Source organism: Myotis daubentonii, chromosome 18, assembly GCF_963259705.1.
Source record: "Myotis daubentonii chromosome 18, mMyoDau2.1, whole genome shotgun sequence".
NCBI lineage: Eukaryota > Metazoa > Chordata > Mammalia > Chiroptera > Vespertilionidae > Myotis > Myotis daubentonii.
In genome coordinates this window covers 28,142,741-28,273,218 of record NC_081857.1, presented here as the reverse complement: position 1 = coordinate 28,273,218, position 130,478 = coordinate 28,142,741, and the positions used below count along the sequence as shown (strand labels likewise).

The 130,478-nt window shown below is 52.3% G+C and overlaps 7 protein-coding genes and 1 pseudogene across 14 annotated transcripts in view; 5 read left to right on the top strand and 3 right to left on the bottom strand.

Moving 5' to 3' along the window:
* Nucleotides 1-11,515: 11,515 nt before the first annotated feature.
* Nucleotides 11,516-51,672, bottom strand: IQGAP3 (IQ motif containing GTPase activating protein 3). Of its 2 annotated transcripts, none has more exons than XM_059675444.1 (38): nucleotides 51,578-51,672; nucleotides 48,072-48,159; nucleotides 43,761-43,917; nucleotides 43,060-43,137; nucleotides 42,382-42,458; nucleotides 41,630-41,697; nucleotides 41,426-41,539; nucleotides 41,042-41,220; nucleotides 40,487-40,574; nucleotides 39,826-39,989; nucleotides 38,988-39,075; nucleotides 37,922-38,085; nucleotides 36,105-36,262; nucleotides 34,459-34,580; nucleotides 34,195-34,358; nucleotides 33,111-33,201; nucleotides 32,145-32,312; nucleotides 31,913-32,052; nucleotides 31,649-31,819; nucleotides 28,443-28,526; nucleotides 28,233-28,304; nucleotides 28,062-28,131; nucleotides 25,032-25,240; nucleotides 24,081-24,233; nucleotides 23,625-23,788; nucleotides 23,048-23,272; nucleotides 22,029-22,169; nucleotides 19,728-19,812; nucleotides 19,125-19,357; nucleotides 18,653-18,785; nucleotides 18,428-18,530; nucleotides 17,555-17,681; nucleotides 16,248-16,335; nucleotides 15,278-15,490; nucleotides 14,630-14,796; nucleotides 14,265-14,366; nucleotides 13,720-13,828; nucleotides 11,516-12,662 (listed from the first exon to the last, which is right to left on the bottom strand). In XM_059675444.1, the coding sequence occupies exons 1-38, from the start codon at nucleotides 51,612-51,614 to the stop codon at nucleotides 12,549-12,551; spliced, it is 4,908 nt and encodes a 1,635-aa protein (XP_059531427.1). In that variant the 5' UTR covers nucleotides 51,615-51,672; the 3' UTR covers nucleotides 11,516-12,548. The 2 variants fall into 2 exon arrangements, with proteins under 2 accessions (XP_059531427.1, XP_059531429.1); XM_059675446.1 differs by having other exon boundaries at nucleotides 40,487-40,565.
* LOC132221055 (hsc70-interacting protein-like) lies at nucleotides 44,588-46,509 on the top strand (annotated as a pseudogene).
* Nucleotides 51,673-57,110: 5,438 nt separating the features above from the next.
* TTC24 (tetratricopeptide repeat domain 24) lies at nucleotides 57,111-63,239 on the top strand. The gene is made up of 7 exons (XM_059673738.1): nucleotides 57,111-57,816; nucleotides 57,980-58,183; nucleotides 58,623-58,751; nucleotides 58,919-59,031; nucleotides 59,364-59,462; nucleotides 60,895-60,989; nucleotides 62,786-63,239. The coding sequence occupies exons 1-7, from the start codon at nucleotides 57,111-57,113 to the stop codon at nucleotides 62,943-62,945; spliced, it is 1,506 nt and encodes a 501-aa protein (XP_059529721.1). The 3' UTR covers nucleotides 62,946-63,239.
* Nucleotides 63,240-66,885: 3,646 nt separating this feature from the next.
* NAXE (NAD(P)HX epimerase) lies at nucleotides 66,886-69,899 on the top strand. Its single transcript, XM_059674398.1, has 6 exons — nucleotides 66,886-67,122; nucleotides 67,207-67,315; nucleotides 67,438-67,548; nucleotides 67,627-67,740; nucleotides 69,123-69,270; nucleotides 69,588-69,899. Exons 1-6 carry the CDS (start codon nucleotides 66,941-66,943, stop codon nucleotides 69,788-69,790), a joined length of 867 nt encoding a protein of 288 aa, XP_059530381.1. The 5' UTR covers nucleotides 66,886-66,940; the 3' UTR covers nucleotides 69,791-69,899.
* A 321-nt stretch (nucleotides 69,900-70,220) lies between these two features.
* Nucleotides 70,221-84,191, bottom strand: LOC132220799 (G patch domain-containing protein 4). 4 transcript variants are annotated; one of them, XM_059674392.1, is made up of 8 exons: nucleotides 84,043-84,191; nucleotides 74,415-74,554; nucleotides 73,905-73,978; nucleotides 73,716-73,808; nucleotides 73,529-73,615; nucleotides 72,006-72,097; nucleotides 71,733-71,783; nucleotides 70,221-71,499 (listed from the first exon to the last, which is right to left on the bottom strand). In XM_059674392.1, exons 2-8 carry the CDS (start codon nucleotides 74,491-74,493, stop codon nucleotides 70,674-70,676), a joined length of 1,302 nt encoding a protein of 433 aa, XP_059530375.1. In that variant the 5' UTR covers nucleotides 74,494-74,554; nucleotides 84,043-84,191; the 3' UTR covers nucleotides 70,221-70,673. The 4 variants fall into 4 exon arrangements, with proteins under 4 accessions (XP_059530375.1, XP_059530374.1, XP_059530377.1 ...); XM_059674391.1 differs by lacking the exon at nucleotides 84,043-84,191 and adding an exon at nucleotides 77,838-78,016; XM_059674394.1 differs by lacking the exon at nucleotides 84,043-84,191 and adding an exon at nucleotides 77,570-77,726.
* Nucleotides 83,366-88,558, top strand: HAPLN2 (hyaluronan and proteoglycan link protein 2). Of its 3 annotated transcripts, none has more exons than XM_059674396.1 (7): nucleotides 83,366-83,588; nucleotides 84,232-84,290; nucleotides 86,019-86,130; nucleotides 86,345-86,698; nucleotides 86,875-86,991; nucleotides 87,108-87,290; nucleotides 87,631-88,558. In XM_059674396.1, exons 3-7 carry the CDS (start codon nucleotides 86,043-86,045, stop codon nucleotides 87,909-87,911), a joined length of 1,023 nt encoding a protein of 340 aa, XP_059530379.1. In that variant the 5' UTR covers nucleotides 83,366-83,588; nucleotides 84,232-84,290; nucleotides 86,019-86,042; the 3' UTR covers nucleotides 87,912-88,558. The 3 variants fall into 3 exon arrangements, with proteins under 3 accessions (XP_059530379.1, XP_059530378.1, XP_059530380.1); XM_059674395.1 differs by having other exon boundaries at nucleotides 84,229-84,290; XM_059674397.1 differs by lacking the exon at nucleotides 83,366-83,588 and having other exon boundaries at nucleotides 84,204-84,290.
* A 9,558-nt stretch (nucleotides 88,559-98,116) lies between these two features.
* BCAN (brevican) lies at nucleotides 98,117-115,105 on the top strand. 2 transcript variants are annotated; one of them, XM_059673442.1, is made up of 15 exons: nucleotides 98,117-98,330; nucleotides 98,897-98,992; nucleotides 102,310-102,420; nucleotides 103,062-103,436; nucleotides 103,746-103,920; nucleotides 104,178-104,305; nucleotides 104,790-105,083; nucleotides 106,958-107,191; nucleotides 107,707-108,345; nucleotides 111,743-111,850; nucleotides 112,391-112,549; nucleotides 113,058-113,140; nucleotides 113,528-113,672; nucleotides 113,935-114,125; nucleotides 114,656-115,105. In XM_059673442.1, exons 3-15 carry the CDS (start codon nucleotides 102,330-102,332, stop codon nucleotides 114,749-114,751), a joined length of 2,718 nt encoding a protein of 905 aa, XP_059529425.1. In that variant the 5' UTR covers nucleotides 98,117-98,330; nucleotides 98,897-98,992; nucleotides 102,310-102,329; the 3' UTR covers nucleotides 114,752-115,105. The 2 variants fall into 2 exon arrangements, with proteins under 2 accessions (XP_059529425.1, XP_059529426.1); XM_059673443.1 differs by having other exon boundaries at nucleotides 98,892-98,992.
* A 7,592-nt stretch (nucleotides 115,106-122,697) lies between these two features.
* Nucleotides 122,698-130,478, bottom strand: part of NES (nestin) — an 8,898-nt gene continuing 1,117 nt past the window's right edge. The window contains exons 2-4 of the mRNA XM_059675244.1: nucleotides 129,367-129,491; nucleotides 127,342-127,415; nucleotides 122,698-127,098 (exon numbers count right to left, since the gene is read on the bottom strand). Of these exons, the coding sequence (XP_059531227.1) occupies nucleotides 123,227-127,098; nucleotides 127,342-127,415; nucleotides 129,367-129,491 (4,071 nt within the window). The 3' untranslated portion in view covers nucleotides 122,698-123,226. The remainder of the gene's footprint in view (nucleotides 127,099-127,341; nucleotides 127,416-129,366; nucleotides 129,492-130,478) is intronic.

Sequence of the window (130,478 nt, the reverse complement as noted above, 5' to 3'; positions counted from 1 at the left end):
TTGATTTAAAGTGTCCCACTTTGTCCCAAAATGCAGTTTCTCAGTTCCCCATTATATCTGGGAGATGGGGTCCCAGCACCAGAAGATGTTAGTCTTCCCGGCCAGGAAAGGGTAGGCAAGGGAAGCCCATCTGCCCTGTCCCCAAGGACTCTGAGAACAGAGCCTTGTGCCAGGCCTGGGGCTGTGGCTGTAGCAGGATGGGAAAGTGCACCCCCCCCCCCTTCAAGTGGGGAACCTCCCCTCACTTGTGGCCTCTATTTTTAGTGCTTCCCCAAGCTCTAGCTGGAGAAACCGTTTAGTCATCAGGGTGTTTATTTTCCGGCTGTTTCCGATGTCGGGAAAGCAGAATGTTGAGACTGGAGAGATCCAGGACTGCTGAAAAAGACTTCTTAGGAACAGGCCTGGGAACTCAGTCTTCAGACCATTGGGTCCCAAATCATAGTGGGGAAGAAGAAAAAAAAAAGTGGGCAGGGGGCAAAGTCCCCAGGGGACCTAGAGAGCTGGGTTCTCTGCCAGCCTCCAGTTTTGAGATCCTGCAAGCCAGATACCTCTCTAGCCCCAGCGCTACTAGTAGGTTCCATCAAAAACATTAGCAACTCTTCAACAAATTCTTGCCCAGGGCTGATTCCCAGCAACCCCCTCCCCAAACTCTATAGATCTACTTGTTGAGCCTCCCACAACCACAGTTCCAGCCAATCTAAGCCACAGGCAGGCTTGTCAGGGCTGTGATTGGCCAATTGGTCCTCCTGCCTTGGAATGTTGAGTCCTTAACAAAGGAATGAGGAAGGAAGGTGAGTCACCTGGGAGGGTATTAAAGGGCCAGGAGCTGGAGGGAGAAACTAAGGGTGGTGTCTACTCAGGAAAGGAGATGGAGTGTTGGAGTGTCCTGGGCCCTGAGATGCTGAAATGATAATTCACTAAAGAGCAGAGTAGGAGAGGATGAGGGATAGAAATTATATATATATATATATATATATATATATATATATATATATATATATATATATATGGTATATATATATAATGTGTGTGTGTGTGTGAGAGAGAGAGAACTTCATGGGAAAGGAAAAGTAACAAACATGAGGTCTTGACTTCTGGGGAGGACTAAGAAAGGATCTAGGGAAATCAGATTATAATAAAGACTTCCTGAAAGTGACTCACTGCACCAGCCGTGGGCAAACTACGGCCCGCGGGCCACCGGCCCATTTGAAATGAATAAAACAAAACAAAACAAAAAAAGACCGTACCCTTTTATGTAATGATGTTTACTTTGAATTTATATTAGTTCACACAAACACTCCATCCATGCTTTTGTTCTGGCCCTCCGGTCCAGTTTAAGAACCCATTGTGGCCCTCGAGTCAAAAAGTTTGCCCACCCCTGTATCTAGCCCCTAGACTACCCATCCCACAATCCTCTAGGCCAGTTGGTTCTCAACCTTCCTAATGCCGCGACCCTTTAATATAGTTCCTCATGTTGTGGTGAACCCCAATTTCATTGTTACAAATTGAACATAATTAAAGCATAGTGATTAATCACAAAAACAATATGTAATTATATATGTGTTTTCCGATGGTCTTAGGCGACCTCTGTGAAAGGATTGTTTGACCCCCAAAGGGGTCGCGACCCACAGGTTGAGAACCGCTGCTCTAGGCGAAAAATGTCTGAGCACGCTCAGAAGCTTGGGTCTCATTTTTCCTTCTTCTCTGGCTACCAACCCATCTTTCCTAGAGAAAAGTCATCTAACAGCCCAAAGTTGCTATAAACACCCCCAAACCGCCCAGGAGTCAGAAAGACATCCATCAAAGTCGTAGAAAGTGTGTGTAAACTCCTCTGTACAATATCATCTTCATAAGTCTAAATGGCATCTTTTATTTATGCCTCCCCAAGCATCCCTAATTCAACCTAATCTGGAAAGATTTTCTCACCCCAAGAGCTGCTTCTCTTCCTGCCCATTGTTCCTTATCTCTGGGGAGCCATTGTTGCTGTACCAGCCTCGGTCTGGCTGCTTGGTGACCCCTCTTGCCTTCCCCACAAGCACGTGAACAATCTCCACCCACTACCTCCGTCCATATAAACTCTAGCAAAAGCTCCACTATCTCCCCGCATCTCACACCTTGCTTGTAGGGAAAGGGCTATCCGCATGCGCACTGGAGGTCCTTCCGAGTACACATTCTTCATGTGGACGTGCGGGTCCACCTGTGCCTCCACTTGGGCATAGTGCTCCCTACTCTGTGTATCTACTCCATCAGTACACACCATGTTGTACTATTTTTGATTTTTAACTTATTCTTCTTCACGAGATCTTGAGCATCTTGAGGGCAGCCGTTTAACTCAAATTTGGGTCTTCGGGCTTTGCAGGGCCTGGCATGGAACGCGCTCAGCAAATATCTGTTATATGGATCTGTGTGTGTAACTGCACCTAGGTTAAAGTTATAAAAACTGCACTGAACACCTGTATTTGTCCATTGATAACTGTGCTAGCCCAGGAATGGGGCTCTGATCTTGGGTTTGGGACAAGTCCCACAGGCCAGAGGTGGGCGGGGGGAGGGGGAGGGGGGGAGGGGACGCGGGAAGGAGTAAGGCAGAAAGCTGTGCCCCAAAGCGCCAGAGGGTAGGCCAGCCAGGGCAAAGGGCAGAGGCGCAACCCTGGAACTGAAAGGAGCAGGGAAGGGGTTCCACAGCCACGTCCTAGGTCAGTGCCCGTCCCCCCGTCCCCGCCCCCCCGCCCCAGTTGCCTGGGCAGGATGTGGTGGCAGCTGCAGGAGGGTGGGCAGGATGTGGGGGTGGGGGCAGCTGAAACGCAGCCTGACAGCAGTCGTCTCCCCAACTCCTCCCTCCTTCTCTCTCCCCTCCCCATCCGCCCCCTCCAGGTCACGTGCTTCCAGCCGGGGCACCGAAGGACTATTTCCCCTTTACGCGGAAGGACATAATTGACAGCGCAAACTGCAGTCACGGGAGACTTCAGCTGCCTCACGCCTTTTCCTTGCTCCCTAGTCCGGGACGTAAAGTTTGCCAGATACACATTTCTTCCAAGTCCTCATCACTAATCCAGGAATGGCCCCTTTAAATGCAAATGACCGCCTTCTGGCTCTCGCCCCCCAACCCCCATTCCAACTTCGCTCCTCGTGCCCAGACCGCGCCAGCTGCCATTGACGTCACGCGTGCGTCAGCGTCGCCAACCCAACCAGACGGCACGTGGGGGGAAGAAGGTGGCCTTAAAGGGCCAGAAGCTTTGGGTCTGCCCGGTTACTGCTGTGAGATTTGAAAAAGAGGAATGACATGGGAGGTGGGAAAATCTATTGGAACGGGAAGAAACGCAGGATAGACAGTAGGAAAGACTTCCATCTGTGTTCCCCAGAAGGTTGCGCCTAGGCGAGAGACCCAGAAGGAGCAGGACAGCTCTGAGGGTGAAAAGGACTCAACATTGAAGACTAGCCTTGTGACAATTTCAGCCTCTTCCCCACACGCCTAAGGACGTGGTTCACTTGGTATTCCCAGCACTGAGAACAAAACGCCTAGTGGATACGAACGGAGTCCAGTACAAAGCCACCTCCTTTAGGGAGCTCTCCCTGATTGCCCCACTCACTGCGCATGCATCTCACATACCCACAGCTAACGACAATCTTACTCTCTTTTGAACACTCACACACAGCATTTAATGAACCTGCATCTTCCTTCCAGGCATTAGTGACCGCAGGGCAGCGGTGAAAAGGACAGAACTTGGAATCATGTACACCTGTGTTCCAATTCCATTTCTATAGCTAGGTGACTTCGGACAAGTCTCTTCATCTTCGTTCTAATCACTGTCAAATGGGGCCAATGCTATTTAGACCAGAGGCTTGCTACGAGGATTAGATGGGACAATTTCTCTGCAGCTCTTGTGTGATAGCTGTTGTATAGCAGGCACTCAGTGCTGGTGGGGAGTAGGTTTTAAGATGGCCATCTCCCGCACTGAACTGTGAGCTTTTTGAGTCAAGGACCTTGCCATACTAATCTGTTCTCAGCATCAATATAGTGGGAGGCTTACACTTGGTGCTTTTAAAATGTTTGCTGAATAAATAAACAGGAATGAATGAGTGAATGAATGATATCAGTGTTCCCTGAAATCTGACCCCTGAAGTTGTTACCCAAAAGGAGAAAACATTAGAAATGTCCCCTCTGTGCCCAGGTTTTAAGCTCTGTAGTAGAGCCTCAGGTAGAATTGGGGGGAGGCCCTAATCTCTGTGGTTGAATAAAAAGTATTATGCAAACAAGCTGCAAAGGATTGGCCTGCAATGGAGACTTGAGGGGGCCTCCCCACCTCTCCCCACCCCCAGCTCAGCTGCTGAAACCCTGTCCCAGGAAACCCAGGCTGAGCTCCTGCCAGGGACATAAGACACTAAAGGCAGCAGGGAGAGGGAGCTTCTTGCCCTTTTGAGTTCCTCAGTCAGACAGGAATCCGTCTCTGGCCTTTTCTTTTCTGGAGCCTAGTCTGTCCCCCCATCAATTCCTTTCTCCGACTCTGCCTCCCCTCACCCACCCCAACCTTCATTCATTTCCTCCACAGCTTCCCAATAGTTACAGTGGGGGCAGGAGGCACAACACCTCTTAAACCTGATTCCAGCTTCTTGGTCAGAGGATCAGTAGCCACCTCGTCCTGGTTCAGCCTGTCTTGCAGCTGCTGGTTGATCTCATTGTCAGTATCTGTCCCCATCTCTGAAGTAGAAGGGCTGACAGACAACAGAAGGGCCTTCCTGCCAGGGGAGGAGCTATGAGCAAGAGGTAGTAAGAGCCCTCTCCTTCCTTGAAGACCAGAAAGAAGCGGTGAGACCCTCCTGGGAGGGCCAGGGTAGGGGTGGGGTTGTGGGAGAGATGCAGGTGGGTTTCCCCCACAAAAATCTCCCATCGGCCTTGTTGCTGGCTCCACCCTCTGCAGGGGTGGGGTGCCGCCCAGGAGCACTCTGTGTTCCAGAAAACCCCAAAATAACAGCTTTTGCCGACCGGTTGCTATTTCTGTCCATCTTGTTTAATTATTCAAACCCAAGTTGGGGAGTGAACTATAAAAAGCTCTCCTACTTGGGGACCCAGGAGAGCCGGGAGTCTCGCCAGGTTGCAATAGCAGCAGACAACAGGGTTTGGGTGAGGTCATTTGGTCCGGCCTCCTGCCTCCTCCGTTCCATCTGCTGTTTGCCTGCTTCCTCTGCTAGAAGGCAGATCTAGACCACCCGTCCCCAGGCTTCCCGCCTGCCCTCATTTCAGCATCTCTCCTAACCCACCCTACCCGGGAGCTGAGCTCCACCCCAGCTCCCTTTACTCTGTATCTCCTCTCAGCTGTCTCTTTGCCGACTGCTTTCTCGTCCTGGTTTTTTTTTTTTTTTTAATATATTTTTTATTGATTTCAGAGAGGAAGGGATAAAAAAAAGAGAGAGATAAAAACACCAATGATGAGAGAGAATCACTGTTCTGTTGCTTCACCGTGCCCCAACTGGGGATTGAGCCCGCAACCCAGGCATGTGCCCTGACGGGATTTGAACCATGACTTCCTGGTTCATAGGTCAACACTCAATCACTGAGCCACGCTGGCTGGGCTGTCCTGGTTCTTAACCCAGAGACAATCGTCAGACCCAAGCATCAAGGGCTAAGGAAGTGGGGTGGCAGGGGGTCTAGGTAAAGAGGCCAAGTCAGGGGACACAGACAGGGAGACTGCAGGGCACTCTGTCCTGGGGCTGGGAGCACTGTTCTGGGGACAGCAGGTTCCTGACTTCAGCTGTGAGCCTCTTCGGCGGCTTCTCCTGAAGACTCTGATCTTGTAGCCGAGGACGGAGAGGCGGCGGCAGGAAGGGCCTGCTGTCTTTTCTGGGCCTGGTCCTCTTCTCATTTGCCAGGAGCCTAAGGTCAGTTTCCATTGAAGCTAAAGTCCAGGGCAGGCTAAGCGAGGCGAGCAGGGTTCCCCTAGGGGCCGCTTCATGACCCCCTCCCACCACAGGCTTTCCCCAGAAAGATGGTAACAAGGGGTGTATCATGGTTGCTATGGCAACATAGGATCATGGCCCTTGGAGGAGGTGTGTAAGGGGGTTGTGTTAGTAAAGGAGACTGGAAGTTATAGTCTGAGCAGGAGGGGCCAAAGAGAGGCTAGAGTGACAGAATGGGCAAACGGACAGGGGCAAGAGGACATGGGCAAGAGGAGAGGAGAGACCACAGGGCGGATCCAGCGCCCCAGGGCAGAGAGGGCAGACGCCTGGGACTGAGAGGCACAATGTGGGAGGGGGAGCCAGTAATCTGGCAGAAGCTGGGGAGAGGGCAGCATGGCAGGACTTTCCAAGAGTCAGTGTGGGTCTTGAGTGTTATAAAGGAACCTGGGGTTTCACATCTGGGCCTCTTTGGGGGCTTGTTCCCACACATTCCTTGGCAGCGGCAGCAGCTCCTGTAGCTCTAGCCTGGCTCTCCCTGCTTTGGCTGCTACTAGAGCTTCAAGAGAAGTTGCTGAGGTCTGCGAAGAGGCACACCATTGCTAAGCAACCAAAGTCTGCGTACCTGGAGGGCATTGGAGGGGGCCCTGGCATCGCTGATACTCAGAGGCAGAAAGGTATAAAGGAGCAGGCAGGGTGGACAAAGCTCAAGGCTCCCTCTCCCATCTTCCTCAAGACAGTAGCAGAGGAGGGCTGTCTCCATCTCTCAGTAGGCATGTTCATGAGTAAGTGTGTGGTCCTTTCCCAGAATGCTGTGTGTGCACACGCCTGTGACACTCACCAGACTATCTCTGAGGACTGGCAGGGACAGAGGTTAGGGAACCAAAGACCAGGTTAAGCCTCTTTCAGAGTGATGGGAGGGTCCAGGACCTGCCCCATCTGCTAAAAGGCAGGAGCCTCTGTGGAAAGGCAAAGGCCTGAGGGTGGCATCTTGGGGGGAGGGAGGGGGGGAGGTAGAAAGAGAGGAAAAGCTGGTTGTAACCTGCACCAGCCTCCTCCTCAGACCACGTCTCCACAGAGGAGAGGCGGCCTGGCAGGGGGGTCCCACACCCGTCCTGGATGTCTGTGTTCTCACAGCGGAAGTACTCCACTGAATTCCATTGTTTTTATTTATTGGTGTTAGAGAGAGGAAGGGAGAGATATTTGTTGTTCCATTTAGCTATGGATTCATTTGTTGCTTCTGACCTTTTTTAAAAAAAGTTTGAGCCCTGACTGGTTTGGCTCAGTGGATAGAGAGTCGGCCTGCAGACTGAAAGGTCCCAGGTTCGATTCCGGTCAAGGGCATGTACCTTGGTTGCGGGCACATCCCCAGTAGGGGGTGTGCAGGAGGCAGCTGATCGATGTTTCTAACTCTCTATCCCTTTCCCTTCCTCTCTGTAAAAAATCAATAAAATATATTTAAAAAAAAAAGTTTGAAAGCATGGATCTCAACACTGAAAGATTTTCATTAATAGGGAGGAATGTTCATGGTGTATTATCTACTCACAAGCACATCTATGATAAAACAATAACAAGCTAAGTACACCACCCAGATGTGTTTCTGAAAAGAGTGACATCTCCTCAGGAAGAGCCTCAGGCGGGTCCTTCAGGAGGGTTCTGGAAGAAGGCACTGTTCTCACAGGCGATGGCAGCGCCATGCCTGCTATTGGCTCTGAAGACTTCCCGGTGGGAAGAGATGTGGAAGTGGCGCATGCAAAAAGCTCAGTCCTTTCTAGCTTTGTGACCGTAGGCATGTCATCGATCCTCTCTGAGCCTGTTTCCTCAGTGACCATGCGAGGGTGATACTGATAAAGTGCTGCAAAGCCCTAGCCTGGGTGGCTCAGTTGGCTGGAGCATATACCGAAGGGCTGTGGGTTCGGTTCCCGGTCAGGGCATGTACCCACGTTGCAGGTTTGATACTCAGTCTGGGTGTGTGTGGGAGGCAGCCAATCGATGTTTCCCTCTCATGTTGATGTTTCTCTCCCTCTCCCTCTCCCTTCCTCTCTCTCTGAAATCAGTGAATCATGTTCTAGGGCAGTGATGGCGAACCTTTTGAGCTCGGCGTGTCAGCATTTTGAAAAACCCTAACTTAACTCTGGTGCCGTGTCACATATAGAAATTTTTTGATATTTGCAACCATAGTAAAACAAAGATTTATATTTTTGATATTTATTTTATATATTTAAATGCCATTTAACAAAGAAAAATCAACCAAAAAAATGAGTTCACATGTCACCTCTGACACGTGTGTCATAGGTTCGCCATCACTGTTCTAGGGTGAGGATAAAAAAAAAAAGCGCTGCAAAGATTACAGTAGATAATGTAAATAATGCATGTATGGTGCCTTGCAACAAAGCCCCTCTGCATCCATCCCCTGCAGAACAAGAGGACGGCAAGTAACCAAGAGCAAATTCAAGGGGTTGCAAACCTGTTGGTACAGTACCAGGAAGCAGAGGTTTATGGAACATCTTAGAGTTTTCTCTTTCTCGTGGCCAGGGCCAGGGGGAGGTCGGTCATATTTGGAACAAGAAAGAGTATCAAAAAAGAGTCCTCCGCTGAAGCAAGTAGAGTACTGGTGACAGAAGACAGAAGGAACACAATTCCCAACTTGCATTTTCTTGCTCTTTCTCTCCTAAGGCGCTATTTAAAGTGGAAAGAAGAGCGTTGAAGTTCTGGAAAGGTGAGAATCGAACCTCCAGCCCATTTGCTCAGTGACTTCCTAGCTCCACCCTGTGAAGTTCAGCAGCAGCATGGAGAATGTGCACAGATGGCGGTGGGCCTTGCCCCCGGTCTGTGAAGAATTTTGGAGAATAGAAGAGGTGTTAAAAGACTGGAGGTAAAAATAGAAGGCTCCAATCTTTAAGAGAGGGAAAGACAGATTTTCAAAACTCTAGGCTTGAGCCTCCACCACATTTTGGAAAGTCAGAGAAGAAAGCAGGGATCATCTGCAGTAGCTGGCGGTCGCAAGCCACGGACTACTCAGTGTGGGCATCACCCGGGAGACTGTAGCACTACCGGGAATCTCAGCCGACTCCAGGCCTGCTAATCACAACTTGCATTTTAACACGATTCATAGGCGATTTGAATGCACGCATTCAAGACTGAGAAGCACATCTCATCACAAGAAAAAAATAGTAACAATGTGTGGTGATGGCTGTTCACTAGACTTATTGTGGTGCAATATATGCAAATATCAAATGTTACAATATACAGTCCTGCGCCACATAAGGATTTTCTATCCATGATGGGCTGCATAGATGATGGTAGTTCCATAAGATTGTAACAGAGCCAAGAAATGTATATCAGCACAAAGGTTGCAAAAATCAGCAAGTCTGTGAGATTGAGATGGCAAACAACTTTAACCTGGTGTGGCTGAGGAGCTCCTAGAGGAGGTTCCTGAGGAACGGACTAAAGAGGAGTTGTTGGTGCGAGAAGAGGAACACATAGCTGAAGACGGGGCAAGGGAAAAGGAAACTGCAGGAGAAAAAGATGAACTCCCAAGAAAATTCACAGTGAAAGGTTTTAGCAGAAGCCTTTGTTCCTTAAAAAGTTTGAGCCTAGCCGGTTTGGCTCAGTGGATAGAGCATCGGCCTGTGGACTGAAAGGTCCTAGGTTCAATCCCAGTCAAAGGCACGTACCTTGGTTGCTGGCTCAATCCCCGGCCCTCGGTTGGGGTGCATGCAGGGGGCTACTTAGGCAGGTGCCCTGCCAGGGAATCCAACTGTGACCTCCTGGCTCATAGGTCACTGCTCAGCCACTGAGCCACACCAGCCAAGCTGAAGCACAAATTCTTAACTTTGACAAAGTCCAATTTATTTAAAGAAATTATTTTTTTGGTCACTTGCGTTTTAGTGTCCTAGGAGATCATTGCCTAATCCAAAGTCATGAAAATTTGTATCTATGTTTTCTTCTGAGTCTTAAAGTTTTAGCTCTTACATTAAGGTATGTGATCCATTTTTTAAAATAAATATTTTTATTGATTTCAGAGAGGAAGGAAGAGGGAGGGAGGGAGGGAGGGAGGGAGGGAGGGAGGGAGGGAGAGAGGGAGAGAGGGAGAGAGGGAGAGAGGGAGAGAGAGAGAAAGAGAGAGAAACATCAATGATGAGAATCATTGATCGACTGCCTCCTGCACAACCTCCACTGGGGATAAGCCCGCAACCCAGGCACGTGCCCTTCACTGGAATCAAACCTGGAACCCTTCAGTCCACAGGCCGATGCTCTATCCACCGAGCCACACCAGCTAGGGCAGGTATGATCCATTTTAATTAACTTAACTTGATCTGTGATGGATGTTTGTATATGGTGAGGTAGGGGTCCAACTTCATTCTTGCATATGTGGATACCCAGTTGTCCCAGCACCATCTGGCAGGAAGACTAGTCTTTCCCGTTGAATTGTCCTGGCGCCCTGCACTTACAGTTTTTATCTCGCCAAACTGTCCTCCAAAGAGGTGGCTCTAGTATATACTCCCACCCACAGGAGCCAAGTGCCTGTATCTCAGATTGAGCACTGAAGGTCAGGAAAGGACACTGATAAACTGACGCTCCCCAGGGACAACCACTCACAGTGGAGGAGTAGGGGGAGGCTTGAAAGAGTGGGCTGAAGAAAGGGGAAATGTTTCTTCCAGAGGAAAACGCCGGGAAATAAAAATTCTGAGTGGCTGGGCCTGAATTTAAAACCCTGTCCTGCCCCTTACCAGCTGTGTAACCTTGGACAGACACCAACCCTACGTACCTCAGTTGCATTACATTGAACAAAGATAGTGACCACATACCTTTGTGGAGGTGCCACATATGCAAATATCCCACTCTATGACAGGCCCTAAATAATGGAAGCTATTGTGACATCCCTATGTGTGCTGTGTGGGGCCCAGATCATGTGATTGTGGAGGAGCAGCACAGTGGGATAGTGCTGGAGTCATTTGGTGTGAGAGTTCTAATGACTGATCATGTGTAGAAACTTGGATCCACTGGGATGTGTCACTGTCACCCAGAGCAAGGCGGTACTTGAAGTATTTGCTGTGACATGCTAAGAGGGGAAAGGATGTGACAGACTGAATGTGACAGCAAGACAAATCCCGAGTGACATGATGGGATGGAGTGCAGGGAGGCAGGCTGCAGCAGGCAAACTTGTGGGGGCCCGACAGGGGCTGCCCTGCCCCTCTTTCAAGGGGGGGCTTTCCTCATGGGGGGGGGGGGGCGGCGGATTGTGTGCAATATCGAAGGAGCTGCCGCTCAGGTACCTTTCGTGTTGTCACCCAAGGCTCTGGAAAAGACCCTGCTGGAAATGTGTGCAAAACAGGTGGAATCCGGACTGGTTTCTCCTCTTCCTGGCTTTAGTCTTCAGAGTGGCTGATAAAAACAGAATCGCAGAATCGAAGCCTAAGAATTTCTTCCTCCTCCTCTCTGTCCCCTGGGGAGGTAAGAGTGGCAGAAACGCCACATCTCATTAAGCTTTTACAAGCTCAGATGGGCAGAGTGGTCCCACGTGGGAGGCAGGCAGGGAGGCTTGGGGAGGCTGTAGGAAAGATCTGTCCAAGACCATGGAGGCCTGCTCTGCAGCAAAGGAAATAAGGGGTAACAACTGACGTGAGGTAATAGCTGCTTTTATTAAAATGGTATCAGAAGGGCAACAGGGACAGGAAGTTGGTAGACGTGGGGACAAGAGGGAGCGTGGCAGAGACAAGGCTGTAGATCTACCAAAATTGCCTTAGAAGAATCAACTCTAAGGGGAAGGCTGCTCTTTGTACCATATGAAGCTGAAATAATGAGGTCTGGAACATGAGTGGGAATCTTATTGCCCTTGACCTCAGGGAGACTTTAAATCCAAGGTATAAAAGATTGGCATAAATATTAGTTTGAATAAGGGAAATGAGCAATATTTTTCTGAGCTCAAAAAGATGAAAGAATTAAAACCACGATCCAAAGTGTAAGCCTGGGAGAGGGGATAAATACCCTAGTGATCCACACATAAAACAGACCATAAACAAAGGAATGGGATTTGAGGTTAATGGAGGGTCATCTTGCCGATGCCACCATGGAGGGTAACAGAGCCACAGCTCCACATGGGCATTACCGAGTGCTGTCCACTCCCCCCTGGGTGGGAGGGGGAGGCTGGAGGGTGGGAGGAGTCATAGCAGCAGACTGGCCTGGGCTTCAGCAGGGCGGGAACACCCACTGCTGATGAAGCAGTAGGGATAGGGAGCCCAGCCCTGGCCTTGGGGACTGCCGAGAAGGGAGAGGGAAACAAGGATGCAAGTGCAGTGCATGTAATATTGGGGTGACCACGGGAGGGCAGCAGCAGACACCGTGCAGTTGTCTTCCCCGGCCAAAGGGCAGGGTTCTATCTATCCCATCTAGGTTCACGCCCTACCATCTAGAAAACCATGGGGTTCTGGGACTTAAGAGTCGCATAGCCAGACTGTGGGGCAAGGCTGACTTGAGCCAATTAGAGACCCTGCTTGTGGCCAGGTAGGCAAATTCCTTCCAGCTAGGGAAGAAGTGAGGCTCCTCGAACCTTGTCCAGTCCTGAGCTCTGGGTGTCTGCAGGGAAGCTGAGTAGTGATTAGTGTTAAGAAAAGCATCCAGCGGAATAAGGGCTTGGGTCGCACCCACTGCCTCCGTCACTTCCGCAAGAACTTCTTGTTGAGGAGGAAGATGAGGAGGTTGACATTGACCTTGGCCTTGCTGAAGAGTTTCATGACAGCCACACCCTCGTACTGGAGCTGCAGGAGGTCCTAGGAGAAAGGGAAGGGGCAGGGAGGAGAGTTTAAGGGCTCTTCACTGTGGCCCTGCCAGTCCATAAAACACCTTGGAGCCTTACACAGTCATCCCGTGGCACTGGCCACTTCGATGGGGCACTGCACCTCACTTCACAGATGAGGAAACCAAGGCCAGTGACATGACCAAATGTCAATTCCAGCCGAGTCGGGCTTGAAACCAGTTTTCTCATTCAAAAGGCAAAACAGCCCAGCCAGGGTGGCTCTATGGTTGGGCGTCAACCTCTGAACCAGGAGGTCGCAGTTCAATTCCTGGTCAGGGCACATGCCCAGGTTGCGGGCTTGATCCCCAGTAAGGGGTGTGCAGGAGGCAGCTGATCAGTGATTCTCTCTCATCATGGATGTTTCTATCTCTCGCTCCCTCTCCTTTCCTCTCTGAAATCAATACAAATAAAAAACTAAAATAAAAGCCAAAATAGCAGAACAAAAAGATTTTGTTTTGTTTTGTTAATCCTCACCCAAGGTTATTTTTTCCATTGACTTCTAGAGGGGAAAGAGGGGAGGGGAGGGAGATAGAGAAACATCTATGTGAGAGAGACACATCCATTGGTTGCCTCCCGCACGCACTCCAACTGACGCCGGGGATCGAGCCTGCGACCCTGCAGTTGGCAGGCTGGCACTCTAACCACTGACCAAAACTGGCCAGCCAGGGCAGCAAGAAGATTTGGATTTAAAACCACTGCTTTCCTCAATGGCCTCTGACTTAGGCCGGCTTCTTAACCTCTTATCCTCAGAGCCTGTAAAACAGGCATAATGCTTCAGAGCCGTGGAGAGGATTAAACAAGATAACGTGTAAAGTCCCCGACTTGCCATAGGGGTTCAAATATTAATCCTACTTCTGCCGTTGCCAGCCCAGTCCTTCTCCTGATGCAAAGACCCTCACCCTTTCCTTCAGGAACAGAGGACGCTGATTGGGTGGGGAACAGAGCAGATGTCATCTGGGGTCGGCCTACGTCATCAGGCTCGCACCTAAAGCCTGGCAGGAGTCTTGAGGCTCACGAGAGTGTCCCCTCACCTGATAGTGAAGCTGAAATCGCTCCATGTCCACACCCAGGAACTTGGCATTCACTTCGAACTTTCCCGCCTCATCTCCAGGACTGATGTCAAAGATCACATTTCTGAAGCTGTCAGGAACAGGATTCAAAATGGGGACTGCTGACTCTTTCCGGGGTCACAGCCCCCCTCTTCCACCCACGGCTCCTCATGCCGGGCAGTGCCGTGCCACCCGGAGCCCAGCCCTGCCCTCTGTCATCCCAGGGCCCAGCTCTGTCTTGTCCCAATTTTACTTCTGATCACCATCCCACATCTATCTGCCCGGCCCCAATCAGATGTTCTCTCCTCTGGGAATCTTTCCCAGGGTGCTCTGCCGGGGGGTGTCTAGAACGGTGCCCGACTACACCCACTGTCTTTAACTTTCTGTATGGAGATGTCCGACCTCCCCACCATTCTAACAGCTCCTTCAAGGCAGGGACCATGCTTCTCCCCTCCTACCTGGAGCCCAGCCCAGAGCTCCACCCCCAGATAATGGGACAGGACCTTCTGCCCTCCGAAGAAACATACTGAGAGGTGGGGAGATCTTCAATTTCCACCAGGACACCCTTCTCCAGGAGCTGGGCAGCAGTGTAATGAAGAGATAGCTGCTTCTTCCCTTTCCCAGAACTCCTGATTAAAAAAAGGCTCCAGAGAATTAATCCAATAAAGTCTTCAGCACTAAAGACAGTGTACTCTCTGTGGCTGGTAGGAAGGAAATTAGACCCTGAGGGGCACTTTTCACTGGTGGGAGACGGAGGAGGGCCTGCACCTGAGCCCAAGAACTTGCAAGGGAGACCGAAGACCCGGGTGAGGAAGGGGCCAGCCGGCAGAGCGTGGGGCAAAGGTTGCCACGGGCAGGGTGAGTGGTCACACAGGAAGAAGGCAGCACCTACTTGGACCCGGGGCCCAGGTGGTCCAGGCAGGCCCGGAGGTACTGGCTGTAGTAGTCGCCCTGCTCCTCATAGAAGCTGGTCTTAGCGTGCAGGCCTCGGAGTGTGGCCCGGAGCTTCACCAGCTCTGCCTTCCGCCGCTGCCGGTGCCTGCGCTGGTTACGGATGTCCTGGGGTTGGGGGACCAAGGGGGGGGGGGGTTGGCCCTTCCTGGCAGGAGAGCCTCAAGGCCTGACCCAGGCCCAAGAACAACTCACTGTACCTTCAGGAAAAGCAGGAAGAGGAAGATTTCAAGGCTACTTTTCCTGAGAGGGGGGCAATCTCAAGGACGCCACCCCAAACCTTCAAAGGCTGTCTTTGGGACCCTCCCCACTGAGGAGGAACTGTTTCAAGGCTTCTCGATCTTCAGAAAAGAGAGCTGCAAGATACCTCCTTCCCTGACTAATTTTAAGGCCTTTCTTTCAAACAGGACCCTTTGGAGGTCTAGTGGCCTTCCCCTGGCTGGTGACAATTTGGGGTGGGCACTTCCCAGGGAGAGGCCTGCCCTTGAGGTGCCAAAACTATGCACACATGTGCATGCACACACACAAGCACACACGTGTACACACACACACACATGCACACACACTGATCCCAGGCTCAGGTCATTACCTTGGCCAGTTCGTCCACCAGCCCCTGGTAGCCATCGCTGGCACTGACCAACCCCAGGCTCTCCAGCCGGCGCAGGTTCCGCAGGGCGCGTTTCTGCTTCTCTGCCAGCGGCAGGAGGGACTCAGCTTTCAGGGAGCGGTGGCGTCGAAGCGGCTCCGAGTTCTGTGCCTCACAGGCCTGGCGCCGGCACATCAGCCGCGTGTGAGCTGCTTCCTAGGGGGCACGGATGCTGCCTTGACAGGTCTGTCCGCCCCTACTAGCCTGTCCCCAGGCCAGGGCAGGCCCCAGAGCCCAGCTTCTGGGTGGCTTGTGAAGAACATCAGGCGGAACAGCATAGACACAGAAGGCCTCGTGGATTGCCAAGGGGAGCAGAGGCCCAAGGGAGACCCAATGGAAGTACAGCAGAAAGGATTCCAGACAGACACCGGCCTCTGGTATGCGCCAGGGTATCTGGGCGTTTCCCTCCTGCCCTGTGTGCTGGGACGTGCCTCTACTGCCATCCCACCTTTCCTCTGGGAAGCCCCTGGCTGAGTCTTCACTCCGCGGGCCCAGTTTGCCCCCGGCTCCCCACCCACTTACCACTTCCTCCTGCCTCCAGGCCTTCAAGCGCCCACCCTCTCTGCCCAGCACCAGCCCTTTGGTGCTCGTTCAGGTCGCCTGCCCAGACTGCCTCTTGGCACCCCCCAGCACCAGCCTGGTGTCAGGGGCTGGTGTCCCGCGGAGCTCACCCCGGTTTCGGCGGGGAGTGAGGAGGAAGGTGGAGTCCCCGGGCTCTGCAGCCAGAGGCTCCGCACAGCTAGGCTGCTCTTCTCAGCCTGTGGGTCTCTGGGGTCAAGGGCAAAGGCCTTGGCCCACCAGAGTTCTCATTATTGGTGAGCAGAGGTGTCTGCTCGTGGTAGATGGCCGGTGGGGTCCAGGGGAAGGAAGCAGCAGTGCTGGTGGCGTGAGGTGGAGACGAACGATACAGTACCTGTGAGCTGGATACTGAGAGGGACAACATCTCCTTGAAGGAGTCCCCAGGGTGGAACTGCATGATGTCGGCCAGTAACTGCTTGGTGCTGCAGGAGGAGGGGGTCGTGGGGGAGAGGTGAGGGACAGGGCAAGGGTCTGGATGTGGGGCTGGCTAGAGAGCTGACAGCAAGTGGACCCCGCCTAGCATCATGGCTGCCAGGGACACTAGGGAGGGGGGAGAGCGAGGGGGTGTGTGAGGAGAACGCAACCCCGGAGGGAGACCCTGTGATGCAGGAAGCGCTACACAGTCTGAACATTCTGTGCTCGTCCACTTCCGTGTCCTCTGCCTGCGGGGCCTCCCACAAAGTGTCTTTCTTTGAGTTTTTGGCTGATGTGCGCACTGGCTCCTCTGTGAGACCTTCCCCAACCCAGGTGTCCCCCTTAGCGCTCAATGCACCAGACACCTACCTCCCTCTTGGTGGCTCTGGCTGTGTGTTCACCCCTAGCCTGACCCCGCTGAAAGGCCTTGGATGGCAAGACGGAGCTGAGCACCCAGCTCCCCGGTTTGCATGAATGAGGGTGAATGAATGAGGAGGGGCTGCCTTGCTGGCAGGGAGACCGAGGTGGTGACTTGGCTCCTCTTCTGCCCGAAGACCAGCCCAGCCCTTTGTGAGGCCTCGCTCACTTTTTTAAAAAAGTATGTTTTTATTGATTTTAGAGAGAGAGGGCTAGAGAGAGAGAAACATCAATTGGCTGCTTCCTGCACCCTCCCTACTGGGGATCAAACCTGAAAACTGGGCATGTGCCCTGACCAGGAATCGAACCGGTGACCTCTTGGTTCGTGGGTCAATGCTTAACCACTGAGCCACACTGGCAGGGCCTCCCTCACTTCTGCAGAAATGGGGGAGCCAAGCTCCAGGCCCATCTCCTGACCATCACTCGGCAACAACGGGGTGAGAACACGAGCTCCACAACCAACTGGCCGAGGGACTCTGGGCCACTCACTCACGTTGAGTTTCTTTCCTCAACTGTAAAGCAGTCTGTTGCCCAGGTTAATGGTAACATAAAGAAGCATTTGATCAACAGCACAACAATATACAAAGGTCCGTTGTTGCCAAAGTCCTGACTCTTCCTTTGCCTTCAGCTACCACACAGGCCAGAAGCGGGGCTGCCGGAGGAAGGCAGCTGAGAGGCAGCAAGGGGGGTGCGTTAGGCTCAGGGAGAGCCTTCTGCAGGACAGGGGAGCCCAGGAAGGAGGTGTAGGCCATCTTACTGGCCTGAGTGGGAAAGCTCAGGCAAGCAGCGGCTGTGGCCACGCCCACTCACCTCAGAAGAAGGCTCCGGGCACTGGTATCATCAGCGTCTGTCTCTAGCCCTTCAAACTTGTTGGTAAGTGTCAGGGACACCTCTAGCTTGCTCAGGTCCACGCTCCCATCGGCGGCTACATTTCCCCCTGAGGTGGGGGGAGAAAAGGCAGAGACAAGCATACACCTCCACATGCAGAGATAGGGTCACGGTAGACACTGCTCCACGCACCCCGCTTCCAGGAAGCTTCCCCACACTGACCCCGGCACCACCGTGTGCCCTCGACCCTGAGCACCCATGGGAGGGCTGTTACCCACAGGGCTTACCCTTGTGTTACTGGAAACCCGCCTCCCCAACAGCGCCAGCCTGGGTGCCCTGAGGGCAGGGGGCTGTACCTCCCTGAGCCTGGGGCTCCTAGCTCTCTCCTGTCTGTCAGCACCTCCATTCTGTCTATCCCAATCCATACGCTTCCCTCCAATCCATAGCTCCAGAATTCCTGAGCAGAACACTGATTGGCTGCCTCCTGCAGGCTCCCCACCGGGGACTGAGCCCGAAACCTGGGCACGTGCCTTGACTGGGAATTGAATTGGCAACCTCTCGGTGCATGGGACAATGCCCGACCAGCTGAGCTACACCGGACAGGGCTATCTCGTGCGATTTAATTGGCCACTTATATGATGGTACTGTGTCTCTCTACTGTCTTCCCACTCTCTCCATATCAGTCTGTGTCCACGTGTCCACCTCCCAATCAGAGGGAGAGGGAGGATGAGCGGGTAACCAGCTTCCTGGCACACATCCCTGGCTGAACAAAAACTCCAGAGGGCAGGTGAGCATGCCCTGCTCACCTGCCTGTCCCTCCCTCCCTGCAGGCCCCCAGCTGGCCCCCGCACGCACCGATGAGGTCAGGGACAGTGGGCAGCTCCCCAAGGTCCTCCAGGAGCTCGTGGAGGGGGTCACGGTGATCAGGAGCGATCCAGTCCTGGTGCTCCAGCAACAGCTGCAGCATGGAGGCAGGAAGGAGATGCAGGGTCTGAGCCAGGCTTCCTCCCAGGGTCAGCCCGCCACCCACTGTGAGCTTCCAAAGCCCTGCCCACCACCCCCCAGGCTGCAGCCCCTCACCCTGTGGGTGTTGACCAGCTCCCCCACGGTGATGTACACCATGGGTTTAGACACAGCCACCATGTCCGAGTACTCGTCCATCGCAAAGCGCTCTTCTGGCTCTGGCACCTGGCAGGCGCGGCAGATGAACCTCCTACTCCACAGGGAGAGCACGTGAGATGGGGCGGGTCAGCACCTCCTCATGCCTCTGGCCCTCTCCAGTGACTGGTCCAGCCAGCTCTGACTCTCCAGTCTCAGCTCCCACCCCCTGTCCTGCCTCCCTGTCTCCCAGTTCCCCCCAAACCACTTCCTTCAATAGTCCTCCTTCCCTCCACCGGGGAGTCCTTCCAACAATCTCCCCTCCAGCCCACTAACGATTCTCTTCACCTCATGCCTCTCTTCCTCGTGGATTCCAGAGCGGGGAAGTGGGACATGAGAGATCAGAAGAGGAGAAAAGGGGGACAGAGAGGAACAGGGTGCCAGGACCCTAGACCTGAACTTGAAGTGCGTCTCCTCCAGATAGTCGTTCAAGACCTGCAGGTGCCGGCTCTCCCCAGAGAAGGTCTTCCCAGCTGCGGCGTGCTGCAGGAGCTGGGCCACGGCCCCCAGGGTGTGGCGCTGGGGGGTGGCCAGAGCCCCGCCTGCTGCCATGGCCACAATGTCAAAGGCGTCGGGGGCCACGACCGCTGGGTTCAGGAATCGGTAGTACAGCAGGTTCCCTACCACCTGAGGGCACAGGAGACCGTCTCAGCCGCGCTCTGGGCTCTGCCTTGGCAGCCCAGCCCCACCTGCCCAGCTCACTGGGCCAGAAAGACATCAAGACCTAGCGCAGGCCGGCAACTTGCTCAAGGTCACACAGCAAACTTGAGCAAGAGGTAGGACTAGAACCCAGGTCTCCCGACAAGTCTGGGGTTGTCAGTTCATGTCCCAATTGCCTTTCCATCTTCCACCTGGAGCCCTGCGGGTAAGCCAGGGCCCATTTTACTTCTTACGTTTTTACAGGACAGGGTTTTTGTCCTCTTGTCTCAGTCTAGGGGTTCACAGGCGCCACTGGGGCAAAGGGCAGCCCGGGAGGCTGGGGAGGAGAGACACTTGCCTTATAGATTTCGTTTTCCGCGGCATCAGGGAACTTCTCTGCCAGAGTCGTCTTCAGGACCTTGGCCACATACCGCATCCCATAGCTGGGGACACAACAATTGGCGTACGATGTTCCTGCCCATTTCTGCCAGCGCTCAGAGCTCAGCGGGTCAGGAGCGCCTGCCTGCCTGCCTCTCCCTCCCCAGGCTCAGCCACACTGGAGTTAAGCATCAGCACTGACCCTCCACAGCCAGCTCCCTGATGCCCTCCTCCAGACATCTCTGGATCCTGTCCCTCCCTCATGCCCTTGGGTCAATAACCCAAGACCAGGGCCTCATCCACTAGGCTCTCAGTTTCCCACCTGGCCTGGGAGTCTCTTCTTTGGCCCCTGTAGTCTCCCCTGGGGACACTACAGTATCTACCCCACCGCCCCCCACAGAGGCACCTTTAGCCTGTACCTTGGGTGCCTGATCCTCACAGCCAGAGCCCTGTCCCAGGACAGCCAGGGAGGCTCTGAGGTGGCCAACCTGGTCGGCCATCACAGAGCACCTGTGACGGGCCTGGCCTGGGCGAGACAGGCCAAGGACAACAATGAACTGGAGTAGGAGCTCCAGCCCTGACTCTACCACTAACCAGAGATTTCAGCTTAGGCTTTTTTCTTCCCCTTTGGAAGCTGTTCCCTGGTCTGGAATATGGGGATGATGATTATTTTTTTTTTTTTAATTTACTGATTTAATTTTCTTTAAAAATTTTTTTTTTATCCTCGCCCGAGAATGTTTATTGACTTGAGAGAGAGAGAAGAAAAGGGAAGAAGAAAGAAGAGAGAGAGAGAAAGAAACAGTGATTGGTTGCCTTCCATACATGCTCCAACTGGGAATCAAACTTTTTTTTTTTTTTTATTGCTTAAAGTATTACAAAGGGTATTACATATGTATCCATTTTATCCCCCCGCCCTAGACAGTCCCCTAGCCTCCCCTATCACCCAGTGTCTTATGTCCATTGGTTATGCTTATATGCATGCATACAAGTCCTTTAGTTGATCTCTTACCCCCCTACTTCCTGCCCCCCAACCCTCCCCGGCCTTCCCGCTGCAGTTTGACAATCTGTTTGAGGCAGCTCTGCCTCTGTATCTGGGAATCAAACTTAAAACCTAGTTATGTGCCCTGATCAGGAATCAAACCTGAAACCTTTTGTATGGGACAATGCTCCAACCAATGAAGCCACCCAGCCAGGACTATTTATTGATTTTAGAGAGAGAGGAAGGGAGGCAGGGAGGGAGCGTGGGAGAGAGAGAGAGAGAGAGAGAGAGAGAGAGAGAGAGAGAGAGAGAGAGTAGAGAGAGAGAGAGAGAAAGAGAGACATTGATCTGTTGTTCCACTTATGTATGCATTCATTGGTTGATTTTTGTATGTTCCCTGACTGGGAGTCAAACCCACAACCTGGGCCTATTGGGATGATGCTGTAACCAACTGAGCCACCCAGCCAGGGTGGGGAGGGTTATTCTTGCCCTCTCTATTTCATAGGGTTTTTGTGAGGATCGAGTGAAATGATGTCCGTGAAAGTAATGGTGGAGTGCTATTCAACATGGCAGCCTTTTTTTTTTTTTAATTATTATCCTTCTTATCATGGATGGACCGCTCACAAATTTCTTTAAATTTGTTTAAAAGCTATTTCTGTCTCCTAGGGTACCAGAGACAGAAGTTTACAGCTCATTGGGTGCTTTCCTTTATTAGCTCTAGCACAATCCTTTCTGAGACCTAACTGTAAACTCTTAATCCAGGTTTGGGGAGCAGTTTTAAACTCTGTGGGTTCCCCTCACCTGCATCCCCACTTTGCCTCTTACAGCTGAGCACCAGGAAGACCGGCTGGCTGAATGATGACCTAGGTGAGGCTCACCTTGTCAACCTTTCCAATCATGTGCTTTTCAAAAAACACTAACTGACAAATTTTAAGAAAGGAGAGAACTATAAAGTGCTTAATAATTTGAAGTATTTCTTATTTTTGACTTTGTGGACTGGAGAGTCTTATCCCTCACTCCCCACCCCCTGCCCCATTTGCTCTCAGATAATATGTCCTCATAATCACTTGATGTTTCCTCTCTGGCTCCAGTGAAGTCCTGACAGGCCATATGCAGACCTGCATCTGTATTCCAGCTCAGTCTCTAGCAGGGTATCCGTGCACTCTCTCCATGCATCTCCTAGGAGTCCTAGGGCACCCCCAGCCATATCCCTTCCTGTCCTGCCCCACCCCTTCAGGACTGCTCCGCTCTTCCCATCACGGCCTGGCCTGGCCTGGGCGGGGCTGGGGCTGTTGCACTTACGGAATCTGGTCCACAGATGAGATGATGGCCACAAGGAATTTGTCAGTCACGGCAAGGAGGCTGCGAAGGGAGATGTCCAGTCGTCTCTGGACCTCAGGGTGGCTCAAGGCCTGCTCTGGGGTGACGTTGTAGGGGAGGTGGCTGTGGGCAGAGAGAGACAAGGTATCAGCCAGAGTCCCCCTCCCATGGCCTCCCCTCCTAAGGTCTTCCCCCTTAAACTCTTCATCTAACAACAGGATTTCACGCACACACATGCTAAGGGCAGCCCAGCATGCTTAAGGGGATCAGGCCAAAATAAGGAAAAGGACGCAGAAAGGACTGGATCCATGTGAGTGGAAAGTAAAGGAAGAGCTGGAATAGCCACGGGGAGGTGGAAAAGCGCAGAAGAGAACGGAGAACCTGGAGTCTGGAAAGTCTCCCAAGGGGAACTGAGGACACCAGGGCTGCGGGCACTTAGGCTCTGGCAGTAGGAGCAAGAGGGAAAGCTGGGCCAGGGCCTTGCAGTCCCGCCACCCACACGCCTCTGTGCCACCGCGAGAAGCCACCAGCACTGCCTGCCCTCCCCAGTGGCTCCACTTCCCTAGTGCCTACGCATCTGAGTAGTGCCTCCAATCTGTAAGGCCAACCTATTTCTCCCGCTATCTCATTTGCCTATTCATCATAAATCTGAATATTCATCTGTACCCCTATCAATAAGGAGTCCATCTCCCAACTCCTAACAAATCTGACATACCATTTACAAGCACTGACACAGCAATTAAACAAATTTGCATGCTCATCTGTGCTGCTCTTTCTATGTTAAGCGCACCAGGTCCAGTGTCATTTTTACATCAGTCCCATGTTAATTACCAGAGGAGGTCTGAAAGGCTACCTTATTTCAACCTATAGGGCTGGTGTCATATTTGCATAATCAGCATGCTCATTTACATGCCACCTTCATAGTACACCCAAGCTTCCCCAGTGAGGCCCAAGACAGAGCTGATCAGAGCTCCCCCTCTGTCCTCGGCCCATCTGCTCACCTGCGCTGCCCTGTCCGGGCCTCGGTCTGGTTGACCCAGCTCTTGTAGATGTGAACAGGGTCTGTGTGGACGCTTAGCATCTTGTCCTCCAGCACGTCCTGGATCACCTGGCTCAGGATCTCCCTCAGGGCACTCTGTCCACGCCCATTACGGTAGAATCTCACCACCAGCCTCACCACAGTTGGGTTGCCTGTCACCATGTCCTGGGGTTGTTCTACCTTTGACCTATGGTAGAAAGTTCAAGAGGTCATGGAAGCTGGTCTCCTGCCTCTGTGTAGGGCAAACAGTTGCCTTTCCTTTTTGAGATTCTGGCCCTTTGAAGCTTGCTCTGGTGTCCCTCCTCCTAAAAATGACCTGTTAGCTCTAGCTCATCTTTTGTGCGAAGACGTCAGCCCATGTCCTCCCACTGTGCTGCCCTAGGAGATGTCTGGCAGGCACTCCACAGGAGGCAGAGAAAAGAGGTCTTCTGATTCCATTTCTAGCCTCAACCCTCAATGAATTGCTACCTTGTGAAGGAACCAACAATGGCATCTCTTAACCTGTGCTCTTTCCATTCCTTTGCATCTGAAAAACCTACTTGATTTCCTCCTGGAGCGCTGTCTTAAACAGCTGGAGCAGGAGATAGGCCTCGCGGCGGTTGGAGGCATAGTTGTACAGGCTGAAAATCACTGACTCCATGAACTTGGTGGTTTTATTCTGTGGCATCTGAAAGATCAGCTTGGCCAGGTAGATGGGCTGAGTCTGCAAGCAATGGGGAGACGGGAATGACGGCTCATGCGCCTTGAGGACTAGTGATCAGAGAAAGGACGGCTTTCCCGATGAGAACTTGGAATGGAGAAAGCTCCGTCACATTTTCTCAGGGGCACGGGAAGCATTTCAGACACATGGGGGGGAACAGTCTCTCTCTCGGGGGGCAAGGCGTTAGGACCACGGGAAAGGACATCTCCCATGGAGGCAAAAGCTCCTGAAGGCCTCAAGGTCCCAGGCCCTCAGGAGATGGTGCAGACATCTCCTTCCAAAGTCCTCTGCTCACCTGGAGCAGGTAGAAGAGGTGCTGGTAAGCTTCTAGTTTCTGCCGTTTCTCTTTACTCAGCGACTTCAATCCCTTCTGCTTGTCCAGAACCATCATATCCGACAGCTGCTCCTTATTCTTCTTGGTCAGCTTCTTGCAGTGGAAGACCACCTCCTGCAGGGGCGGGGGGGCGGGGGGGAGGCGGGGAGAGCGGATGATACAACCAGCCCAGGCCAGCCCCCAGCACAGAGCATATGGTCTAGCATCAGCGCCTGGAAGAGCCAGGGCTTTCTGCTGTTCAAGGCATTCAAGGCTGAGCCAAGGGAGATAAACAGTTCTAGGGTGAGGAAGGGCCCCTCCTTCTGCCCCAAAACTCCACCTGGCACCCCTGCTCTCACAGGGTGAGTCCCCAGAGAGGACTGGGTTGCCAGGCTGAGGCACCATGTCTGCTGGTTGTGCTGTTAGTTCTTCTTCTTCTTTTTTGAATTTATTTGAACCAAAACTGACAATAATTACCAGGAAGCAAGATCTAAAATGCTCCCCTGTTAGTTCTTACTGGACTGTTGTACAAATTTAAGTGGAGCTATCACTTCTACCCCATCCCTGCATAACTGTATGGTAATTTACAGCTTAAGGAGCTATCTATGTCTACATTTGGCCTGGTGAAGTGGGCCCTCTCATTATTTCCACTTTACTAATGAGGAAACAGGCTCAGAGGTTAAATCACCAGCCCACAGTGCCATCACGAAGAATCAGCAGAGCCAGGCATTCCAATTGAATGTCCAGTGCTCTTTCTACTATATCACATGTGTCCAACAAATTACTAGGGCAGAGGACCCCCAGACCAAGGACCCGAGCAAGGTGATGAGATCCCGACATTTAAAAATAGTGGATGAGCAACCACAGAATGTCACTATCACTGCCCCAGAAGCAGCCAGATTTGGGGGAGAGGGTGCGCCGGCAGCCCCCCACCTGCAGGGTGATCCGGTTCTTCACCAGCAGGCCAATCTTGATGTCCATGAGGTTGAGGTCCTGCTCTAGCTGCTGGTTGGACCGGATCGTCCTGACCACCTCTTCCTGGAGCTTCAGCAGCTCTGCCTCAGCCGAGAAGTCCTGCTGGCTTTGATTCAAGAGGTGGATGAATCTGCGCACCACGCTGAGAGGGGGGTGGGGCGTGTGGACTGGCAGGAAGGAAAGAGGCATCAGGGTCAGAATGCGCTCACCAGAGGCTTCCCCGCCCACTCCCTACCCTAGTCATGCTACCCTCAGTCCCCCTTCTGGTTATGGCCAGCAGGCCCCCAGACCCCATCTGGTTCTGCTTGTAGCTGGAGGACAATGGGCAGCCTCCCAGTCAGTCCTGTCCCGGACCTCCTCGTTAACCAGTACGATGAGGACGAGCTGTCCTTCCCATGCCGGTGGGCCCACCCCAACCTGGGCCTGTCCTAGTGACCTCCACACCGAAGTCAGAGCCCCAGCTCCCTCGGATGATACCCCTGGGCCCACCTATTCCGCCTTACTACCCACTTCTGCTGAGCTAACTTGCTCTCATCCTTCATCCCAAGTTCATTTTCACCCATCGGCCTCCTCTCAGCCTTACCTGCCCCTCACACAACCCTCCTGTCAGGAGAGTCTGCACAGGAAGGGGCAGGAGGAGAAGGGCTGTCCAGTGGGTTTTATATTCTAGGGAGGTCGGAGCTAGATGGTGCTGCTCCCGGAATCTCTTTTGGAACGGGTGTTTGAGCAGAGAGAAGCCTCTGAGCTAAGCTACAGGCTCTAACAACAAAACTAGTACAGACAGCGCTCACTATGGGCCAGACACTGCTTTATATACTCAAAACGACCCTGTGAGGTCAGTATGCTAAAAGCAATCGATGAGCTCACTGTGGCCCAGAGAGGGTAAACAACTTGCCCTAGTTTACACAGCCAGGAATAAATAAAAAAGAGTCAGACTTGGAAGATGAATAAAACTAGGCCCTGTGCAGTAAGGGACCTAGACAAAGACCACAATTCACAACAGCGTGGTTAGTCTTCAGAGGTGTGAACATGGGGACCTTCGGAAAAGCAAAAACCGGCCGCTCCGACCCACGTGAGGAGTGAAGAAAGGCTTCCCAGAGGAGGGAAGGCTCGCAACCTGAAGACTGTGAAAAGGAGGGGAGGGCAAGGGAACACGGCTGTTTTAGGAAGTGCCAGAAGTCCCTCCCGTCTGGGGCACAGCAGAGGGTGCAGGTGGTGAGGGACACAGCGAGGCGTCAGTGAGGCGAGAGGTACAGGCAGAGGCTGGAGCAGAGAGAGCCTGGGAAGCTGCAGTTAGGACACTAGACTTTATGCCCAGGTCCATGGGATCCCAGGCAGGATTTAAGTGGGAGAATGGCCAGATCACATGGACAGGTTTCATGGATTAATCTGGCTACTGCCTGGCAGGTGGGTCTTGGAGTGAAGGATGGGAACATCAAAGACAACCGATGGCATCTTAGATTCAATGACATACAGTTCATTAACTCATTTAATCCTCAAAACAAGACTATTTTTAAAAAATATATATTTTATTGATTTTTTTACAGAGAGGAAGGGAGAGAGATAGAGAGCTAGAAACATCGATGAGAGAGAAACATCGATCAGCTGCCTCCTGCACATCTCCCACTGGGGATGTGCCCGCAACCCAGGTACATGCCCTTGACCGGAATCGAACCTGGGACCCTTCAGTCCACAGGCCGACTCTCCATCCACTGAGCCAAACTGGTTTCGGCCAAAACAAGACTATTATTCCCATCTTATAAATGAAAAAACTGAAGCAACAAAGAAGTCAAGCCACTTGCCTAGGACCATGTAGCTAGTAAGTGGCAGTGCCGAGTGAAGCTTGTGATAATGAAACTGGGAGACAGAACTGGGAAAAGAAAGTTCTTCCAGGAAAACTATAAACTAAAGAGAAGCAAATGGAGATAAAGGATGGCCAGGGCAGTGTTACTAGCGCACGGCAAGAGAAAAATGGAAAGGGCCAGGCTGGGGAGAAGGAGGAGGAAAAGCAGCTGTACCGGGAAGCAGATGGCCTACGTGTCCCTGCCAGAGGGGACAGGCGGTGCCCCCGCAGGCAGGACAGGGTGGGATAAGGGAGCAGGAGGTGAAAGAGATGACTCTTCAACAGCCTATTCAACTTGGAGCCCAGGCATGTAACCTCAGGCCCACAAAGGAAAGGGGCCGGTGGGGAACCTGGAGCTGGTTCACAACAAGGAGGAGGATCTCCAAGGCTGGGCTCCGGGACTTTGGACAGGAGCCGAGAGCAGCCTAGAAGGATTCTTTAAGGCTTTAGATGCACACCCACCACTGGGAACTGGGGCCGCGCCTTCATGCTCCCAGCCCTGCAGAAAGGACTCCATGAGCTGCACTGTTTCCCACGGAGGTGGGCAGGTAGAAGGGTCATAGGCAGGGAGAGGGCAAAGTGGGAGAAGGCAGGACTCTAGGGAGAGGAGAAAGGCCCTTTGCTTTTTGTGTGGCTTTGGTGGCAGCGACAGGAAGATCACCAGAGCCTGGTGTATAATGAACCTGAGCAGGGGAGCTGTCCCGTGAACAGGCTTTCTGTTACTGGGGTGGGCAGGGTGGCTTTTGTCACCATAGCCATTCGACATTCCTGCACAGACAACCCGTACCTCCCCTTACCTGCTGTGTAGCCCCAGGAGGAATATCTAGACCTGCCTGACTCTGGGGGGATCCCTATCTCTCCCATCGAACTGGGGGATCCCCAAAGGTAGGGGCATCTCCTCACTGTTCTGCCCACTCCAGGTCCTAAGGCTTGCTCAAGGTCTGGGACAGCAGCAGTCAATGAGAGGGAAGGGCTCAAGAGGCCCAGATGACTTCGCCAAGGCCCCACTTTGCGAGTGTGGGGTGGGGTGACAGTCCCCCTTGCTGGTGAAAACCATCAGACTCGCACAGCAGGGACACCCAGACACAGAGGAGGGAAACCAGGGAAACCATTCTCACAATGCAGAGAATGGCCAGGCAGCTTACCTAACATCCTGTAGTCATCCCGGGCCTTCCTAGCTCGGAAAAATGCCTGGATCTTCACAACAGCATTAACCTGCCGTGAACACAGACAGAAAAGGGATCACGGACTGCCCTTGCCCTGGTTTCATGGGCAAAGGCTGGGTACAGGGACAGGGCGAGGAGGACGACACTCACATTCTTCTGGAAGTAGCCCAGGCGCCTCCGGTACTGCCTCCGAGCTGACCACATCCGGGCCCAAGCCTGAATCTGGGGAAAGAGACACACTGCCCTCAGACCCAGGGCAGTTCAGCCATCTCCAAAGATCACGTCGGTGAGGGGACCGAAAAAGGGTTCTCGGGGGATCTTTCCAGAGAGACAGGAACCTGCCCGAATCACGCCAGCTACCTTGATGACGGCATCGGCGTTTGCTCTGAAATACTGCAGCCGTTCCAAGTACATCTTCTTCTGTCTGTAACCCCGCCAGTGAGCCTGCACGTTAAGGCAGAAAAAGAATTAACCCGGGCTGGCCCTGTGGGCCTGAGAGGCTTATAGAAAAGCTTGTCCTGGGCTCTCCAGGGAAAGGGGGGAGCAGGCAAGTGGAGGGAGAGGGAGGAAACTGGCCCTGTTCCCCAAGAACTTTGAATTTCACGGGGGAGGCCAAATACTTGCACAAAGCCAACCGTGCCCTCTGCCACATTCCCTGGTACCAGCTCGCATTATACAATCAAGCACACATACCCATGCTCACCAACACCTCCCCACAGCAACTTAACTAAGATACAAGCTTAAAAGAAATTAATAAAGCATACACCTACTCACCAACTTAAGCAAACCATGCACCACATCCTCCCCAAATACACTCATGCACGCACTGAGTCCACCCACAGACATCACACTCCCCGTCATCCCTCACATGCACAGCCTGGGAGGCGCACGGTGGCAAGGGTGTAAAGTGTGCAAAGGCACAGAGCTGCGCGCCCTCCATCTCTACCAATGGGTACAGGTCACGAAAACTCTCAACTCACATTTCTCGTTACAACTATACCGTACAGCTCTAAGTAAGTCTTCCCTTGAGGTCCCCAGTAATTCACTGTCAGTCTAATGGCCTCTCCCCGACTGGTCTGCTACAAAGGGTTCAAGTGACCTCCCTCCTCCATAAATCACACCCCCTTTGATCTCTAAGACACAAATCTCATGGCTCCCTTCTGTTTGGGTCTCCTTTCTAGGGGCCTCTTCCCTTTCACCCCAAGCTTGTGTGAGATTAATTTTCCTAAAGAACCACTTGGACTATGTCTCTCTCAGCCCCGAAGCCCCCAGAAGTTCTCACCATCTGACCCCACACTCCCATCTGAATTTTCCATTGGTCCCTACCTTCTTAAGGATTCTAGCCACACCTGATATTTCACTTTCTTCTAATCATGCTTGATGATTTTCTGCCCGAATCTTTGCTTATGCCCACCCTCGCCCCCTCCCCCCTAGCCTTATCTCTACCCTCTGAAATTCTTCCTCTTTTAGGGCTCATGTCAAATTTCTCTCAGGTGCTCCAGCCCTGGAGTACACTCTACCACTGATAATGTCATAGTCTGGTGGGTTATGAGCATCCCCTTTCAGCCAATGTCCTCCCAGCCCTTCTTAAAGCCAGTTCTCCTGGCCAGGCCTTCCCTAGCCTAAGGACTGCACTGCCCCTCTGTTGGGACAGGATGTGAGAGCCAGCTTGGCTGGAGTGACACCAGCTGCTGTCCCCCCTGGAGCCGAGAGGCCAGGAGGCACCATTTTCATGTCTTTCCTCATCACTCCTTCCTCTCCACCTCCAGGTACTGCCTGGCACACCCTCTGGACAGCTGCTGAGTGAAAGGCACAGGTGGCTCCTCCTTAACGAGGGGGCCTCGCAACCTGGATTGTTGGAATTTAGGACCCGGACTGGGGTCCTGGCCAAGGCCAGAGCTTTCCGGAGAGACTACAGTCTCACACCCAAGCAGGCTCATTTCTGAATCTCCCTTCTCCATAGCTGGAAGGCAGGTGGCCTAAGGCTCTGCCACCTCTCCCTCTCTGTCTCCTAGGACTTAGGCCAGACCCCGACAGCACTAGGACTGGTAGCAGATGACTCTATCCTCCTCTCACTGTTGGGCGGCTCTTTGGCTCCTTGGAGAGCTGGTAAGAAATTCCAGTCCAGGCTCATAGGAGGAATCCCTATGATTCAGACCGCTAAGTGTTGATGACTAAGGCTCTGTATTGAGTTCTGGGACTGATGCCCTGAAATATAGCAACTCATAATGGCTACCACCGATGGAGCGCCTACTGAACTGCGTGCTACATGTAATTTTCCTACCTAACCTCAGAGGAGGTGAGTACCATCATAATGAGTGAGGACACTGAATGCTGGAGAGGGCTGAGTTAGGGTGCTCGAGGTCACAGGACGCAGAAATAGTAGGATCAGGAGGCAAACTCCAGCCTCTGTCTCCAAAGCCTGAGCTCTCAATTACCACCCACATGCCCTACATCATAATCCATAATCGAGGGCCATTTGCCAGTCTCAGCCTGTGCATCTGGGATGCTCTGAGGATGTCTTTTTGTCTCTGCCATCACAACGTCTAACATGAGCTGTATTGCAGTGATCAATCAGCTGTCTCACACCATCTCCCACCCCTGCCCAGTGCCAAGTGGCAGCCTTTGCAGATACCAGGCATTCAGAGGCGTGCATTAGATAAAGTATCTTTACACTGCCAGCATCTCCATGAGGCCCTCCAGGTCTCATCCACCTGGGGACGTCTCTCTCTGTTCAACTCCCATCATTCCTGGCTTGTAAAGTGCCCCATCCTGAGGCGGGTTGCAAGAATAAGACTGGAAAGGACTGGCTACAGGCAAAGGGCAGTTCTTTCCCTAAGAGCGATTCCACCCCTTTCTGTTTAACCACTGCCCTCTCGTCACTCCTCCTATTCTAGTAGGAAGTCCTCCTGTTGTCTGAACTCTGATGTCTTACTAAATCATATTTCACCTTCCCCGTGGGGCAGCTAACAAGCAGCTCTCATACTCTCTGGATGGGGATGGTGGTGACAGTGACTAGCACTGATGCCATGTTTATGCCTATCTGCCAGGCACTGTTTTAAAGCACTTTAGATATTAGCTCACTGAATCCTCACAACAACCCTATAAGGTGGGTGCTACAATTTCAGATTCTACTTTTCAGATGAAGAAACAGCGGAAGTAACCTGTCACAAGTGATAGAGCTGGGATGCAAACCCAGGTAGTCTAGGGCCCAGAATCCATGCTCTTAACCAGTATGTTCAGAGGCCAAAAGACCATCCCAAACCCACTCAGCAAAAAGGAAGTAGCAAGGGCCCGGCCAGTGTGGCTCAATGGTTGAGCATCACCTTGTGAACCAGGAGGTAAGAGGTTCAATTCCCGGTCAGGGCACATGCCAGTAGGGGGTGTGCAGGAGGCAGTCAATCAATGATTCTCTCTGATCATTGATGTTTTTATCTCTCCCTCCCTCTTCCTTCCTCTCTGAGATCAATAAAGAGATATTAAAAAAGAGATAAAGGAAGGAAGAGGGAACTACAAGCCTCAGATAAGTTCAGGCCCTGAAGACGGAGAAAGCCAGAGCCCGGCACCTGGATCTTGATGACGGCTGGGAGCCAGGTCCTCAGAAAGTGCGAATGCTCAGCAAACTTCTGCCGGACCAGGAAGCCACGGAGGCGGGCCTGGAGCTGAATGACAAAGCCGACGTTGGCCTTCCAGAGCTGTTGGCGGTCATGGGCAGCAGTGACCTTCGTGACGGCTGACTGTGGAGGCAGGAGAGGGAGCCGGTGGGTGGGAGCCTCTCTCGCAGCGGGTCCCTCATCCATGGCCCCCTCCCTTGCAGGGGCCCTGCCAACCTGGATCTCCTCCCGAGTCAGGTGGGAGGTGTTGAGGCAGCAGCCACGGGGTCGCTCCCAGGTCCCCTGGAAGGTCTGTAGGTGGAAGTAGTAGGCGGTGCCATCCTTCATGTCATGTTGAACCCAGAAGGCCGTGTCCCCTAAGCAGAAGCCACGTAAGCAGAGAAGGGTCGGTGGAGGCAAGAGGTGGCCAAGGCAGGCTGAGGATGGGGGGTCGGGCTAGAGCCAGTACCTGGGCGCCTCTTCTTGGCCATGGCACCTTCCAGGACTCGCTGGTAGCCGGCAGCACAGTCAGGAACCACCCCGCGGAGGGCCACATTGGGGTTCCTCAGCACCCGCTCGGTCTGGTCTGCTTTGCCCTCCTTGATGGCCTGATTGATGGCGGCCACACCAAGAGCCACTGGCAGGGGCAGCAGAAAGGAGCGGTCAATCCTTCCCCGAGGCCCCCCCACGGGCCCTGTCCCGTCCACCGGTCAGGGATTCGGAGGAGGACACAAAAACACCCCGTATGATGGAGACAGGGACTATCCCAGGATGATGCAGACAAGGAAAGCAGCAGCTTGCAGCTGTGCTTGAAGAAAAGACCGCAGTCGGGAAGGCTTCCTGGAGAGGCAGCGTGGGGTGGGCTGGCACAGAAGGTCAAGGCCAGGATATGGGCACAGAACCCCAGGGCAGTTTCTCAGGAAGAAAATAAAGTCCAAGAGGTGGAGGTGGTTGATGCAGCACCTGCCTTCCAGTCACTCACAGACAGATGGACAAGGGACTCCAGACACTGAGAACGAACATGTTTGTGTCTATTTGCACTGATCCTGCCTCCTTTCCCTCAAAACCAAGACTTCTCTACACTCAAGACTAAACGTTCTCTAGCCAGAGCCGATTGGTACAATAGCAAATAGTGCACATTTTTGGCCCCCACCTGATTTCACATGCTCACATCGTGGGGGAAAGTGCCCACATAGGAGGAGGCAGTGGGGAGACAATGCACTCTCAACCCCTGAGGCTGTCCTGCCCAGTGACTGCTGGGAAATCCATCCTATGGTCCAAGCAGCAACCCTTCTGCTCCAATTCCAGCCCACTTCCCCAAAGAGGTTGGGAGGGAGATGGAGGTGACTGGGGAGGCCCTGCTTATCTGGGCTCCTGCTGAGCCCACAGCTGCTTCCCTCCCCTCCACCCTGCTGCCCCTGCCCGGCCCATTTACTCCTCTGAGCCGTGTTTGTGTCCTGGTTGGCTCTGGCCACTTCCTGGCGGATCTCTTCCAGCCACAGCACAGCTCCAGGATCTCTTGTCCCCTGGAAAATGGAGAGACAGAAGAGCCCAGGTGGTCTCTCTGGTTCCCAGGTTTAGCCGCCCAGGGGAACACAACTGCAGGCCGACATCGGGAGCCACGGGGACAGGAGTCTCCGCTCCTCTCCTCCGGCCCTGCTTAGGGATGGCCTGTGCTCTCTGGGACTGCTGCCCTCAGGTTTCTTCCTACCTGTTTTCAGGCTTGCCCATCATCTCAGCTCGGCCACAGCATCCCCAGAACTCCCTTACACTTACCTCAGTATCCACCACCCTGTCAACAACTCACTTCCCTGCCTTTGTGCCTGAGCCATGTCCTGAGAGAGGCAACACCGGAGACTCCACCTGCCTGCCCTACTCCCCATTTCCCTACTTCATACCTTCGTAGGCCCATCTGATCCCAACCTTTACCTTCTCCTTCCCAACCTTCTCTACCACACAAAGCAGTAGAAAGGTTACATGTGCCACACACATTCTTCAATTCATTTTATTTTTACCCCCATTCCCGGAGGTATGTAGGACCAGGGCATGTAGTATTTTATAGATGAACTAGAGGCCCGATGCACAAAATTCATGCAAGGGGCTTGGCCCTCGCAGCCCCGGCTTCATTCGGAAGGTTGTTCGGCTGTTCGGTCTAATTAGCATATTAGCTCTTTATTTTATAGGAGGATAAGTGGAGCTCAGAGACATTAGAGATTTGCTAGAGGTCACATGGCCACTAATGTCAGAGAAGGACATGTCTAACCCAGTTCTCTGGCTCCCAGGCCTGTGCTCTTCCCATGCACAAGACCCCACTGCCCTGTGCTGGCAACCAGAGCTCTGCCCGTGCCCTGGCCAAGGGGCCATCTTCTCCCATGGCCAGCTCACACCCTTCCTACCCCCCTCCCCAGAAGGGACTGTCCATCAAGCTGGGGCTCTCCAATGATGCATACCGGCCACAGTCCTACCCGCAAGGGATATTCTTCCTGCTCTGATGATCAACCAGACAGCCCAAACCTCACCTGGGCCTTCTGCCTTTTGGCTGCCACGAGGAGGAGATGGTACCGAGGGGCGACAGGGAGGCTGACATTTTCCAGGCCAGCTGAGGGAAGCAGCAGGGCGGATAAGGTCTTCTCAGGGCTGTCCTGGTTCAGAGCTTCATTGATGAGACTGACCGCGAGGACCTCTGGGAAAGAGATCTAGGTGGGCAGAGGGCCCAGACTGATGGCTAAGAGACGGGGCTCTCCACGGCGGGCCACCCTCCCCCAGCCCCAGACTCCACGTACGATCGGTCTCTTCCTGGACCTGGGCGTTGACCTGGCTCACAGTGGCCTGCAAGTCGTTCCAGCTCAAGAAGGCCCCATTCACTCCACGCTCCTGTCGCAGCTTTACCAGAGCGTCAAAGTAACTGGCAGCAGGGTGAGCAACAAGGGCATCATCAGCCAGAATCAGGGGAATCCTGAGCGACGTCCCTCACCTGACCTCCAGGTTATCAGTCTCTTGGTTCTCGTCTCTCTTCACCGGCTGTTCTTTCTAAGCCTCCTCTGCTGGCCCCTCCGTGACCTCTAAACACTGGAGTATCCCCAGGCTCAGCCTCCTTCCCTCCTTTCTCCCTTGGTGATCTCGTCTCATCTCATGGCTTGAAACACCAGATTCTAATAACTCCCCAGAGCACACCTCAAGCCCATGCATAAATCCCAGCTGCCTCCTTGGCATGTCCATGTGAATGCCCGATAAGCACCTCGAATCCCACCGCTCACACCTGACCTCCTGATCCCCCTGCTCAACTTGTGTATCCCCCAGTCCTTCCCATCTCAGAAAATATTCGCTTCAACCTCACAGGCCAAAAATCTGGGAGTCATCTGAATCCACCCTCTCACATCCCATACCCACTACATAAGCAGTTCAACTTTCAGTATGTATATCAAATCTGATTCCTTTTCACCACTCCCACTGCTACTGCCCTAGGCCAAGCCTCCGTCGCCTCTGCCTGGATCACGCCAACAGATGTCTGACAGGTCTCCCGGCTTCTCCCCTTCTAACCTGTAGTCCACTCAAATCACCTCCCTCCTCGCTCAAAACCCTCCTCTGGCTTCCTTCCTCACTGAAGTAAAAGCCACAGCTAGTTGTCTGGCCTCTGCTACTTTTTATTCGTTATTTTTATTTATTATTTATTTATTTTTAATATATTTTTATTGATTTCAGAGAGGAAGGGAGAGGGAGAAAGAGACAGAAACATCAATGATGAGAGATGATCACTGATCGCCTGCCTCCTGGGGATCGAGCTCACAACCGGGCAAGTGCCCTGACTGGGAATCAAACTGTGACCTCCTGGTTCATAGGTTGATGCTCGACCACTGAGCCACTTCTACTGAGCTGGCCTCTGCGGCTCCCTCTCCCACCATTCTCCTGTGCTCACGCTCCTCTGCAGGTGGCTTCCTGGTGTGCTCTGGACACACCACGTGCCCCTCTAGGGCCTGCGCCCCGACAGTCTCACTCATGCCCTGTAGGTCCCTCTCAAAATGACCCCCTTACCAAGGAGGCCTCCCAGAACCACACTCTGGGAAACAGACAAACTGCCCCTCCCACATCCCCACCTTCACCCCTAGAGTCCTGTTTTATTTCCACCACCGCTCCTCTCTTCCAATCGTCTGACGTGTTTGTTTTTCGTCTGTTTCCCCCGACTAACATGTAAATGTGAGGAGAGCAAAACTTCGTTTCCCAGCACGTAGAACAGTATGTGGCACATGACCAGGCACTCATCTTTGCGATGCAGGAGTGGCTAAGTGGAGGGAAGGGGAATGACGGTGCCCCACCAACCCCTAGGAAGAATAGGCCTTCATGCAGAAGGCCAGTCCCCAAGTAGAACGTGGCGTCTTGGCTGCACTCCCTCCATTCCCTCCCTCTCAGCATGGGGCTGACCCTTCCTCACCGCTGAGCATTCTCGCCTTCCACCTCAGCCAGGCCCGTGGCGGGGCTCGCCAGGCTGCTCCAGAAGCCGCTGGCATCCCTGGCCTCTAGGGCCTGGTTAATCAGGACCACAGCTGACAGCATCTCCACAGCCACGAAGAGCTCCTCCTGGCCGAGCTCCTACAAGAAGGGGAGGGAGGGCTGGTGAAGGTCGGGGGCCGACCTGCCATCCTGCCCCCAAGACTCTGCTCTCTCCCAGTCTCTATCCCCATACCCCAGTCACTAACCAGCATCCTTAATATTTGAGAATGCTGACTATGTGCTCAATGTATAAGTATTTCACACATATTATCCTTTAATTTTCATAACAAGCCAGGAGGTAGGTATCATTAATATCCCATTTCCCGGATGAGCCCATAATCAAGTAATGTAAGTTAACCCAGCCGCCTGATTCCAGAGCCCACACTCAACCGGTCAGCCCCACCAGCGCCTTTCGGGTCCCTTCTACACATGAAGAACGGCACTGAGACCCGGGCACACGGACAGGAAGCCACGGTGGGCACCTCCACCCGGCACCACACCCCCCAAAGGCCCTGGCCCCACTTCCCTGCCCAGGCCTCCTCCTTTTTAAACATCTGCTTATGCTCTTCCCTCTGTCTGGAGCACCCCTCCTGTCCTCTACAAATAGAATATTGTGAATAATAATAATAATAATAATAATAATAGCTAACACTTACATGCCAGGCTCACTCCTAAGCACAGATTAACTCATGAAATATATCATTGTCCCCATTTACTATAGGAATTGAGAAACAGAGAAGGTAAATAACTTGCCCAAGGTCATGAGGCTGGAAGTAGCAGAGCTAAATGGAAGTCAGGCAGCCGGGTTTGAAAGTCCGCAACCTTAGTCACTATGCTTTCCCTTAGTCCTTATTGATGCTTGGGCTATAGTCTCCTGTGCTGAGATTGTGCCCTTCCTGAGAGTCAAGCCTGGAGTCGATGCTCTATAAAACCCTGAGGGGGCCCTGACTGGTTTGGCTCAGTGCACAGAGCGTCGGCCTGTAGACTGAAGGGTCCCGGGTTCGATTCCGGTCAAGGGCATGTACCTGGGTTGCGGGCACATCCCCAGTAGGGGGTGTGCAGGAAGCAGCTGATCAATGTTTCTCTCTCATCAATGTTTCTAACTCTCTATCCCTCTTGCTTCCTCTCTGTAAAAAAATCAATAAAATATATTTTTTAAAAATGATAATAAAATAAAAGCCTGCGGGGGGTATGAGTTTCTTCCTCTCTTCCAGGAAGCCTTCCTAGACTTACTAGCTCTGCTCGCTCCATTTCCCTGGTCTGAAGTCCTATTCCACTTACATCATCTACTCTTCCCTCCCTGTGTCTCTGCCTAGACCCTCTAACAAATTGCGAAGAGCCTGTCACCCTAAGGAAGGGCCCTATCACCCTATTGTCAGAGCAGCTACATGGACTGGGGTGAAGTGGGACAGCAGAATTGCTAAAAGCACGGGCTGCCAGTACATTCAGCTTAGCATTCATTCTGCACTGCCAATTACACCCATATTGGGCAAGTTACTTAACCTCTGCATCTCAACTGAAATCTCTCTGCACCTCCTCTAAAATGGAAATAATACTTACCTTATAAGTTTCTTTGAAGGATTAAATGAGTATGTAAAACAGTTTTTGCTCAGTGTAACTATTATACTACTCTCAGGGGGTAAGCCTGGTCACCCTCCTTCCTCCCCTAATCTCTACTAGCCCCTAAGAGTAGCCTCAGAGGGTGCTCTGGGCTGACTGATCCCCCCAGCAGCAAAACCCCACGTTTCTGGGGCTTACCCCCTGCTGCTGCCGCTGGAGTACAGCCAGTTCCTGCTGGTACATAGCCGAGGCAAAGGCATACACAGGAGGCAGCTGGGCTTCAGGGCACATCAGCTCCTTCATAGTGTCAGCTGCCACCCCCTTCTGGATGGCTTTGTTGATCCTCCGCACAGCCTGGAGCACTGCAGGGGAGGAAGAAGAGAGATGCACAGGCTGGCCATTCAGAGCCATTTCTACTCTCCTGGCCAATTAGGTTCTGCTGGGGATCTCTGAGGGGTAATGGCTTTGTAACTACTCTTAAGAACTCTTCTGCTAGGTTCAAAATGCGTTTCTAAAGGTTCAGGAGGAATGGGGGCTGGATCATTTTAAGAAGAGGCTCTGGAAGAAGCAATATGTCAGGACTAGAAGTTGAGTAGCTCAGCAGGTAACACGGAGTGGTTGTCATGACAGAGGTGAGTCCTTTAGGTGGTGAGCATAAGACTGACAGGAGGCTACGAGCCTAACGAAAATGAAGTTAGGCAAAGGGTTCCAGGGTGGATCAAATCCTGATGACAAAACAGAGGAATGAAAAACCAGCTCCAAGGTGGAGCCATCTGGGCTGTTAAGGGCAGGAGTAAGCAAAAAAAGGAGCCATGGTGCATCAAGGTAGTTTTAGCTTTGAAACACCAGGATTTATGGGCACTGGCATCAAGGAGCACACAAGCTACTGGGAAGAAATAAAAATACCCACAGTGCATTGCTGTCATTGCACCTGGGAGATCACTACATTTCAGAAGGCAAAGGAACCACAGCAAGTTGAAACTGTCAAAATAAAGGGGAAGTGCCTAGAAGGAAACTGCCTACCCTAGGAGGACAGCCGGGTGCAGTACTGTCATTATGTCTGAGGCCTTAATGAACTTATCTGTCGGGTCCCTCCTGGCAGCCAGGAATAGGGCACACAATGTGAGAGGAGACAGGAGTACGTTGCCAGGATGGAAAACCAGGCAGCAGTTTGCCCTGCACTACTGAAACTGGCAAAGGGTGAGATTCTCCTCCAACAGCCTGTGATACATGCAGGCCAGACCTCAGCCTGGAGAGGACTTACTGGCTTGTTCCTGATCACCCTTCATGTTGGCAGCAGCCACACCAGCTTGAATCTCCTCCTTTTCCAGAAGCCCCACCAGGCCCAGCTCCTGGAAAAGGAAGAGATGCAGTAGAAAGAGTCCTCCAGGAGCCATGAACACCCTTTAGGAGCTGTCAGCATGAGCTCCCAGATCTACCCAGTCACCCATCGTCAATGCCACCGCTCCCATTTACGTAGACTAGCCTAGCCCACCCATCCCATTAACCCATCTCTAACCTTTGGCAATTTATTACCCAGCAAACATCTGAAGTAACAACACTGGTAACACAAATATAAATAGTGTCAGGGAGAAAGTCAACAGCATTGACAATGAGAGTACTAAATTGAGGTCCCAATTCAGCAATCAGGGAGCCCAACGCTACCTATTGAACTGCCCTAGGCCCCCCCCATCACTTGGAGATTATCAGAGAACAGAACCTGATCAGTCTAGTCCAGCAGTTCTCAACCTGTGGGTCGCGACCCCTTTGGCGGTCAAACGACCCGTTCACAGGGGTTGCCCAAGACCACCCTGCATACCAGATATTTACATTACGATTCACAACAGTAGCAACATGACAGTTATGAAGTAGCAACGAAAATAATTTTATGGTTGGGTCACAGCATGAGGAACTGTATTTAAAGGGCCAGAAGGTTGAGAACCACTGGTCTAGTCCATTAAGCTTTGGGGTGGCTTAACCGTTTAAACATGTAGTCAGCACTTACTGGATACAAAGAATTGACAGAGGTGACACCTAAGTGTGAGGCCCTCCCCATCCTACAGTCGGACAGAGGAAATAGCAGGTGATAGACGGAGCCTGACCTGTGCTTTCTGCTCTCTGTCTGAGCTCAGCTGGTCCAGGTACCAGCCTGCAAAATCTCTCCTCACTCCTCGCAGGGCCAGCACAGGGTCTTGAAGGGCCTCAAGTAAGGCCTCAGGGCTCTGCCGTTCCAGGGCATCATCAATAACTTCGAGGGCCCCATGGACTGAAAAGACAGGACTCCATAATGGACAGTGTGGGAAAGGCCCTGCCACCACCCCCAGCCCTGCCCTAGAAGTCTGCCCCCTTCCTGCTGGCCCAGTTACCCCCACTCCTGCTCCCTGAGTTCCTGGGGCCCAACTAATCCAGCCCAAATCCTGCAGCTTGATCTGCACAGCTTTTCCCTTTTCCATGTCCCCACCCCAGACCTTGAGCCCAGCCCTCCTGCCCTGATCTTCTCCTCCCCATCCATGCTCCACATCCCCTCCCTGAAGGACCCCATGGTCCTCTCTATGAATCTCATTCCAACAGAAGCCCCCCTAACAGATACTGATGGCGGTGAAGCAGCGCACACACTGCCTGGACTTGGATCTTTCCCTGAGATAAGAGTTGGTCCCAGTGAGGCCACGGGGCCTTCGGGCCTGAGAACCATCCCCAACCTCCCGGGGCAGGAGCTCACCCCGAGAGCACTCCCCGGCGGCCCTCCCGGCCTATCTCTCTTACCATTGACATGGTTGATGTTGCCCTGGATTTCTGCCTGTGTTAGGTAACGGTCATAGATGTCCTGGCTTTCTCCATCATCCTGCAAATACTACATTGAAAGGGGAACCTGGGAAAGCCAATTCCATTTTCTCCTCCTCCTTCCTCCCTGTCTATACCTATTTCTCCTTCTGGGGGCCTTCCCAAGGCCAGAAGTCAACCTGGTAGGGAGGAATCTGGGGAAATTGTGGGGTCCAACCCTCTGGCACTGACACAGTTAAGTCAAACCAACCTTTGGAACCCCCAGCCCAATCTCATTCAGTTCTACATTCCACAGTCTCTCTCAGCCCTCACTGAAGATCCACCTCCCCCCTCACCCCCTGAACCTCTTCTCCCATCTTATCTTCTGAATTCTCATTATTCTCCCAAGTTCCTCTCCTATTTCTCTACAATAATTGGCAAGTTAGTTTCTCTAAGGAACTTTGGAACTAGAAACAGCACCCACAGGAGTCCTGGTTTCACTTGGGCTTTCTAAGCCACCCAGCCTTTTAGCCCCTGCGTTCCAAAGCTCCTCCTTACGCAGTTCCTGGCATTGGCAGCCTTCTCCATCTTGGCCTGGGCCAGCAGCTCCTGGTAGATGACTGCCAAAGGCTCTCGAAGATTCCCCAGCAGAGCACAGGGATTCTGCAAGGCAGCCAGGGTGTCCTCGACCACCCCTCGCTCCACTGCCTCATTGATAGCAAGAACAGCTGCATGGACTGGTAGGGGGCACGGAAACAAGGTCAGGAGGCCAGAACACACCCAAGCCCAGGTGCAAGCTACTCTGACATCATCCCTTTTCCATCCACAAGGGCCAGGCAAACCAGGATGAGAGGGATCCGGAATCCACCCGAGAGCTGTGAGGCTCAGAGTCCTCCCGTTCTCACTGAGCCTGCCCTTAGCAGAGCCAAGCCCAGTCCCTACCTGCAGCCTCATCCACTGAGAGCTCATTGGCCAGGATGCCCCCGATTTTGCTGAAGGCAGGCAGCTGAAGGCCGTATTTGGCAAGTTCAGAGGCCATGTTGCTGAGTTCCTCAGCTGCAATGATACCACAGTGTCCTTCATCAGGCCCGGAACCCCCAGGAGCCGGCCCGGAACCGTGGTGGTTGGGGAAGGAACTGGGCTTACCTGTGAATTTCACTTTCCCGTATAGATCATGGATCTGAGGGGCCAATCCCAGCCGGAAGAGGAAGAGACTGGGAAAGAATGAAAGCATTGGAGCCTACTCATTTTGACATGCTGCCCACTATGGGCTTGCAGGGGACCTGGAGATGAAGACCACTCAATGCTTGCCCTCAAGTCACCCCCAATCCACAGGAAGAGGTTGTTGGAAGTCAGCCCAAGGCAAGTGCTATGAAAGGTTAACAAGACGCTGTGGAGATCTGGGGGTTGGGAAGGCTTCACAGATAAGGCACACTGCAATAGCGGGTCACGGATGGAGATGGCGAGCGGGAAGAGCATAATGAAGAGACCCACTGAGTTAAGGCCCAGAGGCTTGAAAGGACATGGGAAATGAACTCAGGAAGCGATGACAGGCGGGGCAGGCACTGGCCCATCACGTTCTATGATTTAGCCAACGGGCTGCTGGTGGCTGGCTGTGTACAGAACCAAACAGCCTTCACCATTCACACCAAGTTGCTCTTGATGGGTCTTGTGTACCCCAGTCACCAGCTGAAGGCCTTTCCCTGGATGCTCTTTTCCTTCACCCACACAGGTCATGCATAAGTGTCCCACAAACATGCACATAAATCGAAACACAAACACACAAACCTAAAACCTCACTCTCCTGAGATGTGCTCCCTATGGTCTACCCTCCATCCTTCCTGCTACAGCTTTCGTTGCTGTCAGTTGTTGGTTGACAGACGTTTGAGGTCTCTCACCTGAGCGCATGGATGCAGTAGACCACTCGGGGCATGTTCTTCTTGTCATAGATGTCCGTGGTCTCTGGGAAGAAGGTCTGGAGGGGAAACTAGCAGTTACTGCCACTGGGGACCTCTGAGCACCACCAGGTGTGGAGAGAGGGGGCTGGGGAATGGGTCTTCCTCTCCGACCTGGGTGTGTGCTCCTTTATTGCCTGGGGCTTCTAGGTCAGTCTCCCCAACCATTAACAGTGAGCCCAGTGTAAAGGGCAATAGGGACACATTCTAAGCCAAGACCCAGTCACAGACACACAGCCCCAAGGAACTTAAAGTCTTAGATTACGTTAGTTTAGAAAACACATGGAGACTGGCCGACGTGGCTCAGTGGTTGAGCACCAACCTATGAACCAGGAGGTCACGGTTGGATTCCTGGTCAGAGCGCATGCCCAGGTGGCGGGCTCGATCCCCAGAAGGGGGTGCGCAGGAGGCAGCCTATCAATGATTCTGTCATCATTGATGTTTCTCTCTCTCTCTCCTTCTCCCTTCCTCTCTGAAATTAATAAAAATATATTTTAAAAAGAAAACACATGGAGATGAAGGCTAAAGTGCCCAGGGAGATAAAGTGTATATGCATGGTGAGGGTTGGGGGGGCGCTGGTGAATAGTAAGGATGAACCCCAATCTTGAGGCCCAGTGTTACCGAAGGCAGGCCGATGTGGGCTATTGCAGAGAGCCAAAAGTTGATGTTGTCTGTGTGACGGAAATGCAAGCCAGTTGCCTGAAAGGGGGAAAAAAAGAGAAGAGAATCCATTTCCACAGCTGTCAGAGTTCCCTCTGAGCAGAGCTCAGACCACAGCTTGGAGAGTCAAGTGGCTGGAGGAGCCAGAGGTCCCTGCCCCACCTTCCCACACAGAACAACAGAAATCACCAGAATGGGTGACCTGAGGGATATTTGAGAAGGATGGCACAGGGATGGGGTTAGCCACCTTGTAAGGCTGCCTAGGAAAGGGAGTGCAGAACTGGGATGGGAAGGAGGCAGGCTGGGCTAGCCAGGGCACGGGGGAGGAGCAGGGTGCCCGGGAAGTACCTCCAGGTGGCAAAGCACACAAGCCTCTGAATGTACACAAACTGCAGGTAGAAAAGTCTTCTTGGAAATGCTCATACGAGGGGGCATCTCGAAGCCCACCCATCAGGCGTCCCTTGCTAGGGATAATGTACGCTGCCTGACTGGGAGACGTCAACTGAAACCTGTTGTCCCAGTGCAATGATCAGTAGCACTCTTTTCATCCCCCAAAGTATCCAGGTTTGGACAGTAAGTTATATGGTCACTGTACGCTCACAGCTTTAAGAAGGAGCAATTTGAGAGGAACGAGGTAGAAGGTGGAGACCTCTATTCCTCACCTGGTACCGCAGCTGCTCCATATCATAGATCTTCTTCCAGGGAACCACGGAGGGTGCAAAACGGTGGCCCAGCTTGGCCAGCAGCACTCCATTCCGCAGGTTCTCCTCCAGCTCCACGGGGGGAGGAAGCTCCTCCTTCAGGCAGGCCTCCATCCAGCTGAGGGCACAGGAGCACGAGAGCACCTTCTCACCCGCTCTTCAGCCCACGCAGCTCATTCCACCCACAGGCCCTTCCCTGCCTCTCCTCTAAGCAGCCTCTGCCTCCCCTGCCTCCTGTTGCTGCTCTACTTCCAATTCCCCTTTGCCCATTGCCTGGCTGTTCCCACCTTCTCCCACGCTGCCGCACACACCTGCACTGGCCAGTCCTCAGCCCCCACCGACCCCAGAAAATCTCCCCTGACAGATCCTAAACCTGCTCACCTTCGGTGCGGCTTAAACAGGCTCTTATCTCTTACATGATGTAACCCCTCATCAATCTGGTTATGCATCTGACTGTTGAACCAAATTGAATCTGCTCTCTTGTCTCATTCTGCACGTTCTAGGACAGTGATGGCGAACCCATGACACTCATTTTTTTGGGTTGATTTTTCTTTGTTAAGTGGCATTTAAATATATAAAATAAATATCAAAAATATAATACTTTGTTTTACTATGGTTACAAATATCAAAAAATTTCTATATGTGACACGGCACCAGAGTTAAGTTAGGGTTTTTCAAAATGCTGACACGCCGAGCTCAAAAGGTTCACCATCACTGCTCTAGGAGAACCCAGGTACAGAAAGGTGAGGTCTGCCTGAAAGATCTACACAGCCCATAACCCAGCTTTGATGATGGTGAGGTAGTGGGGAACACCCAGGGTTGAAGGAAGGGGAGTAGCCCAGAGGGACACAAAGATCACAGCCCTTGGAGTCAGAAAACGATCAATGTTTCTCTCTCATTGGTGTTTCTGTCTCTCTTTCCCTCTCCCTTCTTCTCTCTGAAATCCAATAAAAATATATTTAAAAAAATAAAAAATAAAAATAAATCTTCTGCTCTACAATAGACAATGTCAAGAGAATGAGAAGACAAGCCATAGACTGGGAGAAAATATCTGCAAAACATGCCTCCGATAAAGGACTGTTATCCAAGACATTTAAACCCAGTAAGAAAACAAACAACCCGATTAAAAAATGTGCCACCTTAACAGACACCTCACCAAAGATATACAGATGGCAAATAAGCATACGAAAAGATGCTCCACGTCACATGTCATCAGGGAAATGCAAATTAAAACAATGATGAGGTTCTGCTTCGAGGCAGTCAACCCCTTCTATCTAGCCTGGAACTGGGCCATAGCCTCAGCCACAATAGCTGCCTCCCGAAACTTTCCAAGCATGGGCCACCTCCACCCCACTGCACCCCGTTTCAGTCCTTCATGACAATGTGTAACAGGATCTGAGCATTCTACACAACGAGGAAATATGCTTCCTAAGGGAGTGGGTGAAGAGCATGAGGGATGAAATACCACCTGCTACTCATAAAACTAACTCAGAAGAAAATATCAAGGAAGAAAAATAGTAAGAAGGTGGAGGAAAACATAAAGACAGAGGAACCATCAAGTGACGAAAGTGACCTGAAATTGACAATGAAGATGTGACTGAACCAGACACTGATGCCCCTCAAGAAATTGGAGATGAAAATGTAAAGATAACTCAGGAGATGATGGATCAGACAAAAAAAAAAGTGGCTGCCACTGATGCTCTAAATTAGCAATTCTCAACCTGTGGGTTGCGACCCCTTTGGGAGTTGAACGACCCTTTCACAGGGGTCGCCTAAGACCATCGGAAAACACATATATAATTACATATTGTTTTTGTGATTAATCACTATGCTTTAATTATGTTCAATTTGTAACAATGAAAACACATCCTGCATATCAGATATTTACATGACGATTCATAACAGTAGCAAAATTACAGTTATGAAGTAGCAACGAAAATAATTTTATGGTTGGGGGGTCACCACAACATGAGGAACTGTATTAAAGGGTCACGGCATTAGGAAGGTTGAGAACCACTGCCCTAAATGATGGTGAACTACAGAAAGCCAATGACTTGTTCACAGATGCCATCAAGCTGAATCCTCACTTGGCCATTCTAAATGCCAAGGCAGCCGGTGTCTTTATCAAGTTACAGAAGCCAAATGCTGCCATCTGAGACTGATATAGCTATTAAAATAAATCCTGATTCAGCTCTGCCTTACAAGTAGCAGGGGAAACCACACAGACTTCTGGGCCATGGGAAGCAGCAGCCCATGATCTTGCCCTTGTGTGTAAACTGGATTACAACAAAGATGCTAGTGCAATGCTGAAAGAAGTTCAACCAAGGGCACAGAAAATTGCAGAACATCAAAGAAACTGAAGGGCAAGAGATCAAAGAAAGAATGGAAAGGGTTAAGAAGGCTTGAGAAGAGCATGAGAGAGCCCAGAGGAAAGAAGGCAGATCACAATTAGGAGGTCAGTATAGCTCTTTTCCAGGTGGCTTTCCTGGGGGAATGGAATGGGAGGGGGCATGCCTGTACTGGCAGGAATGCCTGACATCAGTGAAATTCTTAGTGATCCAGAGGTTCTTACAGCCATACAGGATTCGAAGTTATACTGGACTTCCAGGATGTAGCCCAGAGCCTGACAAATATATCAGAGTATGAGAGCAACCCAAAACTTATGAATCTCATCAGTAAACTGTCAGCCAAATTTGGAGGTCAAGTGTAATTCCCATCTAAAAAATACAGCCCGCCCTAGCTGGTTTGGCTCAATGGAGAGCGTAAGCCTGTGGACTGAAGGGTCCCAGGTTTGATACCAGTCAAGGGTACATACCTGGGTTGCAGGCTCGATCCCCAATGAGGGATATGCAGGAGGAAGCCGATCAATGATTCTCTCTCATCATTGATGTTTCTCTCTCTCTCTCTCTCCCCCTTCCTCTCTGAAATCAATAAAAATATATTTTTAGAAAAGAAATGTTAAAAATAAAGCCCTTGCTGAAGGAAAAGCAACTTAGATTACCCAATGGATGTCGCAATAATACAAACATGTGTACCTCTGATCTTCTCATGAAGAAAACTGTGTGCTTTGAAGAGAATCCCTATCCCTCTGCCCCAAATGCAGCTTTAACATTTAAGTGGTTAGCCAACAGGATATTCATTCAGGTAATGTTTTCCTACTAGGAATTACAAACTTCAAATGCTTTTAAACCTTAAAAATATTTAAAAACAAATTAAAAGGGTATGCTAATCTCTACATTTTTCTTTTTTAAAAGAAATTATGAGATATCAACATACAACTATTAAATGGCCAAAATCTGGAACACTGACAACACCAAATGCAGGCAAGAATGTGGAGCAATAGGAACGCTCATTCACTGCTGGTGGGAATGCAAAATGGTACGGCCACTTTGGAAGACAGTTTAGTGGTTTCTTAAACTAAGCATACTCTTTCCATATGATTCAGCAATCATGCTCCCTGATATATACCAAAGTAGTGGACACTTATGTCCACATAAAAACCTGCACACAGATGTTTATAACAGTTTTAATCATAACTGTCCAAACTTGTAAGCAACCAAGATGTCCTTCAGTAGGGGAATGGATTAATAAACTGGTACATCCAGACAATGGAATATTATTCATCGATAATAAGAAATGAGCTATCAAGTCATGAAAAGACATGGAGGAACCTTAAATGCATATTACTAAATAAAAGAAGCCAATCTGAAAAGGCTTCATACTCTATGATTACAAGAATATGACATTCTGGAAACGGCAAAACTATGGAGATGATAAAATGATCCGTGGTTACTAGGGGTTAAAGAGGAGGGAGAGGGAAATAGGTGGAACACAGAGAACTTTTAAGGCAGTGAGAGAATTCTGTATGATACCATAATGGTGGATACATGCCGTTATACATTTGTCCAAACCCATAGAATACACAACACCAACAGTAAGTCCTAACGGGTCTTATGGGTGATAATGATGTGTCAGTATAGGTGCGTCAATTGTAACAAATGTACCACTCCTGTGGGGGATGTTGATAAGGGGGTAAGCTGGGCATGAGTGGGGGCAGGAGGTAAATGGGAAATCTCTGTATCTTCCTCTCAGTTTTACTGTGAACCTAAAACTACTCTAAAGAAAATAAAGTCTTTTTTTAAAAATGTTGCTGGTTCAACTCTCCCTTTCCCACAGAATGGACTCTTGTCTTTTGCATTTGCTTTGGGGGCAGGTGCCTGGGGTGGGCAGGGTAGGAAAGGGAGACCAGAAAGAGACAGTCCCTCTGCTCACCGCTTGGCTTCCTCCAGCCGGCACAGGTACTGATAGGCAACGTTCTGCCGCCTCTGCTCATCCATCTCCTCGGCTGTGAGGCGTTCATCTGAGGAGTGAAGGGAAGGCCAATGAAGGGAGCGCTGCACAGAGGGCCATGGCAGTGAAGCTGCTTCTTCCTTAAGCAACTCTGCTCGGAGACCAGAATCATCTCCCAAATATGTTTCCCATTTCCCAGGACAACCCGACTCCAATCTTCTGCTCCCATCCAGTAAAGCTATTCTAGTCAGCACCCTGGAGAAGGGTGGCCTTTGAACCCTGTATCAGGGGGATCTGTCCTGTATCGGAGGAATTCCTTCCCATTCCTCGTCAATCTTCCTAACCTCCTCCTTCCCAAGTCTACATGGACCTTCTCTCAGTTAATTCTCAGTTCTCCAATAACTGACTTGTGTCATCTTCCTTAAGTACTCTTCCTGAGGCTAGGTTAACAGAACCAACTAGGGCTCATCATTCAACGGCCATTCATTCATTCAATGCCTCCTATATGGCAGTCACTAGGCTAGTGGACCACTACTCTCAAGAATACAGATATAATTATTAGAACAGAACAACACGTAAGTAAAAAAACTCCAACCTAATGTGTTAAGTGTGATTATAGCACATGCATAGTTTATACAAGCAGCAGAGGAAGCAAAAGATTCTACCTATGAGTAGAATCTTTTTTTCTTTTTTAGTATATTTCTTTATTGATTTCAGAGAGGAAGGAAGAGGTAGAGAGAGTGAGAAACATCAATGATGAGAGGGAATCATTGATCGGCTGCCTCCTGCACGCCCCCCACTGGGGATCGAGCCCACAACCCGGGCATGTGCCCTTGGCCAGAATCAAACCTGGGACCCTTCAGTCCACAGGCTGACACTCTATCCACTGAGCCACACTGGCTAGGACCTATGAGTAGAATCTTAAAGAATGAACAGGTGAAAAGGGGGAAAAGGCATTTCAATAGAGAGAGCCACATGAAAAAGGCCATTCACTTGGGATTAAGTGGAAGGACAAAGAATTTTAAAAGATCACAAAGGTATCTTTATTCTCCTTTTTGGTACAGGTCACCTGAGGAGGAAATAATCTCCAGGCTAAATAAAATGCAGACAATACTATGACCCCCAAACTCAAGAACAGGGGCTCCCTTAAATGAGTTAGCATTCATAGTTTGCCTTAGCCACAGCCTCCCTTTATCCTTCTCCTTCCTTTTCTCCCCCTCCCTCTGGTCTCCTTAGAGAAGACGATACAAATTAGATATAATGTCTTTTCAGTATATCCTATATCATAAAAGCCTAATATGCTAAGTGTCTGGTCATCTGGTCAGCCATTCAACCAATCAAAGTGTAATATGCTAATAATATGCTAAGGCCGCTCAACCGCTCGCTATGATGTGTACTGACCACTGGGGGGCAGATAGTCAACCAGTCGCTATGATGTGCACTGACCATCAGGGGGCAGACGCTCTGACCGGTAGGTTAGCTTACTGCTGGGGTCCGGTCTATTGGGACTGAGTAAGATGGGACAGACATGCCCTGGAGCCCTCCTGTGGTTCCTCCCCAGCTGGCCAACCTCCCATGTCCCTCCCTGGCCCAGACTGTGCACCAGTGGGGTCCCTCAGAGCCTGGCCTGTGCCCTCTTGTAATCTGGGCTGAGGGACACCCCCCAAGTGCACAAATTTCGTGCACTGAGCCTCTAGTATATATATATATATTACTGATTTCAGAGACGAAGGGAGAGGGAAACAGAAACATCAACAATGAGAATCATCGATTGGCTGCCTCCTGCACGCCTTCCACTGGAACCAAGACAGAAACCACCGGGCACTTGCCCTGACCAGGAATCAAACTGTCAAACAGTGACTTCCTGCTTCACAGGTCAAAGCTCAACCACTGAGCCACACCTGCTGGGCTCAATCTGTCTTTGATTCAGCACCTAATGTCATTCCCACTCTTTATCATATTTCTTCTTTATATTGTGTATCCTGCAATGATTTGGGAGAGGGGCAGGGCTTATTTGAATTGGCAGTTAAGCAAGTTAAAACACACACACACACACACACACACACACACACGTTCAAATTTGAAAGCACTGGCCAACCGCAGAAAACCCATCAGTTCCTCCAATGGGGTGTATAAGGAATGTGTTCGTTGCTAAGCATGGAAAATAAACCAGTAAGTGAATGATATCATCTCAGAGTTATGAATCGAGGACTATGAGACATGGGCAGGGCTTTGTACATGCACACACAGAGTCTAAAAAAAAATATATCAGTCTTCCTGCCCTACTGAAGTCTGGAGCTAGCTTTCCTTCAACAGATTGGTGGACATGGGCTTTGTTTTTTGAATCCCAATGGAGAGGAAAAAGGAAATGTTGCCTTTTATTCAGAAGGTCTGCTGGAAGCCTTTCTGCTACCCCATCCTTCTCATCCCAGTCTCTCTTTCTAAAACAGTGTTTTTGAAAGTGTGGTTCATGGACTAACTGTCCAGACCTACTGGAGCTAAAGCTCTGGGATAGGACTCATGAATTTGCATTTTAAACAAGCTCCCCAGATAATTCTGACACCCTAAAGTTTAGTAGGCATCTGGAAAAGGCATCGAAAAATCAAGGAGCCCCTATGGGGGGAAAAAAACACAACAATGTTCCTCCCACTTTCTAAGTCCTTCTGGCTGGGCTAATAATCAAATTAACATGAGACAGATTAACAGGAGAAATTTATTATGGATGTACATGCCATAAAAATATGAGACCCAAGGAGGCATGGGGCAGTTGAGGCTTATATGCCATTCTCAACAAAGGAGACGGAGGCAGGGGTCTGGGATTGCAAACGGAAACTAGATAAGTCACCTGTAGATGAAAGAGAGCAAACATGTGGTAAACAAATTCTTGCTGGGCCACCCAGAAACAAGGGTGCACAGAGGGGAGTTCAACAAATAGGCTTCCCTGGATTTCTCCCTGTCTATCACGTTTAGTTTATAGTATATTAAGCAAGTTTTTCTGAATTCTTTAAGTGGGTAAGGAGAGAGGGTCACAGGTTCTTTCTGAGTCTTGTGTTTCATAATAACTAGCTTAAAATCAATATCCCAAAACTAGCCTCCCTCACACCCTCCTACCATCGCCACACCCCCCTCCCCCAGCTTCCAGTCCCCTAGCAGCGCTTAACGAGCAGTGCAGCAATCAGTAACTGCTGAACTGTAAGGAGCCATCCAGACCACCTACCTACATTCTCTCAAAATGTAGGAGCCCTAGAATTAGGGAATAAGGGAGAAAACCCTTTGTAAGCACAGAAGTCGGGGAAGTTTTGCTGCTCAGAGCTTCATTCCTGCCCGCAGGAGTCTGGACTCCGTGCTCCCTCCCCACTGAACACAGTCCCCCAGGCCTTGGACTGATAGACCCCGCGCCCAGCCCCGCCCCAACCTCTCCCAGGGCCACCGAGTCCCCGACAGGGCACACCACCGCGGGGCCCTCCTCGGCCACTTCTGACACTCACAGACCGCCCGGCCAGGGCCCGCTCCTCTCCCTTCCATGTTTTTCCTTCTCCAGGTTTGAATCTCCCGCCGTCCGCCACTGTACCTCACCGTCACCACAGTCAGCGAGTACTTCCGGTATGCGCGCAGGGAACACTGGGATTTGTAGTTCTAGGTTGCAGAGGCGCGCCACCAGGTGGGGAGGACAAGAGTACCCTTGGGCTTCCCCCCCAGCAGTACCTAGGTTGCTATTCCTCCAAGGCTCCTTAGTTGCTAAACCGTCTTAATTTCAAGTAGCTCCTGCCCTTGTCCTCGCCTTTATCCTTTTATCCCAGTATTTCCATTAACCTCGCTCCGCTTTCTATAGTATTCTTTGGTCCCACTAACTTGATGACCTGCACAGATAAATAAGCACAGTAAATGCCCTAAAGAAGCTTGCTGTTCTGGAATGAGTGATAAACATATAGTCAAATAAATTAGAGGCCAGTGATACACAAAGGATAAGAGTTAATTGTTGTAATGAAGAGCAGTGAAGGATAGGACGACTTCCTTGAGGTGACAGCTGATTTGGGTTGAAAAGTTAACAAGGATTCAACAGACTAAGGAATTTCAGTCAATGGAAATAGCATGTGCAAAAGCAAGGAGGTGAGTTCAGGAAATTAAAATAGGTTCAGTTTTATAGGAGAACAAAGCTCAGCCAGGGAGATGCAGTAAGTAAGCCAGGAAAGGCACAGAACCAGATCTTGTAGGCCCTGGGGCACCATGGTCTGGGGAGCAGTCATGTGCCAAAAAACACTTTAAACATAGCTCAGAGCCAGATTTACATTTTATAAAGATTTTGCAGCAGAGGCTTGAAGGGGAGTGAGGCTAGGGAGAGAGACCAATTGGGAGTTTATTGCAACAGCACAAGTGAGAGAAAAATACGGTGTGGGGAGCCACCTATTGTCTTCACTAGCAGACAGGTGTGGACAAGGAACCCGGAAGGCTGGTGACCCTTGAAGCCCTGGCAAAGGTCAGGGCTGTGCACCCACTGTTAGTCCAGACAATGGTAGCTGAAGCAAATTCCCCATTTACTATTATGTAAATCCTTGCTAAAGGGCAAGTCTGCCTATTACTGGAAATTGCCTACCTAAGGGCTATGGGTGTATCCCAAACCAATAAAAGGCTGGTGAGGCCTGAGCACCAGTGGAAGTCCTTCCCCTTGAGTTGGACTTGCCCGCCTTGCCCCCCAATATTTCCAAATTATTATTTCTTGTCTTGTCTCTTTCATTTGTGTGTGGCTCCTCTTCCAGATCCTGAACCCTGAACCACGTGGGACCTGGGGGGGAAACAAATACATATAAATTTACACAATAAGGGTTTGAACAAATAAAAACAATTATAACTACAACTATACCGAAAAAATGTAGGGTTTTTTTGTATATTGCCATCTAGTATTTCTCCTTTTGCCCTTCTCCCCATGCCACGTTCAAGCAGCTAGACAGCCTAGGTTCCTAGTCTCAGGGGAGAAATGTGAAGGGGGAAAAACAGAAACTATCCAAACCTTCAGAGAAACAGAGGAGACTCAGGGCTGAGACAGAACCGTTTGGGAGATGTGGGGTTTGAAGAGAGTGCGTATTCTCTGAGACCAGAAGGGATTCCCCCTTGCCCTCCACCACCAGCACCAGGGGGGAAGTAGGAAGAATCTAGATGTTGGTGGCTCCTGGTGATAGAGATCCCACTCCCTGCTTCCTGGGAAGGACTGGAGGAGCACCGGACCCTGAGAAAGAACAGTTGCATAACCAGCCGGGCAGCTATGCCTTCAGACTGTTGTGCAGAAATCACCCAACCCAGCCAGAAAGGAAGTACCTAGAAGACTTGCTCCCTCTTCTGGTCGTGATGAGGTCCCTGAGTCTGAAGGGACAGGTAGATGAGAAGAAAGGAGATGTCAGTGGAGAGCAAATAGGTGGCCAAAGACCAGATGGGCCTCCCCTCTTAAGTCTTAGCACCCATACTTCCCCTAACTTGGACTCTACCTTGGGAGAGAGGAGGAGGCAAACCAAACTGACTCACATTGTTTCCACCACCCCAGTGGAAGCTTGAAACAGGAACTAAATAGAGATGTAGTCTCAAATACCAGAGTTATAGACCATCACATTAATGTGTATTGAGTGCTTATTATAGGTTGGTACTATATTTAGCACCATCTTATAAGTAACCATCTTATAAGATCTTCACAGAATAGATGAGGAAACCCAGGCTTAGAACTGAGCCAAGATTCAAACTCAGTCCAACACTAAGCTTGAGTTCTTGTTCTTTTTCAAATTCATTTATTTTTATTGATTGATTTTTTAATGAGAAAGAGAAACAGTGATTTGTTGTTCCACTTATTTATGCATTCATTGGTTGATTCTTGTATGTGCCCTGACTGGGGATCAAACTCACAACCTTGGCATATTGGGATGATGCTCTAATCAACGAGCCACCCAGCCACAGCCTCCACGCTTGAGTTCTTAATCACTATATACTATACCACTTTCAAGGCTATGGCTATGAGACTGTAGAGGAGAGGGTACACTGGAGAGAGGTTTCAGAAGTAGAACCAATAGGATTGAGAGCTAGAGGAGAGGGGGGAGTCATGGGTTTCTACCAGGTTTCCAGCTTAGGGACCAGGAGCATAGAATGGGTAGATTTGAGGAACTAGGAATTTTGCTTGGACACACTAAATTGAGAGGTATACAATTAACAATGATTAGCTTATCAGTGATGTTAAAATCAGAGGGGTGAATAAAATGTTTGTGGAAGAGTATATAAAGGGAGAAAAGAGCAAAGGGCAGAGTGTTGGGGAACACTGGCATTTAAGAGGCGGACAGAGAGCCCAGAAAAGGAGACAGAGAAGTTGGCAGAGCAGGAGAAAGAGAGTCAGGGACACAGAAGCCAAATAAGGAGAGAGCTGCAAAGATATGTCAGATACAGCAGGAAATCAAACAAGAAAATGATTCCAGAAAATAATCACTAATCACTCAGAGGTCTTGAGAACCTTGGTGAGAGAGGTTTGGTCTCTGTCCCCTTCCCAGATCATCCTCTCTCCTTAAGGGAAGCCTGTGGAGGCAACCACAGACTGAGCTGCACTTTTGGTTCTGGCCAGGCTGTCATAGTTCTGAAGGCCCAGGCCTGGGGTAGAAGCTGCAGGCAGCTGGGAGAGCCTGCCTCTGGCACGGCACAGCAGGCACTCAGCAAAGGCTGACAGGCAAATACAGGTGAGCCCAACAATGTCCTTATAACTTTGTTTCTGGCAAAGCCCTACTACTTAAAAGAGGCCTTTCCCCAAGAAAAATGAGGACATTTGCTTTCTGATGCCGGCACCCTTGGTGAATTGGGGTAGTCGGTTCCCATTGTTCTGGGACCTGCTGTCCTCAAATTACGCAGAACTTGGAGGTTTCAGATCAGTGGAGCTGGGGAAAGGAGTCTGGGGACAGGAAGGTCTTCTGATCTCCAGGCCTTTGCTAACCATCAACCTTTCACCCTGTTCCCAACTGTGAAACTACCACTCAGAAGTAGTGTGTTAAGTGTGTGTGTGTGTGAGAGAGAGAGAGAGAGAGAGAGAGAGAGAGAGAGAGAGGACACACACACACACACACACACACACACACACACACACACACACACACACACGCTTGGCTAATTAGCCCAAAGTTAGAAAACCTGAGATCTAATCCCAGCTGCATGACTGCTTTGTGACCTCAGGCAAGTCACACCTGCTCTCAGAGCCTGGTCCCCTCCTCTGAAATGAGGGTATGGGTAGATGATCTTTGAAGTTGTAACTAGTAACAAGCCCATGACACTTTGATTCATTGCTTCAAGTGAGAGACTTGAGGGTGTCTCTGCAGGTGGGCAGGAAGGGCAATGAAATTCAAGTTTCTGTGCCCAAGCACCAGCAGGGTTCAGCACTAAGATAGGGCACCTCAGCTGTCAATCAAAGAATTCCCTAGGAGTGGAGGGCGGTACCTGGTTGTCGGGTAACTCGCGGAAGCTCTGAGCAAGGAGCTGCTAGGGGATGTAACCCAACCCAGAGGGACCATTCCAGAAAGCCAGCTTCGGAGGAGATCGAAAGAGGTAAGGCGTCCTATGGCTGGGACCCCAAAACCTGGTGATCGTAGCCAGGAATGCCTTAGGGATGGAGGCCTTGAAGAGGCAGATTTCCTAGGTGTTCTTAGGAGCAGGAGAAATTTCTTTTAAAAGAGGTAGACTAGAGAGACAGAATCCTCATTCTTGGAAGTTGGCTCCTTGCCAATTCAATAGCCTCTTCCGCTTTGTGACCCCAGTGCCTCTTATGGCTCCTGGCACAGAGCAGGGGGTCACTGAATATTCATTGAACTGACTTGAGATTAGACAGCAGGAACACCTAGATTGTGAGTGGATGGGTGTATGTGGAGGCACAGGATGAGATGATGGAGGAGAGGTCCTGTGTGTATTCAGTTCATTCGTCCATTCAATTATTCATTCGCTAAACATTCTTATTATAGTAAAATATGTATAACATAAAATGTATAGTTTTAAACCATTATAAGTGGCATTAAGTATACTCATATTGTGCAACCATCAGACCATTCATCTCCATAACCTTTTTATTTCACGTGATAAATATTTACTGAGAATCTACTATGTGCCAGGCCCTTCAAGTTGCTCCAAATCTAATAAGAGAGATAGACAAGAAAGTCAACAACTCTCAGCCAGTGTGATAAATGCCACAAAAGGCATAAGGTGCTATGGGAGTGTAGAGGGACCCAGCTGGTGGAGGGAAGGGGACTTTCTGAAGGAAGCTATTACTTGAACTGAGTCTGGAAGGAGGACTAAGAATTTGTCAGGACATTAGAGAGAGTTGATATCATGCCCATGGGAGAGATGAAACAAGGTGAGATGGCACGAGAGAAATTCTTAAAACTCTGAGGTTCACACCAGGGCGGGGGTAGAGCTGAATTGCCCTGGAGCAGTGATTTTGTGTGCTGTGTCACACTGGTGTGCCACAAGGATTTTTAGAACACTGATCTCTTTTCCCTTAGATTGTTAAATACAACATGACAGCAGCCAATTCAACCATAGCCATCTGGTGTGAATGAATCGAAATTATACTTATTTTTTGTCAGATTGACAAAAATACGTTTTTTGGTGTGCTGCAGAATTTAAAATTTTTTTTAAAAAATATCATGTTTTTATTATTTTAAATATATTTTTAATTAATTTCAGAGAGGAAGGGAGAGGGAAAGAGAGAAACATCAATGATGAGAGGGAATCATTGATTGGCTGCCTCCTGCACGCCCCCTACTGGGGATCGAGCCCACAACCCAGGCACATGCCCTTGACTGGAATCGAACCCGGGACCCTCCCGTCCGCAGGCCAATGCTCTACCCACTGAGCCAAACCGGCTAGGGCGTGCTGCAGAATTTTAGTAATCATATGTTTAGTTTCCATGTGCCATGAAATGAAAAAGGTTGAAAATCGCCGCGCTGGAGGGATCCTGCTTTGGAGGAAGCGAAGGCTGACATGTTGAACCCTGTGCTTTCCATTGTCAGTACTATGTCTTCCCCCAACCCCGAGGGTACCCCACAAGAGCCTGAGACTGAGCCCTCCAGCTCCCAGGAGAAAAAGAAGAGAAGCAAGTGTCAGCAGCATGAGGCCAGCATCCAAGACCTCACCAGGGCTGGCCACAGGGCCCTCCTGGCTCGCCAGAACCATGAGGCCTTGACCAGCTTCCAGAGGGCGTTCCTCCTGGCCTCCAGGGCCTCACGGGGGCGGGACACTCCTCTTCTCCGGGCCTGTGCCTTCAACCTGGGGGCTGCCTACGTGGAGACGGGGGACCCAGCCAGAGGCCTTGAGCTGCTCCTAAGGGCCCAACCTGAAGAGAAGGCACAGGGCAGGTGTCATGGTGACCAGTGTTTCAATGTGGCTTTGGCCTACCAAGCCCTGGGCCACCTGCCTCAAGCGTTGGCCTGGTACCACAGGGCCCTGGGCCACTACCAGCCCCTGGGTGACCAGGGCCAGGCCCAGGCAAAAATGGGAGCCTGCTACCAGGCTCTGGGACAGCCTGAGCTAGCAGCCCAGTGCTTGCAGGAAGCAAGCCAGGCCTATGCCCAAGCAGGGCAGCCCCGGGCGGCAGCCCTGGCGTTGGGGGCTGCGGCGGGGTGTATGCTGAAGAGCGGGCAGCACGGCGTGGGTGAAGTGGTGCAGGTGCTGGAGGAGAGCTGGCGGCTGGCGGAGATGAGCACTGAGCGGCGACTGCTTGGTGAGGCCTTTGGTCAGAGAAGTGTGGGCTCTGACCTGGCGACACTCTGAGAGGTGGGGTGGAAGCAGGGGCATGTCTGTGGCGGGGGAAGGGGATGGTGGGACCCTTTGAGGACGGGACAGGGGTCTACCTGGCTACCAGTGACCCCGGCCTTGCCTTCTAGGGCAGCTCTATAACGACCTGGGCCTGGGCTACTCCCAGCTCCAGCTGTTCCCACTAGCACTAGAGGCCTTCCTGCAGGCCTTGCCCTTGTGCCGGGGGCCGGGAGAGGAGGCCACGGTGCTGAGAAACCTTGGGATGGCCCACAATGCCCTTGGCAACTACCAGGAAGCCCGGGGGTTTCACCAGAAAGCTGCTGACCTGCATGGTGAGTGCCAGGGGCCCAAAGGCTGAAGAGTGAATGGACCTTTAGGACTCATTATGGGGTCAGGAAGCCCAGAAGCAGGGGGCTGGAGATGCAGGAGATGGGATAGCCGTGTAGGACAGAGGGTTGTGGGCCCGAAGGCTGAGGCCTAGGAAAGGGAAGGCAGCAATGGGCAGAAGGAAGAGCTATCAATACCTGCCTTGCCTGCCTCACAAGATCATTGCGTGGCTCAGAGTCCCCAGGGAGAGGCGTTCAGGCCAAAACTCGGGACTGAGGAGCAGCTGAATGTGGTGCTGAAAGCCTGGGCCTTGAGGCACATCTGGAGGTGTGTTGGGGCTGAGCACTGGCATGCCTGCAAACCCTGTTCTGGTTGTTGAGGGGTGGGGTCCTGATACCCCAGCGGCCAAGGTCCCTCTTAGAATTGGGTGGGCTCTGTCATCAGGTTCTGTGGGGCAGCGGTGGGAGCAGGGCCGGAGCTTTGGCAGCTTGGCATTTGCGCTGAGCCAGCTGGGGGACCACAAGGCCGCCAGAGACAACTACCTCCATGCTCTGCAGGCTGCCCAGGACACTGGTGAGGGTGAGGGGGTTCGTGGGTGGCTTGGGGGTGCTGGAGCAAAGGCTGAGTCCTTGGGGCTGGTGGGGAGGCAGATTGGGAGTTGGGGGTAGGGAGTGCCTCTGGTGGGGGGAGGGTTTGGGAGGTAGGAGCCATAAAAGGACCTCTCAGGCTCTCTTCCCCAGGGGACGTGAAGGGGCAGTGGCAGGCCTGCGAGGGTCTGGGGGCTGCTGCAGCCAGACTGGGGCAGCATGACCAGGCCTTGAAGTACTATAAGGAGGCGCTGGCCCAGTGTCAGGTGAGACCTCCCATCCCCAAATCTCCCTCTTCCTGTTGGCCTTCTCCGGCTAACAGTCCTGCCTCATGTCTCGTCTTCTCTGCGTCATTCATTCACTCATCGAACATGCACTGGGCACATGTGTGCTAAGTCCTGGGACACTACTGAGAGGAAGAATTTGTCTCTGTCCACAGTTCTGGGCAGGACCCTGGCAAGGGCATGGGGATGGGGCAAAAGAGAAGGAAGTCAAAACCCCCTTCCTTTCTCCCTTTCCTGTTTCTTTCTTCCCCAAATCCCAGAGAACCACAAAGCCCAGGCCCTCCCCATCACTGCATTATCCTCCCTCTCCCCAGAAGGAGCCAGATTCTGTGCGAGAACGGCTGGTGGCCAAGCTGGCGGACGCCATGAGGACCCACTTGGCTCAGGGTGGGCTGGACCCAACTCACACCCCGGTGAGCTGACACCCGAGACGAGGAGCTGGGGGCGGGGAGAGGTTGCCTGGAGGAGGCAGAGGTAAGGTAAGCAGAGCTGATGTTCTCGGGGATGCCGTGCCTGACTGCTCTTCTGTGTTCGCGTGCCCTGGGCCAGCATAAGGTAGAGGTATCACTTTCCTGAGGCCGCCTGGGGGTGGGAGGTGGGCGGGGTATTGTGGCCTGTGTCCAACTCTAGGGCTGTGCCAGGGCTTTAGCTGAGTGGTAACGAGCTCAGTGCAGTTAGGGACCCTGAGCCACACCAAGGATGAGGCGGTGTTTTAAGTCTTCGGCTGCACTTCTCAAAAGAGCCACAGGATGGGGGCAGTGCTCCAAGGAAGTCCCTCTCTCCCATCGTTCTCTGGGGCCGTTTCTCCGGGACCTCCACCATGCTCCTCTGGCTCTCCACCTCTCAGCCTCTTCAACTGCCTGCTCCCCCACCCTCTGAGATGCCCTCAGGAAACCTCCCATCCCAGGAATTGAAATTACACTTTAGTATTTATTATATTTATTTAATAGATTTTATGTCTTCTCTCTCTCTTTTCTTTTGTTAATCCTCACCCAAGGACAGTTTTTCCATTGATTTTTAGAGAACAGAAGAGAGAGAGAGGGAGAGAGAGAGAAAGAGGAAGATCAATGTGAGACACATTAATTGGTTCCCTCCCACCACACCCTGACTGACCAGGCGGAGATTGAACCTGCAATCCAGGCACATGCCCTTGACCAGAACTCGAATCTGCAATCCTTCATTACGTGGGTCAATGCTCCAACCACTGAGCAACACCCGCCAGGGCATGTCTTCTCTTATTTTAAAGACTGGGACACCCTATTTATAATTTGCAAGCAATATTAAATTAGCCTGCCCAGCCAGAATGGCTCAGTTCGCTTGAGCATCTTCCTGAGCACCGAAAGGTTGCCGGTTCCATTTCTGGGTTGCGGGCTGGGGCACATACGGAAGGCAATCAATTATTGTTTCTCACACTGATGTTTCTCTCTCTTTCTCCCTTCCTCTCTCTAAGCATGTCCTCAGGTGAGGAATAAAGCGAATTAAATCAGCCTGGTACAGAAAGAGGGCTGAATTGGGAGTCAAAGGACCTGGGGTTCCACCCAAAATGGGCCACCAGCTTTCTGTGACTTCGCTTTTGGAGGCCTCAAGCAGGACGGGGTGGTGGTCAGGCCCTGGCCACGTCTGACAGTCCGTGAGCCTGAGCTCTAACATGATAGTTCCTAGTGGGGACCTTGACCGAAGAGAAGGCCTCACCCGGAAACTGTATTCTCAGGCCTGTGGCGTGGCCCAGTTTGCTCTGGCACTTCTCTGTCTCTGGGGCCAGGTCTCTGGAGGGACCATGCGCTCACGTGCACATCCACAGCCATGTTTCTGAAACCGATTCCCTTTACTCCCCTTCGTTCCCAGGTCTCAGCTCCAGGGAAGCCTCGGCCTCCGGGTGGGGCCGGCCCGGCAGGGACTCGCGCCAGACTGGGAAGAAGCCCCGCAGAAGCAAAGCACAGGTGAGCGGGGTGGGGCGGGGCTTCTGGGTGGGTGTGGCTTCTGGAGGGTGTTGGGAGGTGTTGCAGCAGTGCTGTGGGGGTTGGGGGCCTCATAGGTACCCCAGGAAGGAGGGCACCTGATTGGGTGCCCCTTGGCCCCGTTACCTGACCCTATAGAGCAGTGGTTCTCAACCTTCTGGCCCTTTAAATACAGTTCCTCAGGTTGTGACCCAACCATAAAATTATTTTCGTGGCTACTTCATAACTGTCATGTTGCTACTGTTATGAATCGTCATGTAAATATCTGATATGCAGGATGGTCTTAGTTCGACTGCCAAAGGGGTTGCGACCCACAGGTTGAGAACCGCTGCTATATGGTATAGTATAGTATAGGGGCAGTGCTCCACGTAAGGTTTTATGTATTCTCTCTCTCTCTCTTTTTCTTTTTTCTCTTGTTAATCCTCACCCAAGGATAGTTTTTCCATTTATTTTTAGAGAGCAGAAGAGAGGGAGCGGGGGAGAGAGAGAAAGAGAAAGATCAATATGAGAGAGACACATTAATTGGTTGCCTCCCACCACACCCCGACTGACTAGGCGGAGGTTGAACCTGCAACCCAAGCACATGCCCTTGACCAGAACTCGGACTAGTATAGACCTTTGGGTGGTGGAAAGACAAAGAGTTGGAGGAGGGCCACGAGGAGAAAGAGGAAGAAGGCTTCATGAAAGTTCCCTGCGACTGGGTTGGCTTGGGCAGGGACTGGAGTGGGAGTAGGCGTAGGCTGTCCTGGCTGAGGGGAGCACTCTCCCCACTCCCTTCTTTCCTCCCACCGCAGACCTAACACCCAGAACCAGCCCTACCCCCATTTTTGCTCCTCTCTCAAGACCCTGGCCCATTTTCCCGACTCTTTCTGGGTCACCTCTTCCTCCTTGCTTCCACAGCCTTCCTAACTTCTAGGTCTGCATCTCAGAGCACCAGGGTTTGTTGGAAGCCTACTAGGTGACAGGTAACTGGTGCTTTTCTTTTCTTTCTTTTTTAAATATATTTTTATTGATTTTTTACAGAGAGGAAGAGAGAGGGATAGAGAGTCAGAAACATCGGTGAGAGAGAAGCATCGATCAGCTGCCTCCTGCACATCCCCCACTGGGGATGTGCCTGCAACCAAGGTACATGCCCCTGACCGGAATCGAACCTGGGACTCTTCAGTCCCCAGGTCGACGCTCTATCCAGTGAGCCAAACAGGCTAGGGCAACTGGTGCTTTTCTTACCCTACCTTGCTGCTTACTAGTCTCTTCCCTCAAAGGCTTCCGAATCCAGCAGCAGAGTTCCTTGCTAGTTGCTGACTTGAATTCACTGACATCTTTTCAGTGTGTTTCCTTCCCGGCACTGCAAGTCACCCCCATGCCTAGCCACTAGACAGCCCAGGCTCGTCAATCTTACCCAAACCATAGTCCTTGGTGTACATACCTACAGTGACCAACACATTCCCTCACACCTCCCTCCTTGTTCTCCCAAAGTCTCTCTTCCACCAGGATGGTTCTGGACCTAGGGCCCATCTCTCATTTGGAGACCATTCCCCGCCCCCCGCCCCCCCCCCCCAAAATGGAGTGCTCTGGCATCCTGGTACCCAGTGGCCCCCAAGCCAATGAGTGGGTCCCTGGGGGAGGGAAGGAGACCTGGCGAATGGATAAAGGGAGTAGGAGAGGATGTGACTTTGGACCATTTTAATGGGACATTATTGCTGTTAAAGTTGGGGGAAGGTATGGACTGGTGCTTGGGGATATATAGTGCTCTGAGCCTCTTTGTCTTTGCTCCTTAGTAATCCGAACGACTTTTACCCAGCTCAGGAGGCCTGGCCGGTCCCCTGCCTCCTGCACGGCCTGACCGTAGACCTCAGAGAAAGGAAGAACGCCGCTGAACGTGGGGATATGCAGCTTACATCTCCTCCCTACTGCTCCGCTGCCCACCGGCAGAGGTAAGGGCTAGAGAGGGCAGCAGAAGCTGGAGTCAGAGCAGGCTGCCTCTGCTCTTCCATAGCCACTCCCACTGGCAAGCTCTGCCCTGCCTCCTTCAGGTCATTCAAACAGCCCAGGGAGACCTCCGGCAGGGACCCACCACGGAGACCCACCACATCTGGCTTCTGCGTGATCATGTGACCCCACCCTACTGGCCTCAGCGGTACCTCCCCAACATACACACTTGAGGGTGTGGTTTCTGGGACCAAGACCCTTCCCAGTGTTCAGTGCTGCACAGACACGGATGAGAACACAGGCAGCAAGCGGGCTCCCGAGCAGGCTGCGCAAGGGCTTTGCAGTCTCAGCGCTGAGGCTGCGCTCCTTGCTGGGAGGTTTGGACCCAACGGCCAAACGCGAAAAGGGAAATGGATGGTGAATCTCCCCCTGTTCCTTCTGGATCCAAACCTCATGATCACTTAGGCCAGTGGCTCTCAACCTTCCTCACGTTGTGGTGACCCCCAACCATAAAATTATGTTCGATGCTACTTCATCACTGTAATTTTGCTACTGTTATGAATCGTCATGTAAATATCTGATATGGCGACCCCTGTGAAAGGGTCTTTCGACCCCCAAAGGGGTCACGACCCACAGATTGAGAACCGCTGACTTAGGCCCTTTCCAGTTCTAAAAACTATAACTTCTTGACCAAGAGGCTTTCAAGTCAATGACTCTCCAGACCTCCATTTTCTCATATGGGAAATGGGGCTATAATACTATACTAGAGAAGGTACAGCTGAACCAACCATGCACTCCACTTCCTCCATGAAACAGCAGGGGCTGGATGCAGGCCCGAGGCCGGTAGCCTGTGGCACAACTGCTGCCAGTAGCCACAACAGTGATATTCAACATGGGTTTTTACTCACTTAGCACATGCCACACATTGTTCTAAGTGCTTCACAAGTATTTTCTCCTTTAATCACAGCAGGCGAATACCCTTTCACAGTGAGGAATAGAGAGCAAAAAAATCTACCTATGTTTGTCTTCCCAGGTCACGCTAGTAAGCGGAGAAGCCGTGATTCTAACCTAGGTAGTGAGTCCCTTCTTCTGTAATGCTGGGCAGTTCCACGCCCGGTTAAGCCATTGTTTACTTGACACAAATGTATTTATGCTGGTTGTATGTGTTATTGTAATTTAATTAAATATTATATAAATTGCTGAGCCGAGAGTATGATTAGGAATCGAATCTGCATCCTCTCAGTGCATGGGACGACGGGGTTAGGTGCCCGGTAGGGGACGTGCTGGAGACAGCTAATGAAGTTTCTTATAGATGTTTCACTATCCCTCCCCCTTCCTCTCTCTCTCTAAATCAATAAAAACGTATTTAAAAAAAAATAAAAACATATTTGTAGAGGACCTACTATGTGCTGGGCACAGAAGTAGGTGCTGGGGACACATCTGTTAATCTTCCTTATGTAAATGGAGTATATTATTTTGTCTTGATTAGGATGCAGTTTTACCAATTATATAACAAAAGCCGACATAACAGTGCCTTTATCCAGAGAGAACTCTATTCCTGTCTCATATAAGTAGCCCCGGGCTAATATAGTGCTCTGTGGAGCTTGGGGAGGTAGGCAGGATACTCTGCCATCCTCAAGCTGGGACTTACATCTCATGGTCTAATGATTGCTCCGGCTCCAGTATAATACCTTCCTTCTAGCCAGTAAGAAGAGGAAGTGGAAGAAAACAACTTTTTTAAGGTTATGACCTATCAGTTACATATATCATTTCTGCTCAAATCTCATTGGTCAGAGTTTAGTCACACGTGCATGGTTAGCTGCTGCATGGAAGACTGGAAAATGCAGTGTTAGATGGGCATCCATGTGGCCAGATAGATTTCAGGGATTCTGTTATCAAAGGAAAAAAGAACAGATTTTGAGGGATAAGTAGCAGTGTCTGCCACCCAGGAGTATTGCCAATTCCGTATCACTGGCTCTACCATTTAATAGCTGTATTATCTTAGAAAAATTACTTGGTTTCTCTCTGCCATTCAATTTCCTTATCTATAACATGAGGATAAAAATATTTCATAGGATTGACAGGATTAAATTAGATAATCTATGTAAAGCATCTGGCACTCAGTAGGTGGTCAATCCATGTGCCCTTTCTAAATTGACTTTGAAGGTATTTCCCAAAGAAAACTCCAAAATTGAGAAATAGCAACAAAGTGGACTAGGTCTTGGGCACTGCCTTCTTGGGAACAGCTGTCATTTGGTTGTTTGGCAAATTCTGTGTGTGTGTGTGTGTGTGTGTGTGTGTGTGTGTGGTGGGATGAGATGCTTTGTGTCATTATTTTATAGTTACATCTCATGAAAATGAAATCAGCAGTGACAAGCCTTTAATTACATTCATATGCATTTGGGAGTCAGTTCAGTATAGAATGATGCTTAATACTGCAGACTCTAGGTCAAGCTGCTTGAATCCTATTTCCACCGACAGCTATCACTGTATTATTGGGCATGTCATTCAACATCTTGGAGTCTCAGTTTTCCCTTCTGTAAAATGGGAATAATAACAGGGTTGTTGTGAAGATGATTCATGTTATCACTTGGCACATGTAAGTATTCAAAATGTTAGCTATGTCAAAGAAAAATGCTTCACATCATGTTTTAGAAATGAATTTTCAGAATCACCAAATTAATTTCTCAAACAGGCATAAAAGTAAAGCTATTTATATGCTGGTAAAGTCACAAAGTTAATGAGGCCTTGGGCAAGATTATCCAATTGTAATGTACACTGTAAACCCAGTTTCCAACCATAAACACAGCTTAACAAAAAGTTTCCAACCACAATCACAGTCTGGTAAATTCAATTTCCCACCACAAACTTGTAAAAACAAGCATAGCTGGAGACCAAGGGCACATCCCATACGAGATGATAAATCTCATAAGTAAAAATGAGATTATCAGAAGAGAAGTTAAAAGGTGGAGGGGTTCTTGCTACTCACAATGAACTAGTCAGGAGGCATTTCATGATACAGAAAAGAATAAATCTAGTTTAAAAATGATCTTCATTCCACCTGAGTAATCATCTTAGTGCCTTAATGGTGACTTGTTATTCCACAAACTTCTCCCTTAACCATGCAAGGGTGTGATTACATTTTTAACAGTTCTTGGGTAAGAGATTTAGTTTTCCTCTCCAGGTTTTTCTTGAAATAGTATCGTGACCTGGAGTCCATGGTTTCAGCATTTTTGACCATGGCACACTCAACCTACTTCCTATTACTATTATTTTGGTGAAGAGGTAAGGATTCTGTGTGATTAGGAAATACACTGTGCCATGCTGGTGAACAGAGTTAGGGGAGCTAATGTGGTGAGGAGAGGGCCCTACGTTATATAAAACGCTCAGCAGCAGTGCACACACGTAAGAACACTAGCTTAGCCCTAGCCGGTTTGGCTCAGTGGATAGAGCGCCGGCCTGGGTACTGAAGGGTCCCAGGTTTGATTCTGGTCGGGGGCATGTACCTTGGTTGCGGGCACGTCCCCAGTGGGGGAGTGGGGGAGTGGAGGAGTGGAGGAGTGGGGGGGGGGGGGTGGGAGGCAGCTGATTGATGCTTCTCTCTCATTTATGTTTCTGGCTCTCTATCCCTCTCCCTTCCTCTCTGTAAAAAAATCAATAAAATATATATTTTTAAAAAAAAGAACACTAGCTTAATTTACTGAGTCCTGAGTACCCGCTCCTGCCGACGCTCTGCATGCATTTACCCTATGAGATGCATGTACCTTCCTCCATTTTATAGCCAGGACACGGAAACTTGGGGTATCCACATCCCCAGTTAGCAGCAGGGCAGGAACCCGGGCTCACAGCTCCGCTCAACTTGAAGAACTGGGCGCGCGGCTGAGCGAGCGGGAGCCTGAGGGCGCTTCCGGCGCCTGGTCCCGCCCCGGCCTCTGGGGGCGGGGCATAGCGCTGCGCATGCGCCAGGGCGGCGGGCAGGGCCGAGGGCGCCCCCCGCGAGCCGCATGTCCCGGCTGTGGTCGCTGTTCGGGTTTGGGCTGCTGGTGGCGGGATCGCGCCTGCCGCGCGTCCGGTCCCAGGCCAGCGCCTGCCGAGTGAGCCCCACCTGGTGGGGGCCGCAGCGGCTGAGCTCGGGCGGCCGCGGGGACCCGGAGGTCATGGCGAGCGCGCAGGTGAAGCTCTTGAGGTAGGCGGGGCTCCGGCCGGGCGCGCGGGCGGAGGGCGCTGTGCCGCCTGCGGGGCCGAGCCCCTGAGCAGAGGGTTTGCTCAGCCAGGAGGAGGCGCAGGCCGTGGACGAGGAGCTGTTCAAGGAGTACCAGTTCAGCGTGGACCAACTCATGGAGCTGGCGGGGCTGAGCTGTGCGACAGCCATTGCCAAGGTCAGCGGTGCCACGCTTCACCCGGCCGCGGGCCGGGACCCGGTGGAGGGGGCGGGACAGTGGGGCAAGCTTGGGCTGTTGGGCCCCAAGCCACTCGGAATCCCCGCTGGTTCTGCCTTCAGGCATACCCCCCCACGTCCCTGTCCAGGAGCCCCCCCACTGTCCTGGTCATCTGTGGCCCTGGGAACAACGGAGGCGACGGCCTGGTCTGCGCTCGGCACCTCAAACTCTTCGTGAGTATGTGGAGGGCTGCGGGCGGCTGTACCGTCGCTGGGATCTGAACGTGAATTACCCCTTTCCTTTCCTCGCAGGGCTACCAGCCAACCATCTATTACCCCAAAAGGCCGAACAAGCCACTCTTCACTGCCCTGGTGACCCAGTGTGAGAAAATGGACATCCCTTTCCTCGGTGAAATGCCCCCAGAGGTAGGCGGCTCCGTTCACTGCTCTCCTCCATAGTGACCATTGTGTTCTCTCTTCCCTCCGGTTTCTGGGCTGAGCTCACCTGCTTATCTTCCTCTAGAGCAGTGGTTCTCAACCTTCCTAATGCCGTGCCCCTTTCATACAGTTCCTCATGTTGTGGTGACCCCCAACCATAAAAATTATTTTCGTTGCTACTTCATAACTGTAATGTTGCTACTGTTATGAATTGTAAATATCTGATATTTACATTAAATTATCACTATAATTAAAGCATAGTGATTAATCACAAAAACAATATGTAATTATATGTGTTTTCCGATGGTCTTAGGCCACCCCTGTGATAGGGTCGTTTGACCCCCCAAAGGGGTCACGACCCACAGGTTGAGAACCGCTGCTCTAGATGTTAAACTCTTGAAGGGTAGGAACAGTGCCCGGCGCCTCCCCTGGTCACCCCTTTCACTCTGTAGTCATTCCTCTTCCCCTAGGATACAGTGAACACATTATCCTAGGAGCCGAAGTCCGTGCCTAAACCCTTTCTGCAGATGCATGGATTTAGGGGGGTGGGAAACTTGAGAGCTTGATGGGCTTTTATTTTTTTTATATATATATATTTTATTGATTTTTTTACAGAGAAGGAGGGAGAGGGAAAGAGAAACTTCGATGAGAGAGAAACATTGACCAGCTGCCTCCTGCACACCCCCCACTGGGGATGTGCCTGCAACCAAGGTACATGCCCTTGACCGGAATTGAACCTGGGACCCTTGAGTCCGAAGTCCGATGCTCTATCCCAGCCGGGGCAAACTACGGCCCGTGGGCCGGATTCGGCCCGTTTGAAATGAATAAAACTAAAAAAAAAAAAAAAAAAAAAAAAAAAAAAAAAAAGGCCATACCCTTTTATGTAATGATGTTTACTTTGAATTTATATTAGTTCACACAAACACTCCATCCATGCTTTTGTTCCGGCCCTCCGGTCCAGTTTAAGAACCCATTGTGGCCCTCGAGTCAAAGTTTGCCCACCCCTGCTCTATCCACTGAGCCAAACCGGTTAGGGCAACTTGATGGGCTTTTAAAAAATTTAACACATATAAGTGGTTTGTCCAAAGTAACAGACCAGACCATGGCAAAGCCGAGACCAGAACCTGGCCCTGCTGACTCCCAGTCTCAGGTTCTCCGATGCTGTAGCCTCCCCAATGGCAGGCAGGCAGAACTCGATGTCTTGACCTGAATCAGGGACCCACTTGCACTGAACTCTGTCTCAGAATATCATCTGAATGAGACAAAATTGTATTTGTGCCTCTGTGGGTACAGGGGACAGCCTCTCCTATTAAGAGCTCTTTGTACAGCTGCTGGCTCTGACATCCTTGACTTTTCCTGTTCCCCCACAGCCCCAGCTGATCGATGAGCTATATGAGTTGGTGGTGGATGCCATCTTTGGCTTCAGCTTCAAGGGAGATGTTCGGGAGCCATTCCGCAACATCCTGAGCATCCTGAGTGGACTCACCGTGCCCATTGCCAGCATCGACATTCCCTCAGGTGCTGGGCTCAAGGAGGTTGGGATTGGGGCCCTGCCCTGTTTTGAGGTAGGTACCTAGGAATCCTGATCCTTGACTCAAGGCTCAGACCAAGTCTAAAGTGAGTCTAGAGGTGCAGAACACAGCTGGGAGCAGAGTTCACGAGTACCCTTTGCATGTTGGCTCCAGGAGACCTAAGCCTGGGCACACAGGGAGCTCCAAGGATGCAGTCCTAAAGGGGCTCCCAGTTCTTTAGGTCTGGGGTAGAGCAAGGTTTGGAAGAGGACTAGATAGACACGTGGCCTCTTCTGCTCTTCCTGAATGCAACCCTCTTTTCAGGATGGGATGTGGAGAAGGGAAACCCTGGAGGGATCCAGCCAGACTTGCTCATCTCCCTGACTGCACCTAAAAAGTCTGCCACCCACTTCACTGGCCGCTACCACTACCTGGGGGGTCGTTTCGTACCACCTGCTCTGGAAAAGAAGTACCAGCTGAATCTGCCACCGTACCCTGACACGGAGTGTGTATACCGTCTGCAGTGAGGGAAGGTAGACGTTTGTTCTTCCCAATAAAGACTTCATGCCTCTCTCTCCCAGAACGGTGGAGACCTGGAAGCTCTTCTGGCTATAAAGGTTAATGGGTGGTCAGCAACACTGGAGATATGGTGTCCTCTTAGGGAAGAACAAGCAAGAGAAGTTGCTGTGGCATTTGGGGGCACTACATACTGACTTTCAGATGCTGAAAAAGTCTCCCAAATGAGGTGCTTGTCCTTTATACACATCAACTCTTACCCATTAGGGACACAGGACACTGGATGAGGTTCTCTAAGCTTTCCCCTTCCATTCAACAATGTGGCAAGACCCCAGGCGGTTAACAGAAGGAATTTCTTCAAAGGTGCCCAGGAAACTTAATTTGTATTTAGGACCTTCCCAGGCTGGGAATGGAGGTGCCAGTCAGGACTGATATATAGGCTAGGAGCCCAAGCTGACATTTATTGACTCATTTGGCATAGTGTTAGAAACCAGCTCACAGAATGAGAATTGCATGTTTTCCTTGGCTTCACAATATTTAAGAATCAGGACATATCACATAAATCAACATTTTCAGTTTCTTTTCGCAAGGATGCCCCTTCAAAGGGTATCTGCATTCCTATTCCCAAAGCCCCAAGCACTCCTGGTCCCTTGGCTGCCTGGCTCCGATGGGCATCTGAGTTCATGATCTCTGGGTTAGGAGCTGCAAAGGGGAAGAAGCCCATTCCCTCAATAAGGCAGGTGCTACCGCTCCTCTCAGCATGCTGGTATCCAGAGCTGGTTCCTCCTCGGGAAGGACCCCTCACTGGGGGGGTGCAGGAGACCTGCATCAACTCAGGTCTCTGAGGCCTCAACAACTCCTGAAAAGAGATTGAGGACTACCCTCACCCGACCTTCAGTCTCTCTTCTTCAGTTTCTTCTTTTTTGCTCTCTGGTCAGTGCTGACTGTGGCTCTTTCCTCCTCTGCTTGCTGCTGCCTCCTCTGCTTACCTCTGCTGCTTGAGCCAGGGTGTGCTCTGCTCTCTGCTTCCCTAATCCTGCCATCCTCATGTCCATCGCTTATGTCCACGACACCCTCCTGATGCCGCTGTCTTTTCTTGCTTCTGCGTTTCTTATCACTGCACGCTCTGCTTTCTGCTTCCCTCGTCCCACCATCTACCACAGCTTCCTCACCTTCTTTATCCTCTGTATTCAAGTCTTCCTCCTCCTCGCACTGCTGCTTGCTTCTGCTGTGTGAATCAGTGTGTGCTTGGCCCTCTACCTTCTCTGTTCTGATACCACCTACATCCCCCTTACCTCCTCCTCTACCTAAGACCCCCAGCTTCTCCGCTTCATGGTGCTGCCTCTTCTTTTTCTTCCTTTTCCTGTGGGATGAATCAGTTTGTTCTCTGCTCTTTAGTTCCCCAAGCCCTCCTGTTTCTGTGACCTCTTCCTCATCCCCTACAGTTGTCCCCTCTTTCCTATCTTGAAGTTGTCTTTTCTTCTTGCTTTTCCTGATGCTCTGGCCAGTACATTCGGGATACTCCTTGTCTGCGTTCCTTTCAGTTGCTGTAGCCTCCTCTTCCTCTTTCTGCTTCTTTTTCTTTTTTTTGAGGGGCTTGCTCTCAGTCTGCAGTTGAGAGACCCCAGGGTCCTGGCCTCTGAGCTGAGCCAGGAAGGCCTGCTCCTGGGCCTCCAAACGAGCAAGTTTAGCCTTCATCGTAATTCCATGACGGGCAGCCCTGAAATAGGGCCAGAGTCAGAGGGCAGGTATCAGGAAAAAGCCTCATTCTTGAGACTGTAGGGGAAGTTGGTAGGGGAGGAGCTATCTTAAAAGCAGCTTCAGATATGGGCAGGTAGTATGAATCACATTCCTGGGATAAAAAAGAGTCAAGAAGTGGTACAGGCCATCCTTAGGGGTGGGCTTGTGATAGGGAGAGAAGGGAGACTCAGGAGCTAACAAGTAACTACTTACTTGTGTGCTGTTCGACCCTCACAGGCTTGGAGCAGCATCTCATCAGTCAGACTGGTGGAGGTTTGGGGTGGGAGAGATCAGAAATTACAAACAGATCTGGTGGAAAAGCTTGACCTCTCCTCCCCTCTAAAACATTCCTTCGAGATACAAAGGTTAGTACAGCACAGTTCCACCCCGAAGAAGCCCCAGCCAAGCATTATTTTAGACCTGGTCCTTTCTCGAGATCTGCAGCATCTCCTCCCACTTGCCCCCAGCGCTAAAATGAAGTCTCACATTTTTGAAGGCTGGGGCTCCTGGTTGTCGTCATCACTGCAGCTTTCCAAGTCCTTGTCTGGCTTCTCCCCATCTGAGGTCAGTGTGGCAGTCTAGAAGAAGGAATCATGAGGTGGACAAGGCCCACTCAACACACCACTGCTATCCCTTTTCCCTCCTGGGAGCCTCCCCAGGAATTCATACCCAGAGGCACAAATTTGCCAGCCCCCAATATCACTCCTGCAGACCACAGAGAGCTGCACCAAACTGCGTACTTCAGCTTGAGCAGAAGGGCTGTGGGAGGTGGGGGGAGAGCAGCCCTGGCCTCCTGGCTAGTGGGCACAACCAGAAGGGAGAAAGGGCCATCAGGTCTTCACAGTGGGACAAGTGTCCCCGGGTGGTCATCCCATAGTTCAAGTATCTTGACACCTTTCCCCCCCATCCCCAACACCTACGCACAGTACTTTACTTGACCAGATTGAGAACCTACTATGGGCCAAGGGTTGAGGATACAGAGTGGAAAAAGAATGAGATGATCCAGCCCAGATGGAATCTACATGGTGAGGGGGAAGGGAATATGGCAGAACATTAGCAATTAGGATGAGAGTTTGTGCTACGGGAGGGGTACCCACGCAGATTTCAGGGTTTAGGAAACAGTTTCTAGAAGTGGCTGAGCTCTGGGAGACAAAAAAAATCAGGTAAAGGAGGAAAGGGAGTAGAAAAATCCAGGCAGAGGGAATAGCATGTGCAAAAACTTAAATAACGACTCCATCTGGCTAAAGTATGAAGATCCTGAGATAAGTGGCAAGAGACAGAGCTAGAGAAGGTGGCAGGGACAAGGCCACATGAGCCAGTCTGATAATCTGTCGTTGTAAATCAAGGAGTTGTCGATGAAACAATGAAATTTTTGTTTTAGAGCACTCTGGATGCTGTGTGGAGGATGAACTGATTGGAGCGGGGAGTTAGATTAGAGGTGATGAGTCTGGTTTATAAGGTTGTTAAAGGTAGGAGATGATGGTCTGGGATAGAAGATGGCCACAGAGATGAAGAGAAATGGGAAAGATTTGCTAGATACCATGTAGAGACCTTGGCACATAATAGATGACCATTAAATATTAGCTCCCTTCTATTGATATGCTTAGTAGGTGGGAGTCTGAAGACCTGGGTTCCAGTCCTGTCTGCCATTACTAGCCAACTGTGGGCTCTTCAACAAGCCCTTCTTGCCCCACCGTTGGCCACACGTGCAAAATAAGAATGGACCAGATAATCTCTCAGGTCTCTGACTTCCAAGTCCTTTGAATTGGACATCCCCTCCCTGCCTCACTCTGGCAGCTCCTGATTATGCCCTACCACCCACTCTGTTGCTGCCCCCCGCCCCCCCAATTCTTCCCTAGGGTCTGAGCAGTCGAAGCAACAGCAAGGGGTTGCTCACAGGATCCCACTGTTAGGACAATCCTGAGAATATGCAGGGCATACAAGGCAACTGTCTAGGCCCCAAGGAAGGGAAAAAAAAGGATGAACCCTCTCACCCCAGCCTCTAATACCTTCACAAACTTTTGATACAGCATGTTGGGCTTGGGATGATTATGACGGGTGGTCTCCTTAGAAAGGCGCCTTATCTGTACTCCGTCCTGTGGGGAAGTTTCAGTGAGTGAGTGACAGTCTCTTGCTCCCTCACCTCCACCTGTCCCAGGCCTCATGGTTCACACGCCTGCCTATTAGAGCTCATACCTGCTTAGTGTCCACCACCAGGCTGGCTGCCGTTCTGTTGAAGAGCTCATTCCACCAGTGGTTTGTGAACTCCTTGGCAGGGTCATGTCCCACCTGCCAGAGGAAGAAGTATGAACTCCGAACCTGCCTCCCTGTCCTCAAGGGCTCCCCCTCCCCCATCCACACCTCCCTCAGCCTGCCCAGTCTTACCCCATGAGTGTCCTGCTTTAGCGTCACCCTGAGGGCCTGGGTAATGCCATTCTCCTTCCGGCCCAGGCCTTTGCCTGCAGAAGACAGTGAGTGACTTAGCTTATTCTGCCTGCTCCAAGCTCTCACAGGCACCCCAGCACATGCCACTGGTAGCACTGAGCAAACTCTATCCCTCTCGGAAGCCCTCTGAGTTCCATTCTTTCTGACACCTCTCCATGCAGTCCCCCTGCCGTTATCTCTTCTTCTTTATAATTCTTTCAGGACAGATGTCGTGTTTCTTCCCCTCTGCCCCTGTCCTCCCAATCACTTCTTAATACCCATTGTCAAATTTCTTCCTCTTCTCCCCTTTTTTGGAAAAGTCAGAAATTTTCTTCTGCAAATTTCCCTTTAAGCTAGTTTCCCTCCTCCAACTGAGTGGACTGCATAGGGATATTCCAGGATGATGCCTCTCCCTTGGGCAGAGGGTAGGCAGGGAATTGGGGTCACGTGGAAGGTACCCATGGGGATCACCTGGAGTCCATCCGTGCTTTAGCAGCTGCTCCTCAGCAAACTTCATCCCATGACTCCTAACCTCCGGGGTGACCTTCATGTTGAGAAAAGGGTCACTGTCCTCAGGTCCTCACCAGAGAAGAAGAGGTCACTTATCATCCCTTTAAGAGGAAAGGAGAGAGAGAGCCGTCAATACACCCAATCCATCCTGATTGCCCTCACGAGAATTCTTTCCTGAAACTGAGGCAGAGACAGAGGAAGGAGCCCTGGTCCTTGGGGAGCTCCCTGTCTCACCAGAGAGGTCAATGCCAACGTGTCAAAAGTTAGTAATACCTACACTGATGGAGAGCTCACCGCATGCCAGGCTGTGCTAAGTCCGTACATGAATCATGTCACTTAATCTTCCCATCCCAGGAAGATTTTCTGAACTTTACCTCCAGGAAAGTATGACTATCCCTGTTTTAAAAATGAGGAAACGGAGGTCTAAAGAGGTTAGACGAGTTGCTCAAGGTCATGCAGCTAATGTGTGTAGAACTCAAACCCAGGCAGCTTGTGTGCAGTCCCCACTCTTTGCCATGTAAAAACAGCAATGAGATGCTTGTTAACCTGAGTTATAACAGTACTTAGTAGAGCCGATACCCTACACCTATGCCCTAGCATATACACTGTCCTTTCAGGGTGGGTGCCACACACCTCTTCCCCACTGCCACTGTCTTTCCGTCTTGTTCACGCACCCCTCTTGAAATTGTCCAGCTCAGAAAGGACACTCTTACTGAGCACTTAATGCACAACAGGTGGATTACCCATATTCTAGTTTCATTTAATCCTGACAGTCCTGTTAGGTATTATCATTACTTGACAAATGAGGGAAATAAAACCTGTGTTTCTTGCCTGGGATTACACAGCTAGTAAGAGATGGAGCTGGAATATGAGCCTAGGTTGCCGACCCTAAAGTGGCCCTCTTTCTATCACATCCCCAACTAATTTCATTTTTAATTATAATGTTCTTTTTTAAAAATGGTTGTTATTGCCCTAGCTAGTTTGGCTCAGTGGATAGAGCATCTGTCTGTGGACTGAAGGATCCTGGGTTCTATTCTGGTCAAGGCTTGATTCCTGGCCCTGATTGAGTGCATGTAGGAGGCAACCAATTGATGTGTCTTTCTCACACTGATGTTTCTCTTTCTCTGTATCTCCTCCTCCCTTCCACTCTCTCTAAAAATCAATGAGAAAATATCCTCAGGTAAGGGTTAACAAAAATAAAAATAAAAAAAGATTCTTAAAAAAATGTTTTTATTGATTTTAAAGAAAGGGAGAGGGAGAGAGAGGGAAAAACATTGATGTTAGAGAGAAACATTGATTGATCACCTCCTGCACACACCCCAACCAGGGATTGAGCCCGCAACCTGGTATGTGCTCTGACCTGGAATTGAACCAGCGACTTTTCAGTGTACTGGATGATGCTCAACCAACTAAGCCACACCAGCCAGGGCCTAATTGCATTTTTTTATAGTCATTCCACTGTTCTTTTTGGACCCCAAAATGGCTTTATTGAACTTAGATACCAGATTTGCCTCTGGAGTGGTTAAGATGGCTTATTACAAAAGGCATTCAAAACGAAGACTAGTACTGCTGACTCGATTCACTAAAGTTAACCTACACAGATCGTTTATTACAGGCACCGCAGACTAATTTTAAAGCTGATCAATGGCATTACTGGGGTAATCCTGCAGCCTCCCAAAGTGACAGTTCTGAAGGTAAAACTTTCATGTGAGTTTAGGAAGGTCTAGTAAGTATGCTTTAAAAAAATCAGATACATCATTTTTTAAAATATCTATTTTTTAAATTAATTTCATAGAGGAAGGGAGAGGGAGAGAGAGAGAAACATCAATGATGAGAATCTTTGACTGGCTGCTTCGGCACCCCCCGAAACTGGGAATTGAGACTGCAACCCAGGCATGCGCTGGGAATCGAACCGTGACCTCCTGGTCCATAGGTTGATGCTCAACCACTGAGCCACACCAGCCGGGCTGAGATACATCATTAAGCCACTCCTCCTAAGCATTATATATTAGGCTTAAGAATGATGACAAGCCCAGCCACTGTGGCTCAGTTGGTTGAGTGTCACCCCATGAAACAAGAAGTCACTGGTTCGATTCCAGGTTAGGGCTCATGCCCAGGGCTGTGGGCTCAATCCCCAGTAGAGAGCATGCAGGACACAAACAATTGATGTTTCTATCTCTCCCCCCTCTCCCTTCTTTCTCTAAAATCAATAAAAACATAAAAAACAAAACAAAAAAAATGATGACCAGTCTGGTTAGGTTTGAAGAATAGCAAATTCAGAATGACTCACATTTCTGTTCACATTTCTACTGTGAAGAACGATTACCTGTAAACCTAGCAGATACCTTGACAGTCCCAACAGAAAAGCATTGCGTGAAGCCCTAGTCAGTTTGGCTCAGTGGATAGAGTGTCGGCCTGCAGATTAAAGGGTCTCAGGTTCGATTCCGGTCACCTCACATATGCCCGGGTTGCAGGCTCCATCCCCAGTAAGTTGCAGGAGGCAGCCAATCAAAGATTCTCTCCCTCTCTGAAATCAATAAAAATATATTTAAAAAAAGAAAAGCATTGAGTGAAGAAATGGCCCTATCATGTTTCTTGATACTGTTAAAGTAAAATTCAAACACTGAAGTCTTTAAGGCCACCTCAAAACTCTGCTTCTTCTCAGAAGTTATCTATGACCTATCAGCTCCCAAATTTCAGTAATAATATAATAATACTTATGTATTTACTCGATGACAGCCTGTTGTTAATTGCTTAACACAGATTATCTCATTTAATCCAACAACCCTTTAGGACATGGTATTACTGTAATCTGCAAACGAAGAAATAGCACTGCGAAGTTTAATTACTTGCCCAAATCAAACAACTGGCATGTAGTGGGTCCAGGATCCCAGGATCCCAGAGCCGGCGTTAATGGCCACACTCCTGTCTCTTACAGCTCTGTGCTCTCTGCAGTATCCCCCACCTGCCCCTTGTCGCGGTCATTGAAACAATACGCCCTGGGGCCAGGGACGGGCTTTGTTCCCCAACCTCGGTGCACTTGGCGCAGCGCCAGGAAGTGAGAACGCGTTCAGTCCGTCGTTGAACTGAATGGCACGGGGCTGCTGTGGACTCACAGTGGACCCCTGTGGACAAAAGCAGCCAGGTCTCTGGGAAGGCTGCGAGCACGCTCTCAGGAGCTGTCTCCTCTCCGGTCGACCCGAGTCTTCCGGGGAAGGTTCCCGGGCCTCGCTTCTTACAGCGGATCTGACGAGCCGGCTACCTCTTCCCTGGGCCTCCTCCTTTGAGGTCTACATTCCAGTCCCCTCTGCAGTTCCATGTGGTAACACTACTCTCTTGAGCCCGGGCTCCAAGCGGCACCACTCAGGAGACAGCAGCCCTTACCGTCACTGCGGGATCCTCCCGGCGGAAACATGTGCAGATCTGACTTGTGAGCCGCCACCTTCCCGGAAGTACCGTTTCGGTCCTTCTAGGCTGTCGAAACCATAGAGACGAATGCGGGAACCACTGTCCCGGTCCTCCCAGGAGAAACAGTCTGGGGGTGGGCCCATTGCTGGTATGGTTGCTATAGAAACTCGGCCCCCGAGCGTGCCCATTTCCGGAGGGCGGGGTGAGGGGCGGGGGAGGGTTCCATTCACTGCCACTGCAGTGTCTGAGCGATCAAGGCACTTACGTGCTAAGATACCGAAAACAGCTTCGGGTCCAACGCTGAGCCAGCCCCGGGCACAGATAAGAGGAAGGAAACGCTAGGGGAAAGCATCGAGAGTGCCCTAGAGATAGGTGGAGGACAAGGAGGCAGCACCTTTGGGGTGAATTTTGCGGGCACAGTTATTGATAAAAGCCTAGAGATTAGAGGTTTCAGCAGGTCCATCAAACATTTTTGACCCACAACTGTGTGCCAGGACCTGTCCTTTCGGTACTGGTGATAAAATGTGCATAAGACACGAGCCCTGACTTCACTAGTACCTATTCAGGGGAAGTTGGGATCCTGAGTGGGACTGGAGGAGACTGGGGTGGGGCATGGAGAGAGATGTAGGATCCGGAATGCAAGCCAGGATGAGGGGTTTGGACTGGCCATAGCAGACAAGGGAAAGAAGATAATGCAAAGAAGTCAGCATCCCCATCCCCCAAACTGTTCCTTCACCGAGCCACCCAAGGACTAAAACCTGAAAAAAGTATCCGTCATTTGCCTCCCTGTATCAGTATTTATGGTAAATTAACGCCTCCTAGGAACTTCAAAAAGGAAAACTGCCATTTCATAGTAAAGCTTTGTCATGATTGCTCAATGTGTCATACTCCCTTATGTCCATAAAAAATCTTCCATAGAATTAATTTTAGTTTGAAAACACACTATGCCGCCGAAACCGGTTTGGCTCAGTGGATAGAGCGTCGGCCTGCGGACTGAAAGGTCCCGGGTTCGATTCCGGTCAAGGGCATGTACCTGGGTTGCGGGCACATCCCCAGTGGGGATGTGCAGGAGGCGGCTGGTCGATGTTTCTCTCTCATTGATGTTTCTGACTCTCTATCTCTCTCCCTTCCTCTCTGTAAAAAATCAATAAAATATATTTAAAAAAAAAAAAAAAAAAAAGAAAACACACTATGCCACATAGTGCCCTGGTGGATAGCTCAGTGGCTAGAGCGTCCGAGTGGTAACGCAGTCTTCTTACGCCACCTGCTGTAGAGCTCAGGTATAGCATTTAATTTATTTATTTAAAATATATCTCTTTTTTAAAAATACATATATTTTATTGATTTTTTTACAGAGAGGAAGGGAGAGGGATAGAGAGTTAGAAACATCGATGAGAGAGAAACATCGATCAGCTGCCTCCTGCACACCCCCTACTGGGGATGTGCCCGCAACCAAGGTACATGCCCTTGACCGGAATCGAACCTGGGACCCTTGAGTCCGCAGGCTGACGCTCTATCCATTGAGCCAAACCGGTTAGGGCTATTTATTTAAAATATATCTTTATTGATTTCCGAGAGGAAGTGAGAGGGAGAGATAGAAACATCAATGATAAGAGAGAACCATGGATCGGCTGCTCCTGCACACTGCACACTGGAGATCGAACCCTCAACCCAGGCACGTGCCCTGGACTGAAATAAAACCTGGGACCTTTCGGTCCACAGACCGACACTCTATCCACTGAGCCAAACCAGCTAGGGAGGGAATTTTTATTTTTAAAAATGATTTTATGTGGAGAGATGAACCGGGGAATTTATATGCATATATGCATGACCAATGGACACAGAAAATAGTGTGGGGAAGGCCTGGAAGGGGTGGGTTCGGGGTGGAGGGGGCCAATGGGAAAGAAAACAAAGGGAATATCTGTAATACTTTCAACAATAAAGATAATTTTTAAAAATGATTTTGTTTGTTAAGTTGTCTACAATTAAATGTATCATTGTATAATCACTTTAAAAAGCAATAAAAGTTGCCTTCTAATTTATTTATTTATTTATTTATTTATTTATTTATTTATTTTTTAAAGTTGCCTTCTAATTTAAATGATTATTCTAGCCCGGCTGGCATAGCTCAGTGGTTGGGCATTGACCTATGAACCAGGAGGTTGCTGGTTTGATTCCCAGTCAGGGCACATGTCGGGGTTGCGAGTTCGATCCCCAATGGGGGGTGTGCAGAAGGCAGCCGATCGATGATGCTCTCTCATCATTGATGTTTCTGTTTCTCGCTCCCTCATCCTTCCTCTCTGAAATAAATAAAAACATATTTAAAAAAAGATTATTCTATAATTCATTCTGGCTTCATTTAAAAAACACACAGAAGTTTAACAGCATGTATACCTCTTGTATGCATGGGAGTGACCAGGAAAAATGAGCAACTTATTCTTAAGTTTAAATCTTTGAGCTTCCTGAAATGTACTTAGTTAAGGCAGGGATGGGGAACCTTTATTCTGCCAAGGGCCATCTGGATATATATAACATCATTTGAGGGCCATACAGAATTATCAACTTAAAAATTAGCCTGGTCAAACACCTCATTAACTCACCCCTAAGCTTGGCAGACCAAATGACGTTCCACACCCCTGGTTAAGGAATGAGTTATGGACTCAATTTTTCCCCAGGTGATTAATTGTCCCAACCTCTAGCATCCTGAATATTCATCAATAGGCATCTCATTAAATAAATTATGCTGTAGTCACCCACTGGAATACCGTGCAGACAAAAAAAAAATGAGGAAGCTTTATGTCATGTGCTAATAGGACAGATGCTCAAAACATATTATTAGGTGAAAAAAGCAAGGTAGGGAACAGTTTGTATGATATGATTTCAATTCAATTAAAAAAGGATATATGGGCCCTGAGCAGGTAACTTGGTTGGTTGCAGGATTGATCCCTGGTCAGGGCACATGCATACAAGAATCAATCAATAAATGCATAGATAAGTGGAACAACAAATCGATGTTTCTCTCTCTGCTTCCTCTCTCTGAAATAAAATTTAAAAAGAATAAATGCATGATGTATGTTTCTACTTATCTGCATTCTCGTAGAGTCTTTTTAAAATATATTTTTATTGACTTCATAGAGGAAGAGAGAGGGAGAGATAGAAACATCACTGAGAGAGAGCCATTGATTGGCTGCCTCCTGCCTGCCCCTTACTGGGGATCGAGCCTGCAACCCCAGGCATGTGCCCTTGAACGGAATCGAACCCAGGACCCTTTGGTTTGCAGGCCAATGCTCTATCCACTGAGCCAAACCAGCCAGGGCTTATAGAGTCTTAAAAACTGACAGACTGAGAAGTTTAGCAATGGTTTAATTGTTATAGGGGGAAGTGAGAAGGAAGGAAGGAAAGAAGCACTTGGCTTTTTATTTTATCCCTGTAGTAGTGGTTGAGTTCTTTTTCACTATGTGTAGGTATTACTTTTGTCATAAAAAAATAAGTGGGACATTAACTTTTGTGTGTGTGATTTTTTATGTATTTTTAAAAATCAGGTGATCCTTTAAAATCAAGCTGTTAGTGTTTGTTTTGATTGATTCTATTCTCTTTGGCGTGTTCCCCCCGCCCCCCCCCCCCCGCCCCAGCCCGCCAATAATAAGAGCAAAATGTATTGAGTGTGTTGTAGGAGTCAGGCACTCTTCCCTCCCTGCCTTTTCCCCTAAAGTGCCAACTCTTCCAGTCCTTCATGTGACATTCCCAGTAATAAACTGGGATCATGCCATCATCAGGGATCAAGAAAATTAGCCAAACGTGCCCGGAGGGGGTAAGCTGAGCCTGTGATGTTAGGGGAAGAGGTGTCAGGACTCCATGCGTGTTCTGGATGATTCCACCTCCCTCTGGTCAGTAGGGAGCAGAAGTGGCAAAATCCTCTCTTTAAAAGATGCTAGTTCAGTGAAAAGTTGCCAGCTCAAGCCTGCGCAGTCTGATTCGATTCCTATTTTGCAGTGCCTTGGGGAAAACTGAGAATGAAAGTGACCTTGAGCACACTAAACACAGCTTGACTGTTTACTATGTTCACTCCTGGTCTGTTCCTTTCTCATCCTACCCTGAAACGGTCCTTTAGGCATCTATCAACCAGTTCTAGGTTTACCTCCATGCCAAACTCAGCCTTTTATGGACTTACCTACCAGAGACTTCTAAACCACAGTTCGGAAGTGATCTGGGGAGAAAGGAGCGGTGGGTGAGGCATGAGCCTGGGAGTGGTGGTACGACGGGCTGTGGAGCCTTCACTGTAGACCCGCCCCCCCTCTGCGGGAAGCTGTTTGAGTTGGGTGGAAGCCAATCAGATGCGCTGGCTCAGGGTGTCCTGGCCCAGGAGACAGGGGTTATTTGACTCTTTGTCCTCTCTGCGAGGAGGGAAGGGCTTAGAAACAGGGATGGAGCCGAAGGGAAAAGGCAGTCAATCAAGTCCATGTGACGAGCTCCTATTATTCAATCTATAGTGAAAACCCTGGCGCTCTTCCAACTTGGAGGGTCAAGCAGAGGAGTGGACGGAGGGGTTATTGAAAAAAGGAGCAAGTTCTAGGTTTGACCCAACAGCTGCCTTCTGCATGGTCTTGGGCAAGTCCCTCTCCCCTCCATCTCCTCTGCCTCTGGTAACCGAGGAGGCTAAAGCATCCTGAAGTTCCCTCCAGTTCTGAAACACCAAACTCCTGGTGTGGGGTTGCTCAGCAGAGAGGAAAGAGGGCTAAGAGGCCATTCGAAGCTCAGAACATTTCTAAATGGCTGTTGGTGGAGGGAGTCCTCCCTCGGCATTGATAGCAAACAAAAAGGAAATGTGCTTGCTTATTCTGGGTGTTGGAAAGGTTCTGTGTCTTGATGGGGGAGCGGGGTAATTACATGGCGTGTGCACATGTCAAAATGTATTGAGCTGTGCATTTTGTTGCCTGTAAATTACACCTCATTAGAAAGGTTTTTAAAATGAGCTTGAACTCCAATAGGAGTTTAGACTTTAGAAAAAAACTTCCTAACAAGAAAGACTTGAGAGAAGTGAATTTCTACCCAGGTAAGTTCTCTTGAGAACTTTAAGATTATGTACCTATGCTGAAAGAGGAGGTAGGGAAGTAGGGAAAAAAAATAATATGACCACTCTTTTGGAGAGCTTCCCCAAATCCTTCCAGCCTCAGACATTCCCATACCATGTCCCTTCCTGGGGACAGAAAAATCCTCCTTGCTGTCTAATTTCCACCTCCACTATTGCAATTCTAACCACACACTCTTCCCTCTATGGAGCCCAGCCTCACACAAGATCTCTTTAAAGCCTTGAAGCTTACAGCATTGAAGGAGACCCCATTTCAACCTTCTGACTGACCATTCTCTGCCCCTCATCTCATTGTGTTCCCCTTGGGGATGTTAGTTCCTATTCTAAGCCCACCCCCACCCAGACCCCTTTTCCGGTGGTGTGTGCCAGCCGGTCCTGCGTCCCACATCCCCAGCTGTTGACATTTTATTGCCATTACCCAAAGGATAAAGAAAGGGCCCCTGTTGTTTCAACAATGGGGGAAAGACGGGGACAATGGGAAATTGTGCTGCCGATGGGGTGGGGACAGAGAAGGAAAGGACAGACAGATAGACAGATGGGGGGCTGGACAGAAGGGGTCAGGTTTCTGGAAGCAGCTGGTTCCCACCTTGAGAGCCTCTTCCCATAGGCGATGCGCACCCAGGCACCGGAGGGCAGAGGTGAGGACTTTGTTGGGAAAGGAGGAGGGGAGGGGTGCTCCATTCCCCCGCCGCTCTTCTGGGTTTTCTAAGTTCCGGCCTATCATGGAGTTAGTGCCCATAAAGCCAAGATTGTTGACCCAGCAGCTTAGCCTGCAGATGAGGCCCATATGGAAAAATGCAGGCATCGGGAGCTTGACTGCTATGGATCTTTGAGCCTCATTTCTATGCCTATTGGTCCAACATCCTCATACTCACCAATCAATACCCTTCTCTGGTCCGAGAGCATCTAGATGAACCAGGGCACCTCACTCTCTGTACTCTTCCAGGTGGTCATTTCTGGTTGCCTCCTTTTCTCCATACCCCTTCATGGGTCCCTGCCCCATATCCCACACCCAGCATCTTCCCCTGGGCCCAGGGCAGTGAGCACGGCAGACATAGTGCCTGGTCACAGGGCTGGACATGGGTCACTTACCCTGGCTCAGTGGAATAATGGGTCGTGGAGTTCTTGGACCCTCGGCTTCTTCTGTGAGCTCAGGGCAGGAGCCTTTCCTCAAAGGTACAAAAGGCGCAACTGCACTGACCAGATGCCTAAGTCCCAGGCTCTGAGGTGCTTGGACCTCCCAGTGGCAACTCCTTCACCTGGAACCTCTTCCTCCAGCAGGACAAAAAGCTGCCAGGCACTGCTCCCTCCATCGCTGTGAAGAGACCAGCTTTTAACAGGTAGGTGCTGGAGCTGTTGCTGCCCTCTCTCATTCTCTGTCAGGAGTATGAAGGTGTGTGTGCACTTGCTCTAAAATACACAGAAATATAGATCAGTCATAAAGAAATTAAGCGTCAGTCAGATCCTGATTCAAATCCCAGAGAAGCCCTCCTCTCACAAGCTGTGTGACTTCACTCGTTTACTAAAATGTATGCTCCTTTGTGTGAGTATATAAAACTGGGTTCAATCATCGTTCCTACCTCGTAGGGTTGCTGACAGGTGTAAATATAAGAGTACACATGTAAAGTGTGTAGAGCCGTCTCAGGCACGTTAATGCTAGCTATTACTATTGGTCCCTCAGTGAGCCCGCCCCCACTATCACTCTGCTTACCAGGTTCTCCTGTACTGAACTGGTTCTCTTGCTCGTGTCCCTGTCCCAGATACTTTCCCTATTAGCCACGGGGAAGTCCTTTCTGTGCCTAACCCCCATTTCTCGTCTTTGACCTTCATTTGCAGAAAGATGGAGCTCAGGTCCTAAGCCTTCTGACTCCTCCTCAGTGTTTCCTCCCTCTCTCCATGTCCCAGCTCTCCTTCCCAGAAGTCCTGCATATGAGCTCACTCATTAACACACAACACACATTAATTTAGTACCTACTTCATGCAAGAAACTATGTTGGGAGCTGCAGAATGAGCAAACACATACATAGCACTACTGCATATCAGGCACTATTTTAAGCAGTTTATCTATATTATTTTCATCAAATCCTCACAACTACTCAGTAAGGGAGGTGCGCATTATTATCCATATTTTACTAACGAGGACATTGAGTCAGAGAGAAGTTAAGTAACTTGTTCAAAGTCATGCAGTTAGGAAGTGGAGGAACCAGATTTTTAAAATGAATAAAACTAAGTTAAGGGGTCCTCTGCTTTAAAAATAAATATCAAGGTGATGAAGAATAGATACAATAAAGGAGAAAAAGAACTACTGAACTAGACAACTGTGTTTGCAATCTTTTTTATAACTATAACTTTATACTTTACAATTACTGCAAACCTTACTACATATACATATGTATTACTTTCAAATTCACACAGCTGACTTAGCTGCTGATAAAAGTACTTCTAAGGGGGAAAAGTCCCCAATCCAGTGCAGCAGGGGAACCAGACAAGGGGATCACAGGGCACCAGAGTGTGGTGAACTGGGGGGAAGAGAAAAGGCTTCCCAAAGGAGGTGAGAGTGAACCTGGACTGTTCTGGAGCCAGAAGTCCAACATGTGTGGAGTGCAGTGCAGAAGGCACAGGTGGCGAAGTGCAGGGAGAGACTGGATCACACAGGAACTGGGCTTTATGCTCAGGGCAACAGGGAGAGACTGGTAAGCAGGACACATTTACTCTGGCTTCAGATGGCAATGAGTGTGGGAGAGGATAGAGACTGGAGCTGACAATCCAGATGGCAAGGCTTGGGAGGTGGCACTTGTGATGAGAAGGGGATAGGTAGAGGACCTGCTGACTGAGAGATGGGAGAGAGGAAGCAGGATGGGCAGAGGAGGGGGTGTGGTTGCTATTGACCCCCTCCCCCTCCCACTTTCCTTTTGCCATGAACATAAGCCCCTTATTACTGCCCCATGGCTTCCAGCTGGAGAGTCCCTCTGAGGAATCCCTGCTGGGAGTTCATCTCCAACCCTGCTTTCCCCGCCCTGTCCCCATTCCCTTAGTCCTGAAGAATGGCCCACCCTTGTGCCTTGTAGACCCAGCTAGGCTGACTCCCCATCATGCAAGGTTGGCTCAATCTCCCCACACTCTGTCACTTCCTTCTCCTGTGGGCCTCCACCACCTTCCACAGAGCTCTCGGGGACCCAGGTAAGATCTCAGTTCCTGCCCAGAATCTGTGGGCGAGAAGCTCCAGGTGTGGGAAAAGTGGGAAAGGCAGCAGTTGGAGGTACCCAGGGAGTGAGAGTTATTGCTGAGTGGGCAGCGGAGGAGAGAATGGGGCCGCCTGGGGAACAGGGTCTGGATGGGCACTTGGCACAGTGGGGGTCAGGGGGTTCCTGCCACTGTGGCCCCCTCTGCTCAGCATCCTACCGGGGCCCCCACTACCTCCTGCCCCCCATCCACGAGGTCATTCACTCTCGTCGTGGCGCCACGACCACGCTGCCCTGCATCCTGGGCACCCTGCCTCCCAGCTACAAGGTGCGCTGGAGCAAAGTGGAGCCAGGGGAGCTCCGGGAAACCTCGATCCTCATCACCAACGGACTGCATGCCCGGAGCTACGGGGCTCTGGAGGGCCGAGCCAGGATGCGGAGGGGGCATCGGCTGGACGCCTCTCTGGTCATTGCGGGCGTGCGCCTGGAGGACGAGGGCCGGTACCGCTGTGAGCTCATCAACGGCATCGAGGACGAGAGCGTGGCGCTGACCCTGCGCCTGGAGGGTGAGGCCCGGCGGTTCCAGCCCCCTCCTCGCCAGCGGGGGAGACGGGCGGGGGCGGACCCGGGTATCCCAGGGCTCCTCCCTCAGCATCTCCCCCGCCCTCTCGGCTCGGCTGCCCCGCCTGTTCTTCCCCTCCCTGTTCTGCCGGCCCTCCCCAGGCTGTCTGCCACCCCACAGGTGTGGTGTTTCCGTACCAGCCCAGCCGGGGCAGGTACCAGTTCAATTACTACGAGGCGAAGCAGGCATGCGAGGAGCAGGGCGGACGCCTGGCCACCTACGCGCAGCTGTACCAGGGTGAGCGGCCCGGGCACCGCCTAGGTCCCCTCCGGGCTGTTACAGGGGCCCCAGCGGAGGCGACCTCCGGGTCTGGCTCCTGCCTGTGACGCCTCTAATCCCTCGTCTGCCGCCAGCATGGACCGAGGGGCTGGACTGGTGCAACGCGGGCTGGCTGCTCGAGGGATCCGTGCACTACCCTGTGCTTACCGCGCGTGCTCCGTGCGGCGGCCACGGTCGGCCGGGGATCCGCAGCTACGGGCCCCGCGACCGGAAGCGCGACCGCTACGACGCCTTCTGTTTCACCTCCACGCAGGCAGGTGAGGGGCGGGCGGGCGAGCGCTCGGCGCTAGGGGCGGGGCCTGGCGGATAGGGGCGGGGTCTGGCGGGTGGGGGCGGGGCCTGGCGGGTGGGGGCGGGGAAAGTGAAAGCCCTGGGGCTGGAGATCCGCCCGGCTTGGTTGTCTCTTCGAGGCCTGGCCACCGCCTCACGCCACCCCCTCGCTCCAGCCGGCCTCCCGCAACCCCATCCGCACCCCTGCCCGCTCCTCCCACCCAGCCCGGCCGGCTCTCCGCAGCCTCGCCCTCGACGGGAGGCTGAATCCCCGCTGTACCCCGCATGTCCTGCTCTCGGCCAGTCAGTGACCCGCTCCGTCCCCAGGCCACGTGTTCTTCGTGCCCGGGCGGCTGACCCTGTCCGAAGCCCAGGCGGCATGCCGGCGGCGCGGGGCCGTGGTGGCGAAGGTCGGGCACCTGTACGCGGCCTGGAAGTTCTCGGGGCTGGACCAATGCGACGGCGGGTGGCTGGCGGACGGCAGCGTGCGCTTCCCCATCACCACGCCTCGGCCGCGCTGCGGGGGCCTCCCTGATCCCGGCGTGCGCAGCTTCGGCTTCCCGCAGCCCCAGCGGGCCAGCTACGGGACCTACTGCTACTCCGAGTAGGGCCACCGCGCCCCTTCCGCACGCGGACAGCGCCTGGGAGTCGTGGCGGGGTCTCTTGCTGCCCTTTCCCTCCAGCCTCTCCTCCCGCCAGATGAAGAGCAGCCCCTCCCGACCCGCCTTCCCGGGCCTCCTGACGGGTCGGGTCGGGTGTCCGGAGGGGAGGTGGTGGCGCCCCGGTGACGGTGACGGTGACGGGGTGTAGCTACGACCCCGGACCTGCGGATCAAGGCCCCGTGGCGGTTCTCGTGCCCCCAGCACACAACTCAGCCACTGCTAGGGGGTGGGAAGGGGGCGCCCAGGGGACATGAACTGACCTCTGTATACGGCAGTAAAATAACGGGAAGTTTTTGTGTTGGACGAAGCTGTAGGCGCAGCGAGGAGTCGGGGGTGAGGGGGATGAGCTCGATAAAGCGTGCTGACTGCGCTCTTGAAGGGCTGCTGCCGCTTCGGGGTGAGCCTGTGGGAGGGTGGCGAGGAGGGAGAGCTGCAGGCACCGAGCCCGGTACAGACGCGGAGAACCCAGGGTGTTCGCCGAGCACCACCAGGGGGCGCCACAAATTCACCTAAGATTCCTTCCAATCCGCCGGAAGCGTTCCAACCCCTAGTCCTACACCCCACCACCGAACAAATAAAAAGACCTAAAAATATTTCTAAATGTGTTTGTCAGTCTCCCAGGAGGGTTCTCAGGACTACTATTAAAGAAGGGAAAATTATACCATTGTTACAACTAACGGGAAATCAACCCCGTGGAAGGAGGAGGCGGCGAACACCACACCAGCACATCCCGCAGGGTTGATACTTGGGGTGACTGTGCGTTTGGTTTAGCGCTCACCACCACCATGGCCGCCAGGGAAAAGGGGCAACGGGACCGGAGCACTCTTAACATCTGGCTGAAGGAAGCATTCCAGTAACTCTACGTACAAACTCGAATGCCATTAATTCATTTTTCATATATATAATTTTTAATTTTTTACTGTTCAAGCAATCTATCTGCACCACAAAAGCCTGGTCTAGAGAATAGTAATGACTGGAGCAAAGGTCATGAACTTTCTTAATGGCACTTTGTACATGTAAACTTGCATTCCAAGACGGTTCTTGCTATGATTGTTAAAGATAATTCATCCCATAGCACTTTGTATAAGGGACAGAGAGTGATCAAAGAGTAGCACTTTCAATAACCCTCAGATAGCAAATGAAATATTTGTGCTAGTTCTAAGCTTTGATTTTCCTGTCTTGGTCATTGGATAATACCTTCCTCCCAAGGTTGCCGTGAGCAGAATTGAGACAATGCCTGTACTGGGTAGTACATGCCTGTTACACATAAGAGGCACTCAGTAAGTGGTAACTATAATAATCAATGATTGTTATTATAACAATAGCAACAATAGAACAATTATTATTATTCAGGTTCTTAGCAGGTAGCTTGTAGGATTAGTTGCTGTATGGCATTGTATTAGTCAGAACAAGCTAACTTATGATGTGACGACAAACAAACCCCAAATCTCAGTGGCTTAAAATAAAAGTTTCTCACTTAGGTAGGCTACATGTACATTATGGTCAACAAGGGGGTGGGTCTTCTCATTTTAGTTATTCAGGGACCCAGGCTGATAGAGTAGTCACCATCTCAAATGCTGTAAGTTACTATGCCAGAAGTAAAAAAAAAAAAAAAAGCTCTGGCCCAGAGGGACACCTGTCCCTTCGGTTCACAAGTCAGTTTTCCAGAACTGATTACATGGTCCCACTCAACCACAAGGGGGCGGGAAAGAGCAGTCACCTTGGCCTATAGAAGCAAAATTGGAAATACTATTTGGTAGCAGCAGCAGTACCCAAGTCTACCACAAGCACCAAGGAGGGCAGTATAGATTCTGGGACACATTGGTATCCCTCCCCCATCCCCCCATCTTATCTCAAAACCATTAACTGCATTTAGGGAATGAATTCATGTAATGAATTACAACCACAAAGACCCTTTTTAAAAATAAGTTAACATTTACAAGTGTCAGGGATTTGGACGTGGACATATCTTTTTGTGGCCACCATTCAACTCACCCATTAACTTTTTATGTAATACCTACTGATCATTTTCTAGAGCCATTATTTCATTAGGAGTACAAAATGGAGATGTTCTAATTTTGTCATCATTCCTTCACTTTTTAGCTGTACTCTGTAATCATCTACTATAAAGGAAAATTTCCCTCATCAACTATAAATGTAAGCTTAATGCTTGATTCTATTTCATTTTTCTTAGGTGGCTGCTATGGACTATATTTTGTGCTTCCCTTCTCCCCAAAATTCATATGTTAAAGCCCTAATCCCCAATGCCACTGTATTTGAAGATGGGGCTTTTGGGAGGTAATTAAGCCTGAGGGTGGATCCCTCATGAGAAGAGAATCAGGAGAACTTGCTCTGCTCTCCACAAGGTGAGAATGCAATGAGAAGCTGTTGCCTGTCAACCAGGAAGTGGGCCCTCACCACACAGCAGATCTGCTGGACTCCAGAACTGTGAGAAATAAATGTTAGTTGCACCCCATCTATGGTCATTTGTTATAGCAGCCCAAACTGACTAAGACAAGGGTTTCCTAAAAGCAAATGTTGAATTAAGATGTTTACGCCCAGCCAGTGTGACTCAGTGGTTGAGCATTGACCTATGAACCAGAAGGTCATGACTCGATTCCCAGTCAGGGCACATGCCTGGGTTGTGGGCTCAGACCCCAGTGTGGGGTGTGCAGGAGGCAGCCAATCAATGATTCTCTCTCATCATTGATGTTTCTATCTTTCCCCCTCTCCCTCTCTGAAATCAATAAAAATGTATACTTTTTTAAAAGACTTTGAGTACAAGTAGTTTGAGTATAAAACTTTGAGTTCAAGGTCATGCTAAGACGCAATGGTAGAGGAGTGGAGAACTGAGACAGGAAAGGGAAGGAAGCCACTGAGAGCTGTGTAATAGAGCAGGTGGAGCAACTGAGGCTCAGTCCTTTGGGGGAATTCTTGAAGACAGTGTAGAACCTGTCTCAGAGAATCCTACCCAAGGGGCAATGGAAATAGGGTATTATTGGTGAACTTCCTGTTGGAAGATTGAGGGTTGCTTCTGGAAGCATTAACCCTCTAGTATTCCTGGCTAGCCCTATGCTCAAACATGTTCCCACAGCCAGGAGAAAAAAAAAGCCCTCAGGCAGAGTCCCAGATGTTCACAAAGAGCCTTCTTATAGAGGTGATGCTGAAGAACATGAATCATATCTACAGTCCACCCTTTGCAGTGCTCAGATCCATTTGTGGCCCCATGTTAAATTCACTTTGTCCTATCACTGATTCTTCAACATGGTGGTTGATTGCAATTTCTAAATCTTAAAAAAAAAGTGTCTTGCAACAGGAGGGCTCGTGGGACAAACTACAATAGCCGTTGCTGCAGTTGGTTCCAAGGAGTAATCAATATTCAACATCTCCCTCCTCTACAATTAATTCTGTTGGTCTCTGGTGTTTTCACAATGGAAAAACCCAGACCTTCATCCTCGAAGGCCTCAGCCTTTCATTGCCATGCCCTTGAGAGACCAACATTGCTGCAATTGCCTGTTCATGATTACCATTGGACATGGAATAACCAAGATCAAATGTCTTTGTCAGTATACATTTTTTTGGTCTACTGGTCAATTACCATAAGGTACCCAAAATGACCCAGAGGCTGCTGTTGCCTTAGGTTTAGTGGTACCCTTACTGTGACTCCTCGTAGACACATCTCCCAACCTAGGAAATAGGGCTTCTAATTCTGCAGAGCCTAAATTTACAGGATCAGGAAGCACAAATTCCCCACGTGGATCATGGGACTGATTATGAAGGGGTATTCTACTTCCATACCCTGGTTCCTGACCCATAATTTCTAGCTGTCTGGGATGCAGCACCATACAATGGCCACTTGTTCAAAATATATACAGTATTTCGAAGGCCAGTAGCCCAATCCCAGATGATGTTTCCCTAAGCTGGTATATTTCAGAGAGGAAGGGAGAGGGAGAGAAACATCAATGGTGAGAGAGAATCATTGATCGGCTGCCTCCTGCACACACACACACACACACACACACACACACACACACACCCGCCAACTGGGGAATCAAGCCTGCAACCCGAGTATGTGCCCTGGCCATTGGTTCATAGGTTGATGCTCAACCACTGAGCCACACCAGCTGGTCCCAAGCTGGTATTTAGATGTGTTGTAAAGAGACCATGCTAGTGGACTATCAGGCTGACAATTTCAAGGTGATGTGGTGTATCATAGGGCCAATGGAGACTATGGTCCTATGCCCATTGTCACATTCCCTTCACTAGTAAAGTGGATCCCCTTAGTTAGAGGTGATACTATATGGGATCTCATAGGGCTAAGTCACTTCCTTTATGTCCTTCGATAATGGTGCTGCCCAAGGTGTGTGGGCAGGGAAGGCAAATCCACATCCAGAATATTAAACCCAGTAAGGAGACACTGCTCTCTCCTCCAGATTGAATGAGGTACATTGTAATCAACATGCTGCCCAGTGGCTGGTTGGGCTCCTTAAGGGATGGTACCATGTTGAAGGTTCCGTGTCTGTCTCTGCTGCTGACAGGCATTAGCAGCAGCTGGATTAGCCTTGGTGAGAGGGAGCCCTTGCTGGTGGGTCCTCACATAGTCTCCATGTCTGCTGCCACAGCTACTCCATTCATGGGCCCATTGTGCAAGCCCTGGCATAGAGGAGGACAAAGGCTGGCTGTTACCCACTGGAATCCTTCTGTTCCCTTGGCTATTCAGTGTCTCCTCTGCAGTGAATGTTGTTCCCTTGGCTATTCAATGTCTCCTCTGCAGTGAGTGTTCTTTAATGGTACTGCCACAAGATACAATGCCCACTGCTGTCAGTCCACCCATATAGCTCTTCCCCGGACTTTCTTATCTCCAATCTTCCAGTCTTACCCTTTCCTGGCCCCTGGCCAACCAACAAAGCCATTTGCCACTGTTCAAGAGTTCATGTATATATATATATACTTCCCTCAAGTCCCCTCTCTCACAGCAAAGTAGGTGGCCAGTGTATTGCCTGAAACCTCCTGGGAGGCTCCTCCCTCACCACTATCTTTCAAGGGCACCCCTAAGTGGGTCTGTTGTGTGGCAGCAGTCCATGTTTAGCTCACATCAAAATATCAAAGTGACCCATCCAAGAAACAGGCCTCGGCTTTTCCTCCTCTGGAGTATGACCACGGAGAAATCCCATAAAACTATAGGGTGAGCTGAGAGAGAGGCATGGGTGCAATAGAGACAAGCAATATGGGAGCCCGGGCTTCCTGCTCACGCAGCTTACTTGTGCCCTCTGAGCGTGCTCATTCCCAATCACAAATGTGCTATTGTGGAATACTGTGCTCACCCACATGTGCCCATGACTTTGTGGGTCTGAAAGTTCCCAGATCTTAATAAACCTGGAAAGTGAGACAGGGAAGGGAAGGAATCTAATACATAATTGAATAAGTAATCCAAATAATTGAACAGGTTATGACCATGGGCAGCTGGAGACTGGAGGACTTGCCTCACAGTTCCTCCCTGAGAGGTGAGGGGGCTGGGGTTTCACCCTCTGTCACTGGTTGAGGAATGTCTCTAGGGGCATTAATCCTCTGGTACTTCTGACTCACCATGCACTTAGGCCAAGCACACCTCCCCAATCGGAAAAATTCCTCCGCCGTCAGCAGCCTTTGGCTTGTTGAGGTCACTGCTAAGAGGATATGGGCAGGGGCATCAACAGGATCTGCTGTACCCTATGGATTTCCAAAATCGTGAGTTGGTGTGCTATCGCTGTCCAAAGGTGACCAGAGATTTCATGTTTTAGTAGCATATGAACTTATTGGCTTTTTATATTATTGTATATGTTTCCATCTCTTACAGTCATTATTCATTTTAATGCTGAAGTTTTTTGGCCAGTGGGAGTATTCTCAAGTTGGCTATTGGGTCCTTTTGACATGAACTTGACCTGAGTTCTCAAGTATGAAAAATTATCCTGCTGCAGGCCTGGAATTTCTCCAGAGTCCTGGTTCCTTTTAGTGGAAAGTTCAAGACTACAATCTGGGCACAAGGCATATTCATTGCTATCAGATTGTTACTGCTCCTAAATAAACTGTATGCACAAATAATATTTATAAATGTTATATATAACTGTTCTCCAGAACACACACACACACACACACACACACACACACACACACACACACAAATCATGAGTTCATGCTGTTATGTCTAATTCAGATGAAAGGTTAGCAGTTATTGCTTAACTTTCACTTTCTTTTACACTGCAAGTCTTAGTTCTTAAAACTGTTACTATAATTATTTGCTTTATCATAATAAATAGAACTTTTCAAAACAGTAATGCCAACATCAAGATTTCTCCATGGCTCTTTTGCTCTTAGAAATATATAGTAAAAATGCTGAGTTTAAAAAAAGAAATGCTGAGTTTTATAATCAGAAAATTCTGGGTGGCTTTGCCTCCAACTTCATATACAATTAGGTGCATTTGTTTAAGTTTTAGATTTTAAGGGATTGAAGCACTTTTATTCTTTTAAAATTTAATTTAAAATTAATTTAATTATTTAATTTTGTGTTTTAATTTTATAAAACATTTACAAGGTTCCAACATCAAAACCATAAATCAAGATGTTAGTGCCATTTTACAGGTGAAGAAACTGAGGCTCAGAGAGGTTAATAGCTGGCCAAGCATCATAGAAAAGTGAATGGTCTTCCCCATCAGGAGCCAGAGACAGGACTGCAGGGAGCCTGAGGGAAGGGGCTTTTTGTCAATAAGTAGATTTGGTTGTACTCAGGGTCGAGCCTTCCAGTACCTTCAGCTGTTCCTTATGGAACAGACTGGTGGTCTCATCTAAACACAAGAGTTTGCATCCTTCAAAGCGAGGGTCTGTAAGCTCAGGGGGCAGTGGCTCCTGCTCATACAGCAGGGGTTGTTCAGTCTGTAGGCCTCACCACTGACTCCCCACCCCCCTTTTCCCTTCCCACCCCCATTCTCTTTCAGCTTCAGGAGCCCTTAGAGCTATAACCAGCCATTCCTGGCCACCCCCTCGCCTGGGCTAGCAACCCCTGCTTCCTGGCCCCTTTCAGAAGCTATCAAAGCCCCCATTCTCCTAACACAGCTGTGCCAGCGCTTAGCACTGCCCCATCCTCCCCTCAGCCCCACGTGCACGTTCCCAGGTGCCTGTGTGACATGCCGGGCCTCAGAGAGGAGCTAAGCTGCCTGGGCCCTTACCCCCAAGCCTGGGAAAGTGGAAGCAGGTGTTCAAGGGGCTGGGAAGGACAGGCTCTTCCAGTGGCCTTTGTGGTTGGGAATCCAGTGAGAAAGGCCCAAGGCTAACACTGGAGATGGAACGCTCTTAGGATGGGAGAACTTGGACTTGGAGGGGAGATTCTGTCTCCTCAACTTGGGTCGTGACCTCAGCTGAAGGGGAGAGGCAGGAGATGGATTGTCTTCATCTGGAGAGACTGGAAAACTCCCCAGGGCTCAGGAGGCTGGGAGGCAAGCCAGCTGGGCTGCACGTGGAAAAGGGAGGAGGGCTCCCCCACTCTCCCTCCTCTCTGTCTTCTCTCCACCTCCCAGGCTTCCTCTTCCCGGAGAGAGACCGCTCCAAGTTCTGGCAAGACCCTGACCTGGGTGGCAGGAGACTTCATTTTGGTCACGGTCAGCCAGTTACCTGTTGTGTGGCCCTAGATAGTCACTTCACCTCTTTGGTCTCCGTTTCTTTATCCAGAGGATACCGACGGTTACCTGAGACATTCTCCTCCTGTTACTGGGCCAGCGGTTCTGCTTGAACTGTGACCCGAGTTCTTCCTGCTTCCGTTGGTTCTGTTTGCTTTCAGCCAGTCCCTGGTTTTTTTTTTTCTGAGACCTAGAAGGGAAGATCTTGCTCAGCAAGTGAGTAGAAATGGGAGGGTGGTCACATGGCTATGGGTGAAGATGTAAGTAAAGACAGTACAGAAGGTCCCTGATCAGAAACTGCCAGTTCAAAGCACGATTAGACTTCAGTGTGAACTGTTACAGCTGGCAGTGTTGGGAAAGGCTTGGGGAGGTGTTTATTCCTCCCCTAGGAAATCCTCAAGAAAAGATTTCTCTCTCAAACACTGCGCCCCCATCCCATTCACAGAGGAGTGGCCCACTGACTGCCTGGCCAGGAGATCTGGTGGAGATTAGGGTGTGTGTGTGTGTGTGTGTGTGTGTGTGTGTGTGTGTGACAAGTAGAGGAAAAGAAGTAGGTTTTGCTGACATGTGGGCCAGGGGCTTCCTTTACCCAGCCCAGTGCAGTAGACATCACCCAGAGCAGTAGATGTCATCCAATAGAGTAGATGCTTCTACAGAAGCGTTTCAAGGTTTTGCCACTGCAAAGGGCAAAACAGTGCCATGACTCAAATGCTGGCTCTCATCAAGACCTTCACAGTGGCAGCTGCTCTGTTCTCGCACTCTGTCTGGCTTCCCACTAGGGGTCTCCCTCTTGGAACAGACTGCCTGGTGCCAGCCCTTGTCCCAACCCAGGTGCTGCTGGCCTCAGTCAGGGTTGGACTCCCCCTGGGCACCAAACTGTGCCCACACTTCTAGGGCACATGAGGGGAGGTAGTGAGGAAGGTCACTTTCTCTGTCTTCCCGGGTCACAGACAAGTTTTCCGGAGGCAAAATCTATGGTTACCTGTGAGCCACCACTGGGACTGAATTCCAGCCATTCGGTTGCCTGGCCCCATTGAGCCCCTGGTGGAGAAGAGCCGTGTGGGGTCAGGCTGGATGTACACCCCATGCTGACACTGTCCTGCAGGACAGAAGGTCTGAGTGGAGCCAAGGGAGGTCCTTGGGCTACCAGGTGCGGATACTTCTCTCCACCAGAGGACTTGGGACAGCACCCCCAGGCCTAAAATAGCGCCTGGTCCATAGTGGACACTCAGTTAACATGTACTTAACAGAAATCAATAAACTGAGGTTTCCTCCTCCGTAAACCATCCCAAGCACATTGCTCTGTCCTCTTCATTCTCCCCTCCCTGCCTGGGACATTTCTCTCACTGAGGGACGGTACCTCCCTCCATCCTAGGTCTTCCTGTCCTGTCTCTACAGGAGATGTGTCTCTGGGAGTTGCCAGAATTCCTCAAGGATTGGGGCCAGTGGAAGGCAGCCCCGATTTCCCACGCAGGAGGGACTTGGGTGCAGTCTAGACGGGAGGACAGGAACTTGCTTTTAGGCTGCCTTTGCATTGCGTGCACCGCACCTCACTCTCTTTGGGATATTTGGGGGGTGCTGCTGATGATTATGGGGATCCAAGCCTCAGACAAGCTCTCCTTGATGCCACCGCTGGTGTACAGGGGAGAGAATCCATCCGGCGTCTGGCTGTCCTGCCCACTGTCTGTGCCAGGAGGGAAGAAAGAGGAGGGAGGGGAGGGAGCCTGGGAAAGAGGAGGGAAGCAGAGGCCCTGGAGCTGGGAGGAGGTTGTCATTGGTATTCTGGGCGCTGAGAAGTCCCCAGTGGCTGGGCAGCCATCAAGGCCCACCTCCTGGCACCAGGCTGCACATTCATCTGCAAGAGCCCCGGCCAGGGGGCCCTCTGGGCTCCCAGCAACCCCTGCATTTCGCACATTGGTTTGCATGAGCAGTAACGTTGGTTCACAGTGCCACCGCCCCACCCCCACCCCCTCCCCCATGTCTAGAGAGTTTCTGACTTGCTTTTCTTAACCCATGAATCTGCTGTCTAACCTGTCCCCCAGCTGCAAAATCAGCTCCCCTTCGGTCTAGGGAGTGCGAGCACCACAGCAGACAGCCCCATCAGGGAGGTGGCGAAGGTCTTTTGCAACCTCATCCGGCTTCCAAACACAGCTTCCCTCCCCCATTCTTTCTCTGTGCCCCAAACCTCCCGTTCTCTCACCCTCCTTCTCCCTCCTCTCAAAGTGTGAGTCCCCTTCCTGTCCCTTTGACCAGTCCCTCCGGCTGTCTAACTGCCATCCCTCCAGCTGCAGCACCGTCTGCGCCCTCCCCGCCCTCCTGCCCGCCCTCCCTACTCCAAGCCCTCGGCTTCCATCCCCTGAAGGATGTCCTACTTCGCGCGTCCTTGCTCTCCCTATTGCCGCCCGGAACCGACGCCGAGAAGGCAACGGGTCCCGTGACTTTCCCGAGCCCCCCGTGTTCTGGGCCAGGGGGCGGGGGCAGCCCCGGGGAAGGGCAGGGCGGGACGGGGGGAAGAAAGGGGGTTTTGTGCGGCGCCGGGCCGGCGCCCTCTTCCGAGCATCCTGCGGGCCAGCCTCTGCTGGCGCCCGCGCAGTACCCGCCGCAGTCTCCGCTGCAGCTGCAGGACCGAGCCGTGGACCCGGCGGAGACCCCCGGAGAAGGCGACAAACTCCGCGGTGCCGAACCCCAACCCCCGCCCTCGGCCGCACGCCAGTAGGTGAGCGCGACCGCAGCCCGGCCGCCGGGACCTGGGAGGGAGAGAGAGAAGGGAGCGCTCGCCGGCCTCGCAGGACGCGACCCTACCGCGCAGCCCTGGCCTCTGAGGTTCCAGCGCTTCCACCTCGCCGACCCCTGATGCTTTGGCGAGGTCCGCGGTCGGCCAGCTCGTAGCGCCCGCAGCCCCTGCCACCCTCCGGTTCTCTGCGCCGGCACCCCCGCCCGCATCCCCACCGCTGCTTGCTTAGGACCCGCAGCCCCCCGGAGTCCGCAGGCTAACGGGAACGCCCCTCTAGGTCCTCGCGTCCTCCCTGCTGCGCGCGCTGTCCCCGACCTCGTCACGGTATCAGCCCCCGGCTGCCTTGCCGTGAGGTCCCACCTCCCGGAGCCGGAGCCGCAGGACAGCCGATAGGAGCCGCTGTAGCGGGCGGTCCCCGCGCCCGCTGGAGCTGGGATCCCACCCTGGCACTTACTTGTTGTGACCTTGGTCAAGTGAGTTGACCTCCCTGAACGTCGGGTTCCTCATCAGTGCAATATCTAGTAAACAGCGTTTTTCTCAAAGTTCAGGTTATACCTGGGAGGCGTTTACCAAGAAGCCCTGCGTGGGTACCACTCCTGCTTTCCTTCCTAGAACGGCCAGGAGCTGGAACTCTCCCCCCCCAGGTATGTTCAGAATAGCGCTGCCCACATGGTTCTAAGAGGACCAAGAGCTTTGCCATCAATTTTGTTGTCATCATCACTTTGCCCTGGCTGGGTGGCTCATTTGGTCGAAGCATCATCCCAAGCAACAAAAGGTTGCCGGTTGGACAAACCATACCTAGGTTGTGGGTTCTTTCCCTGGTGGGGGTGTTCGGGAGGCAACCAATCCATGTTTCTCTCTCCCTTCCTCTCCCTCTAAAATCAATGGAAACAGGTCCTTGGGTGAGATTAGAAAAAACAAACCTGCATTACTTCTATTCCAGATAATACCAGTAAAATCAAGGGATAATTACCCTAGACCTAGACCCACCCACAGTATTACCGGGGCCTGTGCTGTTATGACTAACTTTGCCATTGATAAAAGCATCGTCTATATTTCAGATTTTATATTAGGAGGAGCTACAATAGCTCATCTGGTAATGTTGCTAACTTGTATTATTACTTGTGCTCCCAGTAAATAGGCCTATTTATACCATTACTGCAATTACTCCTGCAGGCCCTTTGAAGGCCTGGCTGTATTGTGTAGGTTCTTGTTAGTGCTCACACAGCCACTAAGGGGGTAGCTGAGAGCTTCCCTCCTGTGGAGACCCAAGCTCTGGCCTGTGCAGCCCAGCTGATCCTGCTGAGACTGGAGCTCGGTTCCCATGGAGCAGACCTTGGATGCCAGCTGGTGGGAATTCAGCATGGAGATGGCGCGCGCGCGCGCACACTCACACACACACACACACACACAGCCTGGTGAACTGGGTCCGTGAAGCTTATGTGGGAGATGGAGGACCACGGGCAGAGAGGAATGATAATGTTACGAGGGGAAAGTTTCCCGAACAGCTTGAGAAACTCGAGGCTGGAGCCGGAGAGAGCGTGCTGGAGTGAGGGACGGTGTGGCATCAGGCGAAGGGACAGGAAGACTGCTGAGCTCTCGAGGTTAGGGATGGAATGGTGTGTCCTACTCTGGAGGATGAGAAGATGGAGTGGAGGTGGGTGAGGATGTGGGATGGAGAATCCCTGGGTCTGAGTCTGGTGCCTGATGAGGGATGCCTAAGTTTTCTCAGGACTCCTAGCGATACCCAGAAGGAACTAAGGTCCAAGTTTGGTGTGATTGGCAGGTGGGGTGGGGTGGCAGAGCTCTCTGACTGTGAGAACCATACAACCAGGGCCACCCTCTCTGATCGGTGATTCCCATTCCTAGAGGTGGGGGTGGGGAACCTTCTATGTTCCAGGGCAGCCAGATCCTCAGCCTCAGATATTCTCCCTTCATTCTCCCACCTTCAAAACAGAGGCAAAGCTGGGGGGGGGGGGGGGCGGCCCAGGGCATTGGTCCCAGAATGGCTCCAACTATATGGGTTTCTGGGGCACCCATCAGAGAGCCAGGAGCCAGGTCTGTGAGCAGCTCCAGCCCAGAGAGAGGGGAGGGAGGGCTCCAGGGAACGCCAGGCCTAGGACCTGGCACAGCTCAAATGCATGGTCAACAGTCTCCCCAGCACTGCAGGCACTGGCTGTGCATCCAAAAGGGTCCCTCCAACCCCAGAAAACAGTCTTCCCAAGAGGCCCCCATGCCCAGAGCCAATCTCAGCACCTCGGATCTGGCCGCAGCAAAGGTCAGGGAGATGCCCTGGGCATCTGACCCTTGCCACTCCTCCCCCGGCTCTGACCACTAGGAAATGGTGCCGTGGCAGTGGGGGGAAGCAGAGGTTCACAATGGTGAGGAGGTATCCTCGGGAGACTCTGGAGATTTCTCATCAGCTCAGGCTCAGGAAAGGGGCACAAGTATGAAGGTGGGGAAGATGGAGGTGGAACAATGGGCCTGAAGTGGGAATGAGTAGCCGGGGGAAATAAGCCTGGTCTCGTAAGCCTTGCCTGCAGCCTAATCTTCACCTCTCCTGCTGTACCATTGGTCTGTTCCATGGCAGACTTGGGTCTTCATGGTCTTCTAAGCCTGAGGCTCAAAGGTGACGTTGACACTAGCTCCTCCACAGCCTTCCCTCCTAGGGGCACACTGGCCTGGTGCCTGACTGGGCTTCACTGGGGACTCCAGGTCAGCCCTATCCCTCTCTGGGCCCCATTTCTCAATGCTACAGCCCTATCTCTCCATTATGAGAGTATAAGTGCTTTGAGATCTTCAAAGGAACAGTCTGGGTTCTCACAGAGCTTCTGATAGCCAAGGGCAGGAGGGAGATAGCCTTTCATTTACTCTCACCTACCCCCCCTTAGCCCACCTCCCAGCCCAGGGTTAGGGTGGGGGAGGGAGAGGCTGGATGGAGGCCAGACTGGCAGAGACAGGGGCTTTGTCCCAGCTGGTTTCTGAGCCAGGAGATCCGGTGGGAAAGCCTGTGCCAGACAGAAAGGAAAGACTGGGAGGAAGAAAAGAGAAGGCAGCCAAGGAGGCGGGCGGAAGATGCTGGGGAGTAAAGAGAAGGGTTTCCTTCTACTTTATGGTGGGGTGGAGGGAGGTCAAGGAGGGGTTGCCGTGGGGAGAAGTTGTACATTGCCTGGGTTCAGTCTAGGAGGCCCTCCTGGGGGAGGCCAGGTGGCTATGGTACTCAGGGAGGAAGGGACAAGGAGGGAAGTTGGAGGGGTACAGTGGGAGGAGATGACTCTGGGTTCAAAGAAGGAGTCTGGCACTGGGAGAGGCATAAACACTCACAGGCATATAGTACCCACCATTCACGCTATATGCTATACGCGTTTATTGAGCCCCTACTGTGTGCTGGATTCCTGGTATTTGTACAGGATTTTTTTTTAGAATATAAAGCATTCTCAAAGCACACAGCCTCATCACAAACTGTGAGGTGGTAGTAATGGTGCTCTTTTACAAGAAAACAAAAGCCCAGAGAGGGTAAGGAACTTGCCTTAAGTCACACAGTGAGTTCACTAGCACCAAGGTGGTGGCTCTGAAGAATACCTTCATGGAGAGACAGGGATCAGAAGCAGAGTTAATGGGGAGGCAGAGGCAGTGGGGTCTGGGGCCAGGTGTGAGTCCATGTGGATGTGTTAGGGAGCCGTGGTAAGTCCATCCTGAGATCTACCCTATCTTTCTTTTTTAAAAATATTTTTTTATTGATTTCAGAGAGGACGGGAGAAGGGAGAGAGAGATAGAAACATCAATGATGAGAGAGAATCATTTATTGGCTGCCTCCTGCACACCCCCTACTGGGGACTAAGTCTGAAACCCAGGCATGTGCCCTTGACCAGAAATGAACCCGGGGCCCCTCAGTCTGCAGGCCCACGCTCTATCCACTGAGCCATACCAGCCAGGGCTAACCCTGTCTTTCTTCCTCAAGTCCCCCCGTCACTCTGCAGCATGGCCCCACGGCTCCTGTCCCTGCTGGCAGCCCTGACCCTGGCTGGGGTCCCTGAGGCCTTCACTGATGCTCTGGAAAGGGACAGCTCAGGTAAGCAACCCGCTTGGGGTCACTTTCTCTGTCTCCTGCACCTTCCTTATGGCAGGGAATGGCCTCTGGTTCGGCCCTAACCAACCTCTTCCAGCTTGGGGGACTCAGGGAGGAGGAGATAGAATTTGGAGGACTGTGGGGAAAGGTCTGGGCTGGGACCCTTTGAAAAAAGAGATGAGGTCTGGGTCCCTGGTCGGGTGTGGAAACTTGAGGTAGGGCTGGGGAGGGGCACCAGGTCCAAAGTTGCCAGCCTCTAGGATGGAGGCGGGTGGGGGGGGGGACCCTTGGGACCAGGTGGGGGGCTGGAAGGCAGAACAGAGGTGGAGCTGGGAGAGATTCTGGACAGAAGTTTTGAGCCCTGGACTGTAGGACTCAGGGGGCGGGGCTAGAAGACTGTGGGTGGGGCCCACAAATCCTGGGGCGGTACTCTGGGGGGGCGGGATTGACTCGGAGACTTTGGGGACCGGTCTGGGGATCAAGAAGCGGGTTTGCAGGACCCTGGGGACGGGGGCCCAGGTTGCTGGGGACGGTTTAGGAAAACCCACAGGCGAGGCCGGGGAGTCCTGGGGCGGGGCGGGGCGGGAAGGACCCTGGGGCGGGGCTTGGAAACCAGGGTGAAGCTCCTGCGGGTCCCCCCACAGAGGACCGGGCCTTCAGCGTGCGCATCGCCGGCGCCCCGCCGCTGCAGGGCGTGCTGGGCGGTACCCTCACCATCCCCTGCCACGTCCACTACTCGCGGCCGCCGTCCGGCCGCCGGGCGGGGCTGGGCTCCCCGCGGGTCAAGTGGACCTTCCTGTCCGGGGGCCGGGAGGCCGAGGTGCTGGTGGCGCGGGGGCTGCGGGTCAAGGTGAGCGAGGCCTACCGGTTCCGCGTGGCGCTGCCCGCCTACCCGGCGTCACTCACCGACGTCTCCCTGGCGCTGGGTGAGCTGAGGCCCAACGACTCAGGCATCTACCGCTGCGAGGTCCAGCACGGCATCGACGACAGCAGCGATGCTGTGGAGGTCAAGGTCAAAGGTGAGAGCACAGGGGCGGAGAGAAGTCCCCCCGCCCCCGGGGAGGGGAGGACGCCAGGCCTCGGGGAGCCCACGGCCTGAGGGGTGCACACACCCCTGGAGGACAGACTGAGTTGGGAAAGGACTGACCCGATGCAGGCTTTTGTCACCGCCTGTCCCCCAAGTGGAGGAAATGCTACCTGTAGCCTCGCGTGAGCCCCTCCTTCCGCAGGGAGTGTAGTTTACCCCGTGTGGACAGATGAGTGACAAGAAGGGGGCGGGAGGTCAGTGCAGGATGGTCCTGCCTCCAGGAGCACTCTCTGCCCCTCAGGGGTCGTCTTCCTCTACCGGGAGGGCTCTGCCCGCTACGCCTTCTCCTTCACTGGGGCCCAGGAGGCCTGTGCGCGCATCGGCGCCCGCATCGCCACCCCGGAGCAGCTCTATGCGGCCTACCTTGGGGGCTATGAGCAGTGTGATGCTGGCTGGCTGTCCGACCAGACTGTGAGGTACACGGGGGGCTGTGGACCGGGGGCTTCTATGGTGTCTGCGGTTCTGCCAGGGGCTGCCTGCTGCCTCAAGTTGGCCACAGGGGCACCCTGCCTCCTGGGAATGAAGTTGGTCTTCGGAGAATGGGTGAGGATCTGCCCTGGGGGTGTTTGTCCCCCAGGGCTGGGAGGCCAACTGGCTGCGTGGAAGGCAATGTGATTTGGGAAGTTCACCGTGGGATGGCTCCCTGGTGAAGGCGTCTGTCCTCCACCCCCAGGTATCCCATCCAGACTCCGCGAGAGGCCTGTTACGGAGACATGGATGGCTTCCCTGGTGTCCGAAACTATGGCGTGGTGGACCCGAGTGACCTCTATGATGTCTACTGCTATGCTGAAGACCTGAATGGTGATTGGGGATGCGGGGCTCCCAAGGGACAAGCCCCTTCTCTAGTGTTGCCCATGGGCCCTCCTGGGGTCTCCGCTGCACCTTATTGCCCTTCGTGTGTTTAAGGGGGAAGCCAGGGGGAAGGAGACAATCGATGTCCCTCCCTCCAAACACTGTCATAGAGGCAAGTCCATGGTCAAAGCCTAAGGCATGTGGTAGGAGGCTGCGTTTGTGCTTTGACTCTGCTGTGCATCTCTCTACCTCTTAGCATCTCTAGGCCTTGTTTCCGTCTTTGCAGCATGGGGAAGTTGGGCTAGGTCCCTTTGAGCAATAATATCCATCCTGAGCTTCTACCCAGACTTTGATCCTACGAAGCAGGATAATTGACTCCATGTCACAGATAAGGAGACTGAGGCCTAGAGAAGCTTGCCCCGGGTCCCTGTTGGAATCCAAGGTAGAAGGGTCTACTAACTTCCTGGTAACCCAGCCTCCTTTGCCCTACCAGGAGAGCTGTTCCTGGGTGCCCCCCCAGACAAGCTGACATTGGAGGAGGCACGGGCATACTGCCAGGAGCGAGGAGCAGAGATCGCCACCACGGGCCAGTTATATGCAGCCTGGGATGGTGGCTTGGACCGCTGCAGCCCAGGCTGGCTGGCCGATGGCAGCGTGCGCTACCCCATCATCACACCCAGCCAGCGCTGTGGTGGGGGTCTGCCCGGTGTCAAGACTCTCTTCCTCTTCCCCAACCAGACCGGCTTCCCTAACAAGCACAGCCGCTTCAACGTCTATTGCTTCAGAGGTGAGCCCACCTTCCTGCAGGGACTGGGACCAACCTCCCAGGGACAGATCAGCCCTGAAGCCCTACCCCCGCTCTGATCATTTCCTCTCAGTCTTTGCCATCTGCCTGAAGGAGGCTTAGGTGATGCTCAGCTTGTCACTAGGGTTCTAATTCTGGTCACATCCTCTGGCTCGGCTATGTGGCCTCAAGGAGTGCTCACTTCTCTGTATCTTCTCACCTCCCATATCGGGCTACCAAGTATGTTTCCATTTCTGGTCCATTCATTAGCAGAGCAGAGACGACCGACAATCTCTGAAGGCAATGAATGATTCGCTCTAGTTAACCAAATGCCCTTAAGAGCCATCAAAGGGGTTTCTGGAACCTTCAGCTTGAAGGTGTCATATCTTTAACCACCAAATATTGACGGACAGACACAGGTTCACCCACAGAGAGCAGATCCTTAAGGACAGTTGGATGTTGAGATGGCTTCCTGCCCACATCGTATATTGGGAGATGGGGGAGCACTGCCTGGGACCCCCAGAGGCCCAGGGCCCAGGCTAAGGGTGACTACAAATCAGGAAGGAATTGCTGTTAGGTGTCTGAGTCCTTGCTCCAATTGTGAGCCTGTGGTACTGGTACACGGACTGGAAGCAGAAATGTGAGAAGGCACAGCTTTTGCCATGGAAGCCCCCAGTCTGAGGGAAGACAAGACAGCTTGCTCTTAACAAGACGGACACTGAGAGACAAGGATTACTTTCACTGAGACCGATCCCCAGACATGTTTGACCTGGGACGGATGTGGGGATGGATAGGGAAGTGAAGCCCATAGGAAGGCAGGTCCATTTGAAAAGATTTCCTGGAACAGGGGTGGTGAGGATGATGATGATGATGATGATGATGTTGATGATAGCTAGTACTTCTATGCACAGATTATGATTAAGTATCAAACACGTTCTGGGGAGAAATGGAGAGAGGGACTGAATCAGGAGGGGGGGAGAAGAGGAGATGACTATGGTTGTGAGCAGGTGGAGGACAGGCACGCAGGGCACGGGTTTGCTGGTCTCGTATTAGCAAGGCTCACTGGAGCAGGTGACGAGGGCAGGACATGCTGTCCTGTTTCATCTGGCTGAGCACAGATGGCCCTCAGGGCTTTTCTTAGCCCAATTCCACCGTCACTTCATTGGTTTTCTTCTCTTGGTTTACTTCCCTAGAGACAAGGTAATCTATTCTAAAACTCATTTGAAGGGAGTAGACCCGAAGGATAGGGTGACTCCCGCCTTTGTGCTCTTGTCCCCGTACTGAGATCCGCAGGTGGTGACTGTTGAATGTTCTCCTGTCCTATGCCCTTCAGCTCTCCTGCAGTGATGGCAGCCTGTCCCCTTCCATTTCAAAAGCCTTGGGATGACTGAGCTCCCTCACACCTTGCCCCAAACCCAAGGTGCGGAGGCCATTCTGTCCATCCTACCTCCATCCTTTACTCAAGGGAAGATCTCTCCCCTGAGCCTTTCTTTACCATTCCATATACAGTAGTACTTCCCATCCCATCCCCTTATATGTTAACGTTATAATACATGTGTATTTGTTTATTATCTGTATCTGAAATATAAATCCCCTTGTGGGCAGGAAGCTTGCTATTTTGCTCTTCGCTGTATTCTCAATGCCCTGGAGAATGCTTGGCATGACACACATTGGGCACTTGGTTAATGCTTGAGGAACAAGTGATGAAGTCCTAGGGTGCTTCTGTGGCCCCATGGGTGCTCCGCAGGGAAATGAGAGAGAACTGAGAGAATTCCATGGCCTCTGAGTCTAACCCAAAACCCTCACATGTAGGCTGTGACCTGGGAGGACAGGGCCACCTATTTAACACCCCCAATGGCACTTAACTCCCACAACAGACTCTTCCCAGCCCTCTACCATCCCTGAGGACTCCAACCCACCCTCTGACCCAGCTTCTGATGGACTGGAGGCCATTGTAACAGTGACAGAGACCCTGGAGGAACTGCAGCTGCCTCAGGAAGCTGTGGAGAGTGAGTCCCGAGGAGCCATCTACTCCATCCCCATCATAGAGGATGGAGGAGGTGCAAGCTCCACTCCAGAAGACCCAGCAGAGGCCCCTAAAACCCTTCAAGGTAATGCAAATCCCTTACACTGGAGAGGTCTGCACATGCGATACTGGGGGCATAAGCCCAGCTTGATGCTGGGGTGATGACGGCAGGACTCTGTCCTGTCCTTTCTCAGCAGCTCAACAGTGCAAGGCACCTCACCTGTTCCTCTCCCAATCTTTGCCTTTCCAGAAAATCCCACCCCCAACTCTCTGAGTCTAGAGCTGTTTGGATTAAGGAGCTGATCCTCTTTTGTTTGGTCTCTCCTCTCCCTCACCAAGCCAAAGTAGACTAGAGCATTTTAACAGACTAGGAGAGGGAGTCGCAAGGACCATGTTTTCCTGGGATGATGACAGCTCACAGAGCCTTCAACATTGCAGCTCCTGTTGCAGTTCTTCTGGTGTGGAGCAAAGACAGCTTCTCCACAGGGCAGGCTCTTCCTCTCCCCAGTCCTCCCCAACCCCGTCCTCCCCTTTCCCTCCCCCTTTTCTATCTTCTGACGGGCGCTGTCCCTGGTGCTGAATCATCTGTGCTTTGCCTAGAATTCGAACCCCAATCCATTGTACCTCCCATGGGGTCATCAGAAGAGGAAGGCAAGGCAATGGAGGACGAAGAGAAATACAAGGATGAAAAAGAAAAAGAGGAGGAGGAAGAAGAGGAGGATGTGGAGGATGAGGACCTGTGGGCCTGGCCCAGCGAGCTCAGCAGCCCGGACCCAGAAGTCCCTCTCCCCAGTGAGCTGGACCTGGAGGACTCCCTCTCCCAGGCCTCCCAGTCACCGGCAGTCCTACACCCTGGTGCATCACCACCTCCCAATGGAGAGCCAGAGGCTCCCAGGCCGCCAAGGGTCCTAGGACCACCCACTGAGACCCTGCCCACTCCCAGGGAGGGGAACCTGGCTTCACCTTTCACTCCCATTGGGGCAAGAGAGGTGGGGGAAGAGACTGGGCGTCCTGAGCTGTCGGGGGTCCCTCGAGGAGAGAGCGAGGAGACAGGGAGCTCCGAGGATGCCCCTGCTCTGCTTCCAGCCACACAGGCCCCTGGGGGTACCAGGGAGCTGGAGGCCCCCGCCAAAGAGAATTCTGGAAGAATTGTCCCAGCAGGGACCTCAGTGCAGGCCCAGCCAGTTCTGCCCACTGACAGCACCAGCCATGGTGGAGTGGCCGTGGCCCCCTCAGCAGGTAACTTTGCCCAAGGCTCAGCTTCCCTGTTTCTCCTCCTCCTTTTCCTCCCCCTGCAGCTCTGAGTCACCTCACCTGTAGTCCTTTAACCCACCATTGCCCCAGATCTCCTGTCCTTTGCTTTTATTCTCCTACCCACCTCAACCTGTGGGCTTCCTATTTGGGATACCCCATCATGTGACTTCCATCCAGCTCTGATTCCTCACCCTGTGGCCCCCCGACACCCTGACCCCCACCCTAAGACCGTCTCCCTGTTTCTGAAATGCTCACTCTATCACCCCAGCCCCACCACTGACTGCCTCAGACTTTGCTTAGTCTTGGGCTCTCTACCTGTGACTCACATCTCACCAACCCCGCAGAGCACCCTCATGCCTCACGCACTAGGATGCCCTCAGCACCTGTCGCCCTCTTCAAGGCCCAGGCTGGTCTTCCACTGCTCCCTTCCCCTTTCCTGTGTGCCATCCCCTTCAGCCACCTCCCACTGATATCAGGGAAGCCTGGGGCCCCACCCCCACCTCTCACCCTCTGGGGTCCAGGAGACCCTGAATCCCACAGAGCCTTAAGCGACTACTTCTGTGAAGTATTTTTTCATTTGTTTCATGGAAAACAAGCCTTGGAAATAAATCTCTATTAAACTGCTTTATAACCAAAACTCTGGCACCCTCTGTCTCCACCCCCAGCTGTCTGCCCTTTGCATTCTATAGATCCATGTCATGGGTAGCTCTTTGATGCTCTCTTTGACTCTCTCTCTATCTCTCTCACCTTTCACCCCCCTCCCTCCCCCCTCTGTCTCTTTGCCTTGCGTTCGTTTTCATCTTCAGCCTAAACCCATCCAGTCCTAGCCATTTAACAGCCCTTTGCTGTTCTCTCATCCTGTCCTTCTCAGGCCTGTCTCCACTTTCCTTCCTGATGGCTGAGATCCCACATCTGACTGCACATTCCCCAGAAAAGCCCTTGCCCATCCGTCTGTGCGAGTGTTGGGAGGTTTCTCCCTCACTCTTGGGGGGAGAACCTCCACAGCCTGGAGTGTGTGTGTGTGTGTGTGTGTGTGTGTGTGTGTGTGCGCGCGTTTGTATTCATTTCTGGTCCCTCTCAATGGCTCCCATATAGAGGCACACATACAGAGTAGTGACGAAAAAGTCCCTCTTAGCCTAGATGCGGTTTCCTGGCATCCAGGTGACCCAGAGCCCATGCCCCGCCCCTGGCATCTCAGCAGGGGGATGGTGTCTGACTTTCATCCTATCCCCACAGCCTTCCTGTCCTCCACTAACCCCTACACTAATGACTTCCTCCACCCCTTGGGGAGAATGGTTTCACTCTCCCTACACCCAAAGGATGTCAAAGTCCCAAATGCTGGAGAAGACACAGATCAGGAGACAAGGGGAGGGAGGGAGGGAATGTAGAGGGCGGGGGAATGGGGAGTTAGAGAAGCCCTACCTGCTCAGGGAAGGTTGAGCTTCCCAGTGGCGACTCCTACAGAAGGCTGGATGCCCTCAGGACCCCCTCTCCTAGATGGCCCAGGGTGGTCTAGGGGTCCCTGCATCACATCCAGGCTCACACATTTCAACTGTTGGCTCCCTCCCAGCTGACCTTGGCATTCAGCGCTGGTGGGTGGGGAGGGGATTGGTGGGAAGAGGCGCACCATCTGCAGTGTGTTGGTTGCCCACGTGGCTGGTGAGGAAAGCCTCCTGGCCATTGCGGCAGAATGGAAGGGACAATGTTTGGGTCCTTATAGTAGTTGGGCCCAAAGAGGCGGAGGAAGGAAAACCAGAAAGTCTCAAGAGGAGTTTTTTCACCCCAATGTGCCTGTCCTGGCTCAGGTTTAGCTGGAGGTGGGGTTAGGGCTGGGGGACGGGGGTGGGGGGGTACCTGTGGTCTGGGTGGAACATCAGGGACCAAGTTTGAGAGTTTCTATCCCCCAGGGTTGGAGGGTTGGAGGGTTGGAGAGAAGACAACAGGAAGAGCAGGAAAATGTGAGGAACGGGGAGCAGTTCGGACTCCTACCCTCTGTGGGCCCCGGTGCTTAAAGGGTTAAATAAAACACCTTCCCTTCCCCCTTCACCCTGGTGGGTAGGTAAAACTATTGGCAAGAGGGGAGATGACAGGGAGAATGGTGCTGGAACAGCTGATTCATTTTACACCAAACAGCTAGATCACCACAGCAAAAATTTTTGAGTCAACTCCAGCTTCTCCTCCCCCCACCTCTGCTCTGATCCTTACCAGGCATCTTGGGCCAGGATCTTGGGCCAGAGTAAAGCATGTGAGCCTTGGCCTTGGCTGCTAGGGGTGATGCCGTGGCTGCAGCTGCTGCCAACCTTTCGGACCTCGGACCTCATGGACCACCAGTGGTCCGAGGACCACCAGTTAGCAACCGCTGGCCTAGAGGGTGGTTTTACTGCCCAGGCCTCAGAGTCCTGACCTGTGCTGTCAGTCGGTGGGGTTGTCTTCCCTTGGGTCATCAGGACCAGAAAGAGTAGAAACTGACAGCCCCTCCAGCACCCAGGCTCAGCCCAAGTTACGCAGCCAGTCACCCCCTACCCCAGCATCCAGAGTACAGAGGAGGAGGCAGCTGGCCTCGCCGGGTGGCGCTGGATCCAGACAGCAGATTGCATGCTTTCAGGGAAGTGTGTTAGTCTAAGACTGGCTACCTGGAGAAGAGAGAGCCAAAAGGAAGGGTGCAAGATGGAGCCGAAGGGTTTCTAGGTGAAGGAATCTGCAGGAAGCCTGAACTAGAGGGTGAAAGGGAAGCCTGGTAAGAAGGGGGAGCGGGTAGGGCTTAAAGTGAGGGGAGTGTATTGGATCTTCACTCACTGCGCCAGTGGACAGGGGAAGAATGGTTACCTCCCATCTGAACCCTCCTCCCCCCATATCAGGTCCCAGTGGCTGTGGGGACTCTCCTCCACTTTCAAGTAGCCCACCTCGACTGTAGAGAGCTGTTCTGGACCTGACACAGACCAGGGGTGGGGGACTAAGCTCCCAAAGGGGTAAATGACCTGCCCAATGTCACCCAGCAGAGCTGGGAGCCAGACAAGAGTCCAAGCCTCATGACCATCTTTCCCCTTTGCGGGGCTGGGTCCCAAGGGCCTTCGTGGCCACTTTCTCCCAGCCCCTGTTAGATTGGGCTCACACTGGTGGGCATGACAATGGCCAGCACAGAGCTGAACCAATGCTGAAGTGGGGGACCTCGAGGGGACCCAGAGACTGGAGAAAAATCCAGAATTCAGGCTGGGCTCTAACCAGAGGCAGGTTCCAGGGGGAACTTTGAGAGAGCTGTTTAGCTCCCAGGACAAGGGGGTTGGGGGTGGGGACCCTCTGAACCCTCTCCAGATGGACTCAGGCAGCAGAGCTGTGCTTCCCTACTCCCCACCCCCCCACCTCACTTCTCTCCCCCTCTCAGGTAACTGTGTCCCCAGCCCTTGCCACAATGGTGGGACATGCTTGGAGGAGGAGGAGGGGGTCCGATGCCTATGTTTGCCTGGCTATGGGGGGGACCTGTGCGACGTTGGTGAGTGTGTTTGAGGGACTGGTGTGGGGTGGGGGTAGATCTGAAGCCTGGACCCTGCTGGTTGCAGAGGAAGGAGGGGAGGGCACTGGTTTTGGCTTTGCCGTTGATGAATCCCATTTTAGGCAAATCACATAACCTGTCTGAGCCCTACCCTCAATTTCCTCATCTGTTAAGTGGAACCAAAAATGCCTCTCTCAGGGGTTCCCTGTGAGAGGACTGCTTAGCAGACTCCTGGCATTTGGAGTCAATACATGCCAGTTTCCATTCTCCTGGCAAGAGGCGAGCGTACAGCTCTCCTTTAGGATGGAGGATGGCAGAGACCCAGGCCGGGACTCCCAGCCCTCACCCTAGTCCCCAGCGAAGGGAGGGAGGGATCAAGGTCCCCAGCACCAGGGCTCCTCCAGGCTCCTCCTCTCCTCCTTCCCTCCTAGCTCTTGGCCCCGTCCTCTCAGGCTGCGGTGGTGGGACCCCTTCCAGGTGACCAGGCCCCTTGGAGTTCCCGGGTCCTCCCGCCTAAGTAGCCCACCCTTCTGCGCCCAGGCCTCCGTTTCTGCAGCCCGGGCTGGGACGCCTTCCAGGGCGCCTGCTACAAGCACTTTTCTACGCGGAGGAGCTGGGAGGAGGCGGAGACGCACTGTCGGATGCACGGCGCGCACCTGGCCAGCATCAGCACCCCCGAGGAGCAGCGCTTCATCAACGGTGGGCTGGGGGCCCTGCCACCTGCTGTCACTCACACCCACTCGTCAATCAACTCATTAATGAGTGTGTTCATGAATTACCCCCCTCATTCCTTAATTCGGGTACTTACTACTTGGCCTACCTCCTTCTAGTAGCTCACTGTTCCTTTCTCTGCCTCCTTCCCACTCCACACGTGGGAGGTGGGGCTTCAGACCGGGGCCGCGGCGGTTCGAGCAGGAACTACACCTGCGTCAGCCTGGCGCCCCCTTCAGAGCTCCCACCTCCCTGCTCTCCTGCCTCCACCTGCTCTCCCCGACTCTGCCCTCATTGAACCTGTTTACTCTGTGTCTAGCGTTTCCCTTTTCTAGCCCAGGCCCACGCACCGAGGTTGGAGTGAGGGAAACGCGGGGCTGGGGTGGCGGGCAGGACTCCTCCGCGGCCACCCAGCGACCGCTCGATCCTGGGGAATGGTCGCCCTCTGCTGGCGGCGGAGCTCACTGCAACCATCTCCCCTGCGGTTCTTTCCCAGATCGATACCGGGAGTACCAGTGGATTGGGCTCAATGACAGGACGATCGAAGGCGATTTCCTGTGGTCAGATGGCGTCCCCCTGGTGAGAGGCTCCCGCTGCCTCTCAAGCTAACTTGGTTGCTTCTTCGAAGCATTTCCCCCCACCCCCACCCCACAGTGTCCCCAACCCTCCCTTTCCTTTCTCTGGCTCCTTCCCTTCCCCATGCCCACTCTCTCCCTGGGTCCTCTTCCCATCTTTGTGCCTCTCTGACTTCTTTTCTGGTTGCCATTATCCTTCCTCCCAAAGCCTCTGACCTCTCCTTTCCCCTGGGGCCCCTACACCCCATCCCACTAACCTGCCCTGTGGCGACTCCTACTGGCCACTTTCCTGTGCCCCTCCCACCCCTCCTCCCAGGCCCTCCAGACCATTCCTCTGTCTCCAGTGCTGGAGCGCCTCACCACCTCCTCCACCCCCACCCCCACCCCCTAGCTCTATGAGAACTGGAACCCCGGGCAGCCCGACAGCTACTTCCTGTCCGGAGAGAACTGCGTCGTCATGGTGTGGCACGATCAGGGACAATGGAGCGACGTGCCTTGCAACTACCACCTGTCCTACACCTGCAAGATGGGGCTGGGTGAGGGCGGACAAGGGAGAGGAGGGGCGGGGGCTCGGGGTGCTGGGACGGATGTGTAAACAGAAGGAGGTGCAAAATTGCTCAATCACAAACGGGTCCCAGGCCATGAGCACGGGAGGGATAACAAATCCGATGGGTCCACTCAGAACCCCTGCTCTTTTTTGTATCCAACTGTGGCCCACTCCTCTCCTCCTCATCCTGATTCCGGGAACTGTCACTCATAGAGCCAGGCTCTCAGTTTCTGACTGTGTCTGCCCTACAGTGTCCTGTGGGTCCCCACCAGAGCTGCCCCTGGCTCAACTGTTTGGCCGCCCGAGGCTGCGCTATGAGGTAGACACGGTGCTTCGTTACCGGTGCCTGGAGGGGCTGGCCCAGCGCAACCAGCCACTGATTCGCTGCCAGGAGAATGGTCGCTGGGAGGCCCCGCAGATCTCCTGTGTGCCCCGCAGGCCGGTGAGTGCCAGGAGGAGGCAGGTGGGGGGCATTAACTAACAGTAGCACTGGGCTCCAATCCTAGTCCTGCCAGTCACCAGCTGTGCGACCTTGAAGTAATCACTGGCCCTCTCTGGACCAAGGGAAGGAGGGTTGGATGCTCTGGGTTCTCTTCAGTGCCGACGTCAGAACATTTGGCCAAGCTCTGGGCCCTGAAGGCAGGGGTCCTCAAACTTTTTAAACAGGGGGCCAGTTCACTGTCCCTCAGACCGTTGGGGGGCCGGACTATAGTTTAAAAAAAAACTATGAACAAATTCCTATGCACACTGCACATATTTTATTTTGAAGTAAAAAAACAAAACGGGAACAAATACAATATTTGTATTTGCACGTGGCCCGCGGGCCGTAGTTTGAGGACCCCTGCCTTAAGGGCTGAGCCAGGGCAAGTGTTTGATGAGATCAGGCGTCAAGGAGCAAGAACACCAGAGGAGGCTCTGAGAAGAGAAGGGGGAAGAGCCCAGGGTGAGGGTGCGTGTGTGTGTCTTCCCCAGTCTCGAGCTCTGCACCCCAGGAAGGTCCTAGAAGGACGTCAGCGGAGGCTACTGGGGCGCTGGACCCCTCCTTCCAGTCCTGTTCCAGCTCCCTAAGAAGCAAGGCCTTGGATACTGCTGCCCCCAGCACTGCCCTCATGCCCCACCATGGGAAGTGACAACATGAGAGGGGTAGAGCTGGAGTCCAGGTGACAGTGCCTGAAGGGGCTTCTGGGAAATACCTGGGCAGCTGCAGACCAGCCTAGGCCCTTTCACCCCCACACTGAGCATCAGGTTTTCCCTCAGGGCCTTGAGTTGTCCCTAAGTGCCTCAACTGCCCCCTCCTCGCCAGCCATCCTGTCCCCTCCATTCCCCTGGTGGGCTCTGGGTCCACTCATTCTCTAAGGGAATGAGTTTTCAGGATGGCATACCTGTAAAACCAGCAGGAAATAAAGCTGCATTTGAATCCAAGCAAGTTTGATGCTTCTGAGAGGGAGAGAGGGAGAGAGAGGGAGAGAGAGAGAGAGGTGGGGTTGGGTTGGGTTGAGCCTTACAGGATAAATATGCCTTCTGGGTTTATTGGTTTCTGAAGGTCAGAGAAGTCAGGGGATAGAATAGTGACTAGCACAGAAGAGCTGCCCAGTAAGTACTTATGGAATGAAGGAGCCCACGGGGGGGGGGGGGGGGGGCGGGGGGGGCGGGGGGGAGGGCGGGCAGCAAAAGGGTGTTTGAGAGGAGCTGGAGCCCGGCAAGTGTGGCTCAGTGGTTAAGCATCAACCTATGAACCAGGAGGTGACACTGGATTCCCCATCACCAGGGCACATGCCTGGGTTGCAGGCTCCATCCCCAGTAGGGGGTGTGCAGGAGGCAGCCGATCAATGATTCTCTCTCATCACTGGTGTTTCCATCTCTCTCCCTCTCCATCCTCTCTGAAATCAATGAAAAGAAAAAAGAAAGGAGCTGGAGTGCCCAGTCAAACAGACCTAGATGAGTTCAGTCTGGGTGGGAGCTGAGGGCCCAGAGAGGAGAGCAGGGAGGTGCCCCAGTTCTGAGGTTCCTGAGGGGGTTCACTGGGCAGGGGGGATGAGGGTGAAGGGAATGCAGGTCTGGGGTTTAGGTCGCAGGATGGCGTACTTCCAGCAGAACAGGCCGAGATGCAGGAATAGGGGCACGTGATCAGGGCGGAGGCGGGATCCCCAGCCCTGCTGTGGGCTGGGCTCTGAGGAATGACCTGCAGGCCTCATAGGCTGTAGCCAGCAGAGGGCGCTGTGTGCACGTGCGTGAGTGGAGCCAGGCGGGAGGAGCCTTAGGACACGGCCAGAGGGCGCTGCGGTGTCACCCCCCCCCCCCTCCACCCCCCAGTTGTCCAGGGTGAGGAAGTCTGGCAGCTGGCTGGAGTGAGGGGTAGGGGGAGGAAGGGGGGTAAGACTTCCGCCAGCCTGAGCTGGCCTGGGGGCTGTGAGTCAGCGGAGGTTGAGATAGTGAGGTCACTCTGAGAACTGGAGAGAGAATGACCAGCTGTGTGTGTGTGTGTGTGTGTGTGTGTGTGTGTGTGTGTGTGTGTGTGTGTGTGTGTCACACACAATTGTACCTTATGGTAGAGTGTGTGTCGGGATGCCATCTGTTTCCATGGTGGGGTGAATCTTCTTGCTGCAGATCCTCACATGTAACCACACATGTGCAAGTTACTAAAGCCTGTAAGACACAGAGACAGACAGAATCAGAGGAACAGAGGCTGAGAGTGATGGGGAAGGGCCCCGAGACAGCGAGGCAAGACCGGAAAACGGGCTCTCCCAGGCCATCCCTGCCCAGCTCCTGGACCTCCTCCACCCTGGAGACAAACCCCAAACCCGCTGGTCTCTGAGATACCACAGTCCTCTCCTCACCCAGGGCTCACCTGCCCCCCCCCGCCCCCGCCTCCTCTCCCCCTCTTCTGCCCCCCCCCCCCCCCCCACTCAGCCAAGCACAGCTAGGGACTAAGGCTGTTTCTTAAGGAGTTACAGGGAAGAGGATGATTTGGGGACCAGAGTAGGGAGCCCCTCCCCCTTATCCTGTACTACCCTTCAAGGGCAGTTTAGGCATGTCATGGAATTTAGCTGGAATCATGAGTGGATCGAGACCAGGGTGGGCCTTTGAACATAGCACCTCAAGAAGAGAAGGCCGAAGAGGGGACAGTGTCTGTCCTGGGGTCCTTCAGGGGGGTTCTCTGAGAACTGTGACCTCGCAGAGATGGGGTTTAGAAAGCAGGTGGCATTTCCCAGAGAGACCCTAGTGGTGAGCTGGAAGGGGCTTTGGTGTCCCAGCCCCTTAGTCACTGAATCTCCCCACCCGCGGTCGGCAGGGGTCCCCCATCTTCTCTGACTGTGGAGGAGGGGTGGTCCAGAGGTGGACACGGGGCTGGAACTAGAACACTCCTCCCCTCCGGACACTTGCTGGCTGCTTGGGCATGACTGCCTAAAACGGAAGCCTTCTGGCTTTGTTGGGCTTCCTGGGGAAGGGAGAGCTGGACCAGGGGTGACTCAACACCCTGCACAGAATCCAGCCCTGGCCCAGGGAGGGAAAATGAGACAGGGGCCTCCGTTGGGCTGGGCAGAGGGAACTGGCCCCTCATGGAGTGTCAGCCTCTCTTTGGGAGCCTCTGCCTCCAGGACACAGCACAGACCTGCAAGCCCCTGGATATGCGGTGAGGTCCCCCCAGGGCCCCCTGGGGATGAAGGACAAGAGGGGGGTCAGAGGGGGTATTGGAATAAATGGAGGGGCAGGTCCAGCCTGGGTGGAAGTCAGGGCTTGGGCCTTGCAGAGGAGCCCGAGAGCCCGGTGACATGGGCCTGCCAAGGTCCTCAACCCCCAGGCCCCCAGCTTCCCCCCAGGCTGCTCTGACCCACCCCCTCACCTTATTCCTTCCCACCTCCCTCCCCTACACACTGCCCTGACCTCACTGGGGCCTTTGTCCCAGCCCTGAGGCCGGGGGTGGGCCTGCCCCTGTGCAGGGAGGAAAAGGGCCCCATTGTCCTGCCTGCCTGCCTGCCGTGACACAGCAGCTCCCAAAGACTTCAAAGAATGCTCGCCTGTCAGACCCCTGAGGGGGAGGGTTTTCCATGGGGGCTGCAGTCAGATCCCCCTCCTATTTCCCCGACTGGAGGTCCTCCCTGAGATCTAACTGCCACCTTGCCTGCTCCAGCAACCTCCTCCCTCCTGGGAAGGAAGAACTAGAAGATTCCGGGCAGAGCAAGAGGAAGGGCTTGGGAAGGAGCAGAGGAAAAAAGGGGGAGAAGGAAGAGGGTGTGAGAAAATCCCCTGTGAGAGACTCGACTCGGCTTCGTCGCCGGTGGGTGGCTCGGTGGCCCTGAGTTTACTTCCTGGGGGTCCTTCCTTGTTAACGAGGGAAGGCTACTGACCACTTTGGACCGGACCACCTAAGGGCAGCGACACACAGCCACTTGGCCCATGTTCTGTGGACTCCAACTGGCATCTAGGGACTCTTAGGAACACTGACAAGGGATGTCTCTTGGTGCCTCAGTTTCCCCATCAAGGTGCGTTGAAGCTCTGACATACAACTTCCTGACAAATGAGATGAGCAGAGAAGCAAGAGATCCAGGAGACACCAAGTGCTTCAGGAGTTGGGAGAGGCCAGAGAGGAGGGAGGAAAGTAGGTGGAAGACAGAGGCGAGGGGATGGGGAAGGAGAGTGAGGCTGCCAGGGAGGAGCGTTCTCCTTAGCAGGGAGGATGGGGTCCCAGGAGAGGGCCAAGCCAGCTGGGCATCGCCCGACCGCTGAAGTCTCCCAGCCACCCTTCCGGGGACCCTGTGGCTCCGGCTTAGCAGCAGCTGAGCCCACAGCTGCTGGGACGCGGTGGTTCCTCGACAGTGGCCCCCTGGCTCCTGCCTCCGTTTATTTCTGGAGGCACAGCTGAGTCATGGGGGTGGGGAGGGTGAATGGGGCTGCAGGGAGGGGACTTTGAAGCTGGGAGAGGAGACTTAGGGGAAGAGGGCTGTAGGACTGGGACTCTGGGGCCTGAGGGCCACCCCTTTTGGGGCAAGAGGGATTGGTGCTATAGCATCCAGAACAGGTGTGAGGTGATAGGAGAGACACCCACATTGGAGAGCCTGGAATAATGGGCTTTGGAGGAAGTGGGGAGCAGGAGGCAGAGTCCACTGCTCCTGAAATGTTGGCAAAGAGGCAAGCTCGACCTGGTGTTGGGGTGCTGGGTTAGAAAGAGGAGAGAGGGGCCAGTGTGTGTGGCTCAGTGGTTGAGGGTCGACCTATGAACCAGGAGGTCATAGTTCGATTCCCCGTCAGGGCACATGCCCGGGTTGAGGGCTTGATCCCCAGTGTGGGGTGTGCAGCCAATCAGTGATTCTCTCTCATCATTGATGTTTCTATCTCCCTCTCCCTTCCTCTCTGAAATCAATAAAAAAATATTTTAAAAAAAGAAAGAAAGAGGGGAGAGGGAATGGGGCCCCCAGGCTGAACGAAATCATGTGGGGTCTCAGAATGCTCCTCTACTCCCCACTGCAGCCTGTGGGCCCTCACCTGAGGCCTTCTGTCTCTCTTCTTTCCCGAGCCAGTCGTCCCTTCCCCATGGGGTGAGGAGACTCTCCCCCTACCTTTCTGAGGGGGCCTGCGGACTCAGGGACAGTCACCAGAAGCCTTTTCTTTTCCCACTGCTATCAAGACCCATCCTGCTGCAGGGCCCCTCCCATGGGACACAGGGCACAGGAGCCCGTCCCCAGCCCAGAGCCCTCGTGGGTTTCCTGGGCGTGGGTGGCTTGGTCTACACCCCCTCCCCTCTCTCTGGGCAGCCTCAGAGGGCACATTCCAGCTGAAATTAAATCACATTCCTCCTTCCCTGCCTAGCAAGGATGGCATTGCTGGCAGCAGCTGTGACACCACAGGGTCAAGTGGCAGCAGCTGGTTCCCCAAAGAGGGGCTGGGAAGGGGGAGCGGAGGGGAGCGGAGGAACCAGGGCCTTTGGAAGCAATGAATGAGTCCTCTCTCAGGAGATCAGAGCAAGAGGGGCAGACCCTGCAGCAGAAGGGACAAAGGTGGGACCACAGGGTGTCAGAGCTGCCCGGAGCTTCAGAGGGTGAGCCCATCACACAGATGGGAAAACCAGGGTCCCCAGCACTACCTTCCCAGAGGACCCTGGAAGGACACCCTCTCCCCAGCCCTGAACTGGGCTCCCACAGCAGACATGAAGGCTCAGGGGCCCTTTAAGAGGCCCCACTCTGAGCTCTTTGGCTGGAGCCCAAAGTCTCAGCCTTTGATTTCCTCTGAGACTCTGGCAGCCACGGGGACAACAGGGACAGCATCGGGCTGGGCTGAATGGAGAGCTCAGCCCTGACCTCACCCTTCATGGCCCTCAGCCTGCACAGCCTTATAAGGAAGTGCCCCAAACAAATGAGGAAGCCACCTGGGGGGGCCCACCCTGCCCCCACCCCGCCCCCACCCCACTCAGAGGCTATGTTTACCCAGAGGAGGCCCAGAATAACCTCCCACTTGTCCTGCTGGTGGGGGGAGGGTGCAGCCTCTTCATTCCCTCCTTGGAGGGGACCCCACCCTCCAAAGGGCTTCCTGTTGTCAGAGTTCATCAGCCACTCATTCTTTCATCAGTTCATTTATGCAACCCAAAGTCACTGGGCACCCCGGGCCCCCAGGCACTGGGCTGGACAAAGGCCTCCTTTCTACAAAGACAGGGTCTCCCCAGGTGCCACAGTCCCCTGGTCCTCCTATTCTCTGGTCTCTCCTCCTGCCCCTGCCAAGGGGCTCCTCTCGGTGGGAGTTCCCTGGGGGCTCTGTCTGGATGGTCTCTAAGCCAACAACCCTCCCATGCTTGTCTCCAGCTGGGTCCTCTCTCCTGAGCCTCACGTGCCACCCTCCCCCAGAGCAGCCTCTCTTGGCGCTCACAATTTCCTGCTGGATTCTTCAGCTCAGAGATGGGACCACTGTCTCCCAGCCGCCCAGGCTAACACCCTGGGAGCCTCCACTGCCATGTCCCCGTATCTCCCACAGCGGGTCACAAGACCTGAGACTGCTGCCCTTCTGAGCCTCCTTTCCATCCTCCTGCCACCATCTCCCCTGCCCGGACTATTGCAGGAGCCTCCCTGAAGCACGCCTGCCCATTCCAGGCCATGCTCACAGTCCTCAGAAGGCTTTATTTAAAATGCAAACCTGGCTCTGGCCAGTGTGGTTCAATGAGTTGGGCATTGTCCAGTTGCACATGCCCAGGTTGCGGGCTCGATCCCCAGTAGGGGGATCAATGTTTCACTTTCACGTCTATGTTCTTTCTCTCTCTCCCTCTCCCTTCCTCTCTGAAATCAATAAAAATATATTTAAAAAAAAAAAAAAAAAAAAAGCCCTAACCGGTTTGGCTCAGTGGATAGAGCGTCGGCCTGCGGACTGAAGGGTCCCAGGTTCGATTCCGGTCAAGGGCATGTACCTTGGTTGCGGGCTCGATCCCCAGTAGGGGGTGTGCAGGAGGCAGCTGATCGATGTTTCTCTCTCATTGATGTTTCTAACTCTCTATCCCTCTCCCTTCCTCTCTGTAAAAAATCAATAAAATACATTTTTTAAAAAAGAATCAGCCGGTTTGGGTAACTCTGTGGGGGACCAGGGACCCTGGTGTGTGGGACAGGATGTTCACCCAGGCACAGGGAAGGACTACTCTTGGCTTGGCCTCTGTCCTTGGTCCCTTGCCCAGGCGGGGGTGCCCCAGGGCCTGGGGAGACCACGAACAGGGCTCCTGTGTCACATCAGAGGGTCAGGGAGTGGGTCTTCTTGCCTGGATGCCCATGTGCTGGCCTCCGGCCTGGCCGCCTGGCAGGGTCACACAGGCCTTGTTAGTGGTGAGTACAGGAAGGAGAGTGTAGGCTTGGGCTGCCAGAAGGGGAGACAGACTCTTGGACCCCGAGGGCAGGGTGGACGGTGAAATGGGGGCGTCAGTGCCCAAGACAGAGACTCCCAGATGGAGAAGGAGAAAACATGGGCAGAGAGACAGACAGTGGGATTCTGTCAGGGGCCAGAGGACATGCGTGGGGGCCAGATTGGCTGAGCCTTCATCCTGTCATCTTTCCCAGGCCCTCGGCCTGTTCCCAAACTTGAGATTGTCTCCAAATATGGAGCATTTGTTTGGCCGCCCCTATCCCACCCCCACCAAGTGTATTTATTTAGAGGTGTCGCCAGATCTTCCTTCCCCACTGAGCTGAGCTGGGGAGGGCTTCTATTTGCGTATCCTGATTTCAAGGCCTCAGGCCCCACCTCATCCAGGAACCTCTGGTCCCTCCCTGCCCTGCACAGGGACCCTGGAAAGGGGTGGGGTGGAGAGAAGCTGTGGCTGTGCCCCTCACCCTTCGTCTACCCCAGTCATCAACACACCCCTAGCTCTGTGTCAGCCCTGCCACTTCAGTGTCTCCCCCTCCTCACTTCCACACTTCGGGCTTGCCTGTTTCCTGCTTCAGCATGTGAGGAAAGAACTACTAAAGGTCAAAGCTGCAGCCCTCGGGCTTCCCCTAGCCTTTCTCCTGCTTTTCCTGCACTGGGAGGTCCCCCCAAGTCACCCAGCCCAGTGCCCCTCTTGTGTGGCTGAGTCTGAGATTCAGACAATAAAGCCCAACTAAAGCAGAACAGGCCTTCCCCCCCACCCTCACCCCCCTCTGACCCAGCCAGTCCATGCAGACATCACAGGCCAGACAGCTGTTTGGATTTGGGGGCAAAGGGGCTTATTATGCTGGCGGCACTGAGGGGCCAGAGGGGGAGGACAGGCAAGAGCGGGGGTGGCACAAGTCCTATTCCCTGTAATCAGCCCCGTGGCAGGATGATGACAGCCTGCATGCTCAGGCACTGAGGTCACCTGGATTGGGACCCCCAGCCCTCCCCAAGGCCCTAGCACTGCTGCCTGCAGCCTTCGTCTGTCTGCACTGCCGCCCCATGAGGCCTCCAGGGCCTCCTCTCCTCAGGAAGAACCCCGCCCCAACACCAGCATCTCCCGATGCGTCCTGGTCTCCCCAGCTCCCGTGCTGGCCCTGACGACTCCCTGAATTGGGGAAGAAAGAGTCCAGGCTTGGTAGGTGGAAGCATTACTTTATTCAAGCAGGGAGGAGCGAGAGAAGGTCACACAGGGCAGGAATATGGGGGGTCAGGACACAGGAGCACCCCCTTACTGACCAGACATCCCATGAGGGTACAGTGAGGAGGGACAGGGCTGATGAACCCCCCCACACACAAAGACCAACACAGCCACCTTCTTGGCAGAGCCACCAGGCCCCAGGCCTTTTCCAGCCAAAAGGATGGGAAGGAAAGGGGGTGCAAGGAAAAGGGCCTAGTCCTACAGGGATTCAGTTGGCTTAAACCTCATGGGACAGTGCAGGCATGATGCCCACTCTGCAGGGTCTGAGGGGCTGGTTTTTATTCCTGGAGCCTCCATTTTCGGGACAGGTAGGTGCCCTTCCCACACCCCATTTCACCTTGGCCAGCCAGGCCCCTTGGGCAGAAACCACAGGTCGGGAGATCATAAGTTAAGGTGCTGGCCCTGAGCAGGGAGTGGCTTGGGGACCTGTCCACACGCAAGTCCTCAGCGCAGGAACAGCACTGTTTCTAATCCTCCCCCGAGTCATCAGGAGACAACGAGTCCCCATCTCCTTCCCTCTGAGTGAACGTTAGGAACTGGCCTGGGTCCAGATGAAGGGAAGCCCCTGCCCAAGGGGTCTTCAGGGCACTCCCCTCCTCCTCCTCCAAAGGGTTCCCTTGGTCCCCCTCAAGGGCCCCCAGTTTTCCCTGCCCTGCTCCTTCAGACTGCTGCACCCCATTCACCAACCCCCCATTCACATGCTCCAACTCATCCTTCAAGCTGGGGCCCTGGCCATTGACGCCAGGGGCATCCTCTGTCCCGAGGGTGCCCAGAGGGCCTGGAACGTGGTCCTCCCTCTCCAAGGGGGCATCGTCAGACTCATCCTCTGAGCCAGAGGGCTCCGTGCTGTCTTGGGACTCGGTCTCCTGGGCAGTCATAGGGGGATCAGCGGCTGCACCCCTCAAGCCATCATCCCAGGGGATGCTGACATCCACAGTCTCAGACCCCAAGAGGTTCCCCCTCTGAGGGCCGCTCATGGCAGGAAGGCTGTCAACAGAGGGCCCCGGCCCCCACTGCCCACCCCCTGGCTCCTTCCGCTCCTCTTCTTCCTCCTCCTCTTCCTCCTCCCCACTCTCTTCCTCATCTGCAAACCCATCAGACTCCCCATCCTGACCCCAGGTTGCAGGTTCCAGTAGCACCTGGGACACCTGGCCCAGAGGCTCCATCAATTCCCCGGGGTCCCCATGAAGGACAGAAGCCTCAGTCCCCACACTGTCCTCAAATTCCTCTGACAGGTCAGAGTCCTGGCCACATTCCTCATCTCCCCCTTCCTCCTCCCTCTCCTCTCCCCCTTCCTCCTTCTCCTCTTCCTCCCCTTCCTCCTCTTCCTCCCCCTCCCCCTCCCCCTCCTCCTCCTCCTCCTGGTGGGCCCCATGGCCCTCAGGGGTCAGGACAGCAAAATCACATCCCTCCTTCCTGGCCTCCCCTTGAGGGGAGGGCCTCTTCTCTGCAGCTACGTCCCACTCGGAAGAGGCAGGGGAGCCGAGATACAGGGCCAGGGGCGTGGAGTCAGGAAGGGTCTCCCCCAGCTCATCAGCCTCGCTCTCATCTCTGCTCTCTTCCTCCTCATCTTGGAGGCCCTCCGGGAGTCCCCCAGGACCCAACTCCTCCTTCTCACCCTCCACCTTTTCCAGGGCCTCAGCCCTGCTCTCCAGCCCCCAGCTAGCCTCCTGGTTCCCCTCTGCTAGGGGCTGGGGCCCAGGGGCAGCTTCAGGGATTGGGTTGAGCGACAAGGGCTCAGTGGGCCTGGGGCTGGAGGACCCTAGCCCTGGTTCTGCATCCTCCTCAGCTTCCTCTGACCCCAGGAGCCTGGGTTGAGGGGTATCACTTGCATCATGGCACAAGGTCTCAGCAGGGAGCACCTCGTCTTCTCCCGAGGGGACCTCAGGCTCCAACTCCTCCCCAGCCCCAGGAGACTCCAGAGTGTCTCTGCTCTTCCTGGGCAGTATGGAAAGCTCTGGCTCCAGAGCAGCTGCCTCCTCTAGGTCCTTTTCAGGCCCTTCCAAGTCCTGCACACTCTTTGCCTCCAAAGTTTCTTCCCCCGGGAGCGGCTCTATCACCTCCTCTCTGGCCAGGTGGCCTGGGTCCTCCAACCCTACCATCTTCTGCTCCAGTCCCTGCTCAGCTCCTGCAGCAGACTCACCCATGGCTGCCTCCAACCCCAAGGTGACCTCTGGGGAAGCTGGGCCACCCCCTGGGGCCTTATCCTCATTTTCCAATACTGGCTCTATCACCTCTGACATTCCCCAGGGAGCATGGAGGCCTCGGGCCTCCCCGTTCTCTGGCTCTTCAGGTTTCTGAAGGCCCTCAGCAACTCCCTCCCCACTGGCGCCCTCAGCTGGAGCCCTCTGCTCTTTGGGCTCAGGGCTCCCTGGGTGCCCCTCACCTGTGCTCCAGGCTCCTCCTATGGCAGTCAACTGCACTCCTCCCTCCTCTGCAGATCCCTCCTTTCCAGAGAAGCCATCACATTCCCTCGGGTCCAGCTCTGCCTCACCCTCATCGTCCACGCCAGCCCTCCCAGAGGGCGTTTCCTGATCCAGTTCCTGGCCCCCCACCACCACATCTTCCCACCTCTGCTGATTTGCAAACAGCAGCAGCTCCTGCCCCTCCTCTTCCAGAGACCTCAGTGACACTGGATTCTCTCCCTTCTCCAAGTTCTCTTCCTCTTCCAGATACTCTTGACTTTCCTTGTCTACCTCTTCCAGAGATCTCAAATTTTCTAGGTTCCATTCTTCCAGAGATCTCAATGATTCTTGGTTCTCCTTTTCTAGGGACTTCAATGACTCTTGGTTCTCTTCCACAGACCCTAGCGATTCTTGAATTTCGTTTTCTAGAGGTTTCATTGTCTCCTGATTCATTTCTTCCAGAGACCACAATGGCCCTTGAATTTCTGTAGACTTTAATATTTCCAGATCTTCTCCTGCAGACTTTAGCGGTTTTAGATTCTCTGCTACTGAACCTCTTACTGCCTCTATACTCTCTTCTTTTAGGGACCTTAATAACTCTTGATTCTCTTCTTCAAAAGGTCTAAATATCCCCTGGTCTTTTCCAAGAGATTTCAGTGGCTCTGGTTTCACCTTTTCCAGAGGTCTCAATGTCATTTGGTCTTCTTCTCCTAGAGACTTCAGTGGCTGTTGAGTCTCTTTTTCTAGAGGTCTCGTTGTCTCTTGGTCCTCTTCTCCTAGAGACCTCAGTGGTTCCTGGTTCTCTTTTTCTAGAGATCTCAAGGACTCTTGATTTTCTTCTAGAAAACTCAGAGACTCAGGATTTTCTTTTTCTAGAGTTCTCAGTGTTTTCTGGTCCTCTTCTTCTAGAGACCTTGGTGGTTCTTGATTCTGTTTTTCTAGAGCTCTCAAGGACTCAAAGTTCTCCCCTTCTAGAGACTTCACTAATTCTTGATTTTCCTTCCCTGGATATAAAAATGTCTCTAGATTATCTTCAAGAGATCTCATTAGTTCTTGATTCCCTTTTTCTAGAGATTGCAATGTCTGCGGGTCCTCTTTTTCTATAGGCTTAAATAGTTCTAGAGTCTCTTTTTCTAGAGTTCTTGCTACCTCCATGTCCTTTTCCTCTAAAGACTTCAATAGCTCTTGATTCTCCTTCCCTAGAGGTCTCAGTGTCTCTGGACTCTGTTTTTCCAGAAACATCAGTGGCTCTTGACCCTCCTCTTCCAGAGACTTCAGAGTTTCCTTTTCCAAAGGACCCTGGGAGTCCTGGATTTCCTTCCCGTCCAGATCCCCCTCTTCTTGCTGTGTTTGCTGCTGTAGGCTGCTTACCACTTGGACCCCTATGGCTATTTCCTTCTCTGCCAGTTCCCACAGCTCCCCTTCACCATCCTTCTGAGACCTGCTGGACACTCTAATCTCACTGGGTTCTCCATCTTTGGCCTCTAAACTGGGGTGGTCAGGGCTGAGGGGTGGGGCCAAGGAGGCATGATCCTCAGGGGACTGGCCTGGACTGGCCTTTAGCTGCTTGCCCCCAGGCTCCTCTGGTCCTGGCAGGATGCTGGCAGGGATGGCTACATTGGCTTCAGCCCCCATGGCCTGTGGAAACGGTTGCTGCCCAACCTCTGGCTGGAGCACAGAGAGAGGGGCATCCTGGGCTCTGATCTCTCCATCGGTAGCAGGGCAGGGGGCCTGAGCTGTGGGTGGGATAGGGGTGCTGGCCAAGGTGGGGGTACGAGCCTGGAGGGATTCCTGGCTCTTCAGAAAGGCTGGAACAGGTGTCTGAAGAGTATCAGGTAAGGGCAAGGAGAGGGGAGTAGGGCTGAGGACAGAGAGCAAAGGTCCCAGACGCTGGCCCTCTGGAGTACCAGGAAAATGAAGTTCCAGCTTGGGGTCTGGAAAGATGGAGGAAAAGAAACGGTGTCAGTATGTACTGGCAGGGGGATGGGGCCACAGAGCAGTTACCATTTCTGGCAAGAGTGCCCATGGGCCCTCTCCTTGCCTCCTACTGCATGGGTTGTTGGGAGCCAAGGAGTCAAGACTTAGACTGGTGCCTCTCAAGAAAGGAATTGCTCTGGGGTATGAAAAGCAAAAAAGGGCAGAGTTTTGAGGAGGGGGAACCTGGCCCCAACTCTTACCCTGGAAGCTGAAGGAAGCCTTGGACACACCGCCAGGTATCTGCAGTCGGGAGTTCTCAGCCTCTAGGAGGGTCCTGGGGAATGAGGGAGGGAAAACTGGGTTAGCCCTCTGTCCACAGGCCCGTAGGCAAACCAGCCAGAAAAAAAACCACGAAAATAAAAACCAAAACCCTAATACTGCAGGCTTCCTTTTCATTTTTACCACTATCACACGAAAGCCACAGGTGGGGATATACTTGGCTGTGGACATGAAATCACATATCCAGATATCACGTACTTGTTCACAGAGCATCACACACATATTTGGGACACACAGATGAGCTGACAGACACACAAGCAGATTCCCACACAGCAGACACAATGTACACACTCCCACATATAGCTTAGACTAGTCTCCCCCTCCCCACCCCAGGCTAATGACCTCATCCTCTGTGTGTGGTGCCCATTCTCATGCTAATTGATGCCATTGTCCACACCACCATCTGGAGGGTCTGAGGAGGGGCTTCCCAGGGGAAGTGGGAATTCTCAGGCTGTTCCCATGGGATAGGCCCCCTCCTCCTCCCTCAGGGCCCCAGGAGCTAGTCACAGAAAGAAAGAAAAGAATTCATCTAAATCCTTTTCAGGCCTCAAAAACCCAGAGGTTAAGCCTCCCCCAGACCCTTTCCCTCAGTGATTTGACTGGGGTTAAGGCCCTCATCTTGGGATCTCCAAGTGCTCTGGGTCCCAAGCCTTTTAGGGCAACGGAGGTCTTTGTGTTCATGCCTTTGCCTCAATACCCCATGGGGACTGGGGAGGAGAGACCCGTAGGAGGAGGGGGAAACAATCAATTCAACAGGTTATGCTGAACATCAACTCTCAGCTCTTCTTCATGATCTCTGAGGCTGGTTAGTATTGTCTGCAGTCTCGCCTCCATCCTTCCCCAGGCAGCATCCTGCCCTCTGAGCTCACTCCACGGCTCCCTTCCTCATCCCTGGCTCCTCACTGAGCCCTGCTTCCTTTCTGGGCCCTGCTTCCCCTCCCCTCCAGAACCTGTCCTAGGACCCCTGCCTTTGTTTGTCTGTGGACTCTGGGGGCACTGTCTTCAGAGCTTGTCTAACCCCGGCCCTCACAGTGGGCTTGGGATACGAAGCCCTTCATGGTAGCAAAGCCCCTTCCTCAGGCTCGGTCACTGAACCCTCAGCCAACCAGGTCAGTTTCCCGGAAGAGGCTGTGAGTTTACCCAAGGCCACGCAGCCAGAGCAGCAGCACCTCCTCAGTCTCAGCCTTTCCTGGGCCAGGAAATGTGGCTAGCAGAAGGGCTGGGTAGGGCCAAGGGACTAGGATTTGGGAGTAGTCAGGCCCATGACATTCAGGATGGAAGGGGCCTTGGAGGTCACCCAGCCCATCTTCCATCTCCCAGACAAGGAGACTCGCCAGTGCAAACCAGTGCCACCTACCCACACCTGCAGTTCCTCCTTTCTGAGGTTGCCCAAGGAACTTACCTCCTTGCGTGAGAATACACACTCAGACAGGGCTTTTCAGCCCCCTGGGGTAAGAGTCCGGATGCAGAGGCCCCACAGGTGGCCAGCCCTCTCTCCTATTCAGCAATATCACCCCTCCTTGGGGGATTTCTTGGGCACAGGATACTTCTCTGGTCCTGAACCCACCGGGGATTAAGTGGGGTCAGGTGGGAAATATACTGGTGTGAAAGGGATCAGCCTAGACCAGTGATGGCGAGCCTTTTGAGCTCGGCGTGTCGGCATTTTGAAAAACCCTAACTTAACTCTGGTGCCGTGTCACATATAGAAATTTTTTGATATTTGCAACCATAGTAAAACAAAGGCTTATATTTTTTATATTTATTTTATATATTTACATGCCACTTAACAAAGAAAAACCAACCAAAAAAATGAGTTCGCGTGTCACCTCTGACACGCATGTCACAGGTTCGCCATCACTGGCCTAGAGTCACAGAACCTAGTGGCTCTGGACCCCTTCAGCTGAGGCCCTTCTGCCTCATCTGGGTGGGTCGGGGTCAACCTGTACCTGTATGTGGCAACCTCCAGGCTGAGGGACATCTTGAGGCGTGCCAGCTGCTGCCGGCCTTCCAGGACCTGGGCAATCTGACTCTGTAGGTCCTTTTTCTCCTGCTCCAGGGCCTCCATGGCCAGCTGCAGAGCAAGCCAGAGGCAGTCAGTAAAGGGTGGGGTCCTGCCTGCTGATGAACCTGCATCCCCCTGGCTGCTGCAACAGCACCTTCTGCTCCTGACTTCTCTGGTGAGCAGATTCCTGCCTCCCTACCCCACTCCCTGCCCAGAGAACCCCTCTGGAGACCCCAAGAGGAGCACAAGGGCCCCTCTTGGCCGTGTTCTCTCTCTCTCTCTCTCTGTCTCTCTCTGTCTCTCTCTCTCTCTCTCTCTCTCTCTCTCTCTCTCTCTCCTCCCATGGGGCTCCTTCTCTGAGGATGCTGACTAAATGATTGCACATGCTGCTCAGAATTCAACTGCCACAGGAAGGGGGACATGAGGGAGGGGAGGAGATGGTTACAGGGCGGAGGAGAGGGCAGGGGGAGTAGAAGCAGAAGGAAAAACGATTAATCAAGAAGCCTGGAGCCCGCAGCACTGGAAGCCAAAACTGCCTTAGTCCCAGTCACTGTCTTTTGCTCCTCACACCCACCCCCTCCACTTCCCACATGTTCTGGAATCTGTCTCCTCTGAGAGGAGGGTTGGGGAGGTGGCCATGGTGAGACCTCTGTCGGCCCAGGAAGGGAGCTGTTTTCTCAGTTGCTGGTCACATCTGTGCGGTGTGAGGGGGAGCAGCTGTCCCAGGCTTCTGGAATGTGCTGAGGGAGTTAAGAAGCCATGACGTGGGACAAGGGCAGTTGGTCCCTCATGCAGGGCCCCTCACCCCCACCTGTCAGGGGGACGAGGGTGGTTAGGAACTTTGAAGATTCTGAGTAGCAGGACCATGAGGTTCGGCAGCACGGAGAAGGAAAGTCCTGGGCATCTTGCCAGTGACAGCGGAGTCTAGGGAGGGGCCCAGAGGCCATCAGAGTGGGAAGGTGCTTACACCCGTCTTGGGCCTGTCTGCCCTTCCAGGCGGTCTGATTTGAGAGGCTCCGACCCCAACCATTTCCACCCTATTCTAGAGGGAGCTGT

Bases quoted from the DNA above. Each gene is read 5' to 3' on its own strand.
- IQGAP3 (XM_059675444.1), bottom strand. From the start codon at position 51,614: ATGGAAGGGAGAGGAGCGGGCCCTGGCCGGGCGGTCT. The intron at 34,581-36,104 runs GTGAGGAAGGGT...CCCTGCTGCCAG, and splicing joins GAAGGCGAGAATGCTCAGCG to TTACTTTGACGCTCTGGTAA. The intron at 16,336-17,554 runs GTGAGTGGGCGT...CTCCTCCTGCAG, and splicing joins GCCCGGAGCCTTCTTCTGAG to CACCAAGCAGTTACTGGCCG.
- TTC24 (XM_059673738.1), top strand. From the start codon at position 57,111: ATGTCTTCCCCCAACCCCGAGGGTACCCCACAAGAGCCTGAGACTGAG. The intron at 57,817-57,979 runs GTGAGGCCTTTG...CTTGCCTTCTAG, and splicing joins CACTGAGCGGCGACTGCTTG to GGCAGCTCTATAACGACCTG. The intron at 58,184-58,622 runs GTGAGTGCCAGG...CTCTGTCATCAG, and splicing joins GAAAGCTGCTGACCTGCATG to GTTCTGTGGGGCAGCGGTGG.
- NAXE (XM_059674398.1), top strand. From the start codon at position 66,941: ATGTCCCGGCTGTGGTCGCTGTTCGGGTTTGGGCTGCTGGTGGCGGGA. The intron at 67,123-67,206 runs GTAGGCGGGGCT...GGGTTTGCTCAG, and splicing joins GCGCAGGTGAAGCTCTTGAG to CCAGGAGGAGGCGCAGGCCG. The intron at 67,549-67,626 runs GTGAGTATGTGG...CTTTCCTCGCAG, and splicing joins CTCGGCACCTCAAACTCTTC to GGCTACCAGCCAACCATCTA.
- LOC132220799 (XM_059674392.1), bottom strand. From the start codon at position 74,493: ATGAAGGTCACCCCGGAGGTTAGGAGTCATGGGATGAAGTTTGCTGAG. The intron at 73,809-73,904 runs GTAAGACTGGGC...TTCCTCTGGCAG, and splicing joins TAAAGCAGGACACTCATGGG to GTGGGACATGACCCTGCCAA. The intron at 71,500-71,732 runs GTAAGTAGTTAC...GCCCTATTTCAG, and splicing joins GAGGGTCGAACAGCACACAA to GGCTGCCCGTCATGGAATTA.
- HAPLN2 (XM_059674396.1), top strand. From the start codon at position 86,043: ATGCAAGGTTGGCTCAATCTCCCCACACTCTGTCACTTCCTTCTCCTG. The intron at 86,131-86,344 runs GTAAGATCTCAG...CCCTCTGCTCAG, and splicing joins CAGAGCTCTCGGGGACCCAG to CATCCTACCGGGGCCCCCAC. The intron at 86,992-87,107 runs GTGAGCGGCCCG...GTCTGCCGCCAG, and splicing joins CTACGCGCAGCTGTACCAGG to CATGGACCGAGGGGCTGGAC.
- BCAN (XM_059673442.1), top strand. From the start codon at position 102,330: ATGGCCCCACGGCTCCTGTCCCTGCTGGCAGCCCTGACCCTGGCTGGG. The intron at 102,421-103,061 runs GTAAGCAACCCG...GTCCCCCCACAG, and splicing joins TCTGGAAAGGGACAGCTCAG to AGGACCGGGCCTTCAGCGTG. The intron at 105,084-106,957 runs GTGAGCCCACCT...CTCCCACAACAG, and splicing joins CAACGTCTATTGCTTCAGAG to ACTCTTCCCAGCCCTCTACC.